Source organism: Eleutherodactylus coqui, chromosome 4, assembly GCF_035609145.1.
Source record: "Eleutherodactylus coqui strain aEleCoq1 chromosome 4, aEleCoq1.hap1, whole genome shotgun sequence".
In the NCBI taxonomy this organism is placed as follows: domain Eukaryota; kingdom Metazoa; phylum Chordata; class Amphibia; order Anura; family Eleutherodactylidae; genus Eleutherodactylus; species Eleutherodactylus coqui.
In genome coordinates, this window is record NC_089840.1 from 267,589,223 (window position 1) to 267,733,401 (window position 144,179).

At 44.5% G+C, this 144,179-nt stretch overlaps 1 protein-coding gene across 1 annotated transcript; it reads right to left on the reverse strand.

Annotated features, from left to right (window-relative positions):
• Window positions 1-20,623: 20,623 nt before the first annotated feature.
• Window positions 20,624-83,635, reverse strand: LOC136626333 (ovostatin-like). The gene is made up of 36 exons (XM_066601306.1): window positions 83,509-83,635; window positions 76,860-77,037; window positions 73,306-73,462; window positions 72,778-72,830; window positions 71,285-71,305; window positions 70,635-70,812; window positions 67,964-68,048; window positions 66,798-66,924; window positions 63,594-63,708; window positions 63,274-63,389; window positions 61,593-61,751; window positions 60,159-60,389; window positions 59,163-59,220; window positions 58,539-58,681; window positions 57,290-57,439; window positions 56,159-56,329; window positions 54,023-54,161; window positions 53,818-53,935; window positions 50,785-51,013; window positions 49,038-49,161; window positions 47,103-47,221; window positions 44,524-44,575; window positions 43,620-43,703; window positions 41,255-41,431; window positions 40,113-40,188; window positions 36,433-36,592; window positions 34,642-34,716; window positions 33,079-33,241; window positions 32,272-32,492; window positions 31,968-32,183; window positions 31,083-31,207; window positions 29,416-29,506; window positions 27,586-27,648; window positions 26,098-26,200; window positions 21,888-21,965; window positions 20,624-20,742 (listed from the first exon to the last, which is right to left on the reverse strand). The coding sequence occupies exons 1-35, from the start codon at window positions 83,574-83,576 to the stop codon at window positions 21,895-21,897; spliced, it is 4,416 nt and encodes a 1,471-aa protein (XP_066457403.1). The 5' UTR covers window positions 83,577-83,635; the 3' UTR covers window positions 20,624-20,742; window positions 21,888-21,894.
• Window positions 83,636-144,179: the final 60,544 nt, after the last annotated feature.

The following is a 144,179-nucleotide window of genomic DNA, read 5'->3' on the forward strand; positions in this document are numbered from 1 at the left end:
GTGGAGTAGTGCAGAGGGAGAGTGGAGAGTCATCCCTGCTGGAGGAAACCAGATCCAGTGCAGACCCTGTGGAAGGTGGACGGAAAGTGGCCAACCTAACCGTGAGTCTAATTGGTCCCTGCGCATCTAACAGTCAGTGCGCCCTTCTGCAATCTCATGCTAGTTCCAATCCCCCGCAAATAACATTCACAGACAGTCAGGACTTAATCCAGTCAGGCGGCTTTACCCTGCAAGGGAAAAGAGAGTTCAGGTCTCACTGCATACTCCTCTGTATCTCTAAACCAAGTTGAAGTGTTTACTGCCTACTAAAACTGCCAAGTGAATTCTACTCTGTAACATTTGCAAGAGTCAGTAAAACTGTGTGCCTTCGGTTTTACTGCAACCTGTTTGTACTTGTCTCTTTATTACAAACGCTCACTACACAAAAAGAAACTGGCGTCACACGGACCTTACCACACTACCCTCACGAACCACCTTTGATTAATCTGCATATTGCACGATACCCGATTCCTCGTAGGGTAGCCACCACTGTAACTAGGCCTGAGTTATCAAGCCCACTCGAGCTATTCTCTGCCAACTCCAGCTCGCTGCACCAGCATCTTTCTACATCTTCCAACACTGTCATACAGCCCTCTGTAATAAAGTTTCTCCCTTCAAACATATCACAGCTTTTTTAAATCTACTTTTACTACTTATAACTTAGAGATACGGTAATTAACAATGACAGGCTGCTTTCCATAGACTGCACATTCCTGTGTGGAAGACTCCCATGAACTTACAAATGACTATGTGCTGATTTCTTCCTGCAACAGCAAAAAGTCCCCAAGTGGTTGTTTCTCACAAATCCCTCACTGTGTAATGAGCATGCTTGTTCTTGTTCAGGTGGGGAGGAGTTGAAGTATTTTGCTAATCTGTCAATCTTCCAATCTGCAGTGCTTTGGGAAACAATACAAGCATAGAAATCAAAGGATCATACATTTAATGAAAACCAGTTATAAAATGTCTTTATTTTCAAAGACATATTGATCAAAGAAAAATAAATAAAAAGATTGCAAAGATGGAAGGTGTATGTAGCCTTTAATGAGGCAGCAGTTTTTTCATTTTTTCATATCTGAATTTCAAAGGGTTAAGGGACATTTCCCAGAGACAAAAATAAAATGGCAAGCCGTGACAAGCAATATGGTGGCAGATCCAGTAGTCATCACTTTATTGCCTTTTGAACAAACTATATATCCATATGTTCTAGTGCAAAAGTACAAAGTGTAACATAAGTATTCGGCCACTGATCACATGCTGCTACGAACTGCTGCTTTACACTAGAATAACATCTGATCCATTAACTTAATGACACCTTCCCCAGAAAAAAAAGGTTTCATTCTGTGTATGTGGAGACCATATTGTGCTAGAAGTGTCACAGGAAAAAACACATCAATTGTTACGGTAGTCTCAGAGTCATTTCCTTTAACTACATATTTCTTTCTCAAAAAGTTATCTTCCCCCAAGTCCATAGTTGTATCTATGACCCCTGCTGAAAATGATGGAATCATCATGCTTAAGTCTTTTCATCCAGATTTTTAAAAAAAATCAAATATTTTTATTGAAACTTTAAAAAATACACAAAATTATGTAATCTAAAATACAACTTACTAAACCCTAAACCCAACTACCCCCCGCCTTACAAAAAGGAAAATAAAGTACATCACAATGTATAAGCTATCATACTCAACATAATATGTGGGTAACTATATATATTCTCCATTTAACATTAGTATAAAAAATTACAACCATAGACATGGATTAACTATTTTTACTTCTAGTTTTACCGGAGGAGTGACAATTTCCTGTTTTGAACCAACACAGAAGTTAATCCAGAGTTGTCAATCCATGTGTGCCAAAGATCTTAAAACTTCTTTTCAGATATCGATGCTTTTCCTTGTCTACAAGCCAATTACCGTATATACTCGAGTATTAGCCGACCCGAGTATAAGCCGAGTCAATAAGTTTTACCACAAAAAACTGGTAAAGCTTATTGACTCGAGTATAAGCCGAGCTATACTACAGTATATACTAGGTAAAGAAAAAATTCAATACTCACCTCCCAGCCGGCGTCTGTATCCCCGGCGCGATGGCCTCCCCGGCGGTACAGCAAGCTGCTTGAGAATTCTCCCCGCAGTCATCTCCCTGCTCGGCTTTGAATTTCGCCGCCGTCAGCGCTGTGTAAGTAAGCGCTGTGATTGGATCAAACCCATCTGAAAGCTTGGTCACCTGGACGTTGGTAAATGGGCCAATATGATTTGATCAAATTATATAGCAAGAACCTTGCATTATTTAATGTGGTTAGTGTATTTATTATAGGTATGTATATTTCTGATAGCAAATAGTTTTTTTGTGTGCTGTTGCCATTTTTGGTTTCTGCTTCTATTGTATCTTGCAGCCATGGTTTAACAAGGGCCTATGGATTTCTATTGGGAAGTGCTGATCTATTTTATCCTTTTTTATGTCTAGTGGTCAGTCATGTGGGAAGTTCTAGTGCTCTATGTATAGAGTATATTCTAATGGTATTATGGTCATGTTAAGTGGTCAGGGCATGTTGCTGAGTTATGTATATTTGCACTACAGTCATGTCCTGTAGTTGGTCGTGTTGGGGGTTGTAGCGCTCTATGCATAGAGTATAATGCAGTTGTATTATGGTCATCTTATAGGTCAGGCATATTAGAGGTTGTAGTCTATTTTATTTTAAACACACAATAGTTGTATTATGATTATGTCTAGTGGTTGGTCAATTGTAGTGATTTATGTATAGAAGCTAATATGGTCATGTCCAATGGTTGGGTCATGTTGAGAGTTGTAGTGATTTATGCATATAGCCAAATATGGTCATGTCCAATGGTCGGTTATGTTGAGAGTTGTAGTGATATACTGCATGTATAGTATAATAGAATTGTCCAGTTTCAGGTCATGTGTGACGTCATTTCTCTCTTCTTTAGAAAAGGGAAGCAGTTGTGGCTGGAAACTCTTGTGGTATGCAGAATATATACTGGCATGCATCACGCTGACCACATAATACTAAAGGAGATCAGCTTAGTTTCAGACAACATAGAGGCATAGTAATAAAAACATTTCTAAAATGTGTAACCTGAAATGTAGATCAACAAAGAAAAAAAATGAAACTAGAATAAATGTAGTAAGAGTTGTTTGAAATTGTTAATATGATCATTGATCTGTCTTCCTTCAGTCCTAACAGCAGCACAACCATGGGGTTATTCTGCCCCCGAGAACTGATAGGACAGATGGAATGCAAGAGAATGTAAGCTAGACTCTTTGTCACAGGCGGGTTAAATGCAGCAGCAGAAAGGCAAAAAAACCTATGAGGAAACAAACCTAATACTCCACAGGAGCTTGAAGCATCTGCCCCCTGCCCCCCTGGACAGAAAGAGACACGCTGATAGGGTAGGCTAGTCAGCCTATATAGGCTGTGGGCAAGATAGGGACCTATGAGCTAATTAGTTATTTATTTAATATTTCTTAAAAAATTCCATCTGTCCTATCAGATCACAGGGGCAGAATTACCTATGGTTGTGCTGCCGTGGGACGTAAGGGAATCATACATTACACACAATGAATGTTATTTACTATGAGATGCAGCCATTGCCTGGATCCAATATGTGATATTCATAAAAAAAAGTCCCAACTGTTCGAATTGAAACTGTCAACAAGCTGGTTAATTGAAATGTGACTCTTATCGGCTTACTATTAGCTTAATGCTTCACATAGCCATGTTCATTAAATGCTTTAGGCTACCTGTCCATGGGCGTTGCGGTGAGCACTAATGTCACCGCAATTTTCAGCGTGATCATAGTGGAGAATCTTGGCAAATCCGCTTGTGTACATCAGGCTGCGCTTTCCATAGTTATCCTTTGGAAAGCGCCCATTGCGTTACCCACATGCGGATTTTCGTCGCAGGTAACGCAATGAAATATCGCCTGTGGACAGGAGGCCTTATGGAGATGATCGTGGAAATGCAATTTACCGTGTCAGAATTCTGCAATGGACTTTGCCCATTGACAGGGCAAATTCCACATGTGATACATGCCAAAAATTGCGCCAGAAAGATGCGGCTTTAGGTCTCATGTCCACGGGCAAAATATGATTTAGGCCTCATGTCCACGGGCAAAAGAAGAATTAAAATCCGCAGCGGATTTTAACTCTTCTCCTGCACGCGGATTTGCATCCCATAGGGATGCATTGACCACTCGCGGGTAGATAAATACCCGCGGATGGTCAATAAAAGGGAATTAAAAAAAAATGGAGCATGAAAAAATCTGGACCATGCTCCATTTTCGTGCGGGTCTCCCGCGGGGACGGCCCCCGCGGGCTTCTATTGAAGCCTATGGAGACAAAAATCGGAATTTACTCACCCGCTCCGGTTCTTCCCTTCGCCGCGGCTCCATCTTCTCTCCGTCGCGGCCGGATCTTTTTTCTTCGGGTCGGCGCATGCGCGGGGCATGTCACCGACGTCACCCTGCGCATCCGCCGGGCCGAAGAAAGAAGATCCGGCCGCGATGCAGAGAAGATGACGCCGTGGCGAAGGGAAGATCCGGAGCGGGCGAGAGGTAAGTTTATTCTTTTTTTAAGCGCTCATGTCCGCGGGGCAGGAGGGACCCGCTACGGATTCTCCATGGAGAATCCGTAGCGGATCTGATTTTTCCCGTGGACATGAGGCCTTAGGAACCGCAGCGGACCACCCGCATGCGGATCCGCATCCCATAGGGATGCATTGACCACCCGCGGATGGTCAATAAAAGAGATTTTAAAAAAAATGGAGAATGAAAAAATCCGGACCATGCTCCATTTTCGTGCAGGTCTCCCGCGGGGACGGCTCCCGCAGGCTTCTATTGAAGCGGGGCACGTCTTCTCTTCTTCATGGCCGGATCTTCTAGCTTCGGCCCGGCGGATGTGCCCCGCACATGCGCGCGGCACGCCGCCGACGTGCTGAGTACATCCACCGGCCGAAGAAAGAAGATACAGCCATGAAGAAGAGAAGACCTTCCCGGTCCGCTGCGGGTAAGTTAATTCTTATTAATTCTTCTTTTCAGCGCTCATGTCCGCGGGGCAGGAGGGACCCGCTACGGATTCTCCATGGAGAATCCATAGCGGGCCTAATTTTCCCTGTGGACATGAAGCCTTAGAGACAGAATTCACTGCAGAAAATTCAATGGCAAATTCCATCATGTAAACCTGAGAACCAGTGCTTCCAGGAGGCTGGGATTTTTCAATCCCCGGACATCCGGACAGAAGAGAAGAAGAAGAAGACCAGGGCCGGGGATCGGGGAGAAGCTGCAGCAGAGCCACAGCCAGCGTTTCTAGGTGATGTATACTTTTTTCTTTTTTTGCAGCTATGGCTTATTTTCTAGGTAGGGCTTATATTTCAAGGCCCCCCTCCCCCCAAAATCCTTGCATGGACCAGCCATCTGATATCGCTGCAATTTTCTGGCAGCAATGCCATGTCACCCATGTGAATTAGGCGTTAAAAATAATAAAATCAAATAGAATATCGACTAAGGCCGCCTGCAGACAGGCGGGTCGGATCCGGCAGCGAGAATTCTCGCCGCGGGACCCGACCCCAGCGCCTGCAGGGAGCAGCGCGTACTCACTCGCGCCTGGTGGCCCCGGCTCTTTCATGTGCCGGCTGCCGGGCAGCCGGCGCATGCACAGACCGGAGCCGGCGGCCGGGTGAGTGACGTTTCTGTGCGAGGCTCTGCGAGCCCCGCACAGAAATAGGACATGCCGCGGTTTGTTTGCCGCGCGACATTTTGCGTGGCCAAACCGCGGCCGTCTGCATAGGAGTGCGTATTGTAATGCACTCCTATGCAGGCTTTCAGTGGCGGAAATCCCGCGGATAATCTCACGGCGGGATTTCCGCCCATGTGCAGGCGGCCTAATAGTCCTACTAAAGTAGCTCCATAGTAGCAATAGCAGAAAGGTCGGCATCACACGGGCAAGAAACTCGAGCGAGATTTGTGCGTTGCAAGATGCAAAAACATGAACTCCTATTCTTTTGAATGGGGTCATACACATGAGCGATGCTTTCCCACATGGCATTGCGATGCGATGCAGGAAACTAATTGGGGCATGTTCTATGTCCCTGAATGCTCTCGAATCACACCACCCTTTGTTTCCAATGGGCCCGGCGGCAGCATTGCACTGCATGCTAGGTGCACGTGATGTGATCAGATCTGAGGCTTCCATCGAAAACAAGCTGCGGCAGCGGATTTGACATATAAAAATGCCTCGTATCCGTGGGGAATTCACATGGGGAGCGCGAATAGGGGGACGTGATTCATGACCGTTAAAAAGCAGATTATGACGCCAATGATTGTCAATGGTTTCTTTCCCACTTGCAATGTTTTCACTCATGTGATGTTCAGGAGATAAAAAATCGTGGTATGTTCTATCTTTCTGTGTTTTGTGATTTTTTTTTTTTTTTTTTAGCTCCCATTGTATCTCTATGGAGCCTGCGTTTTATCGCATTGCAACTCTGCAAACATTGCGATGCAATGTGATTTAACATTAGAAAGTCCCATTGACTTTTGCTATAAAAACGTGAGCGATTTTATCGCAGGTATCAGCGAAGCGATGAAAGAGTATTCTCCAAAAAAATCATCACTGGCAGGGGAACTTTCACTGGTAACGGAGATTCTAAATCCCTACCTCTAGCGAGAAATTGCTTTGGTTGGCTGAGCGCCGCTGAGTGCCCGCCAGCTGAGCCAATCAGAGCCAGCGTTGGATGCATCCAATCACAGCCATCCATTCATTGAAAAATGCTGCGTTAGGGTGAGGGTAGCCTTAGTGTGAATTTCTTCAATTGCCATTTTTTACACTAAGGGCGGTTTCACATCCGCACTCGAGGTTCCGTTTTCTTGTTCTGTTGGTGGAGTAGAGAAGGCGAATCCCCGCGGCCAAGTGGCTGATGCAGATGTGAAACCGGCCTCACTGCTACTGCAAGAAATTGTATTGCAATACACATGTATATTATATATAATAAGATAAATCTAATAAGTAACCATAAATCATTTTTTTATATTAAGTAGTTGGCAAAAAAAGCAATGTTAGGGCTCATTCATACCCGCAATTAGAGCTTCAGTCGTAGTTTTGTTTTTGCAGCAGAAAAACTGAATTAAGGATCAATGTCCACGGACGGATCTGATGCGTGGAAGATTCGCAAGTCAACTGCCCATAAGGAAGCCTGGACGTCCGCACATGAATTAAAGCATGCAGATTAGTTTTGCAGACCTTTTGGTCCATTTCAGTGCGGCTCCCGCATGGACAACATCTATTGAAGTCAATGTAAGCAGTCCGACTCGGGACCCGTCCGCAAATGACATTGTGGATGGCCCGCAGATTCTGCAGGAAAAGCAGGAGATTAAAAAAAAAATCTGTACTGCACATGTCCGACGGCGAGCCGTGCGGACCATCCGCAGTACAGATAACCTAGAAGAAGAGGGGTCTGTGCGGACACAGCTGCCTGCATGCACAGGTACGCAGGGTCTTACGCCGCAGTCACAGGCCGGATTTCATGAGGGATTCCGCATGCGTAATCAGACCAACCCGCCGGCATGAGGCCTAAGACAGAAATTAATGCCCAGTTTTTTCCTTATCGATTTCAATGGGTTTTCAAAAAAAATGGGAAGGAAATTGAACACTTTCAGTTCCCTTCTGTTCTGTTAGCTTTCCTTTTTTCTACAGGAAGAAATATCTCCGTCTGCAGCACTATGTGTTCCTGTAAAAAACTGGAAACCTAATGGAATGGAAGCAAAAGGAAAGCGTTGTATTTTTTTGAAACCCTATTGAAATCAATGGGGGGAATAAAGGAAGTATTTATTTTTGTTTTAATCCTGATTTTCTACTGCAAAAATGGAACAGAGGAACGGAATTGTGACTGCAGCCCTAACGACAGAGGGAATGGGTCCTTATTTGTGACTGGTAAGTAGTGAAAAAAAATGAATGGCAAAAGGTTTTTTTACATCTTTTTTTAGCACAGCAATTATAGGGTATTATTAAAACTGACGATGAGCCGAGTTACTCGACTAAAAAACAGACTAGGCAGTGAGCGCCTCCTAGTGGCAGTTGCAAGTAGCAGTCTCTTGCCGTACTACTGTGGTCACTGTTGCACAGGTCTATATACTCATACCACCTGTTTGCTGCTATATACCATTACTAGGTATTGGAAGGCTGTCTAAATAATGATTACATCGATATTTTCAATACAATGTCCACTTCAAGGGCAAAAACACACGGGGCATGCACTAATACGCTTATCGCTACGGGGCATATTAGCGCATGAACTGTTTTTTTTCCCGGACTATTCAGACTCCATGCTAGTGCGCATAAGTTTGAAAAAAAAAAGCGGGATGATCGTTCCTGCCCCGTCTCTCTCGCACGTAGTATTTCGTCCTGTGTGAAAGGTCCCTGCAGTCATTAACCATGAGCAGTCCGCACCCACTTAGTCAGCCATAGCTCACTGCAGCGTTTGGCGGTAGAATGGCCTCATCTCGGCATTTACAGATTCCGCGGATCCGCACACAATTTGCCCTTTTCTATCAGACTAGTCCTTATGCGCACAACTCGGCTTAGTTTCTGCATCAAGAAGCGACATCACTGCTATTTTTTTCTGTGACAAATGCGTCGGACGCAGAATTGCGCAGGTTCCATGCTAAAAAATAATTGTCACATTCAGCCACGTGTGCGGAGCTTTTAGGGTTAAAATGATATGTTTTATATCTTGTAAACTGACTTATTTATTATAAATGGAAGATCATACAGTTTTTTATCACACGTATCTAAACCTCCTCTGCGGTACTTTTCTTCTACCAGTCTAGTCGTCAGTCTCTGCACAGCGGACGATGGGGCCCATGGAGCTTTCCTGTATTGTACCTCTGGTATCAGCCATGTTACCCCACACGTCATGTGACTCATGTATGTATTGGGCGGGGCACAGTATTATTTACCTCACATTTGCGCTCTGTGCTTTTCCTCCTGTTCCATCCTTGGTAGATATCAGAGTGGATTTGCAGGTGCGAGATGCAGCTACATGGAGGGGAAGGAAGAAACAGCAGGATGGTGCCAAGTGTGCTGAAAGGTGAGAGTGGACTGAGCACAAGAGAGCAGACATGGGAGGCAGTCTGTGAGGAGAGCAGACATGGGGGGCAGTCTGTGAGGGGAGAAGACATGGGGGGGCAGTCTGTGAGGAGAGCAGACATGGGGGGCAGTCTGTGAGGAGAGAAGACATGGGGGGCAGTCTGTGAGGGGAGAAGACATGGGGGCAGTCTGTGAGGGAGAGAAGACATGGAGGGGCAGTCTGTGAGGAGAGCAGACATGGGGGGGGGCAGTCTGTGAGGAGAGCAGACATGGAGGGGCAGTCTGTGAGGAAAGCAGACATGGGGGGGGCAGTCTGTGAGGAGAGCAGACATGGGGGGGGCAGTCTGTGAGGAGAGAAGACATGGGGGGGCAGTCTGTGAGGTGAGCAGACATGGGGGGCAGTCTGTGAGGAGAGCAGACATGGGGGGGGGGCAGTCTGTGAGGAGAGAAGACATGGGGGGGCAGTCTGTGAGGTGAGCAGACATGGGGGGCAGTCTGTGAGGAGAGCAGACATGGGGGGCAGTCTGTGAGGAGAGCAGACATGGGGGGGCAGTCTGTGAGGAGAGCAGACATGGGGGGGGCAGTCTGTGAGGAGAGCAGACATGGGGGGGGCAGTCTGTGAGGAGAGCAGACATGGGGGGGGGGCAGTCTGTGAGGAGAGCAGACATGGGGGGGGCAGTCTGTGAGGAGAGCAGACATGGGGGGGGGCAGTCTGTGAGGAGAGCAGACATGGGGGGCAGTCTGTGAGGGAGAAAAGACATGGGGGGCAGTCTGTGAGGAGAGCAGACATGCGGGGGCAGTCTGTGAGGAGAGCAGACATGGGGGGCATTCTGTGAGGAGAGCAGACATGGGGGGGCAGTCTGTGAGGGAGAGAAGACATGGGGGGGCAGTCTGTGAGGAGAGAAGACATGGTGGGGGGGCAGTCTGTGAGGAGAGCAGACATGGGGGGGGCAGTCTGTGAGGAGAGCAGACATGGGGGGGGGGGCAGTCTGTGAGGAGAGCAGACATGGGGGGGGGCAGTCTGTGAGGAGAGCAGACATGGGGGGGGGCAGTCTGTGAGGAGAGCAGACATGGGGGGCAGTCTGTGAGGAGAGCAGACATGAGGGGCAGTCTGTGAGGGAGAAAAGACATGGGGGGCAGTCTGTGAGGAGAGCAGACATGCGGGGGCAGTCTGTGAGGAGAGCAGACATGGGGGGCATTCTGTGAGGAGAGCAGACATGGGGGGGCAGTCTGTGAGGAGAGCAGACATGGGGGGGCAGTCTGTGAGGGAGAGAAGACATGGGGGGGCAGTCTGTGAGGAGAGAAGACATGGGTCAGTTTGTGAGGAGAGGAGACATGGGTCAGTTTGTGAGGCGAGAAGACATGGGGGGCAGTCTGTGAGGGAGAGAAGACATGGGGGCAGTCTGTGAGGGAGAGAAGACATGGGAGGCAGTCTGTGAGGAGAGAAGACATGGGAGGCAGTCTGCGAGGAGAGCAGACATGGGGGGCAGTCTGTGAGGGAGAGAAGACATGGGAGGCAGTCTGTGAGGAGAGAAGACATGGGAGGCAGTCTGTGAGGAGAGAAGACATGGGAGGCAGTCTGTGAGGAGAGAAGACATGGGAGGCAGTCTGTGAGGAGAGAAGACATGGGGTGACAGTCTGTGAGGAGAGCAGACATGGGGGGCAGTCTGTGAGGGAGAGAAGACATGGGAGGCAGTCTGTGAGGAGAGAAGACATGGGGTGACAGTCTGTGAGGAGAGCAGACATGGGGGGCAGTCTGTGAGGGAGAGCAGACATGGGGGGCAGTCTGTGAGGGAGCGAAGACATGGGGGGCAGTCTGTGAGGAGAGAAGACATGGGGGGCAGTCTGTGAGGAGAGAAGACATTGGGGGCAGTCTGTGAACAGAGAAGACATGGGGGGCAGTCTGTGAGGAGAGAAGACATTGGGGGCAGTCTGTGAAGAGAGAAGACATTGGGGGCAGTCTGTGAAGAGAGAAGACATGGGGGGCAGTCTGTGAGGAGAGAAGACATGGGGGCAGTCTGTGAGGCAGCTTATAATATGGATGGCAGTCTGTGATGGAGGAGGCATAGGGGAAGAAATTCTTTGAGGAGGATTTGTAAAGGGCAGGCTGTGAGGGAGGGAAGCAAATCTATGAGGGAATGTGGACAGTCTGTGAGGATGAGGGGGCATTGAGTAAGTATGAGAAACTTGGAAATCAATGGCAGTCTGCGAGGAGGAAAGGACATGGGAGAGCAATGAGGAGAGTCCAGAGCTCAGGAGGGTAAATATATGTTTGTTTTATTGTTTTAAGTGATTTGGTTCTAAACTTTAAAAGCCAACGTATCCAGACAGCCCTATTAATGTTGAAGGACTTACATGTCTACTTTAGACCAACACAGGAATGCCTTTTCTTTACTGAGAACTTGGTCTTTTAATGAACTCTTCATGAACGGCGTGTGCTGTGAGGGCTCCTTTATATGATTTAAGGCCCATTTAGACACAAGCCAGATAAAGACTGATAGTCGAAACGTTGCCTTTTTTAACATGGATCAATAAAGAGATATTGTTTTATCAAACACGTTTGATGCTGCCACTTTATGCCACTGAAAGGCCTTTTTGTGATGACTAAGGGCCCTTCTACACTGAAAAATTATCATTCAGTTTATCGCTGGATCGTGTGAACCTGAATTATAAAGGTGGCCACACAAGGGCGCCTTTGTGAATAGAACCCATTGATTTAAATAGGTTCCTTCATATGGTGTTTTTTCCATGAGCATTTTGATTGCACAACAAACGTGACATGCTCTATTTTGGTGCGCAATTGCTCGCCAAAGCCGCTATCTGCACTCTATTACGCATTGAAATGCACGATTTTGCATGGAAAAATCGATAACATGGCGCTACCAGAACCGTGCCGATTTGAGCGGTCCCGGCAGCACAAAAAAGTACAGTAAAAACGCAGATACAGACATGATAGCACGTGATCCCGCTTTCTGCAAAGCGCATATATGTTACACTATCGTGAGCATATATGCGCTTCTGCCCGTGTGCGGCCACCAAGGCCTCATGTCCACTGGGAAAATCAGGCCCGCTACGGATTCTCCATGTAGAATCTGCAGCGGGTCCCTCCTGCCCCGCGGACATGAGCGCTTAAAATAGGAATAAATCAGAATTAACTTACCTCTCACACTCTCCGGATACTTCCTTCGCTGCGGCGTCATCTTCTCTCGTCGCGGCCGGATCTTCTTTCTTCGGCTCGGCGGATGTGCATGATGACGTCGGTGACGTGCCCCGCGCATGCGCCGGGCCGAAGCAAAATGATCCGGCCGCGACTGAGAGAAGATGGCGCCGCGGCGAAGAGAAGAACCGGAGCGTGTGAGTAAAATCTGATTTTTGTGTCCCGCGGATCCGGACGGCTTCCATAGGCTTCAATAGAAGCCCGCGGGAGCCGTCCCCGCAGGAGACCCGCATGAAAATGGAGCATGGTCCAGATTTTTTCATGCTCCATTTTTTTTAAAATCCCTTTTATTGACCATCCGCGGGTATTTATCTACCCCGCGGGTGGTCAATGCATCCCTATGGGATGCGGATCTGCGGGCGGGAGAAGAGTTAAAATCCGCTGCGGATTTTAATTCTTATTTTGCCCGTGGACATGAGCCCTAAGTGTAAACACTGTAGGTGCCTGAAGACAACCGATAACGTATTTCCTTATCATTCGTCATTCAGTTTAGGCGGGCATAAAAATCACTCATCTATGAATAACTGCCTGTTTACTGTGAATGGAGGTGGGCGGCCAGAAGCGATCTCCAGTCCGCTCCATCTCCATTCTGAGCTATTAGCACTCCTCTGTGAAAGTTTAAGTTTAAGCCCCCGACAATCATCTTGTGTAAAAGGACTCTAAGTTTACAGTGTAAATACAGTGGGGCATACGTATCATTTTTTAAAGATTTCTGGCCTGGCAAACGACTGATCAACAGGAGTCCCAAGCAGCAGACCTCCACGAATCTACTACCGATGGCTTATCCTGAGGATAGGCCATCACTAGTTTAAAGCTGGACAACCCTTGGACAGAGGAGTATAAAATAGGTTTCCAAATCCCAACTGTTGTATTATCTTCTACTTAACGCAGTGTCCCCTTGATATTGGAAAGTGAATATTGGAAAAGACAAAAAACTGAGAACCTTAAAGGGGTTGTCCCGCGGCAGCAAGTGGGTCTATACACTTCTGTATGGCCATATTAATGCACTTTGTAATGTACATTGTGCATTAATTATGAGCCATACAGAAGTTATCAAAAGTTTTATACTTACCTGCTCCGTTGCTGGCGTCCTCGTCTCCATGGTGCCGACTAATTTTCGGCCTCCAATGGCCAAATTAGCCGCGCTTGCGCAGTCCGGGTCTTCTGCTGTCTTCAATGGGGCCGCTCGTGCAGAATGCCGGCTCCGTGTAGCTCCGCCCCGTCACGTGCCGATTCCAGCCAATCAGGAGGCTGGAATCGGCAATGGACCGCACAGAAGCCCTGCGGTCCACAGAGAGACAGGATCCTGGCGGCCATCTTCAGCAGGTGAGTATGAAGACGCCGGACCGCCGGGATTCGGGTAAGTACTACCCGGTGTGTTTTTTTAACCCCTGCATCGGGGTTGTCTCGCGCCGAACGGGGGGGGGGGGGTTAAAAAAAAAACAAAACCCGTTTCGGCGCGTGACAACCCCTTTAATGGCTTTAAGTATTCACCGCCTGAAAGTCAATACATTATGGATCACTTTTTGATGCAAAGTCCCTTGGGGTACGGTTTGGCTGTTTTAGCTCACCTTATTTACACTCCAGGATATTTGCCTATTCTTTCAGGCAAAACTGTTCCAACTCCTTCCAGTTGGATGGTTGTGCTGGTGTAGTGCAGTCTTCATGTCCTGACACTGATTCTCAGTTGGATTGAGAGCTTGGCTTTGATTAGGCTATTCTTCCATGTTTTGTCATAGATCCCTCCAGTGTAGCTTTACCAGTATGTTTAGTGTCATTGACCTGCTGAACGCGGACCTCCGTCCCAGTCTCACATCCCTGACAGACGGAGTATGCGTTAACACGTGGCAGATTTTGTTGCGGATCTGCACCAAAATTCACAGCATATCTTCCGCTCTGGATTTTGCTGTAGATCTGTACTAAAACCGGTGTCACAATCTGCCCCATTTGGTGCGGATTTTGATGTAGATCCATACCAGATTTCACACCGTGAATTGAAGTGATTGAGTCTGCCACAGATCCGCGCCAGATGGTAAGAAGATTGACGGGGATTTACTCACAATTTTTTCACTGTAGAGAGATCTGCAGTAAATCTGCAGCATGTGAATGCACCCTGAAAGAGGATTTCCTCAGGAATCGCCCTGTACTTAAAGGGGTTGTCCCGCGGCAGCAAGTGGGTCTATACACTTCTGTATGGCCATATTAATGCACTTTGTAATGTACATTGTGCATTAATTATGAGCCATACAGAAGTTATAAAAAGTTTTTTACTTACCTGCTCCGTTGCTAGCGTCCTCGTTCCCATGGAGCCGACTAATTTTTGCCCTCCGATGGCCAAATTAGCCGCGCTTGCGCAGTCCGGGTCTTCTGCTCTCTTCAATGGAGCCGCTCGTGCAGAATGCCGGCTCCGTGTAGCTCCGCCCTGTCACGTGCCGATTCCAGCCAATCAGGAGGCTGGAATCGGCAATGGACCGCACAGAAGAGCTGCGGTCCACGGAGGGAGCAGACCCCGGCGGCCATCTTCAGCAGGTAAGTATGAAGACGCCGGACCGCCGGGATTCAGGTAAGCGCTGAGCGGTTTGTTTTTTTAACCCCTGCATCGGGGTTGTCTCGCGCCGAACGGGGGGGGGGGGTTAAAAAAAAAAAAACCCCGTTTCGGCGCGGGACAACCCCTTTAATGCTGCCACCACTGGGCTTGACTGTGGGAATGCTGTTCTTGGGTTGGGGGAAGTGTTGGGTTTCAACCATACATAGCTTTTCTCAAGATGGCCAAAAACTTCAAATTTAGTCTCATCTGACCAGAGAAGCATCTTTCATATGTTTGGGGAGTTCATCATAAGCTATTTGGCATACTTCAAACTTTTATATGTTTGTTTTTCTTTAACCAATGGCTGTTTTTTCTGGCCGCTCTTCCATAAAAGCCCCTATGTGGAGTGTACAGATTATAGTAGCCCTTCTACTTCCTCTGTATAGTGTATGACTTGCAATGTCTTATATACAGATTGTTCCATCTCCTCTATATACAGGGTATGGCTTATAGTGTCCTATGGACAGATATTTCCATCTCTGCTGTCGATCTTTGGAGCTCCTTCTGAATAATTGTTGGTTTCTTTGCTGAGCCTCCGATTAATGCCCTCCTCGCTCGGTCTGTGAGTTTTGTCAGGTTTGTACTGTAGTTGTGCCGTATTCTTTTCATTTTGTTATTATGAATGTTATGGTACCTCAGGGGATATTCAAAGGGGATATTTTGATTTGGGATATTTTTATATAACCCAACCCTGAACTATATTCCCTATTCTCAGTCCCATTTTTTAAAATTCTTGTAATATATTTATTAACGACATCGTGGAGGGATTGTACAGTAAAATATCAATATTTGCAAATGATACAAAACTATGTAAAGTAATTAACACAAAAGAGGACAGAATGTGGTTGCAAATGAATCTGCATCAATTGAGGGATTGAGCAGAAAAGAAGCAAATGAGGTTCAACACTGATAAATGTGAGGTTCTGCAAATGGGCAGGAAATACATGTCACCATTACACATTACACATTATGTGGGAAACTACAGTGGTAATGGATTTACTATATTCACCCCTCTGGAGGAACACTAAATTGCCAGAGTTTTTTTTAAGTTGGGGGGATTTTCACCATGGGGTGATCTTTTTGGAAAAGATACATTCTGTTTTTTTTTTGTAGTTTTGAACAATTCAGAGAGCTTTGTGATGTTCTACATAATTAGGACTGCTGTAATTAGTGCTTTACGGATCAGTGTTGCCTTTAATTGAAACTTTTCAATGCTAGGTACGCTTACAGCTTGTGCTTAGTGGGAAAAAAAGGTAGCCTGCAACCTTCCTACAGCACCGCACAGTACGTATACGGCACCATGACGGGAGTTGAATGGGTTTTCGACGTTCAGCTTTTTTATGCTCTTTTGTGTTCATGTGGTGTTACATAACAGGTCACGCGTCCCCAATGGAAGTTTTACGGCTTTCATAGTCTGCTCTGTATTTTGCGCCAGACACGGCGTAGTTCTTGTATGGGTTAGTTAAGAAAAAAATTAAAACACGCTCCCTGTCACCATTCTCAACCGACGTGAAAATTTTACTTATAGCGCAGTTGCTAGTTTGACGTTCCAAATGATAGTCTCTGTGTAAAATGATACAAATGTATAAATTATAGCCGTATTTGGAGAGAGGTACGGGTTATCGCTGCTCAGTCAAGAAACTGCACCATAGTTTCTTAGAAATAACATCCTGTTAGTGTTTGAATTACCAAGAATTTAAGAAAACGACATAATTCTGCAGCGTGCGAAGCATCTCAGAGGTGTTAAAATAATACTTTCCTGTTTACAAAGTGTAAGGCTATATGGGGTTGTGCTGCTCTAACCATTAGTTTCTCTAATCTGTTCTTAGGTTCCCACATCCTTTCTACCATTGCTTTACGTAAAAACCATGAAGCTTCAAGGAGTTGGAGGACGAGCGGTAATTTTATTAATAAATTTGAAAAAGGAAAAACTAAATAAAGAGAACCTGTCAAGTACTTACAGAACCATATCCTACATTATGTTGGTGTTCCGGGACTTGGCTGGATGTCAGTTTTATACTCCATGTTTCCCGTGGTTGAATATTGCGCTGGCACAAGGATACAGCTTAACTCTTCCATGGCTGCACTCTACCATACAACTGTATAGGACAGTGCTTGCACATTACTCAGAGGAGAGACTGGTCTTTGTTTCCAGCACGGTCTTCATTGTCAGGGAGAAGTAAATTATAAAAATTGCATCACTCAACTTTCCGTCCCCTCCACGAAGAGCTCCATAAGTTAGTCAATGGTAGCGTTCGTAGGTGACAGGTTTCCTTGTGCTTAATCTAATGTAAGAAAAATTGTACTTTTAATCATTATAACATATCTGTTCAGTCAGCCCTTACCACATGTCCATTCCAATAATAACCACATGTACAAGGTATCGCGGTGCTTTCAAACCTGTCATAACCTACGAGCCCAATGAACTTGGTAATGGGCCGGAAAGGTGAAGGAACGCAGAATGCTCTTTTAGAAATGTAAGGCTCCACGTTCCTCCACAGTGTTCATCTCAGAAGTCCTCATTAGGCTGAATACACAGTGGAAGTGAAAGAAAAAATGGCTACAAAAAATGGTGATGATAGTACAATATAAGGGGATTTTATTAAATGAGGAGTTAAACCAGCAGAAAACGCATTTCGAGAGTAGACCTCTCGCTGGGGCATACCATTTGTAGTACCTAGAAAAACATATAAGCTAAAAGTATTTTTCAAATGGAATCGAAGTAGATAATTAAAGGAAAGGTGGGAATAAAACATATAAAATATAACCAAGAGATAGTCATAATAACACAATGACTGCCGCTCTGCTGATCCTTTCCTTCTTCCTTGTTGCCTTTCACAAAATCCTCCTTTCTTGTACTGCTCCCAATGTACTTACTCTTATCCCTTTCTTACTCCCACTCAAAACCCCTACTTTTATAACCCTACTACCTCCTAGTTAGCATATTCCTATCTTCTTCACCAATCCCTAATTCACCCCTCTACATTCCATTCCCTTCTCTTCTCACAATAATTGCTGCTTAACCCTTTCCTCTACTACTGATCCCTAGCCACCCTATCATGTAGGGCCCCACTCCGGTCCTATACTTTTCAAAATACTATACTTTTTCAAAATACTATCCGGTCCTATACTTTGCAAAATAAATACAATATGACATTTGAACTCTGAGTAATGGGGGCGGGCCACACCGGCATCTCCCCGCCAATAATATATAGACTGACAGTTCTCTCCCAGTAAAACAAAAGGGGAAAGAACTGTCCGTCAACACAATGCCCGCCTCCGTGGCTCAGAGCTCAACTCCGAGTCAAACATCAAAGTGTATTTATTCTAAAACGATGCGGCATTTCAGAATACAGCATCCATGGGGGCAAGAGGTAGTGTGAACCTGATGACCAAACCCCATTCAAGTACTTTGAGTAATATCCATAGTGCAGGGAGAAAAAGTAAATGAACCCTAGAATTTAATAACCTGTAGAACCCAGTTTATTAGCAGTCTCCTCCAATAAACATTTTCCTGATAAGATTTGCACAATGTTGAGGGAAACTTTTTGACTTTTCCTTCCTGCAAATGTGTTTCAGTTCATTAATATTTCTGGGATGCCTTGTGGGCACAGATCCTCTTCAATTTGTGCCATAGCATCTCAATAGGGTTATGGCCAAGGCCTTTGATGCAAATCTCCTTCAACTGTTAGTTGAGTTACATGTTTTATTGTTCAAAATTAGAACTTTACTAAAAGTCCAAAATCATACAAATGTGTCACTTAAAAATTTAACAAAGATGTGATCTGTTGCACACCCCTCCTAAGTAGACAAGACCCTGACCTTCTTTAAGTCCTCCGAGCTAAAAGACTTTACAAAGGGCTACTGTAAACCAATTTTCTGGTATATAAAAGAGATACCGGTAATTTTTCCCAAAAAGTGGATGGGGCCTGGCTTTAGGGGTTGTGCAGCTCGTGGTCCATCAGCTTTACTATAATGAAATCCAGAAACTGGTGTACATTGCAAGTATGGCGGAAACATACACCAACTCATAGCTGGCATAGGTATCCATCTGGTGCCTGGAGGTGCCGTCCGATGCAACTAATATACTAAAAGGCTTGCACCTCAATACGTTTATTGCAGGAATGCAGTTTATTTAGACTGACATATGAAATGTCAATCTCAGTGAATGTGCCCCGGGGACTGGTGGCTCACTCACTGAAGCTTACCTCCCAAAATTCAAGTTTTTCATAGGATTGTCCCTCATGGGGGCAGACCTTATACAGACATGATCAGTGAAGATCAGGGGCAGGGATTAAAATGTAGTAAGTGCGCCTCTTCATGTATTAAGCACACCGGGGGCAATTATACTAAGCCCGGCGTCGGAAATGCTTAGTAAATTTTCCCCATAGTGAACGCAGAAAATGTATACGGCGCTCTGCTAGGTCCATGAATAAAAATGGTATTGCTGGGGGTAAGAGGCTCATGATGCTTATCTCCCCCGGGCCCCTAGCATTTCCCAGGCAAACATGAGAGAAATGGCTAAATAAATGTCTGGCTTATCTATCTCTGGTTTAGTGATAAAGAAGTTAGATGTGGCAGCATGTGAGCTGAGAAATGTTTACGCTTATTGCAAAATTTAATATAGCAACCCCAATAGAATTGCTAAAACGTACTCCTGCTAAGGCCAACGGAAAGCGGACTAATGACGTTTTGCACTTTTGTCATTAAAAAAAATTTCACTCATGTACATTTCTGTTTACCAGAAGAGGATCATGTTGCGCTATGCTGGCCATTTTCTGTTTTGTGTCTTTCGCGGTATGTAGATGTCTGCAACCTATTGAATATTGGTACTTTTACATGGGATGACTCTGGAGGTGTTTAGGCACCCAACAGTCTTCCCAAAGATTATCGCACCTGCGCTTTTACACAGGATAGTAGTAGTTCAGTGAATGGAGGTGGAGCGCGCTGGAAATCTCTTCCAGCCGCCCGCCTCCATTCACAGTGAACAGGCAGTTTACACCAAGTGAGAAGTTGCCCATTAATTGCTTTATTTCAGTGCAACTAATGAGCGATTTCTCGCTCAGCACCCTGCTGGGTCTCATTTTTATACGGGATAACTATTACTGGAAATGACTCACTTGAGAGTTTCTTTTTTTTTTCTCAATGTATACAGGTTAAGAATGTACAAGTATTATAAATTTGTCTGTCTGGGGTGGCCATGTACCCTCCCAACAAGTCCTTGTTACATAAATGGAGAGGGTGACACAAAAAACCCAAAAGTCGCACACTTTTGCATAAATTCCCACTTGCGCAAAAAGTTGCAACTTTTTTTTAACACCAAAGCGGTCATAAAAGGCTTTATGAATGTCTCTATTGTGTTATGTCTAGTGCAGAGCATATGGGGTGGGACATAGGAATTCAAAGAAGACCAAAGAGAGACTGTCATGCTCCGCCCCTGAGGAGCTGCACTTGGAATAACAGAGCTTAATTAATAAGTATTAAAAATGTTTGTGTATCTAAGCCAGAATAGCGACTAACAGGTCAGACTAGATCATCAGTGGAGCCGCAGGAGATCTGAACATGCTCAAAATCCACAGGTAGCAAGAAAAAAACAGGAAAACTAAGCCCAGAGGATTCTCAGTCCTCCCTTATAGCACTTTTGGTTCCTGGGGTATAAAACTCAGACACAACACACAATAGAGTATTTAATGTTTATTAGTTTGCTCCAAGTACAGTTATCATACACACAAGTAATAGAGCTTTATGTATGTAGAGGGCCTGGCCTGAAATTCTGGAAGAGAAGATCCTTCATATTACCCTGTGTGCAGAAACAGAAACGCATTAGTTACAGTAATAACCCGATGCACTCATCCCACTACTAATTGGAATAGCATTCTGGTTAATGATGCATCAGATGTAGCAGTGCTGAATATGACATTTATCTCTTGTGCTTGGCATTGTGATGAAGTATCTTCATCACATCGTTCTTGGGATTAGTGGGAATCACAGTGGTTAATCCCCTTGATTGTGAAATTATGATATATCCTAGTGATATGCCGTAACTTCACATCATTGGATGGCGCCTTTATTAAGGTTATGTTCATACACCCTGCAATGGAAATTAATCATATTTAAAGGGGTTGTACCAAGATTGCAAGTTATCCCCACAGATTGCTGATCAGTGGCAGTCTCACCACTGAGACCCCCGTCGATCTGAAGAACGGGGGTCTCATGATTCCCCCTGTCCTCCTCACTGCAGAGTTACTACACTTCTCACAATGAGAAGGGGACTGAATGGAGCGTTGGTCATGCAACTTTTTTAACTTTCAATGGGACTGCGGAGATAGTTGGGCGGCATGTGCTGGGCTACTTCCATCAGTCCCATTGTAATAAATGGGGTGTCGATGGCGCATGCTTGGTCAGCGCTCCATTCATCACTGTAGGGGGAAAAGCGACCCCCGTAGTGACAGGCAGAGTGGGACATGGGAGTCCCGTTCTCGAGATCGCCAGGGGTCTCATCTGTGAGATCCCACCCATCAGCAAATTAACCATTACCCTTTAAATCCACTGTTATAGCAGCAGTGTATCACAGCGAGCTGTGCTGTTTCAGTGATTCCCGCTCGGCTGTATGTGGAAGTCCTGACAACCCCTGCCGCCACATTCGTCAGGGTTGCAGGTCCCCTTTAGGGGGCTGATTTTTGTTTTCTATATACAGCACCACTGCTGTCCATGGCTGTCTCTTGTATTGCAACTCACTCGCATTCACCTAAAAGCTGTAATACCAGATACAGCCTGTAGACATGAGTGGTGCTGTTTCTGGAAAAAAAAAGTTTTCTAAACTATGGACGACCCCAGTAAAGATTAAAATACCAGAGGAGGCTGATGGAATGGATGATACTGAGTACAACAGAAGTGTATCATAAGTATAAGGAGCACTGGTATTGTAACACTTTGATGACCCACCAAATGTTTATTGTGATTTCACCCCCGGATCAGTTGGTATAGTGCAGGGGTGGCGAAGAACGGCCCGAGCGTTCTCATCTGTAAGAGGGAAAAAGGGAACAGATAAGTGACAAAATACCGTCATAGAAAGCCCAGTAACGGCTGGTTAGAGTATAGAGCTCCCCGGCAGCTACTGCATGCATGTAATATAACCAGTATCATATACATGGACAGAGTCTATGTTTATGTCTCAACCTGCAGCCCTCTCCTTCATGTACTCTTCGGGCTCATGTCCACGGGGAAAATATGATTTAGGATCCGCAGCGGATCTCCCGCATGCGGATCCGCATCCCATAGGGATGCATTGACCACCCGCGGGTACATAAATACCCGCGGATCGTCAATAAAAGTGATTTAAAAAAAAATGGAGCATGAAAAAATCTGGACCATGCTCCATTTTCATGCGGGTCTCCCGCGGGGACGGCTCCCGCGGGCTTCTATTGAAGCCTATGGAAGCCGTCCGGATCCGCGGGAGACCTAAAATAGGAATTTAAAGCATTTACTCACCCGCAGCGGGCCGCGAAGCTCTGCTCTTCCTCACGGCCGCATCTCCCGTCCTTCGGCTCGGCGGATGTGCCCGGCGCATGCGCGCGGCACGTCGACGACGTGCCGGCGACGTGCCGCCGGCGTCAGGAATTCATCCGCCGGCCGAAAATGAAGATCCGGCCGTGAGGAACAGCTGACCTTCCTCGCCCGCGCCGGATAGGTAAATGCTTTTAAATTGCTATTTTCGGCGCTCATGTCCGCGGGGCAGGAGGGACCCGCTGCAGATTCTCCATTGAGAATCTGCAGCGGATCTGATTTTCCCCGTGGACATGAGGCCTTCAGGTTGCCATCCTCGCTCGGTGACCACCAATGGCGAACTTGCAGCTACGTCAAATCTATAGGAAAGTATAAGGTCCCCCCCAACACATCTGTTTGCTTTCCCTATATAACAATAATTCTGGGGCACCTTTTTTTTTCTGCAGTGTGCCATCCCTCTGTTATTCCTCCTGGACATTTTTGAATAAGTTGACAGCTGGGACTTACCCTTTCTCTTGTCAGTAGTATCAGCAAGGAAATGGTTACATGTAATGGCCCAATGTATGGCTATATTTCCAAGATGAATAACAGAAGGATGTTACGTAGTCATCCAGAGTTGTCACTACTAAGTGTTATTTTTCCCAGAGCAAGAAAATTAAGTGATTTTACATGTTATCATGGTTTAACCCCATAACGCTACAGGACGTACAATTACGTCCGGAGGGTTCGGGGTGTGTTTGGAGGGAGATCGTAGGGCGATCACACTCCATACAATGTGGGTGCCACTGTTTATTACAGCTAACACCCGCCACAAAAGCTCCGATAAGCTGCGCCGCTGATTGGAGCTGTAAACCCTTTATATGCTGCCAAATCTGACAGTGGCATTTAACCCCTTCCCGCTCCAGGACGTACCGGTACGTCCTGGGGATAGCGCGAGATCACATAAGATCCCTCGCTATCCCGCAGCGGGATCCGGCTGTCAGTCACAGTGGGGGGGGGGGGCATCGGAGATGCGTCCCCCGCTGTTAACCCCTTCCCTGCCGCGATCTAAGTAGATCACGACAGGGAAAGAGTTCACAGAGGGAGTGCGCTCCCTCTGTGTCTCCGGCCAGCACTCGCGATGTCATCGCGAGAGCCCGGCCTGTCACCATGGCAACAGGACGCCAGACACTGGCGTCCTGTATTGCCAATGCCTATGCTCGCTGTATAAGCGATAAGGCATGGCAGAGCAGTAGCTCTGCCATGCCTTATAACAGCGATCATAGGCACAGTGCTGCAAGTCCCTCAGAGGGAAAGCGCTGGCTCTGATTGGCTGAGCGTTGTGTGCAATCAGAGGCAGTGCTCAGCCATTAATTGAATGACAGCTGAGAGCTGTGTCTGATTGGTTAGAGCGCTCAGCCAATCAGAGGCAGCGCTCAGCCATTCTATGAGTAAAAGTTTTCGGGGCAAGGCTTATATTTCAAGATCCCCCTGAAAATTATCGCTGCAGGGGTTGTCTTTATCACATTGCTTTTAATGGGGCAGCAGCAGCCCCATTGAAAGCAATGGGATAGCATCACAGTCATCTGCCACAGCTGTGACAGCTCGTCCCCGTGGGGAGTCACATCATCACTGAACACTGTGACAGTGCTGGCCCAGTGTTCAGTGATGAGGGGACCTTCATGGAGCTGCAGCGCTTCTACAAGCACAGCTGCTCCGCACACTTTTTTGCACAGATGTGCAAAAATGCCCGGAGCTTCGGTTACACGCATTTTGTACATCTGTGGAGCGCATTATTTTTTAGCACATAGACGCGCACAAAACAAAATTGCTCGGCTGACCAAGGTCTTAAATAGCACCATTGAAAAAAAAAAACAAGTCATCCCGCAAAAAACAAGCCCTCATACATCTATGTCGATGGGTAAATAGAGTTATGATTTTTTAAAAGGGGGGAAGAAAAACGAAAATGGTAAAAAAAAGACTGCTTCTTTAAGGGGTTAATATCTTTTAATATTTTGTTGCATAGGCTGAATTGAGGTATATATTGGAGTTGGTGGTTGGAGGAATCAAAGATCAGAGGGATAGAATAGCCCCTTTAACCCCTTGAGTGGCGGGTTTCCTACCACCCTGTCGTGCCCACCAGGGCAGGTTTTTAAAAATGATTCTAATCATTGAATTTCAGCTAATTTTGCAGTTGCGTCTCAAGAGCCATAACTTTTTCATTTTTCCATTGACATGGCCATATAAGGGCTTGTTCTTTGCGGGACAAGTTGTGATTTTTTAAACAGGGGGGAGGAAAAAAAGAAATGGGGGAAAAAAGAAAAAAAGGGGCCATGTCATTAAGGGGTTAAATAATGTATTAACTTCCTTCTCTGGGTCATTACTACGCATGGATACCACATGTGTGATTTTATTTTTGATTTTTTACAAAGTAAAGGGAGACAAGTGTTTTTACTATTTTTTTAAATAATTTTTTTACTTTTGTTTTTTTTTTTACTTTTTTTTTTTGTCCCTTAAGGGGACTTCCACAGGGACCCATCAGGACCCCCTGATCATATTCCGGGGGTCCGATGGTGACAGCTCTTTACATGCTGCAGTGATAGCCCTTTACATGCTGCAGTAACATAGACTGCAGCATGTAAAGGGTTAACACAGCAGAGATCGGAGGTTTTCTCTGATCTCTGCTGTAAGAGCTGGTACCTAGCTGTCCTTTGACAGCCAAGCACCAGCTCTCCCTGCCACAGAGACCATCTGCTTGCTTCTGACAAGCCGATGGTCTCTATGGCAACCTGTAAACAAAGCAGGAGACTTAGAAGCAGGAGATTGCATATCGGCAATATCTTCTGCTAGTTTTTTAAAGCCCTTGCTTTGTTCTCTGTGGGACTGTGCAGGCAGAGCACAGTGCCACAGCTTGTGGCATTGTGCTCTGCAGCTCCCATAGTGATATATAGCCCGGAAATCTTCCGGGCTATATCACTATCGACAGTGGAGCTTGTCCCGGAAAATTTCCGGGCGTGCCACTCAAGGGGTTAATTGAGCATTACTCAGTATTTCTCTAGTGTACTTGTCTAGCCTCTCAACAATTCAGCTCTATGCTGCTGGAAGGACCCAAAAGTTTATAAAAGTTCCTGCTCAGTCCCAGAAGCTAAAAAACAAGTGCAGCTGGTTGGGGGAATCAACATCGCTCCTCATACAACCTTATTCTTGGGTCTGAGGAAGGAGCAAGGTGCCAGGCACAATGTTGCAGGATTCGTCCCAGGGCCCTAGTGAAGAACTTGGCTAAGCAGTACGGGACTTTGTTATAGGCAGCAGTATCTCCAGTCACCATCTCTGGAATTGGATGTTGGGGAACAGACTGTTTGCGATATCACCCTGTACTTCATTGGATGCTACAATAAGCCTGTGTTATATGACTGTTAACCCCTTCCTGACTCCTGAAGCTCCTTTCCACTGGGGGCCCTGCACCATGCTACACTATACCAGAAGCAGAAATCAGCCCTTGCATCAAGTCCCCCATCATTTATTATAGTGCAGTCGGGTGGTAGTTGGAGACATTAGCCACTATTAACACTTTCATGGGAGAACATATGTATTTACTAAAAGACGTGCTCTGCAGAGATGTAGTAAGATGTTCTGTAACAGTTGGGGTCAGGGAGTGAGTAGATCTTACCTTTCTCATAGTAGTCCCAGGCATAAATATATTTTGGTTGCATGTTCTGCACTCTCGCACCCATCTGTAGCTTCATTTCTAAGGAGGTGACATCTCTGGTGACCTACAACCAGAAAGAAGAGGATTGTTAGCCTGGCGTACGGCACATCGATCGGCTCCATGTCTTAGTGTAATAGCCGCATGTATATACAGTGTGTGGATGTGATGCCCAGAATTGTTGTAAAGGCCCAAATAGGCAGTTAACATTTGTCAGTGCAGCTATTCACAGCGATATAGAAAACAGCGCCACCCTCGTCCATGAGCTGTGTCTGGTATTGCAGCTCAGCCCTATGTACTTAAAGGAAACCTGTCATGTCTCCACAGCAGAATGAACTAAGCTATGGTGCTGTTAGTGGGCAGGTCCGGAGGCCGCCTGATGTATTTATTATAGTTCCGTGATCCAGGGCTGTCCTCCTCTAAACTCGGCACGAAGATCTAACTCTTTTCAGAGTCCCGTACGCACACTCCCCTATAGACTTTATTAGGATAGTGCACACGAGACTCTGAGGAGTCAAATTTGTTTTCTGTGCCGCAACTTTAAAGGGGGACAGCACGGGAGCAGGCGAGTACAAAAAGTACCTCACTCGGGTCCCTCTCACCTTCCCTAACTTAGTCTGTGGTGCTGTAGGGGACGTGAAAGGTTCCCTTTAACCACTTGCTACACAAGCCAGTTTAGGCCTTTATGATCAATCCCAATTTTTCACATCTGACGTGTCACTTTATGTGGTAATAACTTTGGAATGCTACTACTTATTCAAGTGATTCTGAGAATTTTTCGTGACACATTTTATTTCATATTCATGGTAAATTCTGGTCGGTATGTTTTTCATTTTTTTAAGAAAAAAATCCTAAATTCGGCCCTAGTGTTGGTGGCGTCATTGCTTCCACCCTGCATCGGGAAGTAAATCCAGGTGGGGACCAAATGCTGGAGAAACAGGAGCTAGGAAAGGTGGAGCAGAAATGGGTTTATTATCTTTTATATTGGCTCTGCATCCTAAGCAACTTTTGTAAAATAAATGTCCCTGGATACCCCCTTTCAGATGCTGTAATACCAGATATGGCCTGTAGGGGGAATGGCGGCGTTTCTGAAAGAATAAAATTCCTGGCTTCTATTGTCATACAACCCCTTAACCCCTATTAGGATTTATGGGTGTCATAGTGGGGGTCTAACCCCCTATTAGGATTTATGGGTGTCATAGTGGGGGTCTGATGTGGAGTGCCCCCCTCTACTCCTACCCCCTCTTTGTAATCCATTTCACAGGAGAATCCTGCAAAAAAACGCGTCAGTTGGGAGGTATCTTAAATTGCATTATTACCTTCGCTGCTACCATTGTACACACAGGACATGACCTCAATAATGTCTGATAGATTATTGGTGACTTGTCCCTTAAGAAATAGACCCTCATAGAAGGTGATTGGTTATATATTTGGAAAGGGAAGGTCACTCACGCTAAGAAGATAGATGTAGACGTGATTGTTCTTCTGTTCCACTTTGGGTACTTTGCTTTTCAGCTATAAGGAAAGAAATGTAAAAAAATATTTGATGAGAAGCAAATATAACTAAGAGCACACTCACAATGTATACAGAAAGAATAATATTACTTCACAGCTGGTTGATGAACAGCGCTTCACAGGAAGCCAAAGAAGGGAATGTCAGTTGAGAAGAGCACCCTGTGCAGCGAGGAGGAGACTGAGTGCAGCGCTGGTCATACAAGCACACTAACATTCACTTTCAGTGGGACTGCCGAGACCCAATTGGGTATTTCCATCAGCCTCACTGAAATGAATGGAGAGTCGGGGGGTTTGTGACAATGTCAGACCCTCCTAACCAATTCCCTACTGTTTGGACACAGTGTTCATAGAGCACTTTACCGGAACAGGAAACAAGAACTGCCCCCATAACTTGCGCCTGACTGCCTGGAACTGCCAACTTAATGCATATTCAAATACCACCCAAACTTCCTGTCAGTAGCAGCCAGCAAAGATGCATCCCGTGGAGTTACGTACCCCATTGGATGCCTCCTGCTGCATTTCCCGGACGAGCCCCCATTATACCATCTGGTCCTCCTCCCTGGACTCCTCATCCTGCCCAGAATTCTCCTTGACTAGGAGTGAGCGGACAACTCGAGGAGCTGCTGTGTCAAATGGTTTCCTTATGGGTAAGCCTACTGCTCTCATATAACCAATGTTAAATGACTCATTGTCCCATGCTATGGAGCAATATACAGACAGCATAGGCTCCCCAGCACTTGTCTCTTTAGGAGGTCTGCTTCGACTGAAGACTATTCCACATTGGATATTTATGAGTTTTCATAACTTTTCAGTTATCATTAGCAGACTTCCCCATAAGATTCCTCCAAGGTTTGTTCTTCTTTGTAGCTAGTAAAATATTTAATTCACCTTTCTAACTTCCTTGTTAAAAGTGCCCTGTCCTTAACACCACTTCAAACCCCATTACCTGCCATTGTAAGGGGCCCTTGAATTTGGACCATGAGATCTAGGTCAGTGACGCTAACCCCTCCACATCTTTAAACCACCAAGGAAATTTCAATTAGCATGGAATATCTATTCCAGTTTACTGTTCTCTATAATCTATGTGCGTCCTGTAGTCGGGTGCGTCTGAAAATAGGATATTTTATCGTAATTTATTTTTTATTATACAAGCTATTAGTTTTATCGGTGTGTGGGGTTGGGTTCAATATGTCCTAAGACACAGTAATATTCCTAAGGCCGAGAACAGGTTACGGCAAAGATTCTCAGGCGCAACTTGTATCGGAGAGCACACGAACACCCCATACGTGTGCTTTCCGATGTGTGGAACACCACATATTACATGTCCTAATCCTGTCTGGGAATAGGACACAGAGCAATTTTTTAAAAACTTGGACTATCAGTCAGAGTGAAAATAAAAAAATTGCTGATGTGAATGAACCCAGATCCCATTCAAATGAATGGGTTATTTTTCCATGCAAGTTCTGTCCATCCAGGAGAAATACAGAACCCACACAGAATTATCGCTCGTTTGAATACACCCTAAACTGTGAGATTCTATTTAATCTGATTGTTGGCATGAGGTTAATGTTAGTGGAGCCCTCTGCTGGATGCCTCAGTAATTACATGCCCATCACAGCTAGTAGCTAGTAAATTTGCTCTTTATCTGTATGCTGTGCAATGTATCGCAATGTCACAATGAATTCGCCAAGATAGCAAGTTCAGCTCTGCTACATCTGTGCCTTTATTGACTAGGTTGGATGCATCGTGTACAGTTCGAATCTTTACCTGCGATAGAGACTCTTGTTCTGGTGTGTATCCAGACGGCAGAGCTACATCTATAATAGCCATGTTTGACTCATTTCGAAGGCCGTTATAGCTACAGATAGAAGAAACAAGATAAGAGAAATTACATGTCAGGCAGATGGCGCTAATAACGTAAAACATAATCCTTATATCCATTTTAATTGCAGCGTGAGAGCTACAGACAGCTGGTCTAGCAAATGTAAACCGGAGGAAGAAGGTGATCTGTAAATCCCAAGGTATGTCATATAGTTTATTATGAATACAGATATATCAGGCTGGTACCTTCTACCAATGCCAGTAGGGAGCCTGTAAAGCTTTACCTAATGGTGTTATGTAAGCTATTGTCGTCTTCATTCAATCTTAAAATTAAATATGAGATAGACATTCTTATGATCCTCTATCACAGACTCCAGCCTCTACAATATGCAGTCTGTAGAGCCAGAGGCAAGCTGTATACAACACTATAACATGGCATATGTTATTGGGAAATGGAGACCATCCGGTGTGTGCGGTGCAGCCACCTTCAGGGAGACCTCGTAAACTGAGAGAACGTGGGCAACGAAGCCTTGTAGGAGCTGTGAAAGCATCACACACATTGTCTGCCCTCGCTCAGGGGGTCTCACAGACCATTGTAACATCCATTAACAACAGAACCATCTGTAGGAACTGCATGGGTAGGGTTACCATGGAGGCTGCACACAACATCACAACAGTGAATGCACAGCGCCACCTGCAATGGGGCTTGGAGCGACGGACTGTAAGTGAGTGGAAGCAAGTGTTGTGGGCGGATAAATCAAAGTATACCATCTTCCGTTTGGTTGGGGTTGAATGTTGAATGGTTTCTATGATAATTTTATCGGTTTTCTTAGGCAGCTCTACTGAGAGCTTCTGATGACAACATGCCCCTCTCTGAATTCCATTGGGTGCAATGTTCTCATGAAGAGCTTATGGAGATGCCAATCGAATATAAGAATATGTACACCCTGTTCTGATTTTGAGTGGACAATCGTACAAATTAGATTGCAGAGGGTTAGGACTTGGCAAACCCCACTCAAAAGTGGGCATTTTGGGCTGGGCTCAAATGATCCAAATCTGGTGTTCTAAATATTGGCAAGTATGCATAAAGGTTATCCATGCGTTTGGTAATTGGGGTGCAACCAAGATCTCTAAAACAACATTGCACATGATGACTTCATCATTACAACACAGACCTTTATTCAGCTACTTGGGTTCTGAACTTCTGATCGCACTAACGTTTGATTTACCAAAAACATGGCCATTTAAAACCGTTGGGTGGATGTCCGCTTTAAAGATGTTTCCCTATCCACAGGATATGCTATTTATGTCCACCTCCACCTCTCGGGAGAACAGGAGTCTTCTGTTGTGAGACAAGGTTTCTTCATTCCAATCTATGGAAAATGCGGAAAGAGCCAAACTCTACTGTTTCCGTAACTCCCATTGAATTGAGGGAAGAGCACCACACACATTTAACCAACCGCAGTATGCAGCTATCACTAGTCATCATGCCTAGTAGTATGGAAGTCAAGGGAACTCAGTGGTGCCAAGAGGAAGGGGTCTTAGTGGATCCCGTGGCTATGTTATAACTATTATGACAAACCCTTCTTATGATGAAAGCGGATGCTACATACCTGATATTCATATACACAGGGAAGATCGGGGCCTCCCCATTCACACAGCTCTCAGGTGGAATGTAAACCGACAGACTGAAATCAGAGTCCTCATCATTCACCGGCATGTTGAAGCTCACAGTGGTCTGCAGAAGACATGGTGACAATAGGCACATTGGTGACATTTTGTGCAACGAAGTCCATATCTTAAAATGAACTATTGCAGTAATGCAGAACAACCAGTCTAGTCCTAGTTGGACCTTATGGTCTGCTTGAGTGCTTATTCGAAAGCTGCAATAGTTCCGAGGTACCACGAAGGTGGTTTTAGCCCAGCCAAACATGTTCATTGGCCAGCTGTTCAACAATTTAACCTTATTTCTTGTCCCATCATGCATATATGAATATATTCTACAACACCAGACACAAAGTGTACAAGTGGGTCCGAAAATCTAGTTTTTCTATCTCATATACATATACACTAGAAATATTTTTTTTGTCCTGGGAGTGTCAGGAGAAACTGGGGAGTATAAAGAGAAAACCCTGCATGAACATTAACCCTTTCCAATCCAATTTGTATCTTGGATTTCCTAGGGGGCTTACTCTTTTTCTGCCGTTATACAATGGCGCTATATGCTGGCTAAAGCCAGTACTGCATGAGGTGACACGTTGGATAGGCTCCGACAGCGGAGAGGCTGGCAATATACAGTAAGAGAACCCCAACGGAAGTATTCCAACATCGGAGCTGTACAGCCTTAAATCACAATGGTTAATAGAACATACAAACTCCATGCTTGTTGAGGTGATGACCACGGCTGACCTATGCTGGTCTCCAAAGTAATAGCCTGAGATGTTATATTTCCTATGTTATTATGCATTATCTATGGTATACAATGAAGAATACCCTACCTGCACCAGAACACAACCCTTCCCACTGACGATGATGCTATAATCTCCAGGGATGTTGGATAAAGGTTGGGTCTGAAACAAGTCTCTATTTTCAGGGTCAAGGTTAAACTCTTTGACCACTGTTCCTCCATATTTGACTGCAACAGTATTACTGGCCCCTTTCTGGTACACAAGGGTGCCGTAAGCACTCAAGGCTTCTAGAGCCATCATAGTGTCCTGTAGAGGCAAAAACAAAGGGATTAAGAACTACCAAAATTAAACTGGTAATATATATATATGTACCACCACATCACAAGTGTAATACCGATGTACTGCTGTATGATCCGAAGTCATTCTGTTGCTCAGCTAACCAGAGAGCAATTTGAGACATGTAGGAGAGATCCGCGGGGGTTGGAGATGGTTTTGTGCATAAAGCGAGTAGTACAGTGGCCGTAATCTCTACATTTGCGGATGCAGCAGGTGGTGAGAACATATAGGGTGTTGACTGGCTTGGTTTGTTGACACGCTCCCAGTGAGTGGTACCATCTGTAAGATATTAGAAAAACAGAGGAACATTACGTTGGCTTTGTATTCGACGCCTCGGACCAGTAAACTCCATGAAAATTTAATGGTGTCTGGATAAAAGTCGCCCTAACTTATATAGTGGGCAAAAAAACTAAAGGGATTGTCTGGCTTTACTAGAAACAGCAGCACACCCATTCTGGTATCGTAGTTCGCCTCTACTGAAAAGAGTGGAGATGAACTGCCATACCACACACAACGTGTGGACGGGTGTGGCGCTGTATTTGATAGGAAATAGCCACATTTTTCTACTCCAGCACACCCCCTTGATAAAAGATGGTAAAATGTAATCCAAAACCCAACAGTCTGGTGCAGATAATCCAGTATCAGGGGGTCGCTTGAAGGCAGGATTGGGAAAGGGAAGGTTTGCTAAAGCAATTGCTTTGGATTTTGGATGCCAGGGGCCAAACAAATGCCACACTGCATAGGCATAGAGCAATTTCATACAGAGACCTGAATCCTTGCCCCAGAGGAGGCAAAGTCTAGCTATGATTCCCATCCTATTGATGGACGACTCATGGGCAGTAGATCACATATTACAGGGCAGTACCTTCTTCAATCTTCTGTGCTTCCAGCTCCTCAAGCATTGCGTTGCTCCTCTCCTCATTTTTAGCCAATTGGAAGACATAGAACATCCAAGCCTTATTGTAGATGGATTGTTTTCCCCGAGAGGCTGTATCCAGGAAACTCAGGGCTTGGCGGAGCAGCGTGGGCTTAACATAGAGCAAATGAAATTCAGTATCATGATAAAGATAACACAAAATTCTCCAGGACACATCTATTATAGCACGTAATGGTCCGCATGTATAGTGACACTGTAGTGCCATAATAATGCAAGTGCCAAAATAATTGCAATGGGCCGCTGTGGAGGAAGTATAAAGGATGCTGGAACCGGAGGTGGCGGTGTACAACATGCCAGTGGTGCTTGGAGCTAAAGAGTAGCATAGGAGCAAGGAGGGTAGGCGCTGGGTCTCCTTTTCTGGGGTTTGCATTTATTTAGATGTCTGTTTTGGAGTCTAAATTAAGGGATCTGGTATCTGCATTCATTTAACATATCTTGTGCTTTTCAAAGGAGTTGTACCAAAATTGCAAGTTATTCTCTATCCACAGGGTAGGGGATAACTTGCTGATCGGTTGAAGTCTCGCTTCTGAGACATCCGCCGATCTCGAGAACTGGGTACCTGTGTTTTCCCTTCTGCTCACTGCGTGGTTACTGCACCACCTGCAATGAGGGGGAGACTGAAGGGAGCGCAGGTCACACAAATACACTAGCGCTCCAATCACTGTCAAAAATAAATGTTTTGTTACTTTAGCACAATACAAACACATTTTTGAAGAAAAGGAATTGGCTCTGCATCGCTGCATTCTAAGGCCGGCTTCACATGACCGGATTTCAATTGCGGAGTCTGCAATTGTCACCCGCGCGGACGATACGCAGTATTCTGCACCTATTGAAAACATAGAACATTTGCATCTCCACTTGGATCAGCGGTTAGAAATTGCGATTTTTGCAAGCCGAATTAAAATAGCAGTATGTTCTATTTTTGTGTGGAATCCGCATGGACGGCCTCCGTTTAATAAAGAAAATCTGTACTGCGCACGAGCAACGGCGAGTGTCTGCAATCATCCACAATATAGAAAGAGAAGGTACATAGCTATATGAGGCCTTGTTATTTTGCAGGAAGAGTTTAACTTTTATTGGTTACGTTTTGAGGCACTTGTGACTTTTGGATTGCCTTTTATTACAGTTTTTTAGGTGGCGAATGAAAGAAAAATACAAATTCCGGCATTACTTTTTAAAATTATATTTATATCACCTCTTGGTTACCCGATTCATAAATCCCGCCTCTAGGAAGCAATGGCTCTGATTAGTTCTTCGAATGCTGCATTGATTGGTTCTGAGATCGCTGCTCAGCCAATCACAACCATTGCATTGTGGAGGCGGGATTTATGAATTGGCCAATCAATGCGACGGCTCAGCCATATTCATAAATCCCACCTGACCAGTGATATAGTCTTCTGCATTGTCTGCATTACAGTAAACCACTATGTCCCCATGTAGCAGGGCACAAGCAGGCGGAAAAACCATGCAAAGCGGTAAATAATAACTTACAGAGCCTGCATCATTGGTCTTGATCAGATAAGCTGCCATCTGTGCGGTAAAGCTGACATCGTCTTCAGCACCGCCCTGAAACAAGATACAAGAGAAGGATCAGCAAACAGTCTGTATACCTCCATGCTACAGAAACATAGAAGATTAGATTCATCTGCTTTGGCAGTCAATCATCCAGAATGTCTCTTATCCAACATGGCGAATGTATAGAAAGTCTCCAGGGCAACATGGGGTAAAACTTAGCATTGGCATGTCCGTTTTTATCTCATATCTATCTCATATGTATCTAATAGCTATCTGTCTATCGTGCTACAATGTTGTCACGCCTTTATAATCTTAGTATCTAATATTGCAGAATGCTAACGTAAGTGTATCTGCAATACAGGTATTGGCCAACAGATGACAGTGTAATTTGCCATCCTGTGCCTATACTTGAGACCTGACCCCATGGACGGAAATTAGCAGTAATCCTAATGTGTAATTCTGGAGAACCCTTGACTTCAGTAGAAGTTAGTAATTGCCCCGCAAACGAACAGTCTGTGTAGCTATTAAAGGGATTTGGGTCCCAGCAGCACACAATCACTATACTGTATGTGTCCTAGCATTGCACTTCATTTGTGGCCCCATTTACTTCACGGTACTGTATATATGGTCCAGGCACGGTACAGTGATGGTGCAGGATCGGGACCCTTATCTGTTGCATAGACTGTTAGTTTTCAAAGCATTAAGCAGCATCTACTAGACATTACCCTGCCCGGCACTGTGACAAAAATGACCAACAAGTGACCAGACGAATCTTAGGGAAGAGACAGAAAGGAAGACAAGGGAGCGCTACCTGGTGTAGTGTATCCAAGATTATCCACGAGAACAAAGGTGAAACAACAGATAGGTAATGCTCTCACCTGGTCTGGTTGTGCTATTGATGGGCACAACTACATAACATAACTTTGGGATTGGTAATATAAACCCAGTGGTAGAGCTGCATGCTTTGTGCTGGTCCTACTGGGGGATGTTCTTCCCTTGGAACTCACACCAGGGTGACACCATGAACCATATAAAACACAACTAGTGAATAGGCACTGCTCAGGCAGGAGATGTTAGCACATGTAATGTCAGACTTACTTCACAGACCTAAAGAAGACCCCAATCTGGAGTTGAAACGTGTTGTCTATGTTACCTATGTTGGAGAAGTAAAGATTGTTCTTTGTGAAGTAAGCCTGACATTACATGTGCCAATGTCTCCTGAGCAACGCCTATTCACTGGTCATGTTTTAAATGGTTGAAGATGTGACAGGAAGATTTGTGGGGCCTGATGGTCTATAAAATCTGAGTCCTGAACAGTGTGCTGTATTATGCAGAGCCAGCTACAATGTTGCTGGAACTCCTGAGTTAAAGAAACAGTAGAGCCCATTGTGCTACACGGTTTGCCTAACTCCCATTGACATTCATGGGGGTTGCGATAGCAGGTTAGGTGTGGTGGGGGCAAGAAAGGAAGATAGGTGGTACCCACCCCTAGCCTTTGGATATGTCTGAGATGGGAGTAGTCCTTTAATTGGCAATTAAGGAGTAGGTAGAATATGTTTAAATAATTGTCAATTAAGCGATTGCAATCATTTATTGGTCACTCTAGACCATGTGACACTTTGAGGCAGCCAATGGAGTTGCACTACCTTTTATGAATGAAATCCAGCTTACATGACAAATACACCATGCTAGTTATGGGGTGATAACGTCTCTACTACCTTATCACTAAATTACCCTGAACAGTCCCATGATGCAAATGCATATTACCTTCAGTGCATTATTGAACACAGTCCCTCTTGGTGTGAAACCCCCGGTCTTCCTGTTGAAGAGACTTTCTAGATAAACCAAGGCTTGGTTCATAACTCTGGGTTCTACATAGACGTAATCCTTAATGGTCCATAAGGTGAGCAGCGTCTTCAATGTCAACCTGAATACAACAACAGAAATCAGATGTGTGAGGGCTGGGTTTAAATGGTCCCTCCATCCAAAATGGTATATTTCCGGTATCCCACTATTATATACGTTTCATTTACTAGTGCTAAAACCTTAGAAAATGTCAAAGCCCCGCCCCTGAAATTTGCATAAATAAATTAAAGGAGTTCATCCTAAACACAGCGGTGAACAAAAACGGACGACGATCTGATGTTTTAACGGTCTGATTTTTTTTTCCCACATGCGGAAACTGCCCATGTGAGTGAATGCATTGGGATCCCATGCTTCACTTGGTCGCGATTTTCAGCTGACGTTTTATCGCAGCAAAATAGCTGCATAAAAACGCTTGTGTGAATAAAGCCTCAAGGTGCTTTCACACTGGTGAGTGCGATCTCAGTTTGGGAGATCACTTGCAATCCTGCTACTACTGCCGCCAGTGCGATGCGTTTAGCAAGAAAAACGTATCACATCACATATCTGCAGCAATTTTCACATGGCGTGTCGTTTCAATAGGGAAGATAAAGTCGCATTTGCATGAAAATTACATCTACGTGCGATGCAATTTTTTTGGGGGGCTGTCATAGGAAATATTTGGTATTCTGACACAGTCGCCCAGAAATAGGACATGCAGCAACTTTGCAATCTTGGACCGATGATCCGAGGACGAAACCCCCCCCATAAAAACGCTCATGTGAATAAACACATTGAAATCAATGTGTTCTTTTCATATATCTAACCATATTGCAATCAGTCAGATATCTCAGGTAAAACTCACCCGTGTGAATGCACCTTACTCAGATTGGGGGTTCCAACAGAGGATATTTGGTTTCTGCTCTTTAACTACGGTATCTTGAAAAGTTTGTTTTTTGAATTGGTAATAGTCTTTACTCTCTTATAGACAAAGCCTTAAAGGGAATGTCTCTTCTATGTCATTTTTGCTTTATTAATTGGATATACATTTTTAGAGGCAAAATAATGTTTTCGTTTTATGTTGTAGCCATTTTTTTTTCTCTTGGGGCAGCCGTATTGGAAATGCACTCTTTTCCTGTCTGTATAGTCAATACAGCGGAGTATGTATGCTTCATGGTAGCAGGGAATGGGAGTCAATTAGAGATGAGCGAGCACGCTCGGATAAGGCAGTTACTCGAGCAAGCATCGCCCTTCTCGGGTAACTGCATTCTCGTCCGAGCAGGCTTGGGGGGGGGGGGAGTGGGGAAGAGCGTAGGGGAGAGTGAGAGGGATCTCTCTCTCCCCCCCGCTGCCCCCCCCCCCCGAGCCTGCTCGGACGAGAATGCAGTTACTCGAGAAGAGCGATGCTCGCTCAAGTAACTGCCTTTTCCGAGCGTGCTCGCTCATCTCTAGAGTCAATTGATAGAGAAATGTCATATACAAATACAGTCTTCACAAAGTGATAGAGTACAGCCCCCCTCAGAAACCAGGCAGTGACAGGGAAGATGCATACAGAACCATATCTGTATGTATATTGCTGCTATCCTGCCTTAACTCTTATTTTACTCAAAGAAGCCTAGATATCACTATCTCCCCCTGCACATCTAATGAAATTGTGATGACTCTGCTCATTCTGTCCCCATCTATACAGTAAAGCTGACCAATGAGCTACAGAAAAGAGGATATTTTTTATATAATCACTTGTGAGCACAAACTTCCCCATCACCTATGAGTAAAGATGGGGGCCTCCTTGGACCACATATTATCAGCTATTACTGCTACCTGTGATGTAGATAACATTGGATGGGCTAAAGGACACATGTCTATATGGCCTAAAATTCACAAGCAGTGAAGTTTGTCTACTCAAACAAGGTGGAACATCTAAACTCGTATGGCTTGTGTATAATGTTAGAATTTAAGACTTAAACCTATTTATGGAAGTCAATTTGGTGAAGGGACTTTTAGTCAGTAGCATAGCTATAGGGGTCACAATGGTCATAACCCACAGGCCCATCTCGCAATTCTGCACCTTAACCTTATTCTTTTCCTCTCTGTACAGCATGGAACTGGAGCGCTGCACACAGGAACCTATGCAGTCTACAACTACCTCCTTTACTTCCTCTTGTGCCCTGAGGTGCCAGAGTTGATATCCATGCTGTGAAGAGTGGAGGAGGATATTAAAGATGTCAACTTTACACTGGGGGCACAGAGGAACCACTTTGAGGTTAACAAGGCATAGAGGGACTATTTTTACTGTTGGTGGAATGACACATAGAGAGAACACTGTTACTGCTGGCTGGAGGGAATGATGCACATAGGGACCACATTTACTATTGAGGAGGTGGGGGCGAAAATGAAAAAGGAACAGGACCACTCCGGGGAGGGGTTGGTGGTGCTAAGGCACACAGGGACTACTTTTGCTTGTTTGGTGGGAGGAATGACACAGAGGGAGCACTTTTACTCTGGGGATGTGGATGATGCACAGAGGCACCACTTTGACTCTTGGGGGAAACAATGCATGGAGGGCCCACTATTACTCGGGTGGTGGAATGATGCGCAAAGGGACCACTATTACTCTTGAATTCTGGGGAACAATGCACAAAGGAACCACTTTGACTCTTGCAGGGGAACAACACATAGAAGGCCTACTATTACTACTCAGGAGGTGGGGGGAACGAAACACAGAAGGATCACTGTTACTCTGTAGGAAGGTGGGGGTCCCACAGAGGGACCACTGTTGATGGGGCGGGGGGCGCGCTTTAACTTAGCGGGGCACAGGGGAATCACTATTATGTGGAGGCCCAGCGGCCAAATATAGGGGCACTTACTGTGATGCAGAAAAGAACTATTCTGTGTTGGGTTATTACTGTGTGGGGGGGGGGGGGTGTAAGCTGCACCATTGTACCTAAGCCTTGTTTTATAATTATTGCCTTATTGCCTTATAGACCTGCCAGCTTGGATTTTTTCCCCACGTATGTGTGTGTGAGTGGGAGACCTATGACCTATGTCTTTATGTCTGTATTCCTGAACTTTTAAGACCCTAGCAACAACCCTGGCTTACTTTAGAGGCTGAAGTGTGACTGAAAGATACTGAAAGGCCATGACTGTGAATCAAGAAGTGAAGTTGCATGCAGGATGGGGGGCCTAAGCCAAACTTTTGCACTAGGGTCTGTGAGTCTTTAGCTATGCCCCTACTTTTAGTGTACATGCTTGGACAGCACAAGGTCTGGGTCCCAACTCTCGGATTTCCTTGGTATGTAGATGAATGATAATAAAAAATTTAAAAAATACTATACGCCTTATTCTAAAATCTATATAACATTTTTAAGATGTGCAGGAAGAGTCATGGCTTCCAAGTTGCAGTCTATATCACTAATATACAAAAGTTTTCTGTCACTTTTTCACTTTTCTTCCCAGAAGAATGGTCCAAGAGAATGGTTCCCCCCAACTTATCAATACACTTTCCAGGTGGTTATATGCCAGTACTAGTAAAGATCTTTACTCTCTTGGTAAATGTATGTTCTTTTGCCAAACTGGAAAATCTCCTGTCTGTTTTATGCTCTTACTCTGAACTGGATTCTCCGTACTGAAAAGCGCTGAAACTCCCATCAGGTTTCCTGAAGCGCATCTGCCTCATGTAACCTAGAATAAACGAAGCAGAAAATTTTTATTACTTCAGTGGCCCCCTTAACAAATCAATCAAGAATATAATCACATCATGTTTGAAGGCTTTGTTCTGTGTATTTCCCAGAAAAGGTATCGGTGCTAAAACACATCCATAGGGCCCATTGACTCAAAAGACTATCCTTTAGCGTCTAAAGTTTAGACAAATGCTGGACCATACCTCTTTAGTGCAAGGAGGAGCTTAGTAGACTATGCTATTCTATGCAGAAGCACCTGGAAATAAAAAATGTACACAAGCGTGGTCTACAGTGGGTTACTTTTTACAATGGGATCTTATGGGCAACCTGTGCCACTGTAGGTCTATACATTGGGTAGAGAACGGAGCCTTGTATGGTAGGTTTACTTTGGGAAATATCCAAAACAAAGCAAAACAATCCGCTCAACATCATGGCATCTAGTTATAGTCCTCTGTGCATGAACACACCCAGAATCAGGGTACAAACATCCATGAAGAAAATCTCCAGAACCAGAAGGTTCAACTGGACAACTTAAAATTTTATTTTCATAAGGCATAAAATCTTACATGGAAAACAGTGGCTGCCGTTCAGTTGTAAAGACCAATGTTTGAAAGAAGAAGCTCTGGTAACCACTTGTAACATGATGCCAGAAGTATATACAGATCTTCTATCGGAAGCCCAGAAGTAACAGTCATTAGAATGACTGCTGGGCACTTAAACACCTGACATTCGTCCCATATAAAAGTATCCTTAAACAATTATTTCCAAATTGTGTACAAGACACTGGAAAAACACAGCTGCGGGTCTGAGGCCCAGGAGAGGCTGCAGACTGTACCTGCGCAGGTAATATTCAAACTCTAGCTCTCTGTAGGACGGAGCAGAGATCACTGCTTGGCTATAGCCTTTCATGATTTATAGGAACCAGGAAGAAGCATAGACATAGATCAGAATGCACTGAGAGACTTTAGAAAGTATGGAGTGATCAGGATTAGAAGCCAATGAATAGACACAGCGAGAATGTAGTGTAACCGTAGGAGTTGCATTTGTAAAATACACAGTTAGATTACCAGTATTCATAAACTGCACAGCTTTGTCTTTCATCTCCTGCGTCAGGCGACCGGTAATGTTTAGACAGTTAATAACCAAAGCTATTGGCATCAAAGTGGCGAGATTCTGTTCACCACATCCTGTCGGCTCTTTGATCAAAGACTCCGGGTTGACCAATGCACGACCCAAAATGTCTCCTGTGAGGGTGAATAAATGTAATATTATAGTTAAACACACAGATTCAATAACATATGATGTATAAGCCCAAGGGCAGTATAGGGAATATAGCCATCATCATAATGTAAATTAGGACTGCAATACCAATTATGACCACCAGGTACTACACATTTGATGCCTAAGGGCCTGCCAAAAACCTTTCTGACATATGATGTTGGGAAGGAGATTAATCAGACAAGTTGAATTCTCCTTACCTGATTCCATTTCTTCCTTGAAAACAAGTTATGAATTGTCCATCTTAATTATCAGCTGGAAGATCTTTGATGACTATTGGTATCTACCTGCAGTATATGGTTAACTATTTCTGCTAATATTTAGGTTCACTTTGTTGACAAAGGTGTTGGGACACCCATCAATCCTGTGCTGTCAGGCAAAGAGGGCATGTCAATTGGATGTGTTAGCATTAGTTATAAAGGAGAGGGTCACATAGGCATATCCCAGTACAGAAACCATCAGAATGCCACCAGGTATAGAGTTAATAGACTTCCACTGGGGTATTGTGGTGGGATGTAACCTGAGTAACCGATGAGTTCGGGACATCAGTGCTTTTGGACCTTTTAAAGTCAACTGTTGGCAGTATTATTTGGAAATGGAGACCATCCGGTGTGTGCGGTGCAGCCACATTCAGGGAGACCTCTTAAACTGACAGAATGTGGACAATGAAGCCCTGTGCGAGCTGTGAAGGTGTCATGCACATCGTCTACAGAAACATTTACTCAGGAGGTCTCGCAGGCTGTTGGAACATCTATTAGCATGAGAACCATAGGGAACTGCATGCAAAGGGCTACTATGGAGAAGCGGCTTCACAAGCCCAACATCACAGCAGTGAATGCACAGAAAAACCTGCGATGGTGCATGGAGTGTTGCTCTGGGACTGTCAATGAGTGGACCGATGAATCACGACACACCATCTTCTAATCGGATGGCGTCGCTTGGGTGTGATAGTTGCCTGGAGAACACTTTCTACGTGACTGCTTCCTCCCAACAGTGAAATTTGGGGGGAAATTCTGTTTTGGTGTTGGGATGTTTCTGCCGGAAAAGACTAGGACTATTGGTTATAGAGCAGTCCACCTTCAACGCCAATGGGTAAAAAGCCATTCCAGACATTGTGGCATTACCTACCATGTGGCAATACTTTGGTACTACTTTGTGTCTCTACTAACATGACCAAGCACCATGTGATACAACATGCAGTATTGAGGCTTGGTTTAAGGAGCAGAATGTGAGCAAACTTCATTGGCCAGCCCAAAGTCTAGATCTCAACCCCACTGAGCCTTTTTGGGGCGATCATTGGAAACTGTATTGGTGCACGCCCAACATGCCCATCATCCCCAGCATTATTATCTGAAGCTTTCCTCAAGGAATGAAGGAAAATCTCTCTCCATATCTATTGGAATTTGGTGGAGGGTTACTAGTCATTGAGGCCAAAGGCAGTTCAACACTGTATTGAAAAATGTGAATACATTCAGATTTGATCAACTTCTATGTGTGTCCCGATACTTTTGTCAGCATAGTGTATGTTGTCTAGTAATGAAAAATAAATGGCACCCCTGCCCCTCCATAACTGCTTCAGTTTCAATAGCCATTACAAGAAAGGGTTGTCCCATCTGCACAACTCCTTTCATATCTTCTTGATTATCTGGAGTGGAGAGCATTGAGTCACTCATTTATTTGAATGGACTCCATGCAATACCGCATTTCTCCATCAGTGGCCGCTGCAGGGAAAGTGTTCAGCTGTGCAAAGCTTACCCCAGCAATAACAAGTAGGAATGATCAACTGATTGCTGGGGTGGCTTCTTTCTAAGAGTAGCTGGTCCAACTAGGACAACCCCTTAAACAAATTCACCCTTTTAAGACCAAATTGCATTAAAGTAGTCGATTAAATAACCAGTATTTATCTTTCCATCCAATATGCATTATATATCTTGGATGATCTGTGTCTGATATTACACCATTCAAGTGTATTATTATGAGTGGCAATACAAGACACAGACTGTGGGCAAGAGTGGCGCTGTTTCTGGTAAACTACCAGACCCCATTTTTCTATTCTCTTTCCAACATCCATAGATTAAAGCATTTAAAGGTAATATATAAAGGGTCAGACATTACACCTTTGTGTCTTCCATAAATAAGCTTATCTGGACTCACCTATTACGCTAATTTTCGCTGTTGTTGCATCTTGGACAGCTTTCGCCGGAGGCAAAATGTTGACTTCAGTCACTACATTTTCATCTGAAATACAAAGATAACAAATACTCATCAAGTAGTATAAAGCTTTATGGACATGACTAGCAGGGACGCAGGCTTGTAGCTGCTATGGGGCCCATGAGATGGGAGGACCCATTTCCATTGTTAAAAAGGGCCTCTGAGGTGAGGGTTAAAGTGGTTGTTCAGAAAAATGGTGCGCTTTTGTCCCAATAATAGCGCCACATCTATTTGTCGGCTGCGTCTGGTATTGCAGCTCAACCCTATTCATGTGAATAGAGTGGAATTGCAATACCAGATACAACCTTTGGTGAGATTAAGTGCTGCTTCTCAGGGAAAAAAAACTATTTTATAATTCTGGACAAACCCTTTAAGTAGAAGGTGATGACGGGGAGAAATATATAATGAAATGCTATGCACTGAACAGCTTAGAAAGGCAAAAGCCCACAAAACACAGCACTGACCTTGCTCATCATATGCATTGCATTGGCCTATATCAGCTCGGCTATATCTGCATGTGTTACAGTATTTGGTCTTAAAGCAACATATAATATGGCTTTACTTAGGGTTTATCATTGATGGGGCCCCATAAAACTTGTAAGGGTGGCCCACTTTGAGGTGTTAGCAGTGACTGCAGAGTGGGCTAGCCTTACAAGTTTTATGGGGCCCCATCAATGATACACCCTAAGTAAAGCCATATTATGTTGCTTTAAGACCAAAAACTGTAACACATGTGCATATAGCTGAGCTGATATAGGCCAATGGTTTGGGGTGGTGCTCTCTTACAAGCTCTCTGAATGGCTATTTTTTATTTGTGCCCTCAGTATTAGAAGTAGCATAAACTTACCATTTGTACATATAAACGTGCTCTTAGTTGCTTCTTGGGGGATGCCCTCCGGCTTAAACAGAAGTAAAAACACAGTTATAGCAAGAAATTTGTACATTCTGAACAATAAACCACCACAGTTACAAAAGGACTTTTCTTATCCGTTATTGAAAGTAAGTGAATTAAAGGAGAACTGTCAAGTGTCAGTCCCTCGTGTCCAAACAGTTCTTCCTGTTAGAGGGTACTTTGACACATAGCGGAAATTGGTGCAGATTAAGAGTGGGTTGGGGCAGCTGGACTCAGGCTTTCTCTATGAGTGGGCAGGGGCAGCTGGACTCACAGGCTTTCTCTATGAGTGGGCGACGGCAGTTGGACTCACAGGCTTTCTCTATGAGTGGGCGGGGCAGCTGGACTCACAGGCTTTCTCTATGAGTGGGCGGGGGAAGCTGGACTCACAGGCTTTCTCTGTGAGTGGGCGGGGGCAGCTGGACTCACAGACTTTCTCTATCAGTGGGTGGGGGCAGCTGGACTCACAGGCTTTCTCTATGAGTGGGCAGGGCAGCTGGACTCACAGGCTTTCTCTATGAGTGGGCGGGGGCAGCTAGACTCACAGGCTTTCTCTATGAGTGGGCGGGGGCAGCTGGAGTCACAGGCAAAGGCAGAGGGAGGGAGTTTAGCAGCGGCTAGCGCTGCTAAAACATATCAGCTGGCTCTATTGCATAATTAGGAGTCTTTTAGAAGTTTTCTCCCGACCGAAGAAATTCCTGGCTGCAGCGTATATATACCCTGCACCTGGCCGTGAAACTGGGTGAGAAAACGTGAGATTTAGTCGTGACCTGGTCACGGTTTTTCTCGTTAATGTGATAATCGGCTGTGATGCGGGCTTCTTAAAATCATAACACTCATGTAAAAGAAGCCTATGGCTAAAATGCGGAACGTAATACTTGGACTTAAAACTAATAAGGATGCCATCGGCCCCAGGGACACTTCATTCTTGAGTTGGAACCTATGTAGCCTGGGACAGATTCTTGCTACCCTTTTGGGGGTCATCTTTAGGGATACTACTAAATAAATTAGATTAATATATCTAACAAGGCTGATCTTGTAGATTGAAGTCTCAATATTCATGTTAACCTGCCCAACAGTTCGGCACTATGATTATGTCTGGGCAAACTTCTTTTATAACAATACTATATGATTTCTTAACACCTTAATGTTCAGGCTGTTTTGTACCTTAAAGACAAGACAATTTTTAGGGATTTTACCCATGTGGTGGTTTTACTGCCCTATTTTTTTTCCTTCAGCTACCAAAATTATTTTTGCTGCCTTTTTTTTGCCTGTGACATATAGGGCTATTTTTTTATATCTTTTTTTTTTCACTGACTTTATTTTTTTCTTGTTTTGTTTTATTGGGGGTAAAAAGTAAAAAAAATGATTTTCTTAACATTTATAGTTTTTTTAAATTAGTATATTTACACTAAAATAAAGTATTGGAATGGGTTCCTCATTTTTGTATTAGACCTTTTTATATATAATTTGTATAGTTTTAGGTTACAGGGCGCATACGGCGATGATTTTTGTTGGCATCGGCTTTGGGTCATTTTCTTTTTTGTACATATATTTTTATTTCATTCTGTAATTTTTTTTCTTATTTATGTAACTATTTCTTCTACCATCTATAACCCCCATGATGTCATATAAGACCTCTGGGGCAGTGGTGTAGCTATAGGGAGTACAGGGGTAGCAGTCGCTACCGGATCCTGAAGCCTTAGTGGGGCCCAAAGGCCCTTCCACTACATAAGAAGATAGCAGTATTATAAATAGCACATGGTGGCTAAGGGGGCACTGTTACTGATTTTGCATTGGGGCCCAAGAGCTTTTAGTTGCACCTCTGCTCTGGGGGTCATTTATTGTCTTTTCTTTTATTTCACACTTTTCCACTGTAGCTGGGGCGTCCATAGGAGCTACATTTATAGGACCCCAGTTACAGGGAAAAACATCCCCTGTAGTGACAATAGTCACTGGTAGAGCTGATCAGGGTCTGTAGGACCCTGCAGCTCGGCTGTACAGGGAGCACCCGGCGGTCACCTGACCACCGGCTCACATAGTGGAAAGAGTATTTCCACTTTCACTCTTTAGTGACTAACAGCTGACAACCCGACCTGCTTCTGCTTGATTATAGGAGCAGAGGCTTTAATCCTGCTCCGTATGTTTGCTATTGATGGGGACTAAAGCCCAGGACCAAGTGCCGTATATATACCGAGCTTCGTCCTTAAGGGATATGTCAAAAGTTCTGACAATTGGGAGTCTGGGTGCTACAACCCCTACCAATCGCTAGAACCTAGCAGCTGAAGTGTCATTGGCATGCTGTCACTGCTTGCTAGCTGAAGATGTGCTTAATAGAAAGTCTGTGGGCCCATGGTTCAGCTAGCGAGCAATGATTGTATTCGTATGAGCTCTTCAGCTGCTTTGCTCTAGTGATCGTGGGGGTCTCAGCACTCAAGACTCCCAACTATCAAAACTTTTGACATGTCCCTATGACATTGCAAAAGTTTTTAGAAAGCACAGTTACGCTTTAATTGAGTATGGAAGTAACATACCTCTACAATGATGGATCGCACCACGGTGTCTATACGTTTGGCCTCATTCGGGTCAGCTGGGCCATCGCATGTATCTCCAATATGAAGAGTTTCACCTGTTATACTGATGGGCAGCACACCTACAAAGTTAGAGCAGATACATTTGCAGGTTAAGAAGGATTTATTGAATTACCAGAGGTTCGATATGGTGAACATACGAAAGCATATTGTAGCAAAATAATTACGTCTATGACGCAAAAGAGCAATTCTTTTAGAGGACTGGGCACCGCCATATATTACATGTTCCCCCATTCATTTGATTAGATTAGGCGCCATTAAATGCAACATTTCTTCTCTAGCAGCCATTGATAGAGAAATGCCCAATCCTCTTTTGGACAGCAGGTTGTTCAGATGAGACATTATCTTTAAAGCCCCCAATCCTCCCGCTCCCCTGCTTGTGTCCTTACAAAGCCGCCTTTATACAAGTGCTAAAATAAAACGCATGAGTCCCATACAGTTGTGACATAAACAGAACTCGCACGTTGCAATTACCCATTATTTGCAATGGGTGTGTTTGCATGAGTGATTTTTCTCTTGCAGTGAAAGAAAAAACATAGCAGGTCTTATTTTTTGGGCGATATCGCCCATTATCTTCTATGGCAGCTACTGTGGATGGTGATTTGGATGCAGACAATGACAAGTTTGTGCAAAGACAGGATGTGGAGTTGGAAGTGTTGTCATAGGTACATAAGCAGGCTAGCTGCAGGTATAAAGGTGACTTTGAGCACTGTTTACTGAAAAGCAGCAGAAAAGTAAGTGCATTACATACAAATAAATGACTGCCCATATAAAACATGGCCCTGCTGGATCCTTTAGTGCGTGGGACACCTTTTCAGAAGCTGGACCTTGACATTAGATGTATACTGACTGAACCCACAGATTTTGGCGGACTGTCTAATGTGTATGAATACTTCCCAACTCAGGGGTGTAACTAAGGGCTCAGGAGCCTGGATGCAAAAGTGCAGCTGGGCCCCTCCACTCCATCTGTACCCACACCCAGAGGCGTAACTTGAAGATTCCGGGCCCCAATGCAAAACCTGTAAGAGGGCCCCCAACTCTAAGGCTTTATTCATAATACTAGGCTCCCTATATGGAGAAGATAGGCCTTATGAACCCCTAAGAGTCCTGGGCCCGGGTGCAACCACATCCCCTACATCCCCTATAGTTACGCCCCTGTCCCAACTGTACCCATTGGCAGATATTTGAGGAGATAAAGATCAGACAGTTAGATTTCAATTTGCCTTGCTCAGTAATTTTGTTCTTAGGGAGATAAGCCGCCATGAGAGATGATGGGCTGCGATTTAGAACACATTTAGAACACATGGATGCTTGGCTGAGCCCAGTATGCATTTGCATGAACTATTTGGGAGAGATAGCTGTGAACCAAGCAGAATAGCTATTTAACCCCTTTCCGCCCCACGGCATCAATATATACGCCCTGGCTGAGAAGCAGTTCCTTCCAGGGGGACGTACACTTACATGCTATGGATGGCGCGGGCTCATAAGCTGAGTGCATGACATCTGCAGCCAGCTGTCCTCCCACTGTAACAGCGGGGATCGGTGAGAACACTGATCCGCAATGTTAACCCTTTAAATCAATCAATGTTATATCTTACATTATATGTACCCAAAAAATGGTATCCATAAAAAACTACAGCTCCCGACGCAAAAAACAAGTCTCAAAAAGGCTTGTGTCCACAGGAAAATAAAAAAGTTATAGCTTCTGAAGAGAGAGTGACTCTCCTCTTTGACATCCATGTGTCCTAATAGGGCATATAGAAAGGTGTTGCTTCACAATGGTCTCATTGAGGGACTACTAATATAATCAATTCTAAGCCCATCAGGACAGATCCAAGGGGTCTTAAAAGCAGGAAACACTAATGGACATGAACTTACCTAATGATTTGGCTTTCAGAATAAATGAGAAGGAGCCTCTTTGTCCAGAGCAAATACATTGAATATCATTGCCATTCACCGCCTCTGTAGTGTAGTCATCAGAATGTGCCATCGTTACATTGACCTGCACAGATAGCAGAAGGCTTTTTATGGATGAATTACTAAAATGTAAGCAGCCACCACCACCCCCTCATGTAGCATTGTTCATCTTAAACCATGTAACAAGTACTGATTAACGAGATTGTCGCTTATTTAAAAGGCCCTTACAACGGCCCCTGTTGACAAACAATCGTTAGCCCGCCTGCACACGGCAGAGCCAGATTCCGCATGCGGATTTCCGCCACGGAAGACCTTTGATTCAATGCGGAAATTGATTAAAAATGCTTGCAGGTGATGAAAAGTTTTTCCATGTGGATGCACAGTGGATCATCCGAGTGCATACCCCCCCCCTCCCCCCCCAAAAAATCGCAAGCCCAATGGTGCCTTTACCCACCTCCCTGCCAAGCAAAATAGAGCATGCTGCGATTTATTTTCCACTCCCGGAATCTGCAATACAAATCTGCCTGTGTGTATGGAGCTGCGGAAGCGAATGCTTTCCTCTGGGGGACTTTAACAGCGGACTCTCCGCACGGGTGCCAATTATGAAGTCCGCAAATCAAATCCGCCTATGTGCAGGAGGCCTTAACCCTTTCCAATCCACTGTCTGACATCTTCCTACATTCTGATTGAAGCATGTACAGCTCCAATGTCAGAAGATGTCCGACAGGGTATTCTTACCATCTATATCCAGCCACTCCACTGTCGGAGCCTCCCTGGCGCACATACACTGGCTTTAGCCAGCAGATGGCACTGTTGTATACCAGCAAAAAGAGAAAGTCTTTTAGGAAACCCTTAATCCAAAATTGTATTGGAAAGGGTTAAAATGTGATACTTTGTCTCCAATACAGGATTATTGCTGCAGCACAGGTCCTGCTCACACAGGGAGGTGTGCTGTTGACAACGGTAATATTTTCAGTTGCATAAAAGATGCTGGTAAATGAGTATTTGTTTGTTTGGTCATTGGGTGCAGCCTTACACAGCCCAATTATTGGGCAAACGAATAATGTAGCCTGATCATTGGCTCGCCTAAATGAGCCTTAAAGGTGTTTTCTAGGACTAGGATTTGAATGAATTGTCCTTAGGGTAGGTCATCAATATCCGATGGGGTGGGGGAGTCCTCCATCCAGAATTCCCATAGATCATCTGTTTGAATAGGTCACATCGTAGCAACTGTGTCTGATATAGCAGCTCAATCCCATTAACTTTAATGGGATATTAATGACCTATCCTGATGATAGTTGATCAGTATCCTAGTACCAGAAAACCCTTTTAACCCTTTGCAATCCAATTTTGGATTCAGGGTTTCCTAGGGGGCTTTCTCTTTCTGCCATTTACAATGGTGCTATCTGATGGCTAGAGCCAGTATTGCAGTATGTAAAATGCCAAAGAGGCCCCCGACAACAGAGCGGACAGTAATATATAGTAAGAATACCCTTCTGAACACCTCCGGACATTGGAGCTGTACAGGCTTCAATCAGAATGTTGGAGAAACTCAGACAGTGGATTGGAAAGGGTTAATCCCAAAATCCATAATAAAAGACGGAGTGTGTTAAATATTCAACTTTACTGATGACTTCTTCCACGCTAGCACCCAGTACATTGAGCCCATGCCTGTTACCCACACTGCTAAAGAGTAAAGAATCCTCACCTTGACACACTTCTCTAGGTTATTGGCCACAGTAACTCTTATCATCAGGTCCTCTCCTCGGACAATGGAATAAGGAAGAGAGACGGATAAGAAGAACGGCTGGAAGGAGGTGAAGTTGCTTGGGTTCTTAGTCATTCCAATACCATTGCCAGACAAACAGACCATATCACCTTCCCACTTTGTGATGGTGCCAGGCACCTCCAGGGGGACGGAGAGTAAGCCATTTTCACTAAAAAAAAACAAAAAAACAAATACAATTACAATACAAATAGAGAAAAAGAGGATGTTCCTCACTAGTATCGTACCCAGAGAACCCCTAGAAGCCAATATTAGGTGCAATAGATCTTCCTGTAGTCCGAGGTCATATGTAGCTACAGGTATAGATAGCATGGACCTATAACGCTGTTCTACAAAAATTACACTGCAATGTTGGCAGATTACTGCTGGATGATCAGAAAAAAGGAGGCTGTACTTGAATGTAATTCGCTGTGTTTGTCAGTCGCATGGCATGCAGCAAATACTCAATGACTATCTGGACGTGTATGCGCTTCTAATACACGCCAAGATAGAACATGCTGTGATCTTTATTGCTTGTTTATTTCGTGCAATATGTGTGATCGGCAGCATGGCAGCCCATGGCAGATTGGTATACCGTATTCTGCTTGCAGAATACGCTGTAACGATACGTTCTTGTGAAGCATCTGAAAAAGAGACAAACAAAAAGACGTCGCATTTGAAGCATGTCCGTGCATCTTCTTTCTAATAAAAGAAAATCTTATTAAACTCTATTTTTTTTTTTCCTAACCAGAAGTAATCTCGCATTTTCGATGTCATTTTCATGTTCAGTATCTGAAAATTAGGTGAGATTACGAAACTTGTGCTTAAAGGGGTTGTCCCGCGCCGAAACGGGTTTTTTTTTTTTTCAACCCCCCCCCCGTTCGGCGCGAGACAACCCCGATGCAGGGAGGTAAAGAAAGCTCACCGGAGCGCTTACCTTAATCCCCGCGCTCCGGTGACTTCTCTACTCACCGCTGAAGATGGCCTCTTCCTCCGTGGACCGCAGCTCTTCTGTGCGGTCCACTGCCGATTCCAGCCTCCTGATTGGCTGGAATCGGCACGTGACGGGGCGGAGCTACACGGAGCTACACGGAGCCCCATAGAAGACTGCAGAAGACCCGGACTGCGCAAGCGCGGCTAATTTGGCCATCGGAGGCCAAAAATTAGTCGGCTCCATGGAGACGAGGACGCTAGCAACGGAGCAGGTAAGTATAAAACTTTTTATAACTTCTGTATGGCTCATAATTAATGCACAATGTACATTACAAAGTGCATTAATATGGCCATACAGAAGTGTATAGACCCACTTGCTGCCTCGGGACATCTCCTTTAACCGTGTAATCTGCCATTATTTAGAAATTTGCAATAACCCATAAAGCTGAAAATTGGAGCGGTACAAGTCATTTTATTCAGCAGAAGACTTTAGGACTTTATCCCTACATGTCTATAAATCAGTGGTGCGTGTGAATACATAAACACTTTATAATAAGAAGTTACATGAATTATAAAGTAAATCCTTTCACTGCCATTGGACTTCCTGTAAATATTCAGACATCTCCTCGATGCCCCCCAAAATCATTCTAGAATAATGGACTAAAGATAAGTAGAGGGAAGAAGGGGAGGAGGGGGATGCAGCTGCAGTATCTCTCTCTGAGTGAATAGGAAAAGTTACCTGAATAGGAAGACTGATGGGACCACTAGAACTAGAATCTTCCAAAAGGATTACTGCCACGCTCGAGACATACAGAAATAAATATGTTTTCAAGGGCAAAGGGGTGCAAATGGAACCCACCACCCCCACACACACACACGACACCAGCACTGATTAGACTTTGCATTTCTGGCTGTGCTAAATCTAATATGCACCGACAACTGCTTAAAGTTTTTTTTCTTTACTCTTTTAACTGATGACCTGTCCTCTGGATAAGTCATCAATAGTTGATGGACGGGGGTCCGCTGCTCGGGTTCCTTGTCCGTCAGCTGATCGTCCAGACCGCTGTCATCAGCCGTCAGCACAGGAAGTGGGGGAACTGGTCTCACTCCCATTGAAATCAACGGGAGTGCCGTGCTGCTACTCCACTTCCTGCTTCTTTCCTGGTCAGGACGTCACATCCATTCTTAAACAGCAGAGAAACCGGAAGTGGAGTAGCAGCGCGGCACTCCTATTGATTACAGTGGGAGTGAAGCTGGCGCATGCACTTCCTTTGCTGTCCACTGATGAAATCTGGCCTGCTGCACAGGTCAGCGGACTGGACAATCAGCTGGTGGATGGCGATCCTAAATGGCGGACCTCCGTCCATCAACTACTGATCACCTATCCAGGGCATAGGTCATCCGTTAAAAAAAGGCAGGAAACCCCCTTACAGGGCTTGTGCTGAGCTGCATAACCCCTTGCAAAATGCATGGCCCAGGGCAAACAGCTGGACATCCCACATCCTGCTCTCGTACCCTCCATCAATCAGCTACTTTTGTCTGGAGAAGCTGTAACCAGCTACACATTTTCTGCTGCAGGGGAAATTTAGTATCGCAGGATGATCATTCACATGAATGCTGTCCTCTAATTAATAATTCAGTAGTATGACAGATGGTCCACCAGAAGGGGGTCCTGAGTGGGGGACCCAGCTCTCTAACATTTATACGCTTTAATGGGGCATATGACCATGGGTTGTGTTTTTGTACAACCTTCTTAAAGGTGTTGTCCAGGGTTAGAAAAATAACGCGGATTTCTTCCAGAAAATGCGCCACACCTGTCTGTGGGCTGTAGTTAGTATTGCAGATCAGCTCGATTGAACTAAATGAGGCTGAGCTGCAATACCACAAACAACCTGTCCAGAGGCGCGGTGCTATTCTTGGAAAAAAAGCCTCCATGTCTTTCTAAACCTGAACAACCTCTTTAATAATGGAAAAGCTTTAAACAAGTGTCAAAGATTAACTTCCTAAAGTAATGGTTGCTGCGATAAGTTCAGAAGCTCTTACTTGGTATACGTTATATTAAAGAACATCATCTCAGGAAATCTTGTCCGCACGCTTTGGATAGCAGCAGGAGATCCCCCATTGTTAGCGCCGTCGGTAAAGGACATGTCTTCTACTGCTCCTTAACGAGAGATTTTACAAGTCATTTATAATACTTTTATCATGGATGATTCTGATGGAGCCAATCAAATGGTGGAGATTATATTACCTGGCTCCCTGGCAAAGGTTGCACTATTCGTCATTAGGAAATCACCATTGAAAATAGGTGGTCGTCCAATAAATGCAGGCTGCCCACATAGTGTAGGTTGACTCGATGGTGCATGTGTAAGCATAAGCATGCCAACACTCTGAGAGATAGAAATAGGTATCACCATGGTATACAGGAAATTGAAACAGGCAAGAAAAGCATTCAACCAAAGAGGGCGATCTCATCTGGCTTGTAATCCCAGGATATTGTTGGGAATATACGATCGACTCTGCTTAGAATAGGCCTCCAATGTGTAATTGGTGGGGGTCCAACCTCTTGGCCCCTTTATTTTATTGTATCTGGTATTGCATTCTTCATTCTGATTATACATTGGTGGCCTGTACTAAAGAGACGCCGTCCATGTATATTCCCAGAAAATGCCTTTAAATCTCTTTATGCTATTCCCAGCCCATCTAGAGTTTTTAAATAACAAAGCTGAAGGAAGACTCACTTACTCCTCCTTCTCTGGTCATTGACATTGCACTGGGTCTGAAATCTAAGGATGGGATTTGGACGATTTTCTCAGGCTCTGCTGATCCGGTTATTAAAATAACTGAATTACAGAATCAGGAAGAAGAAGAGTCCCAAATTATTTCTAACAGTAGTTGACTATGTGTGGGCAAAATTATGGGCCCGAGCTCCATGCTGGCTACTGCTTAGTAGCAGGGAACCCTTTCTTTCTTGACTGGCACTAAATGTAGTGATCATATGCCCATTTTTCTCCTACAGAGACATGCCCAGCTTGTCCTATGCCAGGCCAGCTGGGATCAATCACTGAAGCTGTATTCATCTTGGACGTATCTCCTACTGTTACTATGAACAGTCCTGTGCTTACCCTTTCTCATATCCCTCTGGCAGCTGCTGTAGTTATTTTAAATTCTGCTCCATTGAATAATTATTTAGCAGAGCAGGGGTGGGAATTAGGGTGGGGTTAAAAATTCAAGCCCACCCCTGCTGAATTTAGAAATTCTCTTATAGCTACTCGATTGAGCAGATTCATTTGGAAAGCACAAAGGTTTGCAAATACAGGAATGTAAAAACCCTCTACAGCACCACTTATTAGAAGATGTCTTCCCTAAAAGTCAATGTTCAACCTTTCAGTGAACCTTGTAATATGGTTAAGAATATAAAGCAAACCAGAAGAAAAAGACACCACCTAGATACAGGCTGTTTTGGGGTGTTGTGCAGAGCACAGTACTGGTTGGCTTGGTTAGAGTCCTTTAATATGGGCCTGGGGGGGATAAGGTTTCTCCTTGAGGAGATTGCCATGCTGGCAAAGGGAGTTTTATGTAGGCCATGCAGTATAGAGGGCAATGCAATGTCCCTGTCAACAGTGCAGTAAGACCCAACTGCTCTAGTATCTACCGACCCCCCACGGCTCCAGTACACTGATTTCAGTAGGGAAGAGTTCGAATTTTTACTCCCTGAAATTCCTCACCTCTGTCCTACTAAATATATATTTATTGTTGTCACTTGCTATATATTTAAAGACAGAGGTAGACTATCTCTACCTTCTCTATGAGGAATCTTGATGTCTGTGGAAAGGTACCATCCACAACTGCAAAGTTGTAGACTCTTTGGTGTAGCTTTTCAGTGGCATTGGAGCATACTTTCTAAGTGTCCAATTTTTTTGTGGGGTTACCTTGAGGAATGTGTCATGGAGGGGCAGAGCTTAAAAGCATGGGTGTTGCTTATATGCTTTGTGGGTGTTCCTAGTCAGATTGGGATGAAGTTTAAGAGTGGCATGCCATGCACCAAATTTATTATGTGCTTTTAGACACTTTGCAGACTTAAGAGAACTCTTAAAATACACCAGTTTATTAATAACGTGCACCATTATTTTGATGCAACATCTTCGTGTAATAAATCAAAGTCATATATAACTTTCCAGGCATAACACAAGTCTGGCACAATGCTACCATGTATAGCAAATGTCAAGAGCTGGCGACAGCTATATCTGTTTTTCGCCTTTGTGCAATAACATACATAGCAACAGTATATAGCTGTATCCCTCTACATTTATACTGATTTCCATCAGGAAGCCTGTTTATTTCATAGCTTGGATGTTTGCCGGTCCAGGAGATCTATCATACTCACTTTTAACTCCTGATAGGAGTCTCCTTCATTCGGGAAGCTTGTAGGTGAATAGTACAAGCCATGAAACATGATTTGTTTATTAGCATCAATACAAGGAGGACTAGCTGGATCTACATTGTATCCTGCAGCAGAATATCCATTCAGACTACTGTATAGCAGAGATGAATACACCTAAAAAAGATTTTAAAAAATCATTTAGTGATGAACCGGCAATTACCTTTGGTGTAACTATCTGCATTAGTGGCTACTTGAAGGAAACATATCACATTGCTCATACAGTCCGATCTGCAGAAGGCATGTTATAAGGCAGGAGGAGCCGAGAAAACTGATCTATAGCATTGTGAGAAAAGTTTCAGTATAACTTGTAATTTATTGATCTAAACCATTTTGGAAGGTTCTAATCAGTGATTGGCAGTCTTCCCTGTAAGGGTGCCCATGCTGATCCTACAATAAGGCTCAAACCAAGGGTCTTGCTTGATTCTGAAGATACCTGAGCCACTATGGGGAAAAGCCAGAGGATGCAGATACTGTTGAATATAATGATCGCCGGCACCAAAAGACCTGAGGAACCAAGCAGAAAACCCAAGGCACGTGCCACTAGCGCCAAAAACTAGCAATGAACTTGCTCTACGCCTTTGCAGTACTGCTTAATCATCATTTATATCACTCATTTTAAGCATTTAAAAAAAAATAATGGAAATCACTGACTTCTCTTGACCACAGCCATTTTATCCTTTAATGTGTGGATAGCATGTTCAGAAATCGGAGGCTGACCCTTGGATTTCTGAATCAAATTTGCATTTTGAAATGTGGGCGATCGCCCACATATTTAGCCTCATTCGATAAAGTAAATCCATAGTTGGCCACCCATTGTAGTTTCTGTTCAGACAAGACTGGAGGCAACTATGAGGATGGATTTCAAATCCGCACATGGGAAAATCACATTACATGAACCAAAGTGGGGATCACCATTCGAAAAACATGAAAAAATATGCAGATTCTAACAAGAATTTCACTACGGAATTCTCACAAGCATTCTGTTCTGTGAACATGCTCTAACTGCTTGCTATCAGTAATTCTTCCGCTTTTCCTCTAAAATGGTTTTTATACATTTTCCACAAAGGATCTTACTATTGAAGGCGTGAGAGGCTGGTCCTGTTGCAGAAGCAGAAGGCTTGAATCGTAGATCCTCACACCACACACGGAACGCGGTGATGATGCAATATTCAAGTTAATAGTAGAACCGGGCGTTGCCCTTTCTTCCGAGAAATCCATGGAGACCTGTACAAAAATGACAGGAATACTAAAATTCAGAAGGTTGGCACTTTTAGTCAATCACCTGGACTGTAGAGGCTCCACTGACAGCTGCATCTGCATTATTTCCAAGCTGTTGATGGAGTCCTTTGTCATACTTGTTTTCCAACTTATGACTAAGGGCTCATTCACATCACTGTTAGGGTAAGTTCCTAAGATAGAATTCACAGCAGAATTTTCTGTATGAAGTCTGCCTCTAAAATCCATGTCTTTCTGATGCCACTTCTGGCGCGGATCCACACACGGAAATTAAAGGGTCAGTGAGTAAAATCAGCGGGCGGAATTCTAACACAGAAAATTGCATTTCCTTAGGGTTTCTGTTTTCCTGTTCCATCATAGGAGCAGGAGAGAGCAGTAAAACAAATAGCCTTTTAGGCACAAGACAGAAACAAATGGTGTTGAACAGACACCATGGACTTTAATTGGGTCTTCAATGGGACAAATACTGGTCTAAAGCAAAGTTTACCAAGTTCATAAACTTGCTTGTTTGAGTTGTAAAGTACGTGAAAGGAATGGAGAGATGATGGGTTAAGATCACTGGCTAAGCAATGTTGGATTCAGCTTGTGAGTCTGTACTGCTGGGGATGCCATCTGAAAAATGTTGTCAGAGCCACGGACAAGGGGGCTAACATTTTCTAGAGGAAGAGGTGTTTCACCCAACTACCCTCTATTATGTCTATATCCTGTAATAGTAATATATGTTACTATTACAGGATATAGACATTAAATAACCTGCGGCATTGTTGATCCAGGTCTTGTAGTCAGGTGGGAACTTTCAATACGTTGATCCAGGGATTATTTTGACTGCCATTATGGAGTCGGGAAGGAATTCCCCGCCCCCTTCCCCCCCACATGGGCTAAATTGGTTTCTGCCTCATTGTTTTTCTTCCTCTGGATCAACAAGATGGGGTGGAAACAGGCTGAACTAGATGGACATTGTCTCCTTTCAGCCTAACATAAAAAGAAGGTTGTCTTCTATGAAAGTGTCCAATGTAATTCGAAATAGGTATATAAAGTGTTAAAAAAAATTTCATCACAGAAGGATTCATATATTTTTTTTTTTTACCTGGTTTCTGAAGCATTTCTCGATATTGAGCTGAATGGTGTGTGCCACAACCTCTTCGTCCAATAGAGCGTAGACAATAACATCAGTAACTGGAGCATGCTCTGGGGTTATCTCTAGAGACAAGGGAAGCTCTCCTTGTGTAGCTGGAATATAGGAGATAGATAAATAAATAGATATGAAATAGATAGATATGATAGATATGAGATTGATAGATAAATAAATAGATATGAAATAGATAGATATGAGATAGATGATAGATAGATAGATATGAGATAGATAGATAGATAGATATGCGATAGATATGAGATATAGATATGAAATAGATAGATATGAAATAGATAGATAGATATGAGATAGATAGATAGATAGGAGCCTCTTTGAATCCCTCCAGTAACATATTACATTTCTTTAATTCAACCAGAAAATAATCATACTCAAATAGATATGAAATAGATAGATAGATAGATAGATAGATAATAGATAGATATGAGATAGATAGATAGATAGATAGATAGATAGATAGATAGATAGATAGATAGATAGATAGATAGATAGGAGCCTTTTCGAATCCTTCCAGTAACATATTACATTTCTTTAAATCAACCAGAAAATAGTCCTACTCACAGTTGGTCAGATCTGCTGACAATGTACCAAAGTTTACAATCTTTAACCTTGACATTGTCTATAATAAAAGGAGGGAAAGTAGCAAAATTAACAAGAATAATTAAAGTCCTTAGAAAACATGACATCGCTCCTGAGCATCAAGTCCAACATTGATAGATGTGTAGGTAAATGTACATTTACTCACAGACTTCCTGCTCTATTCTTGGAAGTTCCTTTATTAACCCTATCAGAATTTTTTCCTTTTATAAGATTAAATCTTTTGACCAAAGTTTCTAGAGAACCAAAGAGGCTAATTTAGACCATTTTCTTCAGATTTTCAGCGCCCTTTTGCAAGAGACTCCAAATAAAGGCAGATATCTGTGCGGAGGTTGACCTGCAATGTTGAATTTGTTCGGTAGCTTACATTATTGGCTCGTTCAAACGAGCAATTGTTCAGTCGTTCACATTCGCTGTATAAGTGACTGACGACTGAATGATCAGTATTTAACCCTTTCCAATCCACTGTCTGACCTCTAAAGGCATTATGATTTAAGGCTGTACAGCTCTGATGTTGGAAGACATCCATCGGGATTCTCTTACTGTATATTGCCAGCCTCTCAGCTGTCGGAGCCTATCAAACGTGTCACCTCATGCAGTACTGGCTTTAGCCAGCAGATAGCGCAGTTGAATAATGGCAGAAAAAGAGTAAGCCCCCTGGGAAAACCAGGATACAAATTGGATTGGAAAGGGTTAAGCTGAACGATTAGTGAATGAGCCAACGATGATCTTTATGCCTAAAATGAATAACAAACGAAAGGTGAACGATTTATCATATCATTGGCTGCGCTTCAACTGAACGATGATCGTTCCCTTTCGCTCTTTTGAATGATTTTTTGAGCGATTATCGTTCCATGTAAAAGGGCCTTTAGCCTGTGTTCTTTGCAATGTCCTCAGTGGCTGGAGTTATTGTAATCAACATGATTTTTACTATCTGGTCTCTTAACTACTAAGACTCACCATGTAGTTTAAAGATACTTGGGTTTCACCATCTGTAAGGCCTAATTGGCTAAATGTGTACTTGACTGTTAGAATATAGGTTTGTCCGCATTGAAGCTCCTCTTTAGGTCCTTCTATCTGCAAGAAGCTCCCAGACCGAGAATAGAAGCGTGTGATGGAGAAGTAGTCATTGGAATAAGTGGGCACCACATAGGTGGAATCATAACATTGTTCAGAATTCTTGTAAATGACCTGGGAAGTAGAGAGAGGTGATTTAAGGTCACTTGAAAGCCACAAAAAGTTTGAGCTTCACCAGAAGTAAAAGTATTGTTAATCTGTATTATGAGGCTTAGTCTTATGTTACCATGCAGGGCTGGCGACAGGCTGGTTGGCACCCATACAGTACCTTCCACTGACTCTACCATTATGGTGTGACATATAGTGCTCAAATAATGCAATTCTACAATGCCAATAAAGTATGTAGCTGCATCCTGTGAAAGGTGGAATTGACAGTGTAAACTCCAGATGTCTAGGCTATCAGGGTGAATAGTAGCCTCTTCAGGGAACATATGAAGTGATCTGCATGCTACAATTAATATTTTATAAAATGAACCCATTTATGTAAATTCACAATACTTCGTACTTGTCTTTTTTTAAAGGGGTTTTTCAGGATTAGAGAAATGTAGCTGCTTTTTTCCCCCCAGAAACAGTGCCACAACTATCCATAGGTTATGTGTGGTATTGCAGCTCAGCTCAATTGAAATGATTGGAGCTGAGCTTTTATCACATATCTCATCCACACACATCTATTAGATAAGCTCTTTAAACAAAATTGTCCAAAAAGGTGAAATCCTTGCCCGGACCCGAGGTGTTGCTATCTCTACTTCCCGTCCGATTCCGGCACAGGGTCATGTGGTATGAACTCTGTACCCGTCACATTACTGTAGGAGGTAGGTTGTTGCGCTTAGCTTAATAATCAAGTCAACCCCCATTTCTGTTAGGATCAATGTGGAGACCGAGAAGTGGACTGGCCTGGTTGTTAAAATGAATTGTACAGACAGCCCCTTGCAATGATGTGATGCCCACAGAGAGTGCCGAAACTGGGATGGTGGATGTTTCAATACCGCCGTACAGTTAAGGATTTTGCCTTCCTGGACAACCCCATTATTCAAAATAAATGATAGGCTATTCAAACCCGCCGTCCTAAAACTACCCCATATTAGGTGTATAGCTATAAAGGGTGGAGTTGCACCCAAGTGCTGTTTATGAGGCTGCCCAAAAGGTCCCTTTGCCCCATTAAAAAACACTGAAAGGTGGAGATTATTTTACAAATCTTGCATCGGAGCACAAGAAATTCAAGTGATGTCTCTGACATTAACAAAAAGCTTTTTCCAGGTGAGCAGCAACATTGCTCAAGCCTGCATGAAGATCCAATGTTATGTCTGATCGACTCACCTGGATATTGACCACTGATTGCTCCAGTACACTCGTATCTATGTAGTCCTGGACCTTGCCATTGACATCGGTGGTCAGATTCTTCACAGTGACCCCATTAACTTGCAGTTCTATTATCTGTCCACTGATTGGCTTTTGAAGACCATCTACGGCAGTGGCCTGCAAAATTACACATCCAGTGAATGTTGTAAACATAGAAAATCAGTTTAATAAATGCTGAAAAAGACAATAAATACAGTACAAAATAACATTTTCACAGACTGGTAGGTGATGTCTGCATACGTTTGGGTAGTTGTGGAAGTGTCAGCAATTATGGTGGGATGATACGACAGCGCTATTAATCAATACTCCTATAAATGCTTAGCTATATTTCTATAGATCCCCATGTACGCCCCTATAGATTTTAAACTATGCTTTCTTCTGTAGATTTCCAGCTGTTATAAAGTTCTAGCTATGCCCTTATAGATTTACAGCTGTACCCCTTATAGTAATACAATGCCAGAAGTGGCTACTAGAGGGCTGATGAAGGGCAAGGACGCCTGTTGGGTAATTAATCTAGTGGGGGCATATTTAAAGGTGAGCAGTCCACACTCCGCCTGGGGAGTACAGAAAAGCTGGTCCGTGTGAGCCAATAGTTGGGATTTGTGAGTACCCCTGCTTAAAACTGTTGTTTTGTAAGCTGGCAGGGAGAAGCTCCCCAGCTGTTAGGGCTTAAACAGATAGACGTATTCCGTACGTGAAAATCTCATCCGTACAACACGACGAAACGAAGCCTTTGATTTTATTCGATTCGTCCGAGAAAACATAGGATCAGCTCTATCTTTGTCTGTGTTAGACAGCAAGCTCCCATAGACTTCTATGGCAGCTCAAAAAAAGGAAAAGGGAGGGAGATACCCTGCGTACAACAGAGATAAAAGAAGACAGCTTGCCCTAATTTGACATTTAATTGCCATTCTATTCCAAGGGAAGGGTATAACACACAAGTAGGGGAATCACAAAAATAACCAAACTATTATGCTGGCACGGACGTATCTGTGCATATGCTCGTCTGAAGCCGCCCTTGCCTTTGTGTTGGGGTGCTCTTACATGATTATCGATCGGATTCCTGTGATCCAGCGATAATCTGAACGATTATCGTTTAATATAGATGTATGCATCAATTGAACAACGAACAAAAAGTTGTTCACTTCTCGTTTGTCGTTCAGTTTCTACATGCAGAAAATAGAATGACGTATTGTTCCCTGTAAACAGGCAGTCATTCATTTAATCCCGGCCCGCTCCACCTCCATTCAGTCAAGGATGCTCATTCCTATGTATAAGGCCAGAAGTGATTATTCCTGGGATCCCCTATCAGACATCTGTTGTCCAACAGATCGGCCCATGTAAAAGCACCCTTAGTGAGTGCCGGACAGGCAAGGGTATTTCTTTTGTTCCTGCTCTGTTTAGATTTATTTTAGCTGCTAGTGCTCATAAAGCTCACTGAGTTTCAGTTTTAAATTTACAACAGGCTGACGATTCTGTGATTTTGGAGAAGATGTGTCCTTTGACCCCAGCAAAGGCGATCCCGAGCTAATACCTCCCTATAGAGTTCCAGGCAGGCTCTGCGCCGATCGTGTTCCTAAATATTTACAGCCATGCTCCTATAATTTTCAAGATTTTTTAAATCTTAGAACCGTCTCACCTGAATAAAATAAGGAAGTTGTTTCTTGTAATACGGCTCCATGTTCTCACGGTTGAAATACACCTGGCCCAACTGGTTAGTGATGCTGATAGTCTTTGACTCAGCCACTTGGATTCCTTTGAAGAGAAACCAGAACATAACCTTAATAAGTCCGGTCACTGTTACCCTATACAGGTCAGAGCTTCCATAGACAGGCTAGAAATACAAATAAGGACTAGCAGATGTATCCTATAAGACATTAACATCCTGGTTTCCCACACTTATGGAATAAAAGATCTCAGAAATATGGATCGGGGCATTCAACAAGAGGAATCACTTACCTGTACCCTGTTCCGTCACAGTGGCGTATAAGGTAAGTGCCATTCTGTATCCTGACCGATCAAATTGGAAGTTAGTCATGTCAAGTTCTCCACTGAATGTACCGTTGGCATCCAACTGCAGGGCAAAATAACTACATGAGTGCTACATATTGTACTGAGATATATTCCATATTTCGACACACTTCATTCTTTACCTGCAGGAGGGTTTATAGTGTAAGGACCTAAAACTACTAGGAGTACACAAAGGGGCGATTTTACGTGTCTATTTAGCTGCGATGAAATGTCAACCAAAAGTCCCGACCGTGTGAAGCATTGGATTCCAATCTATTCATTTACATGCACGATTTTGTGGCGTGGGGAAAATTTACACTGTTAAAACGTCAAATCAGCGATTTTTCACGCTGCTTCAAAAGATAGGGCTTGACCTATTACAGTGGCCCAGTACATGCTTTCCTGGCCCCCTCCATAATGTCATACATGTCTGTCTTATGTTGATGCTCTGTGCAAAACTGTCTTGTCATTCTGCTATGTGTATTGCACAGCTGCAGCGTATGATGGGTTAAGGGTTTGCAAAAGCCTGGAGATTGCCTGCAAATCTATCAATTTATGTCCACGGAACCCGTCTACAGGAGGGAGCATGGTAAGTGCCACCGTGACAAGCCAGCATCTTACCCTCCCCGGTCTTCAACGTACGCCCTGTGTCCAGTGTCACCCTGTGGGACGCTGCACTATCTTTTGACGAAAATCACTAGAAGCTCCCATAGACTCCCATGAAGTGAGTTTACCGGTGGCTCTATTTAAGCATTAGAAGTCATTCTGAGGATTTCTGTGTATGCCCGTGTGAATGGATGAGAAAACACTAATTAATCTCAGGACTCAATTGCGGAAATTCTTCACAGTTGCAATTTTTAGCCGCGATGCGGCTGGTGTAGATTTGCGATGCTCGTGTGAATGAGGTCTCAAACTCATGGTCACCCACATACTCAAACATGTCTGGCCTTAGACTGCTCTGCTCTGTGCATTACCTTCTATTGGCAGCTCAAGAAGTGCTACAATGCAGTACCTAATTAGCACCACCCTGATAACACTTCCATACAGAGCAGAGACAACAGTGTGCTAAGTAAGGGTCATTTAACCCTTTGCAATCCAATTTTGGATTCATGGTTCCCTAGGGAGCTTTCTCTTTCTGCCATTATACAATGGCGCCATCTGCTGGCTAGAGCCAGTACTGCTGTATGGGACATGCTAGAGAGGCCAGTAATATACAGTAAGAATGTTCTTTGCCTGTAAGCTGCTCATGTAAATGCACCTTAAAGGGTTTGTCCGATTACTGGGCAATCTCACTTAGTAGGGCTGGCTGCATTAATATAATAAACAGTTACATTTACCCCTCTGTGGCTGCCGAGATCCAGCGTTACAGCCCCGCTGTGGTTCCAGTGATTGTTGTGACAGATGATGTCAGAAGAAGTCATGTGACTGCTGCCATCACAGTGCTGCAGATGTGAGCACCGATGCCAGGAGACTGAGTGGTGACACTGCAGCCTCTCAAAGACTGCAGCGGTCACCGTATTTCCTGTGACATCATCTGTCACAATAATCAGCGGGACCACAGCAGCGCCGCATCCCGGTTGATGTGGAGGGCTAATTATATCTTAGCTTATTATATTAATGCAGCCAGCCCTATTAACCCCTTGAGTGGCGGGTTTCCTAGCACCCTGTCGTGCCCACCAGGGCAGGTTTTTTAAAATGGTCTAATCATTGAATTTCAACTAATTTTGCAGTTGCATCTCAAGAGCCATAACTTTTCATTTTTCCATTGACATGGCCATATAAGGGCTTGTTTTTTGTGGGACAAGTTATGATTTTTTGAACAGGGGGGAGGAAAAAAAGAAATGGGGAAAAAAGAAAAAAAGGGGCCATGTCATTAAGGGGTTAAATAATGTATTAACTTCCTTCTCTGGGTCATTACGACGCATGGATACCACATGTGTGATTGTATTTTTGATTTTTTACAAAGTAAAGGGAGACAAGTGTTTTTATTATTTTTTTATAATTTCTTTCCTTTTTTTTTTTTTTAAATTTTTTTTTGGTCCCTTTAGGGGACTTCCACAGGGACCCATCAGGACCCCTGATCACATTCCAGGGGTCCGATGGTGACAGCCCTTTACATGCTTCAGTGACAGCCCTTTACATGCTGCAGTCACATAGACTGCAGCATGTAAGGGGTTAACACAGCAGAGATCGGAGGTTTTCTCTGATCTCTGCTGTAAGAGCTAGAACTAGCTGTCCTCTGACAGCTAACAACCAGCTCTCCCTGCCACAGAGACTATCGGCTTGCTTCTGACAAGCCGATGGTCTCTATGGCAACCTGTAAACAAACCAGTGCAGGAGATTGCCGGCAGATCGGCAATATCTTCTGCTGGTTTTTCAAAGCCCTTGCTTTGTTCTCTGTGGGTCTGTGCAGGCAGAGCACAATGTCACAGCTTGTGGCATTGTGCTCTGCAGCTCCCATAGTGATACATAGCCCGGAAATCTTCCGGGCTATGTTGCTATGAGCAGTGGAGCTCGTCCCGGAAAATTTCCGGGCATGCCACTCAAGGGGTTAAAGCAGGGTTGCCCAATAACCAGACAACTTCTTTAAGGCTGTTTTTCTCTCTGGCCTTGGCTTTCCCTGGCAAAATCATCTGATTGCTTCATGCCCCGCATTCTGAAAGGGGTTGTGTATGTTGGCACAACCCCTTTAATGAACTAAGGAAGGCAACTGTATCATCTGCATCAGATGTCTTTTCTCAGGTTTAGTCACCATGTCTGATTGGGGATGCAAGCTCTAGACATCCAGTTGTCAGGGCCTGTTGTTCCACATGCAGAAGTGAAGGTTGATTGATCCCATGTCATACACTACGGAGGTTAGCTCTGCGCATAACACTCAGCACTGAACTGAGTGTATATCAAAGACAGACTTTTAGGTATTCTATTCTATGGTCAATAGTACAAAAAGTTCATCTAGTGACAGCCATAGCAGTGGGGTATAAGAGGTCCCATGGTCATATTTGGAAATTTAAAGCTTTACATCAGTTACGTTAGTATGAAATACTTTTATATAGAGGTGGACCCTTCCCCAAATGTTTGCCTTTTATGTTTTTACTCCATAAATGATGAGCAATGCATGTCCATAAGACCTCAGTAGGTATAAGAGAGACTTACTGTTCCAGTGATTGGAATGCAGAGACCATCTGGATTCCTGTTGCAGGCATTTCCTATGTAATAATTGACTGGCGCTCTGCATGCTCTTCCTGACACCTTCCCTAGCACTCCCTGGCCATAGGTGTACCTAGGACAGAAGAGGGAAAGTTTTTTCACTAGCTAGAACACCACATGTATGATGCAAATATGAGATAATGACCTTCATATCATGGCTGTAAAGTTTCATCTTGGGCAAAAGACATCATGCTTAAAACATTGTCTACCATCTTTTTGGGGCTGCACACTCATAGGCTTGGATGTACAAGTCATTGAGTATCATTGATGACCTCAGTTCAGGTTGACCTCATCAATAGGGTTGCAGACCTATAGTAAGCACTAGCATTGTTGCACTTCAAAGAAGGAATGAACAAGTGCTTGTCCAGTGCATGACCGGAGAATGGCCACATTTCAATTTTAACTATTAAACCTGCTCTTCTCCATATTCAACCCAGAATGTATTCGATAATAGAACTTATCAGGATAGTAAGGTTCGATGTATCGACAATGTTTCCAATAGGTTAGAACAGTAGCGGACGTAGACAGAAGAGGACCCTGGGCAGAAATGGAACAGTAAATGGGCCCCTTGCTGTGTAACATAGGAATGACCTTTGTAAAGTTCCTCTTAGTTCTCCAACAAATCCTACTTTTACATATAGAGACTCTGGGCAGCTACACATAGGGTTGCAAATAGCAATCTATGGTTTCCATGCTGGCTTTCCATGTGCAAAACAAATTATGTGATGTAGGGCCCTTTGTGGCACCCTCAGACACGAGGACCCAGGTGTGACCACAACTGCTTTTACCTCTATGACTATGTCCTTGGTTGAGTGTCAGAAGTTGTCAAGCGTTCAGGAAAAACTCCATTTTCCAAACAAATTCAGATGGAGATTCTGTTATGGGCCCCATCATATGTAGGAGGTAATGAATGGCACATGTGGGGAGTTACCCAACTACTTGCCCAGCAGAACGTAAGTGTATCCAGACTGATTATTTACATGATTAACATCTTAAGGAAAACCCTGTGGACGGACCCCTCATGAGATACAATAGTCTGAAACCTTGGCAAGAGAATTACATAGCATTATAAGGCTCTGTACAGAGAGCATGCCTGCTTTATAAGCACTTACGAGGTTATGACTTTGTATGGTAAGGTCTTGTCCAGGATGGTCACAGCATTAGCAGCCAATATCTCTAATTGCATGTTGGGCAAAACTGAAAGGCAAGAGGTTGGACAAATGCAATGATAATTTTATAATAATCACCTATTGGATCTTTTCGCATGATTTAAAGCCAATAATTACAAAGGGAACAAAGTATATAAATTAGAATGTTCCGAAAAAACTAAGCGTTGCTTGCTCTGCTCCTTCTGTAGCACCTATAGACTGAAATGGAAATGGTTAAGGTCAAATATGTCTACCTTGTCTTTGAAGTGCATGGAGAATGCATTGCCAGTGAACCATCGACTGCAGGTCACTAGACCCCCGATGTCCTGATAGGTGCAAATACCACCTCTGGGACCCTAATCTATCACACATTTATGGCATATCTTGTGGGTATGTCACAGATGTCTAATATGACAATACCCTTTTAGGGTGCCTGCACACGAACGGAATTTCCAGCGCGTTATTTTAGGCACATTATCTGCCCCAGACCGCAGCCAATATACTCCTATGAGGATCCGCAGTTGTCCCCAGACGGACAGATTTGTATCGCGTTTTTTCACGCGCGTGAAAAAATCTGCGACCTGTTCTAATTTGGGTCTGATTCTGCGCATGAAGCCTCCAATACAAGTGAATGGGTGCGTTTTTTCACGCAGTACATCCGCAGTGCAGCTGCGGATGGAGTCACTGGTTGCTATGACTACAGGAAGTAGGCATGGTAGGAGGCGTCCCAACACACAGCAGAGCTTCACAGGCAAATTTGTAGAGGGAGATAGGTAGTATTTCTTGCCAATGCAGGATGTAAGAATGCAAAATCTGTAGTAATGAATTCCTCTTGTGAATTTTTTTGCAGTGACTGAAATAAAGTCACGCTGGAGAAGCGCCAGAAAAAAGTTACATGGATCAACCATGCCCACAAAGACATCTACTCACCGGGTGAAAGCATGTTGCCAGAATAATTTAACGGTGCTCGCACAAGCAAGAGGGACAAAACGGAGTCTGGGTGTTGGTTTTTAAGCTGTTTTCCAAGGAATGGGCAGTTCTCTAGGGGTTGGGTTTACAATAAGGGGCGGCTGCTGGTTTTTCTGCGCGTTTTTTCCGCAACACATCCGCGTATATCCGCGCGTGATTTTTCACGCATCCGCACCTATCCGCAAGCACATTTAGGTACCATACGCGCGTGAAAATCTGCTAGCGGAATCCGGAACGCTCGTGTGCAGGCGGCCTTAAGCTGTACCTATTTTACAAACTCTCCACTCTCTTCTTAGGTGGCTTTAGACATTGTATGTAGTGTAGCTAGATCAGGTCTCTAAACTCCAAACTTTGAATCCTTTCCCTTCTCTCTGTCTGTATGTATTTTGTCTTAATGTGCTTAATTAGTGGGTTCTTCCTGACGTGATGTAATACAATGCCAGAAGTGGCTACTAGAGGGCTGATGAAGGGCAAGGACGACTGTTGGATAATTAATCTAGAGGGGGATATTTAAAGGTGAGCAGCACATACTCCGCCTGGGGAGTACAGTAAAGCTGGTCCGTGTGAGCTAATAGTTGTGATTTGTGAGTACCGTTGCTTAAAACTGTTGTTTTGTAAGCTGGCAGGGAGAAGCTCCCCAGCTGTTAGGGCTTAAACAGATAGACGTATTCCGTACATGAAAATCTCATCTATACAACACGACGAAACGAAGCCTTTGATTTTATTTGATTTGTCCGAGAAAACATAGGACCCGCTCTATCTTTGTCTGTGTATGCTAAGCCAATTGGACATCTCTATCTTTAAGATCCCACTCCCCTCCCTCAGCATGCAGTCTCAGGGCGGATCGGTGCCCGTGTTCCTGCACGATGAAAAGGCCGCACTGCGTGCAGACGACTCTCTGCATGACCGGCTTCATTGCTGGCCATGTGGTCTTTCACCGGCCGGTGCGGAGAGTCGTCCGCACCTGCAGTGCAGCGGTCAGAATCGTACAGAAACACAGGCAGATCGGCGCCCGTGTGACTGAGCCCTCACACTTAGGCTAGCTGCTTACAACTGGGTCGGATTCTGGATGTGGGATCCCACACTGGAATCTGACTTTGTGCCCAGCTGCTGAACCCCCATAACCCCCAAGTGATTTTCTGTGGGTGTCCGAGGATTGCAGTAAGTACACTGGAGCTCTGGAGATCAGCAGAAGGGACCCAGACTGAGCCTGCTAGATAATGTATTGCTTTTTTATTAATGTAATGCAGCTAGGGATTATTTTTGAGATAGGGCTTATATTTCAAGCCTCCCCGAAAATCTTGGAAGAATCAGGGTAGGGCTTATTTTCAGGGAAACATGGTATGTGCGGGAAAGATTGGGTAGGACCTTTCTTTCGGTATTTTTTTTTAAAACTCCTGTGCTATGGCACGAACTTTGATTGGCCGTCGAGGGAAAAGAAAACCTCGTTCAGGCGCAACTATCATCCGTACCGGCGGGCGTAGTTCCGCATACGGCCGTCTGAAACCGCCCTTAAGGTGCCACATTCCCTAATAAGATATTCTATGAACAAGCATTCTATCAATACGGAGAGTTCAGACAGGAAGATTTAAGGTCAATAATAAGCAGGTCAACTACTGTTTTTAAAATTGCACCAATGACATGACTATAATAAATCAGTACATACCATACTCGTCAACTACGAATGATTTTGAAATTTGGGAACTGGACCCTTTTCCCCCTTTTTGAACATGTATCTCATACGGTCCAAGCTCTGGATCAGAAAGTAAAACAAATTCTATGCGAAGCATGCTGTTAATTGTCTGCTGGTTCGTCCACTGATAGAGACGGTTTCCAGAGGGATCCTGTATACAATGCGTGGAAGAAAAATTTGTGCAGATATTACAACAGAACAACAGATGTGGCAGGCGCCTAATGGACGTTCATTACTTAGATGTACTATATGGCGGCATTGACTATTTCTACTTTGTGATATAATTTATGCATATAATGTGAGCACATGTAAAAGTGAAGGTCTGTGAATTTTTTTTATGTGTGTACGTGCCCCACTTCTATAAACAATCCATGAACCTTCATTGACAATATCTCAGAGTAGACTTTATTTATCTTTCTGTTTTGCACATTGTACATATCTTGAAACAGGCGTTTCCAGTTAGTTTACCTACATAATTCAGTAGGTATAGAACATATTCAAAAGATTTTAGTCAAGTAATTCTGAAAACACTTACAGATAATACAGTACATGCAATAATAAAACATACAGAAAGCATGCATATACATATTACTATATGCTTAACGACCACTCCATTTTCTTACCGTTACGAAGATAAGTGGAAACTAAAAATAAGAACAAAGGAAAAAATTAAAAACTTCTGTAAAACTGCCCCTATGTACAAGAATATAACTACTATAATACTGCCCCTATGTACAAGAATATAACTACTATAATACTGCCTCCTATGTACAAGAATATAACTACTATAATACTGCTCCCTATGTACAAGAATATAACTACTATAATACTGCTCCCTATGTACAAGATTATAACTACTATAATACTGCTCCTATGTACAGGAATATAACTACTATAATACTGCCCCCTATCTACAAGAATATAACTACTATAATACTGCCACTATGTACAAGAATATAACTACTATAATACTGCCCCCTATCTACAAGAATATAACTACTATAATACTGCCACTATGTACAAGAATATAACTACTATAATACTGTCCCCTATGTACAAGAATATAACTACTATAATACTGCCCCCTATGTACAAGAATATAACTACTATAATACTGCCCCCTATCTACAAGAATATAACTACTATAATACTGCCCCCTATGTACAAGAATATAACTACTATAATACTGCCCCCTATGTACAAGAATATAGCTACTATAATACTGCTTCTATGTACAAGAATATAACTACTATAATACTGCCCCCTATCTACAAGAATATAACTACTATAATACTGCCCCCTATCTACAAGAATATAACTACTATAATACTGCCCCTATCTACAAGAATATAACTACTATAATACTGCCCCCTATGTACAAGAATATAACTACTATAATACTGCTCCTATGTACAAGATTATAACTACTATAAGACTGCCCCCTATGTACAAGAATATAACTACTATACTACTATAATACTGCCACCTATGTACAAGATTATAACTACTATAATACTGCCCTCTATGTGCAAGAATATAACTACTATAATACTGCCCCCTCTGTACAAGAATATAACTACTATAATACTGCCTCCTATGTACAAGAATATAGCTACTATAATACTGCTCCTATGTACAAGAATATAACTACTATAATACTGCCCCCTATCTACAAGAATATAACTACTATAATACTGCCCCCTATGTACAAGAATATAACTACTATAATACTGCTCCCTATGTACAAGAATATAACTACTATAATACTGCCCTCTATGTGCAAGAATATAACTACTATAATACTGCCATTTATAGAAAAAAATATAACTACTATAATACTATGCTTGTGAAGTCTAGGTAGTCAAAGAGCCATTGTGACTGTTTTCCCTAACCAACCCCCTAAATTTGAAGTTATCTTTGACCCGAATACCTACTATTTTAAGTGTCTTTGGGGGAAACTGACTTTCAAAAATATATTTGTTTCTAGGTTTGAAGGACTAATCTTTGTAGAAGGGTTGCCCACAGTATTAAACCCCTTGAGTTTCGGCAAGAAAATATCCTTTGTATTTTTAAAACCCAACCCAGTTCTTAGCCCAGACTTGTAGCGTATACTCACCAATTCATCCGCTGGATATAAATTATTATCAATTGAAATTAAATTAAGTCGCACTGCAAAATAAATGGATAAACAATCAGTCATAAGGAAACGAATTCTGAACGAAATGTTGAATTTTCTTGTCTAAATTCTACCCCAAAAATACAAGAACTTTTTTGTGTTCTGTCAAAGTCCTCGGAGTGGCAAATCTGGATAGTCATACAGCGCTACAACCCTCTTACAGAACCCAGGGGTGTAACTAGTAGGAAGGGCCGCTGCTCTTGGTGCCAGAGAGGGCGCCAACAATCCTCTCTGTCTAAGTATAATTTAGCTCACCGTTGTCAATTAATTTTAAAGTGACCATTTATGGGAAAACGGATTTAAAACAGACAACCAATATGGCTGAACGTTCTACTGTCGCTCTAGCAATAATATCCATTAGAACATAATAGAAAAATACCAACAGGTTCATTCTGTGTCATAGTGAACCGCTAAACTCCATTCCCATCAGTCACAAATGTAGATTGGTCCAGTAAGATGTAACTGTACCTGTTTCTCCGGGCTTGTAAATGGACTTCTCCAACTGTATTAAAGTAATTTTGCCTGTTGGAGCCATCACCACAGGCTGGGTTTCTTGGTAGTCATAACCAGGAGCAATCGCACTGACGGTAAGAAAGACTGGGGCTGCCACAGATACAAGTGGGACCTGGAGAGATGAAGAATTCATCTTTACTTTTCAGATGCCTGCATGATGCATTTGTTTTACGGTATTTACAGTGAATGAGATTTAAAGGGTTTCTCAAAAAAAAACAAAAAAACATTTGGGATATTTCTTTTAAACCAGGAGCAAATGTATAACCTATGCAGCCTCTACAGCTGTACAGGGGTCCAGAGGAAGGGGTCCACTCTGGGTACATAGATAGAGGAAGGAGTCCTGCAGTCTTCACTACAGGCAAGTGATGCCTTCACCGGTAACTTCTTTCACTTCCCTTGACCACCAGGGATTTCATCATTAAAGGGGTTGTCTAGTTGTAAACTATTGATGACCTATCCTCCGTCGGATGAATGTCGCCTCTGCTGTTCATTGTCTAAGGGGCATGCCGAGTTTATGTCATAAGTAACGGGCTCACAGTATTTATCACACTGTTATGTACAATGCATGTTATGTTCTTTGCAATTGTATTTCTGCTATTTGTTGCACTGGTGGTCTTGTAATGTAACTGTTTTAAATATCCACAGATATAGTGTATTGGTCTGGGCTGTAATTGGCTGCAGTGGGTCACAAGGTGGAGGGGACGCTATCGCAAGTCCTTGAGCTTACCAGGACTTGCAGACGCCATACATAGGTGCACTGCACTAGGTGTGGTGTGGTTTATACCAGACATTGGTGCAATGAGAATGTGGCTGCCAGCTGGGTGCTGTAACAGGTCTTGTGGCATGGTAAGGTAACCAGACATCCCGATTTAGGCGAGACAGTCCAGCTTTTGGACCCTGTGTCCCACTTTCCCCTAGGACCCCAGCAGGACAGCCATGTGTCCCACTTTTGGGACGTCTGGTCACCATTAACCCCTTCCCGCTCCAGGGCATAAGTTTACGTCCTGGCAGCGGGGTACTTCCCGCAACAGGGTGTAAACTTACGTCCTGGGGATAGCACGAGATCATAAGAGATGTCACGCTATCCGGCAGCGGGAGTCGGCTGTCAGTGATCGGAGATGCGCCCTCCGCTGTTAACTCCTTCCCTGCCGCGATATAATCACAGAGAGTCCGGCTAGTTGCCATGGCAGCAGGATGCCAGATACTGGCGTCCTGTATTGCGAAAGCCTATGATCACTGTATAAGCGATAAGGCATTACGAGACAGTAGTCCTGCCATGCCTTATCACAGCGATCATCAGTGCTGTGCTGTAAGTCCCCCAGAGGGACACAGTGTAAAAAAAATAAATAAATAATAAAAATGTACAAAAAAGAAAAATGCAAAAAACAAAGTAAAAAAACCCTTTCTAGGTGCTTTTTCTCATATTACCATAAAAAAGGTAACAAAAAATTAAAATCCCACATATTTGATATCATCGCGTCCGTTACAACGTGTACGATAAGCTGCACATGCTTTTTATTCTGCACAGCAAAAAGCGTAAAAAAAAAACGCTACAAAAACTGAGGCAAAATGGTAATTTTAGCCTTTTGCCTCCCAAAAAGCGCAATAAAAGTGATCAAAAAAGCCGTATGTACCCCAAAATGGTACCGCTAAAAACTACAGCTCGTCTCGCAAAACATAAGCCCTCACAGAGCTCCGTACATAGAAAAATAAAAAAGTTACAGGACTTTCAATGCAGCGATTTAGGGGAAAAAAATGATTTACAAAAAAAGGGTTTTTATTGCAGAAATGTGGAAAAACCTAAAAAAAATATAAGAATTTTGGTATCATGGTAACCGTACTGACCCGCAGAAAAAAATGGATCGTGTCATTTATGCTGCATGATCAACGCTGTACAACCCCCCCCCCCCCCACAAAAACAAAAAATCTTTGGCAGAATTGATGCGTTTTCTCTCCCTGTTATTATAAAAAAAATAATAAAAGTTTTACAATATAGTCTATGTACCCAAAAATGGCACCGATAAAAACTACAGCTCGCCACGCAAAAAACAAGCCCTTATACGGCCGCGTCCACGGAAAAGTCAAAGAAGTTATGGCTTTTGAAAAATGGAGATGAAAATCCGCCAAAAATCGTTGCGTCCTAAAGCCAAAAATAGGCAACGTGATTACCGGCCAGGGTGCCGCAGCTCCCCAGACAGTTATCACTCTACAGCGCTGCAGCCGGATGTTTACACTGACAGCTGGTCAGGTGATGCTGGTCAGATGAGGCCACTACAGGCCGCTGGAGACCAGAAGCTGGGGAGTGCGACAGCGGGAAGCCTTTGGAGGAGCTGAGGGGAGCGCCGCATAGTATGAAATCAGCTGTGGATACGCAGCTGATTTCCAGTCAAAATCTGCAGCAACGGTACATATTTTGACAGTTTTTGGGACGTGGAAATGCTGCGGAATTGGCTTCTTGCCTTTTTCGAATCGGCCCTGTAATTTTTATATAACGAAGGAGGTAAAATCATACATCGTGATAAGCCCCGGCCATGACCACAGCTCTTTGTCCCGCTTTAACCCTGGAAAAATCTGGTCACCTTAGGAATAGCCTATAGCTATTTTGTCTATAGCCTGTAAGACAAAGCTAAAGAAGAAGATTTTCAACTTCAGAGGTATCCTCAAACTGTTGGTATCAACGGAATTTAAGCACCAGACACCTGTGACTACCCGCGTGCCCTGCCGCTGCCATCACAAGCACATGTATCATAGCCTCAATGCTTGGCACTTGTTGTAAGGACTCTGTTCAGTCGCCAAGTGAGTGGGCATTCGCAGGTCCACATTTGCCTAGCGCAACATAAAGACACTGCTAGAGTAAGTGGACGACACACGGACTCCTGTCTGCTCTGTGTATTTGTAGACTTTTTATGTTGAAGTGCTTCCGATTTCCCGGATGGTTTTTGTAAACTTAATAAGAGACTTTCCTGGATAACGAGGGTTAAGAGCTGTACTTATTGCAGACTGTTGGGATACCTTCATTATCTCAGAAGATATCATTTATTTTTAGAATAAGCCTTTGAAGCATCATGATGGGTTCACTATTTATTGTGTCACTTCAGCTTGTAATTGAACCCACTCTGGCGGGTACAGAAATAAGAGCAAAACTTTTTTTTTTACCGCCATTATACATTTTAAATATGAGAAAATGTAAATTGTAAATATGCGGGGAGAAAAGGGGTTCACACAATGTTTTTGCACTGGGGCCCTCAATTCTTTCCTCAACAACCACCCCCATCATTTCAAATAATTATATCAGAAAGGTGATTAGTCATTTCAATGGGAAGTGATTGCTCATGGTTTAACAGCCTCTCAAATGAAGTCCCAGATCACATAATTCTTTGGTTTATTGGTGCTTTCAACTACCTAACCCTTAAAAATCGTATTATATGATATTGCATAAAACTCTTTCAAGAGAAACACTGCATTCTATCGTATTCCTAGTTTGCTAAAAATCTAGACACAAGACTCACCTGGAATTCAGGACACATGAAGATGTCGTCAGCTGGAAGCTGCCCGCTAAAAACTGTGTAATTCACACCGCTGACCTCAAGGATCATATCAACCTGGGCAGTTTGGCCTCTGGTGTTTACGCATGCTTTGGCCATCTCCCCGCTCTTCAGCATTGCGGGGAAGGAGAAGGCACATCGTCTACAGAGAAACAAAACATAGAAAGTGGGTTGGAGTTGAAGAAGTTATAGGCCTATTGTGGGTAGGTTCCCCTTCCATAGAAAATATTGCAGTCCTCATGATAGCCACTGCCAAGTGGAGAATATGCTACAACACCCAGCTGAAAAGAGGTTGTGGTGGTTGCTCAGCCAAAAGTCAGAGATGAGGCCATATTGGCAGTGGTAGAAGTAAACCGATAAGAAAGAAGGTCACTAATATAGCCAAAGGGTCAAGATTATTAATCAACATCCAAAAAGATACTCTAAGAAAGCAGAAGAAATGGAACAAAGCAATGGGGTTGGGCTAAACACCTTCAGAAATACAAGCAATCAGGGCGAGAGGTCGTCCAATGCACGGAGCAGCAATAAGAACACAAAGCGGCACTAGAAGTGGTAAGGGGAGTATGGTGGTGAGCAGCAAAACTGCAAGCGGGTTGAAGAAAGCCCGACATACCTGCAGAGCGACCGTTTAATATGACTACTCTGATTTCTTTAAATTATAACAGTTTATTTAGGTCCTAAAGTTTAGCCTTGTCCTACTTTTTTTTTTTTACTAAAGTTCAGGATAAGGAAGGAAGGTCAGAGTAGAGGGGTAAGAAAATAGGGTGGCAGCGGCCCACAAGGGTACTGGCATATTCAGTAGGCTTGGCATCTGACAACATAATGGGCTCCATAGGTCCACCAGAAGACAGCCCTATTAGGAGGTGACTTTTGAGCCAATCACTTGTCACTAGGGCCTATTTTTATGGGAAAATTCAAAATAATCATTAGATCTTATTGATGATATGTTCTCTGTGTAAAACAATATTAACATTGATTATGATTTAAGTAGATATGGATGTGTACATGTTTTGTATAGATGGAGAGTGCAACAAAAGGGCCCTCCAGAACCTTTTCGTCCCTTTCATATCTATCTATTAAATTCATTGACCTATTAAGTAGGTACTTATGATCTGGAAACCTACAATGAGCAGTGAAGGCCTGTTTTGCAATTTGCAAAGGGGGGAAGCTTTGTAACATTTGTTATGAGGCTAAGCCTCTTTTAAGCAAATTACTAGTTTAACTGTCTCTATGCCTTTTATAGACTATACAATACAATATGTGGCTGCAATAAGATGTTTGTTGAGGTCCTAGGTCCAGAGATGAGATGTGGGGTCTCCACCAACCTTAATCCAGCCCTGCTCCTGGAGCACAGAACCTGTGATAGGACCATATACTATTTGCAATATTGGTGTCTTCTTAATGCATATGGCAGAGGGCCATTTTGTCCTCTCAGGCCTGCAAGTTTGGATTTGACTAATACCTCGTTTACAGCCCTGCAGGGTGGACCTCAAAATCATTTACTCTGATTGATTCAGTGAATCCCATAACAAACACGTGCCTCAGCACTAGTGCACATTCAATATCTGCATAAAACTGCACAATTGTTTTTATTAACCGCATAAAAAAATGCAAGGTTCTTTGATTTGATCAAATTAGTGTGGGCCCATCTGCCACGTCCAGGCACAAATTAATGGAAGGGTACCTAGCTCTATAGACACCTCTCTTTGAGCTATATACCATAACTGAACCACCAGATGGACAGATGAGTAAATGAAGTGCACAACACATGTAGGCAGCCACTCCGACACAAATGCACATGTAATGAAAAACAAAAAAGTCTGCACAACCAACAAATATATCAAATGTGAAGGCGAACATTAATTAAGCAATGGCTGCAACAGATACAGTAACAAACACCCGCCTCAGCGAAAGACTGCACGACTGTTGTTTATACTAACTGCATAAAAAATACAAGGTTCTTGGTGCACAATTGGATCAAATCAGTGTGGGCCCATCCGCCACGTCCAAGTGAATCTTAAAGGCATTTTCCCTTTAAGTGATTGGCTACAGCAGTCACATTCCCTGGTGAGCAGCAACTAGAAACAACATAGTAGTTAAAAAGCAATTTTAAGTCATGGGAAAATCTCTCTGAAGTTCGCCTGGACGTGGCGGATGGGCCTACACTGATTTGATCCAATTGTGCAGTTTTATGCAGATATGAAGTGTGTATGAGTGCTGTGGCGGGTGCTCGTTACTGTATTTGTTGTAGCCCTGGCTTATTGTGCACCATCACATTTTAATTTATTTGTTGGATGTGCAGACTTTTGTTTTTTATTGCATGCCCATTGAGTCCCAGCCTGGTAGGTAACCATAACTCCGTAAATCTAGTGTGGGAACAGCAGGAGGATATTTTTTATATTCAGAGTCTGTGAATTATTATGACCTTGAAATTCTGGGAACCAAAGTCTTTCTATCAGGAAAGTGTGACACAGATACCTGCACATGGCTAATTTTCATATATAAATGTAGTAAACACCCATGTATACAGGGGAGGCACCCCATAATTAGAGTGATTTACTCCTGCAATGTATTAATCAGATGTCAGTGTGAGAACAGGTCTTTCCTCCCACAGATTGCATAATGTTTCAGATCCATGTGTTCGCTTTATGTCCTGAGGCTGGTTTCACATCTGCGCTCGGGTTTCCACTTTCATGTTCCGTTCGGGGAGCAGGAAAGAATAATCCCTGCTGCTGAACACTCAGTCTCTGGGCGGAACCAAAAAGCACTGGACGGACCGCATTGACTGCAATGGGGTCTGTCCGCTTTCTGTCAAGCTGCCCTACTTTTGGATGGAAGAAAAAGTGATGCATGTAGCATTTTTTCTTCCGGTATTTTTAGCCGAATCTGCGAATAAACCTCCAACGCTGTTGTGAAACCGGCCTACGTTTAGTATCACTCAAGTTCATTGAAGAGAGAAAAAAACACTGAATATCGAATGACTCCTTGTGGTTACAGGGCTTCAGATTTCCTTACAGGGGCCAGCACTGTTGCCTTCCAGCAAAGGGGTGTTAAGCTGCAATCTGTGCAAGCCAACACATAAAGGTTCTCACCTTGTCCCAATATAATAGTCTAAAATGCTGGAAAGATTATGTACTAATCAGTCCATCCATTAGAGAGAGATGATAATCCTGTTTATATAAACAATAGATATATTGTAACATCTTCAGTGACTTTTACTAATATATGTATTATTGTAAATTTAAACCATGGATTGGTTATATGATGCACAAAGAATCAGAAAATCCAGCTAGTATGCCTCCGATTGATAATGTTTTCATGTGTTTGGGGCATAATATTTTCCACTGAGAGAAATCTCACATTCCATCTTGCTCCCTGGCCGGTTACAGATCGTCCTTTCATCTCTTATGGCTTCCTACAGGTCTGCCCCAATGTAAGAATACTCCCTGCCTGTACTATCCAATATAAACCTCGATACTGCAGGAGCAAACTACTAGACAAGGGGAAAAGACTAGGAAACTTTGGATGGGGGGTGACTTAGCAGGATGGAAACCCTAAGAGCATGCAGGAATACAAGGGATGAACACAGAGACACTCAAACATGGGTGTCAGGACATACGGAGATGGAAGCCCCAACTATTCGGTCTGCAATGGAGGCGATGACTATGGGGTCTCAGATTAGAGGAAGACACTCTGAATAGTTTGAATAATCTGTGCTCCAAATACCAATATAAACCCTCCACATGCACCGACTGTACATCTCCATGCTCCGTCCTCTTATCCCACGAGTAAGGAAGAACCGTTGCAGTGATCTGATTAGTTGCTTTAGACAAACCTTTTTTTGCACTAGTTTCCATGTATAACATGGTCATTAACTTGGTCTGGTTAAATAAAAAGTTGGCTTTAATCATGCCATCATCAAGATCTGTGGAGGCCTCGGGCAGAGATGTAAGACCACCTGTTACTTTATAGAAAAAACAATATTGCTGTAATATTGCCCCAAAAATACAATCAAACAGTCCTAAAAAAAACAGACCCGGACAGTGCCCCTATAACACTGTCATACAGAACCCAAGTAGTACTGCCATACAGTGCTGAATAATAGAAGCACACAGTATCATATAATACTGCCTCGTAACAGTGTCATATGGTACCTAAATAATGCAGTCAAACAGACAGTGCCTACAAAATGCTGCCATATAGTGCAGATGAAATGCCCTGCTAGAATACTAATGATATACCGTCCATAAATCACAGCACAGTGGGCAGCATGCATGATTTGGCCACAGAGGGGCAGGGTGATGAAGGCTTTGGGGAAATTGCACCTTTTGTCCATTCTCCAACCATGTTCTTAAAGAATAAGGAATTTATCTAACCCCATTCTGTGTGATACTATCTGCTGAGTGTTGTATCCAAACCCATCCTGTGTGATACTGTCTGCTGAGTGTTGTATCTACCCCATCCTGTGTGATACTGTCTGCTGAGAGTTTCAGCTAACCCCATCCTATGTGATACTGTCTGCTGAGTGATGTATCTACCCCATCCTGTGGGATACTGTCTGCTGAGTGTTGTATCTACCCCATCCTATGTGATACCGTCTGCTGAGTGATGTATCTCCCCCATCCTGTGGGATACTGTCTGCTGAGTGTTGTATCTAACCCCATCCTGTGTGATACTGTCTGCTGAGTGTTGTATCTACCCCATCCTGTGGGATACTGTCTGCTGAGTGTTGTATCTACCCCATCCTGTGGGATACTGTCTGCTGAGTGTTGGATCTAACCCCTTCCTGTGTGATACTGTCTGCTGAGTGTTGTATCTAACCCCTTCCTGTGTGATACTGTCTGCTGAGTGTTGTATCTAACCCCTTCCTGTGTGATACTGTCTGCTGAGTGTTGTATCTAACCCCTTCCTGTGTGATACTGTCTGCTGAGTGTTGTATCTAACCCCTTCCTGTGTGATACTGTCTGCTGAGTGTTGTCTCTAACCCCTTCCTGTGTGATACTGTCTGCTGAGTGTTGTATCTAACCCCTTCCTGTGTGATACTGTCTGCTGAGTGTTGTATCTAACCCCTTCCTGTGTGATACTGTCTGCTGAGTGTTGTATCTAACCCCTTCCTGTGTGATACTGTCTGCTGAGTGTTGTATCTAACCCCTTCCTGTGTGATACTGTCTGCTGAGTGTTGTATCTAACCCCTTCCTGTGTGATACTGTCTGCTGAGTGTTGTATCTAACCCCTTCCTGTGTGATACTGTCTGCTGAGTGTTGTATCTAACCCCTTCCTGTGTGATACTGTCTGCTGAGTGTTGTATCTAACCCCTTCCTGTGTGATACTGTCTGCTGAGTGTTGTATCTAACCCCTTCCTGTGTGATACTGTCTGCTGAGTGTTGTATCTAACCCCTTCCTGTGTGATACTGTCTGCTGAATGTTGTATCTAACCCCTTCCTGTGTGATACTGTCTGCTGAGTGTTGTATCTAACCCCTTCCTGTGTGATACTGTCTGCTGAGTGTTGTATCTAACCCCTTCCTGTGTGATACTGTCTGCTGAGTGTTGTATCTATCCCATCCTGTGGGATACTGTCTGCTGAGTGTTGTATCTACCCCATCCTATGTGATACTGTCTGCTGAGTGATGTATCTACCCCATCCTGTGGGATACTGTCTGCTGAGTGTTGTATCTACCCCATCCTGTGTGATACTGTCTGCTGAGAGTTTCAGCTAACCCCATCCTATGTGATACTGTCTGCTGAGTGATGTATCTACCCCATCCTGTGGGATACTGTCTGCTGAGTGTTGTATCTACCCCATCCTATGTGATACTGTCTGCTGAGTGATGTATCTACCCCATCCTGTGGGATACTGTCTGCTGAGTGTTGTATCTACCCCATCCTGTGGGATACTGTCTGCTGAGTGTTGTATCTAACCCCATCCTTTGTAATACTATCTGCTGAGAATTGTATCTATCCCCATCCTGTGTGATACTATCTGCTGAGTATTGTATCTACCCCATCATGTGCGATACTGTCTGCTGAGCGTTGTATCTACCCCATCCTGTGTGATACTGTCTGCTGAGCGTTGTATCTACCCCATCCTGTGTGATACTGTCTGCTGAGCGTTGTATCTACCCCATCCTGTGTGATACTGTCTGCTGAGCGTTGTATCTACCCCATCCTGTGTGATACTGTCTGCTGAGCGTTGTATCTACCCCATCCTGTGTGATACTATCTGCTGAGTGTTGTATCTAACCCTATCATGTGTGATACTATCTGCTGAGCGTTGTATCTAACTCCATCCTGTGTGATACCATCTCCTGAGCTTTGTATCTAATTCTGTCCTATCTGCTGCTGCTGTATCCAAGCCTTTCATGTGCAACAGTTTCTGCTTGCCCAGTGTATCTAATTCTATTATCTGATACAGTCTGCTGAACTGTTGTATCTAATGCTATCATGTGATACTGTTTTAGAGAACCACAGAGCACTACATTCCCCAACATACATAATAGTCATCAATATATATGGAAGTACATTGTAGACTTGCAGGGCATGCTGGTACTTGCAGTTCTACAAAACCTCAAACACCTAATTCTGCTCTATGAAAGAGAATATCCTCTGACTTACGGCTTTGATCTGGCTCCAACGATGAGGCACAGGAGTACCAGGCTCGGGATTATGCCCTTGAGGCGCATGTTGACGGAGGACAATAACAGCTCTCAAGTGTCTCAACTCTTGGTACTACAGGTGTTTATATGCACCTGTTAAAGGGGCGGAGACTTCCTTGTTTCTCAAGGTAACATGGGAGTAAAAATCCTGTTCAATGAATGAGTCTTATTAACACAGAGAGGCTCTTGTCAAGACAAAAGGAGCTTGTCCATAGAGGTTCTGTTCATGAGTAAGAAGGGAAAATTGCAAACCTGAACCGCAATAAGCGGAAATCTCCGTCAGCACACCAACACTATTATATGGGATTCTAGAAAAGCTGGATGAAAACCAGTATAGCTACCAGAAAAGCTCCAGAGGGGTTCATAGTCCTCAGGACCACCAAGTTAATGCAACAGTATCTTGAGTGTATTTATTGATTTTTAAAGGGGTTGTACCAAGATTGCAAGTTATCCCCTATCTATAAAATAGATGATAACTTGCTGATTGGTGGAGGTATCACTGTTGAGACCCCTGCTGATCTGCAGAATAGGAGGTCAGTACCCGTTCCGCCTGTCACTGCTGTGGTTGCTTCTCCCTCCGCAGTGACGTCAGCATTAAGGGAGCGCTGGCCGAGCATGCACAGTCAGCGCTCCATCCATCATTTTAGTGGGGTTGACAGAAATACCTGAGCAGTTGCTGCTACGGTTCCTCCACAATAGTAGAATAATAGCGCTAGTAGACTTGCCCGATCAGCGGTCCATTCAGTCTCCTCCTCACGGGGAGGGGGGCAGGAGTGCAGTAACTCTGCATTGAGGAGGATGGGGTACAACCAATCTCGAGATCGGCAGTGAGACCCCCACAAATCAGCACGTTATCCCCTATTTCATAGATAGGGGATAACTGACAATCTTGGTGCAGCCCCTCTAACATTTGCATGCATTTTCTATTCATGTCAGTTTCAGATGTTGTATCTGCAATATCATGGCACTACTGTAGGGGGCGGAGTTGGGCTGAGATACCCCTGTCTGAGGGATTGATTCTAAGGGCTCATAGGAAGTTCACATTGTAAGCTTTGCTATTTTTGCACTTTGCCCCACAATGAACAAGTCTTCATATGGCCATGTCAATGGAAAAATAAAAAAGTTATGGTTTTTGAAAGTGGAGATGAAAATCCCAAAATATAATTGAATCTTTAAAGTACCAAAGTACACTGAGTCAATAATAATAATCATCTTTATTTGTATAGAGCCATCGTATTCTGCAGTGCTCTACAAATTAGGGGAAACACAAAACAGGTCATAACAGCCAGTAATAAACTAATGTGCATCTTGAACAATTGGGTTGAGGAGCTTAAGCCCCATCTGCACAAGACAATTATTGTTTAAAATTCGCTCAAACGATGTTTTTTGAGCAATAATTGTTCCGTGTAAATGTTTCCATCGGTAGCGTTTTGGCCAAACGATGATTTTATGTTGAGTTTAAAATTCATCATTCTGCCGGCGAGCTGATAGCAGGGACCACATGCTGTGGTTCTCAACGGGAGCGCTGATAACATTGTATTCAGCTGCTGTCTCCTGGTAGAACAAAGGAACTGTATGCAGAGAACAGACCACCTGTGGTTCTCTGCATGCAGCGCATGGAGGCTCATTTACATGCAAATGAAGCTAATAAGCTACTAATGGACATTATTGCCCATTAGCATTTTATGCAAAATGATTGCTCACACTGGAATTCTCCCTATCTTTGGAACAAATTTGGAGTGATTATCTTTGTGTGTAAATTAGGCTTTAATCACAAGAGCTTACTGGCCATAAGGATGTATAGATGTAGACTGCTATATATTTATGCATAAAGCTGGGTGACTAGCCATGTTTGTCTACAAACAGTGAAGACATGTATGGGGGAAGCAGCGGGAAGAAGGTGGTCAGTTTTCCAAGGGGGGTATAGAAGCAGGATAGATGGAGAAGTGTTTAGACTAGGGATTATGGTAGGCCTCCCTAAAAAGAAGTTTTTAGGGCTCGCTGAGTGCTGTGGACGTTCAGAATTAACCTCGATGTCTGGGAAAAGCTTGGAGGCTGGAGGGGCGCTCGGATTAGAATTAAGTCTCAGATCATGTAGAGTGGCAGATAGAGATGAGGGAGGAGATATAGGGTGGTGTAGCTTGTGGATGAGAGTGATGCGTTTAAATTGTATTCTATATTTAATGGACAAGCAGGGTGGCAACAGGCACAGGGTGGAGGTATCTGTAGTGATTGGCAGAGCTGAGGCATCAGTGTAGTGACTGGCACAGGGTGGAGGCATTAGTGTAGTGATTGGCACAGAGTGGAGGCATCAGTGTAGTGACTGGCACAGGGTGGAGGCATAGGTGTAGTGACTGGCACAGGGTGGAGGCATCAGTGTAGTGACTGGCGCAGGGTGGAGGCATCAGTGTAGTGACTGGCACAGGGTGGAAGCATCACTGTAGTGACTGGCACAAGATGGAGGCATCAGTGTAGTGACTGGCACAGGGTGGAGACATCAGTGTAATGACTGGCCTAGGGTGGATACATCAGTGTAGTGACTGGCACAAGGTGGAGAAATCAATGCAGTGTCTGGCACAGGGTGGAGACATCAGTGTAGAAACTGGCAGGGTGGAGGCAACAGTGTAGTGACTGGCACACAGTGGAAACATCAGTGTAGTGACTGGCACAGGGTGGAGACATCAGTGTAGTGACTGGCACAGGGTGGAGACATCAGTGTAGTGACTGGCACAGGGTGGAGACATCAATGCAGTGCCTGGCAGAGGATGGAGACATTAGTGTGAAAACTGGCAGGGTGGAGGCATCAGCGTAGTGACTGTCACAGGGTGGAAACATCAGTGTAGTGACTGGCACAGGGTGCATACATCAGTTAAGTGACTGGCACAGGGTGGAGACATCAGTGTAGTGACTGGCACAGGGGGGAGGCATCAGTGTAGTGACTGGAACAGGGTGGAGACATCAGAGTAGTGACTAGTAGGGTGGAGGCATCAGTGTAGTGGCTGGCACAGGGTGGAGACATCAGTGTAGTGACTGGCAGGGTTTTAGGCATCAGTGTAATGGCTGGAAAAAACAATGAGTCTGGCTGCTGCATTCAGGATGGATTGGAAAGGAGAGAGTTTAGTGAGAGGAAGACCGAGTTGCAGTGATCAACTCTTAAAGGGAACCTGTCATTAACTCTTAGCCCCATAAGCTAAGTTCTGATGGTTATGCCGCTCTCACACATGAACGCAGCAAAGCGCCACGATTTTAAATGATTTTATTTTCACTTTGAGCCACAGCTCCCTGCGGCCGTCAGCGTGTTTTAGCGCACCCCATGACTGTAATGGGTGATGAGGTGCACTAAAAGGACAATGATAGAGACGACAGTGCTTGAAAATCACGGCGCTGGAAAGCGCTGTCCTGCGGCGCGATCAAAACTTATGTCTGCGAGGCCCCATTGATTTTAATGGGAGCTTTATACCGCAATAAATGAGGCTTTCAAAACGCCGTGTTAATCGCAGTAAAAAGTGCCTGTGTGATAGAGACCTTATAGCTTAGGTGACCTGGAGACCGGGGAGCCTCTTTTCATACTCCCCCGCTCCCCTGGTGAAGTCCGCCGGTGCACACCAGTTTGACTTTCTGCAGAAGGCTGTGCACATGCGCTACTATACATCTCTATATGAGTGCGGGTGCACAGCCTTCTGAAGAGAGTCATACTGGGTGTATACACGCTGAGTTCACTGGGGAACACTTCAAGAACTGCGGACTGGGTGAGTATAAGACGTATCTCCCTGGCCTCCACATCACCTAAAATATGAGCATCTTAACTTAGCTGATGGTGCTTGTAGTTGATCATATGTTGCCCAAACCCAATTGATCCTTAAGTTATAGCTGATCTTTGTTACTGCAGCTTTGAATGGAATATAAATCTGAGCACCAATTCTAAACTGGGCTCTAAATGTAACATTTTTGTGAACACAAATATTATTTGGTTTTCTTCAACAGCAAAAGTTCCTAATTGCACGTCTTGTTTTTATTGAGAAACTAATCCTAGCAGAAACTAGCAGATCCGGTTCATCATCTCTCTGTATCATGCTTCACAGCCTGCTGTCCCTCGGTTAGCACTCTGCACATGAACAACCATTTGTCTGAATGGTTCCCACCTATCACCTATGGAGGTTGCAGGGGAAATGTCTGGTTGGAGAAGGCTTACACTTTGGTGTTTGCCAAGGGTGCAGGCGCCGGACCTACATCAACCGATTATTACGGCAGCTGCAATATAGAAGGGGTTAAAGGGTTTCCAGTTTCAGGACAAAATTCTCTCCCGAGACAGTTTATCACTTGCAGTTGTTTTTCTCTCGCCGGTTCAGGGTCCTGTTTTCGGCCATCCCTGATGGCCAACACAATCTTCGGACTACTTAATCACACCCAATTCCTTGGAAGTGTTAGCCTACCAATGCACTATATCTGCTCATGTGATCATCATTGACCAATCAGAATGTGCATTAGGTAGTTAAAAAATTGCTGCAGCCATCTTGGAGACCTGAAAACAGGGCCTGAAGCTGGTGGATCACAGGGGCGGTAGAGAACCACTGTAGGTATTATACCCCTCCCTCTGCAATCTCAAGACAGAATTTTCTCCCAAAACCAAAGGGCCCCTTTATCTCTATATTGAGACAACTCCTTTAAATCCAGAAATTAAGATTGCTAATGTAAGTGGTGCCCTTAATTGCAATCCATAGCTTACAATGATAAACCAGAGGGTGCTGTCCCTTCATTGCTGCCCAGATACTTGCTGCAGGTCAGCCATGTGAAGGTCCTCACTAAACTCATGAATGCCAATATAAATTTGTTTAGACCTTGATTTGACGTCACTCTTCTTGTTGTTCCAGTCTTTTCTGGTTCTATAAGGCCGTTGTTGGGCTGTTTATCTTGGAAATGAGTGTTCATCCTACATCCAAAAGTGTTGATCACCTCTATAGGAGATATTGTTCGTTGGGATTACTAAATGCATTTGCATAATATGAGGTGTACTCATCCTATTGCCTAATGTTCTATGTCCCAAACACTGTTAAATTCTTTGACTTTAGCAATATTGTCCCTGGGAAAGTGTGTCCTATTTATACATCACTCACACTTCCTCTTCTCAATCATCCGCACGATCTGTGCCTTAGGCACTTGTGACCTTTTGTTAATGTATTCAGTTTGTGACGATAGTGATGAACAGGGTTGTATTTACTACTCATTCCGCCCTAGACATTAATACTCACAAGACTTAATACTTTCTACTAAAGGCCCTTTTACAGTGGCAAAGTATTGTCACAATGTGCTCAATTTGCATGATCACAACTAATAATTGCTGTTAGGTGACCCAAGTACCCAGCAGAACAATGCCCGGAACATCACACTGCCTCTGCTGGCTTGTCTTCTTCCCATAATGCATTCTGGTCCCATCTCTTCCCCAGTCAAGTGACGCACCCGGCCGTCTACATGATATAATCAAAAACGTGATTCATTTGTCCCTGCCACCTTCTTCCATTGCCCCATGGTCTAGTTCTGATGCTCTCATGCCCATTGAAGGTACTTTCGGAAGTAGATTGAGGTACAGCATGGGCACTCAGACCACTCTGCAGCCCCATACACAGCAGTCATTGCCAGCAGGAACTTTACCAGTAATTAGTTCTACAGTTGCTCCTCTGTGGGATTGGACCACACAGGTGGCCTTCACTTCTCCCATACATCAGTGGGCCTTCGGAGCTCAGCATCAGGTTGTCCCACTTTTTGTATTTATGTGCTTTCAGATTTTTTGTTGTCCCCTCACTGGTTGCCCCTGTGTGGTTGGCCTCCCTCATTTTATTGGCTTGTTTTGCCCCTTGTCTTGACATTAATTGGCAGACTGCTGTATGGGACGAGGCTGCCAAACTCTACCAGTGTCTTTGGTCACCAGGGAACATAGTATTCTAACATCAGCTTAAAGAAGGAGTAATCCAGCATCGGGTGGGGGGCATGAACTGAACTGCACTGCAGCCAAGCACACTCCTCAGAGGGGCTGCTAGGAGAGCTGTCTTACTGATTTGGTTTATAACTGTTAAGGTTACTTTAGAAGAGGTTTGGGCCCAAACTTACCTTTAGAGATAATATTGTTAGATCTAATTATTCATACTCTTCATCAGGTAGGTCATTCCAGGACAAATCACCCAACGGGTAAAGCCCAAACGGTTCCAATTTTTACAAAACCTTGCACATTTGTTTGTCACTAGAATGTATAGAAAAATCCTGAATTTCAGACCCATCAGGTTAAGGGGTCGAGAAATACGATATTGTAGTAATCGTACTGACCCATAGAATAAAGTTATCATCTCATTTTTGTTGTGGTTTGTGCGTCGTAGAAACAGGACGCACCAAAAGATGGCAGAATGTCGTTTTTTTTCTATTTCTCTCTACTTCAAATTTTTTTAAAGTTTTTCAGTACATTATATGGTACATTAAATAGTACCATTAAAAAAAATTTAACTCGTCCCGCAAAAAACAAGCCCCCATACAGCGACGTCGATGGATGAATGAAGGAGTTATGATTTTTTAAAAGGGAGGAGGAAAAAACGAAAATGGAAAAAGCAAAAACGCTCTGTCACTAAGGGGTTAAATCCTTGATTAGGTAAGAAGTCTGCTCCGCCTTGCAGGAGGCACGTCCAGCTGTGGCCTTTTCTCAGAAACAACAGAGGAGACCAAATAGTCCCTATGGGTTCTCTGACTCCAAAAAAAGTTTCTTAAACTCGGACAAACAAGCAGACGCTGCAGAATACTCTGATGAGGATGGATATGAAAAAATTTAATTTAACTCCGAGGATATAGCGTGGAGGAACCCAGAAAGAAATGCATTATACAGGACGAAGTCTTCTGTGGCCTCGGGGAGAAGCACAGGCATACTTTTCCTGTTCATATGAACGTGCAAAAAACGATTAAAAAAGACTGGAGCAGGCCAGATAAACGCTCTTTTTCTTCCAGGGGCATCAAGAGGCGCTACCCCTTTGCAGAAGAAGTCTGTGCAGACTGGGAAGAAATCCCTATGGTAGACGTCCTCGTGGCTAAGCTGGCCAAACGTATGACTCTACCCTTTGAGGACGCCACCCAGTTGAGAGACCCAATGGATAGGAAAGCAGAGAGTCTCCTTAAAAAATCCTGGGAAGCAGCCTCCAATATACTGAGGCCAGGAGTGGCAGCTACTTGAGTCGCCAGAATACTAAACGTGTGGTTAAATCAGGAGAGTTACGATTGAAGTCGTTGTCAGGGGACCTGGCATCCAAGAGCAAGCTATGTTCTCTTCCCTTCCATGGCCAATTCCTGTTCGGACAAGATACTGGAGAAGGCCGCGGACAAAAAAAAAAGGCGTTTCCCGAAGAGAAACAGGCAAGGAAGAAAGACATTTTTCGCATGCCAATTCAGCAAGCAGAGCCCTATAGAGGTAAAGGGAAGACGGGCTGTTGTAGCTACCCCAAAGGGGGTAAGGGAAGAGGCTTCCTCTTTAACCCCTTGAGTGGCACGCCCGGAAAATTTCCGGGGACGAGCTCCACTGCTCATAGCAACATAGCCCGGAAGATTTCCGGGCTATGTATCACTATGGGAGCTGCAGAGCACAATGCCACAAGCTGTGACAGTGTGCTCTGCCTGCACAGTCCCACAGAGAGCAGTGCAAGGGCTTTGAAAAACCAGCAGAAGATATTGCTGATATGTCGGCAACCTCCTGCTTTGTTTACAGGTTGCCATAGAGACCATCGGCTTGTCAGAAGCAAGCCGATGGTCTCTGTGGCAGGGAGAGCTGGTTGTTAGCTGTCAGATGACAGCTAGGTACCTGCTCTTACAGCAGAGATCAGAGAAAACCTCCGATCTCTGCTGTGTTAACCCTTTACATGCTGCAGTCTATGTGACTGCAGCATGTAAAGGGTTGTCACTGCAGCATGTAAATGGCTGTCACCATCGGACCCCCGGAATGTGATCAGGGGTCCTGATGGGTCCCTGTGGAAGTCCCCTAAAGGGACAAAAAAAAAATGTAAAAAAAATTTAAAAAAAAAGGAAAAAAATTATTAAAAAAATAAAAAAACCACTTGTCTCCCTTTACTTTGTAAAAAATCAAAAATACAATCACACATGTGGTATCCGTGTGCATCGTAATGACCCAGAGAAGGAAGTTAATACATTATTTAACCCCTTAATGACATGGCCCCTTTTTTTCTTTTTTCCCCATTTCTTTTTTTCCTCCCCCCTGTTTAAAAAATCACAACTTGTCCCGCAAAAAACAAGCCCTCATATGGCCATGTCAATGGAAAAATGAAAAAGTTATGGCTCTTGAGACGCAACTGCAAAACTAGTTGAAATTCAATGATTAGACCATTTTAAAAAACCTGCCCTGGTGGGCACGACAGGGTGGTAGGAAACCTGCCACTCAAGGGGTTAACTCTCACCGTCGGAGGCCTCTAGGCCCAGGCCCTGACGCCATCTTTGTGGGAGCGAGACTAAGGGCCTTTGTGAGCTGATGGGCCTATATCTGTGGGAATACCTGGATTCTCAGGGTCCTAAAACATGGCTACCAGATAGAATTAGTGTCTCACCTGAGAGAAAATTTACTAACAACAACAGGCTTAGCCAGTCAATTGAAACAGCTTCAATGAACAGTAAGAGAACTACAACAAATAGGGGCAGTAATACCGGTCTTTCAAGAACAGGACCAGGGGGCCACTACTACCATCTATTTTTAGTGAAGAAACTATGCAGAAAATCAAAAATGATAATAAACCTGAAACCTTTGAATATCCATTTAAAGTACAGAAACTTCAAGTTGGAGTCAATAAATTCAGTTACAAAGCTAATAAAGAAGGGAGCATTCATGGCGTCAATAGACCCAAAAGACGCATATTTGCACATGCCAATCCACGAGGACTCACAAAGGTATCTAACCAAAATTATGGGCAACTAGTAGCCAGCTTTAGGGAAAAGTCAACCTTGATCATACCATATCTAGACGATATATTGGTAGTGGTAGACTCCAAGAAGCGTCTAGAGGATCATCTGGCAACAGTAATCCACCTCCTACAATATCTGGTATGGATAATCAACTGGAAAAAAATCAGATACGACTCCCAGTCGGAAGAAGGTTTTTCTCAGAGTTAGGGCGCCCACCCACTGGCGTTTTTTTTTCCCTGCGAAATTCGCAGCATTTTTTTTCTGCAGGGGTCTATGGGACTTGTAATGTTAAAATTGCGATCGCGCAAAATCGCAATTTACCGCGAAATCGCGATTTTGCGCGATCGCGATTTTAACATTACAAGTCCCATAGACCCCTGCAGAGAAAAAAATGCTGCAAATTTCGCAGGGAAATAAAATCGCCAGTGGGTGGACGCCCTTATGCTGGACTCAGAAAATCAATGCTTCTTCCTTCCCTTAACAAAAGTGCAGAAATTACGCTGTGTAGTCAAAAACGTCCTGACACACAAAACTTGCACCATGAGATCAGCAATGAAGTTGTTAGGGAAACACATCATGCATCCTGGCAGTGGCATGGGCCCAAGCCCTGGGAAAAATCCTGCAGGCAGAAATCCCTGCGTCATAGGACAAGAAACAATCATCTCTGGACAGGCAGAAGCATATAACCAATGCAGTAAGAGTCTCTCTGACCTGCTGCCTCTCAATTCAGAACCTTTTGCGAGGTATTCACTGGTCACAGTATTCAGTGATATGCATCATGACAGACGGCAGCGCAAGGGGCTGGGCTGCGCATTTAGGAGATCTGTATCTTCAGGGGGCATGGTCCCAAGGGGTAGCACAGCAGTCCTCAAATGTCAGAGAGCTCTTAGCGATTCTGAAGCGAAGCTGAAGGCCATTCAGAAGATCGAGGGCAGGCCTCTGAAGATTCTGTTGGACAACACGACGGCAGTGGCTTACATCAGACGTCAGGGAGGGGACAAGATGTGGGGCTCTACGAAGTGTAGCAGAAAAAAATCTTCCTGGTGGCAGAAAGAAACCTCTTGTCAATCTCAACAGTTCCTATAAAGGGAGTCCTAAACCAGGAGGCAGACTTTTTAAGTAAACAAGTTCATACCTCTCTTTCACGGGAGGTCTTCAATGCACTAACAACCAGGTGGGGAGTGCCGCACACAGACCTTTTCGTGGCAAGGAAGAATCACAAAGTAAAAAGATTCTTCTCACTCAGTCCAGGAGACCAACCAGCGGCAATAGATGCCCTGACACAGGACTGGGATCAAGGACTGGTCTACGCTTTCCCTCCAATTCCATTGATTCTGAGATGTTTGCTCCCAGAAGTGCACCCTGATATTGATAGCTCCCTTTTGGCCAAGAAGGAGCTGGTTCAGGCTTCTAAAGAGTCTAAGTTGGCAGGTTCCAGTTCCACTGCCAGTACATCCAGACCTCCTAACTCAGGGTCCTTTAATGCACCCTGACCTGACAAGCCTTCACCTATCAGCTTAGATTTTGAGAAATCCATGCTACTATGATGAGGTTTCTCCTTAGAGGTAATGAAAACGTTACTACTCAGTAGGATGGAGTCGATGAACAAAATTTACCAAAAAAGCTGTAACAAGTTTGTAGCTTGGTGTATGGAAAGGGAAATCAGTTTTTCCTCTCCCAACATCCCCAAGATCTTGGAGATTCTTCAGGGGGTCTGGACAAGAATCTCTCTTCAAACATACCGAGAGTCCAGATAGCGGCATTCAGTGCCTTATTTGACACCAGGCTTTCAGAAAACCCCTGGACAACAAGATTCCTTAGGGCAGCGGACAGACTGAAACCTGGGATCAGTAACAAAGTACCCCAATGGAACTTAAATTTGGTCCTTAGGGGGCATGTTCAGGCTTAGTACAGCATGAGCCATAAATATGGCCCGCCATGGGGGCTAAATAGCTCAGTAGCTCAAAACTGCCTGTTACCGGCCAGGACAGCGAGCATCAGAGCTTTACCGGTTACTTTCTGGCATTGTGGGGGAGTTCATTCATTACATGTCTGGCTGCAGGCAGAATTCTATTATGACTCCTTGCACTGTGCAAGTCATTGACATGAGACAAATTCTTGTGTTTTGAGTCACTTTTTTTCCACTTTGAAGTCAACAAAAATGCTCAGCTCCTTGTCCATTTGCTGCACATTGACTTCTAATTATAATGCTTAATGTAATGTTGTTGTTGTCAGGACACTCGGATGTTGCAATACACCTCAACTGCTGGAAGATGCCATGGGGCATGTTCACTAATGGGGTATTCTGGCAAATAATGTTTATTCATTGCATAATGAAATAGCTTGTGTTTCAATTAATTACTATCTTCAAGATCCCTGCTTGTCATGCATCACTGAAAAGGGACATTTAATACTTCCTCACCCACATCTACAAAATGATATATAGATTATTTGTCAGTAAGTAATGGGAAGGGGCCTAGGAATCTTTGAACCAGTCCTTACATACAACCATTGTTGAAAGTCACTTTTAGGAGTACACTTGAAGGCTGCAAAATGTAACCTTAAAGGGGTTGTCCCGCGGCAGCAAGTGGGTCTATACACTTCTGTATGGCCATATTAATGCACTTTGTAATGTACATTGTGCATTAATTATGAGCCATACAGAAGTTATAAAAAGTTTTTTACTTACCTGCTAAGTTGCTAGCGTCCTCGTTCCCATGGAGCCGACTAATTTTCGCCCTCCGATGGCCAAATTAGCTGCGCTTGCGCAGTCCGGGTCTTCTGCTCTCTTCAATGGAGCCGCTCGTGCAGAATGCCGGCTCCGTGTAGCTCCGCCCCGTCACGTGCCGATTCCAGCCAATCAGGAGGCTGGAATCGGCAATGGACCGCACAGAAGAGCTGCGGTCCACGGAGGGAGCAGACCCCGGCGGCCATCTTCAGCAGGTAAGTATGAAGACGCCGGACCGCCGGGATTCAGGTAAGCGCTGAGCGGTTTGTTTTTTTAACCCCTGCATCGGGGTTGTCTCGCGCCGAACGGGGGGGGGGGGGGGGGGGGGGGTTAAAAAAAAAAAAAAACCGCTTCGGCGCGGGACAACCCCTTTAAGTGCAATTCTGAGAGGCCCGCTAACAGGTCAGAGGAACCATATGGTGCTCCATAGGTCTGTAGAGAATCAGACTGTGCCCAGAGTGGTTGCTGACTTTTACCGATCCTAAAGGGTCTATAATAGGCTACCCTTTAGCATAGCTTGCATCCCCATAGTTGCATCCCATGGTGTCACACCAGGTAATTTGTATAATCTGCTTAGCCCCTTTTTGGGTCTTTATGTCTACTGGGACAGTACCTTTCACAAATTCACTTTCAATTACTCTACTCAGCAAGAGTATGATCCCAGACCGAAGAGTAATCAACACAGTTTGAGTCCCAGTCCTTTGTCAGAAAGTAGTATCATCCCCTTTAGGAACACTTACCCATAACTTGCAACTGCAGCAATACAGTAGTACAATTGCAACACTACTCGGCACAGAACAACTTTATTTTTACGGAGGTGAGTTATCTTCACACAGATTAACTTTAACTTGTCACTTGGCTTGTTGGACTAGCACTGTTCATCTAGATTCCACCAGCACAGTAAGTTCATAGGACTGGAACTAATAGTCCACAGGGCATTGTTCTTCTACTCTTCACTGAGCTCTTTCCATCTCTCAGAGCTTAAACCTCACACAGTCTCATTGGCCCACTTATGGTTCCACACAGAGCTGAAGTCTCACACTCTATCCATCAGCTCACTGGCTCCACTTCCATGACGAGGGCTTATCTCCTGTCTGTCATCAATCCCTATCCTATTACAGACTTGCTTATACCCCTTGCTACCAGTGTTGCAGAGTAAAACTTCAATGCCACAACACACATGCTTGCATCAGCATCTGGATTTTCCTTGGCCTGCATTGATGCTGGTATCTTCATCTGCATGCTGCTAGCCAAGAAATTACTATTCTGGCTGCTTAACTACTCTGATTGGGTATGGCAGGGCTACGGCGCATAGCGTTCCTCCAGTGCACTACACCAAGGATTACAAGGTACACAAGCAACATGGGGCACAGTATACTATGGAACAATACAGCACTGAAAGACAAGGATATTGTAAGCCATTTACAGATTAGCATAGGCTGTGTACCTGGCCAGAGTCAGACTGAACAATGGACTTGGTCATTGGCTGCCCTGAGGCATACTGTAGGGCCTGCCCTCCCAGTTTAGCATCCTGAGTGCACGGGTGGGGTAAAAAGGACAACTATGGCCCATTGGACTAGCACTGTCCTTCTAGATTCCACCAGCCCAGTATAGGCAGGAGAGGCTGTGGCAGGGAGCAACTTCTCAGAGACCCCAAGCACACAGTACGACGTCCCGAAAGCAAGAAGTCACTTTGGCACAGCTAACTTGATGGAACCTTCAGTGGAGATTGATTTCCCCAACCACTGGCGCAACTATAGGGGATGCAGGGGGTGCAGTTGCACCCGGGCCCAGGAGCCTTAGAGGGCCCATAAGGCCTCTCTTCTCCATATAGGGAGCCCATTAATATGCATAAAGCATTATAGTTGGGGGCCCTGTTACAGGTTTTGCATTGGGGCCCAGGAGCTTCAAGTTACACCTTTGCGTTAAGGGGTTAAGAGAAGTTGGGGGGCACCAAGATAAACTTTTGAACCCAGGCCCATGAGCCTTTAGCTACACCCCTGTCCCTGACCCCTTTTTACAGATCGCACAGGAAGTCATGACAGTGTTCAATAAAACTACTAGTTCATCTTCAATGTCTGTCATTCTGGGGAGCCCTTCTTACATATCGGGAACATGGTTAAATGAATGATCTTCTTAAGGTAAAGATACAATATTCTCAACTCAAGGAAATGATTCTTAAAGTATAGCTTCACCATTGGTGATCAAGTTGTCGTGCCTCCTGACAAGGAAGCTATAGGCTTGTCCTTGTTCCTTCCTCATTTCATTGTTAGATGACTCCTATGTAGTTATGATAGAAGATGTACCTTAAGATATTGACGTCATTGCTGTTTCCAACTTTCTAAATATAGATTCATTAAGGTCGCCGCACAGGTTCATTTTAATACAGTGTCAATGCTATGGATTCTGCAACAAAAGCCATGACACATCGTCTTGTTGATCTATCTGCTACTTCTAACCTTTCTACAATACCTCCAGCTTTCCAGTCTCAGAAACCCATCAAACAATTTCCCATATTTCAGCTTCTTAGATTTATCGTATGAGGCAAACGGGGGTCACCTCATACGCAGTCGGCTGCCGCCCATTACATCCAGACAAAGCTCAAGGGGAGAGATGTTTGCACATTTGTGCAGCTTTTTGCAATTATCTTTATAGGATAGCATGTATATTGGATATATTCTATCTAGGCTAAATGTTGTGGTATATTAATATATGGGGGTCTAGTAGGCCTAGCCATTGAGTTGGTATGGACGTTATAGAGCGGGGGTTGCCCGCCTGTGACGCTCTCTATGAGCTGGAACAGAGAGCCACTCTGTAACAGTGTCTCCTGTTCTGGCGGACTTGATTTGTCCTTTTATTACAAGGACAGCCATTCATCTGAATGGTAATCATATAATACTACATTTCCCTTGTGGTAGTCGCTGCAGGGGAAATACCTGGAAGGTTGCAGCTTTATGCTACGAAGGCTGGGAGCAGAACCCCGAGTTAACACAAGAGCTGCATTTTTAAAGGGGTTGCTTTGAATAGGACAACACCTTTAACTTAAAGGGGTGGGGGTGGGGTCCTAGTTATATATTTTTAGTAAACGTCTGTTTTCCATACTGGCATATACAGTACTCACCTTTCCTTGTCCCTGCTGTGTCCAGCACCGCAGCTCTGGGTCGTCCCTCTGACATCATGTTTACAGGATGCCCCACGCTGTTTATGGGTTGTTACAGGCGCTGCAGCCAATTACAGAGCTCATAGTCATGGCAATTTCAATATAACAATCAAAAAATCTAAGAAAATAGCTTGGTCGTTAAAGGGGTTGTCCAAGCTGTAGCTTCCCCGTAAAACCCATTCTCCGCACACTAGCATAACATATAGGCATATACTCACCTCTTCTCGCTCCCACTGTGTCCCATGCCGCTGCTCTGTGTCTCCCCTCTGACAACACATTTACATGCTGCCCCCACCTGTTTACAGGACATCACAGATGTTGCAGCCAATGATTGAGCTCAGCGCAGAGGCGTAACTTGAAGCTCCTGGGTCCCTATGCAAAACCTGTAATGGGGCCCCAAACTGTAATGCTTTATTCATAGCGCCAGGCTTCCTATATGGAGAAGAGAGGCCTTATGGGCCCCCTAAGGATCCTGAGCCCGGGTGCAACCACATCCCCTGCATTCCCTATAGTTACGCCAATGGCTCAGCGATTTAGAGCTTAGCTCTGTCATTGGCTGCAATGTCTGTAATGTCCCATAAACCAGGCAGGACTCCAGCCTGCAAACAAATACTGGAGACGAGGACCAGGCAGTGCCATAGGAAACAGAGGTGAGTATGTGTTTATCTGTTATGTTGGTGCATGGTAAACAGGGTTTACAGAGAAGCTACAACTTGGTCAACCTCTTAAAGGTGCAACATAGGCGGGTCACTAATGCATAGATCTGAAATACTGCTATTATGCCCCCCTTATCTGACTGAATAGGGGAAAGTCTTGAATAGGAATTATTCCTACTTGGACCTTTTCCACAGAGATGAGTTTCCATTTTTCCCCCTCTTTTACTTCCTGTAGACTCAAAAATACATCCTGATCTCAGAACAGTCTTGGGACATACTGTAAGTCCTACAACTTCATTTGAAGCTTCAGGAAGATCATGATCAATGTCTCCTTTGTGTTTTTTGACACTGGAAAAATGTTTCTTCACTGTAAACAACCTCATTAATTTATTTATTTAGGTCTAGCATTGTATTAGAAAAATCTTCTATTTGGAACCAAGGTCAGACCTATAGATACCACTTTTATCTTGCTTCTGCATCTAGTTTTGTGTTAGCTTGAAGGATGTGGTAATGGTAATATCCTCTGAGATGACCACAGTGGTTAAAGGGTAATCTCAAGAAGGAATTCCCCATCCATATATCCACTTGTGTCCTCCACCATGATTTAGAACAGTTAATCGCTCTTCCAGAACAGCTCCCGATCTGTCAGACTCAAGTAATACTTATACTGCATGAACAACCATTCATCTGAAGGCTTCTTACATTTCACCTACTCACCTGCAGGGGTAATATCTGACCAGAAAAGAGCTGGGACGATTCATTGAATTAATTTGATAAATTTGCTACTTGAAGGCCATATGATTCAGTTTCCCTCTGAATCGTGAAACTGATATTAGCTCTGCTTCTGTGGGCAAGACTAATATTAGGTCGAGCGGAAGTGGCAGCAGGACGCGAGATACAGCCTGGGGGAAGGTCAGATGAGTTGGGACACAGTGCTACAACTAAGCATAGTGTTGACTGGCTGAGACTCGGCTCCTCAGTGCAGAACTGCTGAAGCTCAGGATAGGTCATCTCGCCGCTTAGGATCCTGACCAATCAGCTGAGCTACACAGGGGAGGAGCCACAGCTTCTGCTCCAATCCCTGTGTGTAGCTGCACTAACAGCCGGCAACTGCTCACCTGATTGGCCGTGATTCTGAGCAGCAGACACTGGCAGAACAAATATTGATGACCTATCCTGAGGATAAGTCAAGAGTATTTTTGTCTGGAAAACCCCTTTAAAAGAAACCCGCCAGCACCTGTGGGACAACTAAATCTCTAGCATGCTGGCATCCAGCTGGGTTTAACTTTAAGATGCCCCTATAACAAGCAGCAGTCACAGAATTATCTGAAAAACAGATGGATAACAAAAAGAGATGATGTTACAGCAAGCTTTCACATATACTTAGGATTCTTCATCAGATAAATAGCATATATCTGAAGAAGTATATATATATATATATATATATATATACACACACACATAAAAGGGCACTGACATGGCATGGTGTATTAAAGATAGTCAGAAATGTGTAGTCCAAAATTCTTCTGTGACATTGAGATTTGAAGTTGCCTTTTAATACAATACATTTTTAAATCAGGGCTACCATCCACCGTCAATTGATGATCAGATCACCAGAGCCACCAGGATACCCAGAAGTCAATTGCTTTAATGCAGAGACGAGGAAGAAAACAATGTACCTTTGGTAGTGACCTACAATCCACACCTAAAGGTACTAAGGAAAACTGCAAGGAAACTCTATCATACCCTACACAAGGATGACTGTCTGAAAATCATATTTTTGAGACCCCCCCCCCTTCTATGTTAGAATCAACCTCCGAATTTGAGGAACTTTATAAATCAGGAGGCTTCAGGTTATTTTATCCAGTGTTTTTTTCCAATCCAAATCTTGTCCAATACATGGATTTTGTCCATTGCTTTCCTCGTCTAATAGGACATTTCGTCTAATTTCTTTTGTCCAATCCACAATTTGTCCAATTGCTTTCCTCGTCCAGTAAGACATTTCGCCATTGATACATTATTCTATACTTAAGAAAAGAGACGTGTGTTCTCCACTAGAGCATATAGTCTATATGAAATCACTGTCCGAAGGATGACTGCAGACGTTGCCACCTATTGACCTAATACTATAGTAAAAAAGTTGTAATTTCAAATTTTATTTAACTGATCACATGACTGTGGCATCATCACAGGTCCTGAAAGAGAGTGGATTCCGCAGCAGAGTCGTCATACAAACTATACCCCCTAAATGAGGTACAATATGTGGTAGCAAAACAATGTCAGAATTTGTTGAGCTATTCTATGTTAAAGTGACACATGTCAGATTTCTAAAATTTGGCCTGGTCAATAAGTCGCAAACAGGCCTGGTCACTAAGGGGTTAAAACAAGTAGCTGAGAATGACTTTTGCGTTTCCAATGCTAAGTGGATAAAATCTAGGTTGGATATAGTGATACATAGGACAAATTGAAACTGGACGAATTGTCCGCCCGAAGGAGTTTTTCCTTGGACCAATTGCCCTCAAACCAATCAGGAGTACATTGCCCTCTGACACAAATAGGAACTTTAGGATAGGAACTGTAATGTAAGGAGCTGTAAGACCTGCTAACATGTACGGACCACGGATAGAATACAAATCCCGAACACACAGCAGGACTATAAGATCTCGGGGGCAGTCATATTTTCTATGTTCAATCCCTAAGCAATAGACTTTTGCAGCAATGAGAACTGTGCCTGCAAGTATCAGTGCCAGCCATTGCACAGTGGTTGGAGCTAACTGCTTCCTCCCCATACCCTTCGAGTTTTGCCGGTAACAGTGTGGCGCTCTAATAGCTGATCGTCAGGGATACTAAGCGGTAGACACCAGCCATCAACTATTGATGGCCTATCCTGAGAATAGATCATCAAAAAAAAATTGCCTGGAAAACCCCTTTAAGATTGTTCATACACCAACAAAATCATTGAGGGTTGATTATAGTAGCAAGATTAAAAATACGACTTAATATTACGGTGTGATATATGTTGCGCCTCTTATTCTTTGTTGGTCTTAGAAATAATAGATGAAGAGGACAGCGCCTTGATATAAATGATGCTATTCTAATATAATAACAGGAATAACTCACCTGGTGCCAAGCGGGACCTTTAGGAACTAGAGATACCCGCTTGCAACGGAGATCCTGGTGGTCTCAGCAAAAAGTGTCTTTTAGGTCCATCGACGATCAATAGAACGTGGAGAGCAGCATTCAGGGATACCCCAAATAGATTACCCAAGTGGGGAAATAACAATCCAAAGATAACAGAAAAAAAGCCTTCCTGGGCTTGTGTTGTGGTCCTCGTGCCAGCAATCAGGATCCAGTAGTAGAGTCCAAAATAATTTTTATTCCTTACATAGAAATGTACTTAATAGCAATCCATAATCCAATCAATCATAAAATGTGTGATAAAAAAATGCCATACAAATGGATGCAACGCGTTTCGGGGGATACAGAACGCTCTTATCAAGCATGAAAAATTAACACGCAATACATCAATATCTAGCCTTACATACCCTACCCTACTGCAGTCAGAGCTGGTTCTGGATCTCCTGTTGACCTCTGGCATCTAAAGCTAAGTACTGCATTTGTTTTCCATTTCCTCAGAATTTTATGTGTTATTCCCCTGTCCCACGTAGGGTTAACTAGTTTGCCGAGGCACATGGTCAAGTTCGTCCTTCTCTGGACGGGTTGCCTGCATTTAGGCGTGTCCCTTCACTGATTAGGTTCAGTAGGGATAGTGTTTCCCTTTGTTACAGTTAGCTTTATTGTTTAGCACTGTTTGGGTGCAGTGTGTGTGTTTTTCAGGTTACGGATCCAGCGCGCCCCGCTTGGACATAACATCATTATTGCTCAATTTCAGTCAGCATAAAAACTATTTCTTCTCGTTCCGTGTAAATGCTCAGTGTTTCACATAGAATCAAGAAGCCTGCAATCCAGCGGTGAAGTCTGTCTGTCTAAACCCTCTGCACCAGTGCTAATGACCTTAGCAGTGCAGTCGTTTAGCTGACTGTCATCCCGTATTAAAGGGCTATTACTCATTATCAGAGTGATTCCAATAATAGTATATTTCTGATAATGCAATTCTGTAATTTAATTGCATCTTTAGGCCGACTGCAGATGGCCGGGTTGGATCCGGCTGTGAGAATTCCTGCAGCAGGACCCGACCCGAGCGTCTGCAGAGAGCAGCGTGGGCACTCAACTCTCCCACGGCCCCGGCTGCCGGCGGCCGGGGAGAAGCAGAGCAAGCCGCGCGAGAGTGCTCGGCTGTATGACAGATGGGTGCTCCCAGCGTGGAACAGCTGGATGCAGAGAACAAGCGGCCCCCTGCTTGTCCCCTGCATCCTCCGCTAGGAACGCAAGATGATCGCTCAATGTTTGAGCGATTACCTTGCGCTTAAATGACAATGGTTATCGCTCAAAAGACATCTTTTGAGCGATAATTGTTGTGTCTAAATGGGCCTTTAGTGTAAGTGAAAGTTGTTTTATCTACGACTATTACTATCATCATGAACAAAGACTTTTTATCATTCATATTGATCTTGCATACTAAGCTTCTCCAGCTCTTGAAAATCACCAAGTATCTGATAGGCAGCTAAATTGGACAATTCTATTATTTTGACAAATACACATTGTTGGGACTGATCAGAATGTGCCTGCGGACCTGTGACTAAATATAGTACTACAGTGGTATACCTGACTCTTTGAGAAGTCACTAGACTTTCTTTATGACCAGCGTCTCATCAGTAACCGGGCACCTAGAAAAGTTTTAAGTGTGTAGATACTCATTATATAAACTACCAGCATAGATTCCAAACATAATGTTACTGAGAACATAAAAAAGTAATATGCTTGTATACAATCGGTGATCAAGGCTCTGTTTAAGGGCCGAAACCAGTCCTGTTACCATACAGCGCGGCGCGTCGCTCCGGCGTCAGCTCCGGCGGCCTGGAGCCCTGTGTCGAGGTTATCCCAGCAGCTGTGGGCGGCGGCATGGGCGTGTCCGCCCGTAGGGTGCCGCCCGCCCTCCTCCGTTCTTCTTATACAGCAGTGGGCGGAGTTGCCTCCTCCCACTCTCCGCCCCTGGGCGGAACCTTGTGGTTAAAAGACTAGCAGTGAAGTGAGCTCATTGCCAGTTATTGGTTCTGCATGCACCTAGCCAGTCTGTCTGCGGTTCGCCTCAGCCAGTCCCTAGTTGTCGGTCAGCTCCCTCTGGTCCCCTATTACTCTGTCTGTTTGTGTTGGTTCTGCTAGCCTCTAATCTAGTCTGGCCCAGTCAGTACTAGTTGCTATCCAGCACCCTGCCAGTTTGCCTGTGAGTCCCATCTCCAGCCTTGTATGTTTTGTTGGTCTGATTCATCTGCCTCCTCTGTCGGCACTCTGTTCCCCCCATTAGGTAGTTTCCTGCTTGTCAGTCGCCAGGTCCCTAGCCAGGGCAGAGACCGCCGTCCAGTTGTCCGCCTGGGGTTAGCCAGGGCCGAGGCAAGTAGGCAGGGACAATGGGGGTGCGGGAGATCAGGGCACCCCAACTGGCGCTCGGGGGGCAGAGTGCCGTAACATAATAACTGGCCCTTAAAATACTGTTTTTCTTTTCATGGCGGCGATCAGCGCCCTTGCAAACCAGCTGCAAGACCTGGTGCCGGTGATCCGGGATTTGTCAGCTCGCATGGTGGCCCAGGAGCAGTGGGCGTTGTCGCAGGAGCAGAATGCCGTTACCAGTCCCGAACCCAAGTGCCCTCTTCCCGAGGTGTTCTCTGGGGAGAGGAACAAGTTTTTCGTTTTTCAACAGGCGTGTCGCCTGTTTTTTCGGATGCGTCCCCGCTCTTCCCGCTCGGAGGTCCAGAGGGTCGGGCTCATAATGTCCCTGCTGCGGGGCTCTGCCCAGACTTGGGCCTTTTCCATTCCCGAGGGTTCCCCCTCCCTGCATTCGGTGGACTCCTTTTTTCAGGAACTCGGGGGCATCTTCGATGAACCGGACAGAGTGGGGTTGGCGGTTTCACGGTTGCTGGCGCTGCATCAGGGGTCGCTTTGTGTTGAGGATTATTGCTCCAGTTTCAGACGCTATGCGGGTGATACTGCATGGAACGATAGCGCCCTGAAAGACGTTTTTATGCAAGGTCTCTCGGACGCGGTCAAAGAACTGTTGATCTCCCATCCCGTTCCCGGGTCCTTAAAGGAGGCTATGGAGTTAGCAGTGAAGGCAGATAGGAGGCTCAGGGCTGGGAAGCAAGATAGACCGACCCATAGAGTCAGTGAGGTCATTTGTCCTGTCCCCTCCCCGCCCGTACCAGTCTCTGTTCCCGAACCTATGGAACTGGACCTGCTGGACCCCGAGGAGCGACGCCGGATTCGGTTATTACATCATCTCTGTCTCTACTGCGGGAAAGCTGGACATCGGGTGATAACCTGCCCCCGGAGGCCTCAGCGTCCACAGTCTGAATCGGCAGAAAGACTCCCAGTCCTAGGCGATTGCAGGGAGGGTCGCCTAGGACCTCAGGTACGTCCTAGACTTCTGATACCCTGTCAGGTTAGATTCCGGAACTTCTCCCGCCTAGGGCAGGCGTTTATTGATTCCGGAGCAGCTGCTAACCTGATAAGCATGCGTCTCGTTGAGCCCCTGAGGGCTGAATTTGTGGCGCTAAAGACGCCAATTCGTTTTGCTAGCATTGATGCTACTCCTCTTGCTTCGGGCTTGGTACGATGGAGGACCCCAGTGTTACAACTCACGGTGGGGGGTCGCCATTCGGAAGGTCTATCGTTCCTGGTAATGGAGAAAATGTCGGTAGACATGATACTAGGGATGCCGTGGCTGGCGTTGCACAACCCCCAATTCGATTGGGCCACTGGGGAGCTAACCCAGTGGGGGCCATCCTGCCATAGCCATCACGCTTCCCTTCCTCCCTGCCCAGTTGATACCGCACTCAGTCCCCGAGGTCTCACTTACCTTCAAACCCCGTCCGCCCGCCCTGCTGCTGATGTCGCCACCGATGCCCTGCATAGGGGACGGAAGAAAGGGGTGGGGTCTCGTAGGCAGTTGCGTTGTGAGGAGAGTCTGTCGGTATTTGAGCCCTACAGGGTGGGACAGAAGGGGTACCGGTCCTCTGGAAATCGCAAAAGGAGGGGTCGCAGGGGGTTCCATAAGTCGTTGTCGAAACCTGTTGTCTCTTCGGTGATGCCCACCTCCGGTCCCCCGCCGCCCACCCTGGTCTGTGATGAAGTTGAACACGAGGCTCAGGAGATCCCGGATTCTCGCCGGGGTACAGGAACCTTACAATATTTGGGGCCCCGGAAGAGTTTTTTGGAGTATGATAGCTCAGATGACAGTGATTTTAAAATTGGAGTTGCCTCATATTTTGAAGACAGCGTCATTGGGAGCGAGGATGGGACAAGAGATAGTGGTGAACGTTCGGGCATTGACTCGGAAGACGACCTGAAACACGACGATATGTCAACAGTTGGTCCTGAAGAAGATGTAGAAAGGAGAGCCCCTGAAGGAAATGGGGCAGCCACAGGCTACCGAAGTCATGGACCTGAGGATCAGTCCATGGTGACCGCTCGGGAGGGTCACATTCTCGGGTTGGTACAGCGTTTTCACAGCCGTTTTTTGGATAAGCCTGGTCGAGCTTCCGGGGGCCCGGAGGTCCCCCGTCAGAGGGGGGGTAATGTTACCATACAGCGCGGCGCGTCGCTCCGGCGGCCTGGAGCCCTGTGTCGAGGTTATCCCAGCAGCTGTGGGCGGCGGCATGGGCGTGTCCGCCCGTAGGGTGCCGCCCGCCCTCCTCCGTTCTTCTTATACAGCAGTGGGCGGAGTTGCCTCCTCCCACTCTCCGCCCCTGGGCGGAACCTTGTGGTTAAAAGACTAGCAGTGAAGTGAGCTCATTGCCAGTTATTGGTTCTGCATGCACCTAGCCAGTCTGTCTGCGGTTCGCCTCAGCCAGTCCCTAGTTGTCGGTCAGCTCCCTCTGGTCCCCTATTACTCTGTCTGTTTGTGTTGGTTCTGCTAGCCTCTAATCTAGTCTGGCCCAGTCAGTACTAGTTGCTATCCAGCACCCTGCCAGTTTGCCTGTGAGTCCCATCTCCAGCCTTGTATGTTTTGTTGGTCTGATTCATCTGCCTCCTCTGTCGGCACTCTGTTCCCCCCATTAGGTAGTTTCCTGCTTGTCAGTCGCCAGGTCCCTAGCCAGGGCAGGGACCGCCGTCCAGTTGTCCGCCTGGGGTTAGCCAGGGCCGAGGCAAGTAGGCAGGGACAGTGGGGGTGCGGGAGATCAGGGCACCCCAACTGGCGCTCGGGGGGCAGAGTGCCGTAACAAGTCCTCTGGCTGTATTTTAATGTGGACATGTAAGGGCACGGATTAAATAAAGAAAAGCATGTCCTTTTCACAATACATCGGCTTCATGATCTTCTGAAGAATAAGAGAGTATTCATGCTGTGTTTGTATTGCCATTTGGGTCTGGACGGTAAAGCTGCTGGTGTATACCCACTGAAGGTGGAGAGGATCATTGCTGGAGCTCAGACGTGTAGCAGGATTCAGACGGCAAGTTACATTTATATATATTTTTTCTTGTTCCTATACGATGAACTGCTTGCTAGAGACGAGATGTACCTTACAAAAACAGGTAAACATATTTGGTGGACGCATTGCTTCACTCATTAGCAGAGCTTTACATCAAAACAATATGGGAAAGGAAGTGAAAGGCCAGGTAAAATATACAGCTAAGTAATACATTTGAGAACCTCGCTGTTAGAAGTGGAAAGAAAGAACAGAGACAAAAAATTCTGAAGGAAAGTAGAGGAGCAAGAGACACCGATCACAAACTAAAATGTTTTTACACAAATGCACAGATTATGGGAAACAAGCAAGGAATATTGGAGCTCTTAACACAGGAAGAGAAATATGATGTCATAGGCCTCACAGAAACTTGGTGGGATGATACACAAGATTTGGATACAAGGCTTGAAGGATACAACTTATTTATAAGAAACAGACCTAAAAAAAGGGAGTAGGTGTTGGGTTGTATATTAGGAAAACATTCATCACCACAGAGATTCTCTCAGGTAAAAGTAATAGATTCAACACATTCTTATCCGCTCTTGCTGACAACTGTATCTTCCAACAGGTAGAAGACAAAACAAGGGGATCTGCTATCTTGGACCTAATTCTTACCAACAGGGATGAAATGGTTGAGGAAGTAATGGTGGCTGGGACCTTAGGAGGCATTGCTCATGCTTTCCTTGAATTTTGGATAAAAAGATGAAGAAGACCTGAGAAAACTCAGACCTCAGGGTTGGATTTCAGAAAGGCAGATTTTAGTGAACTCAGAAAGAGGGTAGGAAGGATCCAATGGCTGGATGTTCTTAAGGACAGAAATGTCCAAGAAGGTTGGGAAATATTGCAAAATAAGATTCTCAAAGCACAATCGTTAACAATCCCTAAAAGAAGGAAGAGTGGGAAGCATTTAAAGAGACCAAGATGGATGAAAAGAGAACTTGCACACATATTAAAAACAGAGAAAAATATGTTTATCAAATGGAAACAGGGGGGAATATCTAAAGAAGAATATAATGCAGTCCACAGAAACTGTAGGGCAAGTGTCACAAAAGCTAATGTTAATAATGAATTGAGGCTTGCAACAGAGACCAAAAGCAATAAAAAAGGTCAAAAGCAAAAGAAAAGTCAAAGATGCTGTTGGATGCTTACAAGATGAAAATGGTGAATTGGTTAAGAATGATGTTGAGAAGGCTGAACTTTTAAATTCCTATTTTGTATCTGTTTTCTCTCAGAAATTAGATGGAACATCAACTGATCTTCTCTGTGCTATTGGGGGGAATAAAAGAATGCAGGCTATCTATAAGCAGAGAAATGGTGAGGGAACATTTAGCTAACTTAAATGAAATCAAGTCTCAAGGTCCCGAAGAAAGCAGCGGAGGTAATTGCTGAACCACTTGCCATAATCTTTGAAAATTTCTATAGAACAGGAGAAGTCCCAGAAGATTGAAAAAGGGCAAATGTTGTCCCTATCTTCAAAAAAGGTAAGAAGCTGGATCGAGGAAACTACAGGTATGTGAGCCTGACTTCTATACCGGGAAAGATCTTTGAACAAATTATGAAACAGCATGTATGCAAGTACTTGTGAGAGAATGGAGTAATAAACCAGAGCCAGCATGGGTTTGTAACAAACAAGTCATGCCAGACAAATCTATTTTCCTTCTATGACAGAATCACTTACTGGGCTGATCAGGAAAATGTGATGGATATAGTATATCTTGACTTTAGTAAAGCATTTGACAAAGTATCTCATACCATACTTATTAAAAAAAATGACAAATATGGAATTGAAAAGGCAACTGTTAGGTAGATTGACAACTGGCTGAGTGAGTGGTCATAAATGGCTGCACATCCAAGTGGAAGAATGTATCAAGTGAGGTACCACAAGGCTCTGTCCTAGGTCCAGTGTTGTTCAATGTTTTTATAAATGCTCTGGAGGAGGGAATTGATGGGAAACTGATCAAATTTGCCAACGACACAAACGACACAAAGCTATGAGGGATAGCTAACACTAGGGAAGAGAGAGAGTATTCAAAAAGATCTAGAAACTCTTGAACAGTGGGCGGCGACTAACAGAATGGTATTTAACAAGGAGAAATGCAAAGTCCTACATCTGGGCAAGAAAAATTAAAAAAGCAAATACAGAATGGGAGGAATTTGACTAAGCAGCAGCACTTGTGAAAAAGACTTGGGTATACTAATAGATCGTAGACTGAACATGAGTCAACAATGTGATGCAGCAGCCAAAAAGGCAAAGACAATTCTGGGATGTATTAAGAGAAGCATAGAGTCTAGATCACGTGAGGTAATTATCCCCCTCTACTCTTCCTTAGTCACACCTCATCTGGAATACTGTGTCCGGTTCTGGGCCCCCACTTTAAAAAAGACATAGACAAACTGGAGCAAGTTCAGAGAAGAGTTACCAAGATGGTGAGCGGTCTACAAATCATGTCCTATGAGGAACGGTTAAAGGATCTGGGAATGTTTAGCTTGCAAAAAACAAGGCTGAGAGGAAACTTAAGCTGTCTACAAATATCTGAAGGGCTCTCGCAGTGCAGAGGGATCAGCCCTATTCTCATCTGCATAAGGAAAGACTGGAAGCAATGGGATGAAACTGAAAGGAAGGAGACACAAATTAGATATTAGAAAAACTTTCTGACAGAGAGGGTGATCAATGAGTGGAACAGGTTACCATGGGAGGTAGTGAGTTCGCCTTCAATGGAAGTGTTCAACAAAGGCTGGACAAATATCTGTCTGGGACGATTTAGTGACTCCTGCAGTGAGCAGGGGGTTGAATTAGATGACCTTGAAGGTCCCATCTAATTCTACCATTCTATGATTCCATAATTCTATGACCGAAAGTTAAAAAGAAAATCACCAAAAATTGTTTAAAAATATGTTTAACACAAAAATGTGATTTTCACAGTATAAGGCATCCTTCACACAGGCGACAAAGTCATGTGATTTTGTAGCATTGCTACGATGCTACAAATCGCATGTATGAGAAGCCCAAGGTTTCCTATGGGTTCCTTTACACATGAGATGTTTTGTAAAAAGATGTGAGATTAGTGCTCCAATAAGGGGTGGAGAAAATGGCAGAATGTGGAGGAAAAGAGAGGAGTAAGGTAGAACTCACCCCAGACGTAACCGGACCCTAAGAAGAGGTCACGGTTCGTCTAATGATCCTGGATAGCAGATAAGGTCAAATGTTGTTCCAAATTACTGGTCCGGAGGACATCCCAAGGACAAGGAGAGCATCACAAGGTGGCTCTAGGCAAAAAATTACCAAAGGCAGCAAACAGCAATATAAACACAAGGAAAAAACCTTGATGCTCCAGTATATTTGGGCAGATAGATAATAGGTGGAAGGCTGACCTACTTCGTAGGGGTGTCAGTGATGTTGACACCGCTAAAATCCTGGTCGGCGTGTAGAGAGTCGATTCTTGGGTTCTCAGAAGGCAATGTTTATTGGAACATGTATACAACGCGTTTCGGCTATGCAATAGGCTTGATAAACAGGTATGATAAAGGCTATTGCATAGCCGAAACGCGTATAAACGACAATCGTTTTTTAGGTCAGCCGATCTCCAGCTATATGCTGAGAGATCGAGGAAGCATGGGGACCTTCTAATACATAGTGTGAGACCAAATAAACAAGTGGATCACCCAGTACTAACTAATGGCCCTTCAACAGAAACAGGGTATCTAAAGGATAATTTTGATAAATCCAATGAAGACGAACTACAAATAGTGAATCTTTCCTCAAGAACTTTATCTGTGGACGAACAAACACTTCTGAAAAAAGGTCTGTCGTTTATTCCCACTAATCGATTTAATTGTTTTGAATGGACAAAGGATATCTCTCTTTTTCTTCGCAAGCTGCGCTGGAGAAAACACTTTATCATTGAAGGAAAGAAAAAGTGTAAGGAGATGGGTTTGGACTATGAAGATCGTGAGGCTCTTGAAATGCTTGAAGGCCTTGAACAAGAAAATGATAGGGATCCAGGACATGGACCATTTACAGATCTCAAGTTAAAAAGTACAAGTACCCCGTATGGGGATTGCCCGTTTATTGACTTGTTTGAGTCCATGGTTCTTAGAGATCTTAAAGACCTATCTCAAAAGAGGAACTTCAAACAGCAAAATTTAACATCTAAACAAAAGAATGCAATGCTAGCGCTTGAAACGGATATGGAGATTATAGTAAAACCCTCTGACAAAGGGGGGAACATTGTGGTCCTTGACCGGGAGAATTATCGACAAATGTACCTCAAAATTCTTAATGACAAACTGACATATGAAACTCTAGGATCTGATCCAACTGATGATTTTCTCAAAAAATTAAAAGAGATTCTATCAGCAGCGAAAGAGAAATCATTGATTAGTGAAAAAGAGTTTTCCTTTATGTGTCCAAAAAACCCTCAGATTGCGACGTTTTATGGGTTACCTAAGATACATAAAGGTTTGACACCCCTTAAAGGGAGACCTATTGTTTCTGGTATTAACAGCATAACCCAGGGGATTAGTAAATATCTAGATCAGTTATTGAGGCCTTTTGTCGAAGCTTTGCCCGCCTATGTCAGGGACACGATGGATGTGTTGAAGAAAATAGAGGGTATTACCTTATCTCCAGGAACCATGCTGGCAAGTCTCGACGTGGAGTCCTTGTATAGTTCCATTCCCCATGCAAAAGGATTGGAAGCCACAGAATTTTTCTTGTCCCAAAGAGGGAATCATCTAAAAGAACATAATTCCTTCCTGCTACAATTGTTAATGTTTGTCCTCGAACACAATTATTTTCTGTTCGAGGGCAAGTTCTCCCACCAGCTCAGGGGTACAGCGATGGGGAGCCCGTGTGCCCCCAGTTACGCTAATCTGTACCTGGGCTGGTGGGAGGAAACTAAAGTGTTCAGCGAAGAGAATGAGAGATGGACTGCATCGATTGATTTATGGCTCCGTTACATAGATGATGTGTTTATTCTATGGACCGGCGGTCTAAGTGAGTTCCAAAACTTTGTATCTAGTTTGAACAACAATGATCTCAACTTGTTTTTCACATCAGAGATCAATCCGCAAAAAATCACATTTCTTGATCTCTCCATCCTGAAAACAGAGAATAACCAGTTGGAAACTACCATTTTCCAAAAGAAAACAGCTTCAAATACCCTCCTTCACTGGAGCAGTTACCATCCAGCTCCGCTGAAAAGGGGGATCCCTAAAAGCCAGTTTATTCGCGTAAGGCGGAACTGCTCCAGTGAGGAGGAGTTTCACAAAAAATCTCAAGAAATGCGGAAAAGATTCCTCGATAGAGGATATCCTGATAATGTGGTAGTAGACGCCTGTAACCAAGCTGAAAGATCTAGAAGAGAGGACCTCTTAGAGGTAAAACAAAAGACCAAAGATGACAAGATGATTAGGGTGATAGGCACTTTTGATGAGAAATCACAAGATGTACGTAACATTCTCAGCAAATACTGGGATATTCTCACTAAGGATGGAGATATTAAAGATTATTTGTCAGAACGACCAATGATTACATACAGACGCGGAAGGAATTTAAAAGATCGCCTGGTCCATAGCCATCTCTCTTCCAAACCACCAAGAACAACGTGGCTGCAAACAGAACCGGTCAAAGGTTCTTACCCTTGTTCAGGATGCAAGGCGTGTAAATTTATGTATCGATGTAAGACCTTCAGAAGTTCGTCCACAGGAAAGGAATTCACTATAAAGGATTTTATTAATTGTAGAACGAGCGGTGTAGTCTATATGGCGACTTGCCCGTGCCCTAGGGACTACATTGGCAAGACGATGCAGCAGTTGCGCCGTCGGGTATTAGCACATGTGGGAAATATAAACAGAAACGAGAAAACGAGCTTGGCGACACATGTCATTGAAAAACATGGTGGAAATCCTGATGCAGTTGTGTTCCGGGGAATAGAGGTAATAAGAAGTAACGGAAGACGTGGGTAGAAAACTCCAACAAAAGGAATCCGGATGGATCTTTAGAATGGACTCGTGCGCACCAAAGGGATTAAATGAATGCCTTTCATTTACGTCTTTCATTTAAGATGAATACACAATTTAAAGGACATCATGCCTGCGCGAAAACTAGTATAGAAATCCAATACTGATTACTTAAAAACAGATATAATAATAACATAAAAACTGTCTGATGCAGCGCCTTGTCGGATGATACAGTTTAAACCAAGATATATACTATTCTAACAAGTACGTTCGCAGCCTAAGTATCAATTCTGTTTATTCCCGGTGTTGCGGTAAGTGACGTGTTAAACTAAATCATCTCATCTTTGATGAATATCGTCTATATATCAAAAAGAATTTTTTCTCTGATCCCGTGTACTTGATATCATTAACTAAAAGACTTACCTTTCTGGTAAAAAACACAAAAAAATGTCCTGTAATATCTGGTATCAAGAATGACCTTTGCTACTTATATCATCTTCATTGGGGCTTACCTGTTCCTTACTCCAAAAATTATAAAAAGCACATAGTTATATGCAAATTACCTCTGTATATAATATGTCTGATCCAGCATTTAAACTTAAAGGGGTGGTCTCGCGAAACCAAGTGGGGTTATACACTTCCGTATGGCCATATTAATGCACTTTGTAATATACATCGTGCATTAAATATGAGCCATACAGAAGTTATTCCACTTACCTGCTCCGTTGCTAGCGTCCTCGTCTCCATGGTTCCGTCTAAATTCGCCGGCAGCTTGCTTTTTTAGACGCGCTTGCGCAGTCCGGTCTTCTCATTCAGCACGAGCCGCTTCAGTGTGCTCCCCGCTACAGCTCTTCTGCGCATGCGCAGACGAGCTGTCACTGCTCGGGAGCGCGCTGGAGCGGCCATTCTGTACATTCCTCTGTTAGAGGAAGGTGCAGAGCTGCCGAGCCTCCGGAGAAGCCGCCCAGCTGTCCCGCCGTCCAGCTGTCCTGGTAAGTGATGGGCCGGGGGGGGCTGCCGCTGCGCCGGGCTGCCGCTGCGATAGGGGGGGGGCTGTCGCTGCGCCGGGGGAACTAGCGCTAGGCCGGGGGGGCTGCCGCTGCGATGGGGGGGGCTGTCGCTAGGCCGGGGGGGCTGCCGCTGCGCCGGGGGAACTAGCGCTGGGCCGGGGGGGCTGCCGCTGCGATGGGGGGGGGCTGTCGCTAGGCCGGGGGGGCTGCCGCTGCGATGGGGGGGGCTGTCGCTAGGCCGGGGGGCTGCCACTGCGATGGGGGGGGGCTGTCGCTAGGCCGGGGGGGCTGCCGCTGCGATGGGGGGGGCTGTCGCTAGGCCGGGGGGCTGTCGCTGGGCCGGGGGGGCTGTGATGGGGGGGGGGGGGCTGCGCCGGTTACCTTGTGCCTGGCGGTGGGTGACAGGTCGGCGGTGTTCACTCCAGGGGTCCGGTCGGCGGCTGCGGGGCGTCTGGTTGCCATGGAGACACAGCTGGTAGCGTCTCGGGAGCGCGCACGTCGGGCTACAGCAAGCAATGCGAAAAGAGCTGGCGGCCATCTTGGGAAAAAGTTTTATAAGTTGCTGAAACGCTGGAACGGTAAGTAGAAACCAGCTAGGAAAGTAATTTACAGGGGTAATTAGTAATGTATGTTTAATTAGGGGGACTGGGCAAAAAAAAAAATTCACTGCTTCCTCGAGACATCTCCTTTAAGTAGGCTCTATATTAAATACTTTTACAGACACACAGCGATCTAATCATCTGCCTTGAAAACAGGACGTATGTGCAAGGATCTAGCGTCCTGGTAGCTATGACAACATTCCGCTATGCGGCCGATGCTCAGGGAATATCTCCGAGATGATAGAAACACCTTCTAGCATCTCCGCTACTTTCCCGGCGTCTTGGTAACGATGGCAACGTTATAGCTATGCGAAGGAGATCCCAGGACCCGGCGGCGCATGTATCGAGCGACGACGTGACGTGATGACGTCACTAGTGTCGCGAGATTTAGCTGTGTGAGGGAGATCCCAGGACCCAGCGGCATATGTATCGAGCGACGAGGTGACGTGATGACGTCACTAGTATCGCGAGATCTCGCTGACGAGTCCAAAATGACTGGATTGTGCTGATTGGCTGCAAAGGACGTGCCCCTAAGAAGAAAAGGTGGAGCTACACATATATAAGAAGGTGAAAGACACTCACAGACCAGCTCTGTCTCCTGCTGGTCACGCTGGCTGCTTGCTATCTGATGCAGCCAACGTGGCTTTAACCTATATCTTTTCATCCCACTAATGTGGATTTCCTAACACTCTCTGCCCCATAAATGTGGGCTTCTTTACTTCTTCCCTATTCCTCTGCCCCGTAAATGTGGGCTTCTTTTACTCCTCTGCCCCGTAAATGTGGGCTACTTTTCCCTTTATGTTCCGCAAATGTGGGCTCTGCAAACTCTCTGATGCACAGGTATTAATCAGACAATACCTATGCGGGATTTGCTTCTATGAACTAATTCACTAAATATGGATTCCTTTATCAGCTGAATTATGTGCCTAGTTCAAGAAGCCCCCGTGATATATCAACTACATTAAATTGAGGCTAATTTATTAAGGATCTGTCCTGACCAAATTAATCACCTAAGCGTATATACCCTTTGAATGGGGGTTTGCATCGCATAAAATAGGTATACAATCCAAAAGGTCAGGAATATTATAACCTTAGGAGTTTAAAGCTGATGCATGAATCTTTATCACTATCATTTCAATCGTGCATTGGCAGGCTCTGCTTCAATACATTAAAGGAGATGTCTCGAGGAAGCAGTGATTTTTTTTTTTTTGCCCAGTCCCCCTAATTAAACATACATTACTAATTACCCCTGTAAATTACTTTCCTAGCTGGTTTCTACTTACCGTTCCAGCGTTTCAGCAACTTATAAAAGTTTCCCCAAGATGGCCGCCGGCTCTTTCCCCGTCGCTCGCTGCAGCCCGACGTGCGCGCTCCCGAGACGCTGCCAGCTGTGTCTTCATGGCAACCGGACGCCAAGCAGCCGCCGACCGGACGCCCCGCAGCCGCCGACCAGTCACCCACCGCCAGGCAGAAGGTAACCGGCGCAGCCCCCCCCCCCCCAATCACAGCGGCAGCCCCCCGGCGCAGCGACAGCCCCCCCCCCCCATCACAGCGGCAGCCCCCCCGGCCTAGCGCTAGTTCCCCCATCACAGCGGCAGCCCCCCCGGCGCAGCGACAGCCCCCCCGGCCTAGCGCTAGTTCCCCCATCACATCGGCAGCCCCCCCGGCGCAGCGACAGCCCCCCCGGCCTAGCGCTAGTTCCCCCATCACAGCGACAGCCCCCCCGGCGCAGCGACAGCCCCCCCTCCCCGGCGCAGCGACAGCCCCCCCCCGGCCCAGCGCTAGTTAGCCCGGCGCAGCGGCAGCCCCCCCCCGACCCATCACTTACCTGGGACGCTTCTCGGGGCTGCTGGGCTGGGCTGGGCTGGGCTTCTCCGCTGGGCAGCTCCAGTTTCTGCACCTTCCTCTAACAGAGGAAGGTACAGAATGGCCGCTCCAGCGCGCTCCCGAGCAGTGACAGCTCGTCTGCGCATGCGCAGAAGAGCTGTAGCGGGGAGCACACTGAAGCGGCTCGTGCTGAATGGAGAAGACCGGACTGCGCAAGCGCGTGTAAAAAAGCAAGCTGCCGGTGAATTTAGACGGAACCATGGAGACGAGGACGCTAGCAACGGAGCAGGTAAGTGAATAACTTCTGTATGGCTCATATTTAATGCACGATGTATATTACAAAGTGCATTAATATGGCCATACGGAAGTGTATAACCCCACTTTGTTTCGCGAGACCACCCCTTTAACCCCGTAAATGTGGGTTTTGTCCTGAGAGAAATTGTGCATTCATTATGAGAAGTAACATATGCAGCATCTGAAGTGATCTAATGCCATTGCATTGATTATTCATTAAGACCCCTCTTTGCGGACACATATATTCTTTTTTGAGGAGTTGTGATTAGAGATGAGCGAACATGTCCGTTACGGACACATCCGCACCCGGACACCGGCTTTGCCGAACACTGCAGTGTTCGCGCGTAAGTGTCCGGGTGCCGCCGGGGGGCGGGGAGATGCGCGACGGCGCGGGCGGCAGTAGCGGGGAACAGGGGGGAGCCCTCTCTCTCTCCCTCTCCCCCCCACTCCCCGCCGCACCCCCCCGCGCTGCCACGGCGGCCCCCGAACTTTTTCGCCCGAACACTGAAGTGTTCGCAAAGTTCGGTGTTCGGGCGAAAAAGGGGCGGGGCCGAACGTGTTCGCTCATCTCTAGTTGTGATACTTTTTTGCCACTTTATATCAACGTGGTTTGAAAAGGAGTAGGTAGCGTTAAGCCACGAGGGTTCATTTGTTGTTGTCTTTTTGAAAGAACATCAATGACCCCCTTCTGTGTTGCTTACGCAGTAAGTTATGACTTGTCGTCATCAGTACAGTCCTTTGGCTTTCTAGAGAGTGAATAGCTAATAAGTACTAACCCTAATTAAGCAAATATATGATTCGAAATGTACACAGCCAGTCCGTCCTGATGAAGTGACACGTTAAAACAGTGTCACAGAAACGCGTTGATGTGACAGTGTGTATTGACAAAAAGTACTATATAAAGTGCTAACAAACATTGACCCCTCTATTTACTTAATCTGAGGTTGTCCATGTTACAGTGTGTACAGACATAGAAAGCACAATCTAAGTGCTGATTCTTTCTGCTGAGACTTTCTAGGGGTATTATATTAACAAACGCTCTTGACTTTACCTGACAGAAGACGTACAAGTATAACGCGTTGGTGACAGAGTGAAATTATCCCATCACCTTCGATGTTTATGATTACCCTTCCCAATATAACATTGCGCAAAAGGTACTAATCCTATATAGCACTTGCAGGTTATATGGGTAGTGAAATAAGAAAAGAAGTAACGTCTACACTCAGAAGATAACACAGTAGGAGTGTAGATTTGGTCAAGTTATTCAAAAGACGGGCCAAGATTTTCAAAAAAGTCTTTTCATTTATGTATGTTTGTATATGGTCCCTCCCCCTTTCCCTTTCTTTTTTTTAAGAAACATTAATAAAATTGATGATTTTAGTATTAGTAAAGTTCTTGTCGGTGATAGTTTACCCCTGAATTCTATGAGGACTTATAGGCCACTGTGACTTTTTGTCACATGCGATTTTGTAGCGCTACAAAATTGCGGTATTGCTGCGAGAAGATCGCAGCGATATCATACGGTGCAGCGATGCGATATCGCAGCGATTTTCTCGCAGCGATGCGGTGTCGCCCGTGTGAAGGAGGCCTAAAAGAGCATTTTCTGATGACACATTCCCTTTAGAGATGAATTGTAACCCTAACCACAGTGGTTTATATGACTACTATGTGTGTATTTATGATCTGTCAGGGAAACCTCTGTGGTTTGACGACAGTAGTTATATATGATGTGGTGATATGAGTCAAGCATATAAAGAAACCTCTGTGGTTTGGCAACTGTAGTAATATATGATTTGGTTATATGACCTGAACATACAAGAAAACCTCTGTGGCTCTACAGCAATTATTTGTAATTTGTCTATGGAATAATGGTGGGTTGCCAATAATAACGTGCTATTTGGACATGTCACTTATTTATGAGGTGGCCCATGTGCTTCTAACTGAACTTTTTATGAGAATTTTTTTTACAGTATATACCCAGAGGCATGAACATCCCAGAGTACTTGCAGCATTGGTTTTCACTGATGTGGAACAAGAATTATTTAGCACTTTCAGGCACTTGGGCCAAAGTACAGTTGCCACCTGTGCGCCCTCTACAGTTACTCTCCTGGGTAGATTAGTGATTTTTTTTAGTTGAATTTATAGAATATTAGATGAAATTTTCATAGTTACGAAGTACTGTTAAGTGTGGGTAGGGTCATAGCTGTGGTTAGGGTGGGCAGGCATGTGCTGAGTGCCATGGGGATTTACAAGTCACTCTGCCTCAGGATATTTCAATACGGAGCTAATGCAACAAGCTGAATCTTTATTCCTATAGGATAGCATATTTATTAAATTGTTCCAAGTATATGGCTGCATTTATAATATACGTGTTTATAGGAGATAATGGACATCAGTATGTGAGTAATGGAGCCTTCTGTGTAGGGTTTAAGCTTAGGGCATAGTAGACATGGGGGCCAAGTGTTACTCCATTGCTATGGAGGAAAACCTAGCTATGACTTTCTTTGCAGATGTTACTACTACAGTATATACTACACAAGTGCATTTCCAGAAATGAAGAAAAGTGCCATTCTGGCAGTAAGCCCTTTAACAATGCCATGATCAGGTCTGATCATGGCACACTACAAAGGAGGAATGGTAGAGATCTCTGAAAAGAGGGACACTGGTTGACCAATATGTGAGAGCCAGGAGGAAGTGCTGAGAAAAAAACCCTTTAACCTCAAAAGTGGGCATTTCTCATCAAACAGCTATCGACTGATGTAGCCTCTTTAATACTTGCAGAATGGACTTAATGTAACATACCTAATGATAATATGAAGTAAGAATATTTGACCCTCTTCTGGTTGACTTGGCCACAGCTTTCTTGCAACCTTACACTTTAACAAAGTGGGAACATCTTGTGCAAGAAACTTGAGCAGCCATATGTGACCAGCATGCCCTATGTACTGCCTAATAGTAATCATGTAATCCTTATAGTGGCTGACGGCTTGCTGGAAAAGAACAAACCTGCCAGCTGTGACATCTTGATCATTCAACATAAAACATTTACACTGAATGATCACTGCATTACATTATATTTTGTAATCAATACAAGGGTACCACATGATGGTCGTGTCACAATCTGCTCTCAGATAATGTACTGACTTAGAGATGAGCGAGCATACTCGTCCGAGCTTGATGCTCGTTCGAGTATTAGGGTGCTCGAGATGCTCGTTACTCGAGACGAGCACCACACGGTACTCGTCTCAATTAAACGAGCACTGACCATTGAATTCAATGGAGCCGGCAATACAGCCGGCTCCATTGAAAGCAATGGCCTGCCGGCGAGCGCGGGATGAATTGTCGGGAAGGGCTTAACTATATAAGCCCTTCCCTGCAATTCATCCAGAAATGTGTAATAAAAAATATATATATACTCACCTTGTCCTGGCAGAACGATGTTAGCCCATTGAATTCAATGGAACCGGCAATACAGCCGGCTCCATTAAAAGCAATGGGCTGCCGGCGATCGCGGGATGAATTGTCGGGAAGGGGTGACCAATCAGAGGCAGATTCCACTCACACACCCATTCATGAATTTATGAATGGGTGTGTGACTGCTGCCTCTGATTGGCTCAGCGGGACCAATCAGATGAGAGGCAGCAGTCACTCACCCATTCATAAATTCATGAATGGGTGTGTGAGTGGAATCTGCCTCTGATTGGTCAGGCTGTGACCAATTAGAGGCAGCTCATTCAGCAGGCGGGGATTTTAAATCCCTGGCTGCTGAATACTACTCATAGCTGTTCAGAGCAGTTCAGGAGGACTGCCGCTGGCCGCGCTGAACTCCGTCTGCCGGGACCAGGTGAGTATATATATATTTTTTATTTTTACACATTTCTGGATGAATTGCAGGGAAGGGCTTATATATTTAAGCCCTTCCCGACAATTCATCCCGCGATCGCCGGCAGCCCATTCCTTTCAATGGAGCCAGCTGTATTGCCGCCTCCATTGAATTCAATGGGCTAACATCGTTCTTCTCTGCCACAGCTGTTACAGCTGTGGCAGAGGAGAACGATCTTTATGCTGACAGTGCGGGGGAGGGGGGGGGGTCTCACTCTTGCCACTATTGTGGCTTAATAGTCGGACCTGGGAACTTGAGATACAGCCCAACATGTAGCCCCTCACCTGCCCTATCCGTTTCTGTGTCGTTCCCATCACTTTCTTGAATTTCCCAGGTTTTCACAAATGAAAACCTTAGCGAGCATCGTCGATATACAAAAATGCTCGAGTCGCCCATTGACTTCAATGGGGTTCGTTACTCGAAACGAATTCTCGAGCATCACTGAAAGTTCGACTCGACTAACGAGCACCCGAGCATTTTGGTGCTCGCTCATCTCTAGTACTGACCTTTCCTCTGTGCAGCAGAAAGCAACTTTTGGTAATCATAGGTAAACTTTTTGACTTGAGTGACTTTAATTGTGGGCAGATTGTTGGTGCCCAGACGTGTGGTGCCAGTATTTTTGAACAGTTGTACTTGTTAACTTGTTAGCTATTCCCAAACCATGGTATTAATAGTGTATCAACACTGGTTGAACCATGGATAGACATCCTAGAGGAAATCACACAGTGGCAGGCCATGTGCAGGTGATCCTAGAGGCAAGCGTTGCATGACATGTCTGGTATCTCAGCAATAATGTGCCACAGTGGACCAGCTGATCCAGCAGTACAGCAGCGGGGAAGTTAGACAAATTTCCACAATGACCATGTGGCATACTTTGAGTTGACTCGGGATCAACAGCTGAAGACCCATAAGGATGCTTTTAATGACCCCATATGGTCATCCATAATGCTGAACATGGGCCCAGAAAAGAAGTCAATGCACCATGGACACTTGGCAGAAGGTCATTTGGAGTGAAGAGTACCGTTTCTTACTGAACCATACTAATGACCGGGTTTGCATCTGGCACATACAGCATAAAGTCATATCCTATAGGTGGTGGTTTCATGGTCTGAGGAGTGTTTTCCTGGCATGGCCTAGGACTGTTGGTTATCATACCACAATCCTTGAATGGTGAACGCTACAGGTACTTGTTAGCTGACCATCTGCACCCATATCTTTCAGAAAGTCTTCCCTGACCACAATGCCATCTTTGAACATGACAAAGCTCAATGTCATCAAGCTCAGATCACTAGGGAGTGGTTAGAATAACACAGCTATGAATTTTCTGCAAAGCCTTTGCTATCAAACTCACCAGGCTGTAATTCCATTGAACATGTTTTGGATATGCTGGAAAGCGCTGAAAGATTTGCTCCCATTTATCCACAAAATATAAACCAGCTTAGAGAGCTGCTGCTGCGGACATCGGTTGAATTGAGTACAGGAGGTAGAACCTAGTGGAATCTATTCTCCGATGTCTGAAAGCAATGATCACCCAAAAAGGGGGACCAACCTATTATTGAGGTTTTCCTAATGTAGTCATTATTTAGTGTACAAAACATAGAGCCCCAGAAAGGCAAAAACTAATACAAAAAAACACTCCTGACAAAATTGACAGAAATAACCAGGAAAAATTATAGAAGGGCAAAAAATTAGGGAATGGGGGGCACTGCTGGTCAAGCTGCAAGAGATAGGTCTTCTGCGACTCCCCATTTTGTCTTCCTATGACCCCACCCTGCAGGTACAAGATATTCCCTGAACAACAAGGGGGAAGAGGGAGGCTGTTCTACCTGCCCTCAGTCTACCAGTCACCCAACTACTCCTAACTACCCTCTACTACTTTGTGTTGCCTGCTAAAATGCTCAGATGAAACTTTCCAACTGAATGTAACATGGGAGTATCCCAAAACATTTTTGAAAGTAGCATACAAGAGGGCAAATATGGGTGAGCAGGTGTATGCTGGGTAGCCAAATCAAGCATTAAAGATAATGTGAGGTTCATGCGACAGAAGTGGGAATGAATTTGAATATTGGCAAATTTTAAGAGCCAATCTGGATTTATAGTATGTCCAATCTGGATTTATAGTATGTAACAGGAACATACCCTTCAAGAGTCACAAAGAGAACATGCTGTGCCACAATTAATTAAGCATAATGTTTATTCATCAATTAAAATCATAAAAAATACTATTGCACCCTATTATGTTCTAAGAACTATACTAAAGATGATAGGCAGGGTAACTGCCCTGACAAGGACAATCCTGCACTAGAACCTATCCTCAATCACCCTATTACACCCTAGTTGTTTTTTATTTAATTATTTAGTTTCTCCTTGTATTTCCTTTTCCCTTAAATAAGGTGTAATAGGGGGATCGAGGGATAGGTTCCAGTACAGGGGTTGTCCTTGTCAGGACAGTAACCCCACTTATCATCTATATTATAGTGGTTAAGCAAATAATAGGGTGCAATAGTATGTCTTTGGTTATGTTTTTTAATTGTGACACACGGCACTTTCTCTGTAACTCTTGCTTTAGTGGTGGCTGTGCAGCACCTATGCTATGCTATGTCTAGCGGCTGTGCCGGAGGTATAGGTGGTTATACCATAATTTGCCAACAAAAAGGGACTTTACTAAACCAGCTGATGGTAGAAAATAAACAATAAGACAGTATATAAACTGCAAACATTCTAGGGTCATGTTTTCTTACAGCCAACACCCGCCCGCAACAGCTCCGATCAGCACTGCCACTGGTCTGAGCTGTTAACCTTTTAAATGCCACCATCAATTCTGACAGTAGCATTTTAATGCTCTGATTGATGTTCAGGGGTTTCCGAATGGCCCCCTGCGTGGGGTGCCATGCAGTTAAAATGTCTGCCACTGCAGATTGCCTATCAAGCCATGCCTTTGGCGTGGCTTGATAGATTCCCTGTCACATCGTAGTATAACGTAATACTATGATATTACATCATACTGCAGGAACAATGAAATTATCACAAGTTCCCTATGGGGAATAAAAGAAAACAAAATAAATTCAAATCAGTTTAAAAAAGTTTTATTAATTATTTAAAAAATAAAAAGTAATAAAAGTTTAGAAAAAAACGTTTGACACATTTATAAATAAAAAAAACCCAAAACATATTTGGCATCACTGCGTCCGTAACAATCCAATCTAGCAATCTTTGAGCATTGTCAGAAAAAACACCAGAATTGCGCTTTTTTTGGTCACCCCATCTCCAAGACAAAAATAAAAGCAATCAAGCAGTCGTATGATCTTCAAAACGGTACCAATAGAAACTACAGGTCGTCCTGTAAAAAGAGTCCTTACACAACTATATCAATGGAAAAATAAAGTTATGGCTGTCAGAAGAGATATGAGATGTGATGATTCCATTAAGTGTGATTGTTCTCAGTAAGATAAACCAAGTAATCTTGTACGTATGATACCTTTTAATGGCTAACAAAAATAAATGATGTTACAGCGAGCTTTCGGACCTCACAGGATCCTTCATCAAGACAAAGTGTAATGGATCCGAAGAGGTATATATATATATATATATATATATATATATATATATATATATACACATACATTTATACACACATACTTATGACAAGGCACAGACATGCAGGGATTCATTTGCACTTTAAAGAATACTACAACAGAAATACAACCATAGATGTGAAGGTTTTATGGTCTCTGAATTAGTCTCTGAACAGGACATTTACTGCACAGGATCAGGTACACAACATCAGACGTGGAACAAGACTATATGGAATAGAACAAGACTATTTAGAATATAAGGACATCCCACACAAAGATGGACTGACCACCTGCCAAGCACATCTTGAGGCCAATGGGGCTGCCTCTGAATCCGTGTTACAACTCACAAGATTCATCCTCACACACAATTATTTCTCCTTTGGCAAGGAGATATTTCTGCAACTCACCAGAACAACCATGGGCAGTAAAGTGGCACCGCAATATGCCAACCTTTTCATTGCAAGGCTAGAGAGTGACTTTCTGGCCTCCTGCCCCAGCAAACCATTGGCCTGCTTCTGCTTCATTGATGACATCATAATCATCTGGACCAACACCGAACAAGTACTAATAAAATTCCATGAGAGATTCAATGCATTCCATCCCACTATAAACCTGACATTAAGCTACTCGTATACTGAAATCAACGTTTTGGACACAACCATAAAAATTTCCAACAACTCAATACAGACATCCCTATACCGGAAACCAATTGATCGACCCACATACCTCAGATGGGACAGTTCCCATCCTAAACACATCAAGAAGCCCATAGTCTACAGCCAGGCCATCAGATACTACTGGATCTACTCCAACCCAACAGACAGAGATGAACATTTACACAATCTCAAAAAGACATTTTTAAATCAGGGCTACCATTCCACCTCAATTGATGACCAAATCACCAGAGGGACCAGGATACCCAGAAATCAACAACTCCAATACACAGAGAAGAAAGGAACAATCGTCTACCTCTAGTAGTAACCTACAATTCACAGCTAGAGGTATGAAGGAAACTCCATCATACCCATCTAAAAGCCATATTCCTGGACCACCCGCTTCTGTGTCACAGGCAATCTCCAAATTTGAGGAACCTTATAATCAGGAGTGCATTGCCCTCTGACACACAAAAAGAAACTTATCCCTGTATTGTAAGGCGCTGTAAGACCTGCTCACATGTATGGACTGAATACGGATCCCCAGCACACAGCAGGACTATAAGACCCTGGGGACATTCACATGTTCCACGTCCTATGTTACCTGATCTTGTGCAGTAAATGTCCTGTTGGGGGTTTTTATGTTGGAGAAACATGACAAAAACTGAAAACCAGGATGAGATCTCACCGCCACACGATTAAACAGAGAATAACAGGATTCCCTGTGGCCGAGCACTTTTATAGTCATGGACACAACATAGAAAACATTAAAGTTATTATATTGAAAGGCAATTTCAGATCACAAAGCCACAGAAGGATTTGGGAATATAAGTTTATAATAACTTGTGACACTTTCAACAGAAGGCTAAATTCTTCAAAAGGATTCATGTGTGACTAGGAAGTATGAGAAATCTATAACACTGCTGACCTGATGATCTCTTTTTTTTTTTTTTTATTAACATTTTGAATTTTTCCACAACCAACAGACACACAATAAAACAACGTCTCAGCTGGCATGAAAGTACAATTACAAGAGCGCAAAAGAAATCAGATGGCGGTGCACATAACCCGTTGATAATTTAGAGACGATCATAACAATAAAGTGGTCAGAGCCTCTAGGGAAGACACGTCTCCGTTCAGGGCAGCCGCTCCGTCTGGGATGCCTCCCCCGAACCTCAAAATGAACCTCAAACAGAATTAACCTCAAAGAAGGGATGACAGGTACAAAAGGTAACGAACAAAGGGGAAAGTTAGGGGGGAATGGGGAGGGGGGGACAGTCTCGTGCTTCTTCTGTCTTTGCGTATGATGAGAATCCGAATGGATACGACTGAAACGGCTGGGGGTGAATTCACCGAATCGTGAGGGCTGTGCCGGGAAGTCTCTATGTAGCAGGGGGGGGAGAACAAGAAACAAAGCTAAACCGGGTGAAGGAGGTCAAATGTTCCTCCCGAAAACACTTGGTGGGCTCCATTAATCTCTCACAGCGCTGCCCTGATAGAACGCCATGGGCTCCAGGTTTCCAGGTATTTCTCATGGGCGCCTCTGGCATAGCTAGCCAGCTCCTCTAGGCTCGAGAGGAGATCAACCTTCTCTCTCCACTTAGCCAGGGAAGGGAGGTCCTTTCTATGCCAGAAAAGGGGGATGAGAGATTTAGTGGCATCCATTAAGTGTGCTATCAATTTGTGTTTCTGCGGATGGAAGGCAGCTGACGGCTTCCACAGTAACACCACCTCAGGGGAGAGGACTAACCCTGGAGCAAGTCTGCTCAGCACGCCTCCGACATCTTTCCAGAAAGGAATCAACACCGGGCACTCCCATCACAGGTATAGATATGAACCCGTTGCGGAGTCGCATCTCCAGCAGGAGTTCTGAGATGTAAGTTTGTGGTCCGAGAGCCACTGGGGAGTCCTGTACCATCTAGATAGCAACTTATAATGTGATTCCTGCGAAGTAACGCAGTGGGAGGTGCCAAATGAGTTCATGAGTATGACTCTCGTGTCGCTCTCCGATAGGGAGATCTTGAGCTCCTTCTCCCAGGAGGTGATGAACGCTGGTTTAGAGTTGTGTGGTGGGGAGACAAACTGTTTACGGATAACAGCCAGCTTCCTCCTGGATACGTTGTTGTCTTTAAGGGATTTCTCAAAATTAGTTAGAGGTCTGGTCGACCTATGCAGGGACATAAACTTTTTAATAATATGTGTTATATGTGCTGTCACTAAGAAAGGTAGCCTATGTCCGGGTAATAATTCCCTCAGAATGCCCGAGGGGGGCATGTGAGCCCTCGTCTGTAGGTCTGAAATTTTTTTATCGGACAAAATCTGCCAGCTGCCAGCCGAGCAGGGATCAAGCTGAAGACCCACTGTCAGGTGCAGAGCGTTTAAAGGGGTGAGAGGAGAGGGAGTAGGGGCCAGCCTCCCCCCCAGCTTATGCCAAGTCTCCATAGTTCCCTTCAACAGGGGGCTGACCGCCCTCCGCCCCCGTAAGATCTGCTTAGGAAACCATAAATCCTGGAGGAGAGTGGGACCGTAAGAGGCCAGTGCGAGGTCCAGCACTAGATGGTCTTTGACGGGATGCACTAGCTCCATCCAGTGACTTAGCTGCGTCGACAAGTATATATCTCTTGGGTTAGGCAAGTCTATTCCTCCCTCAGCCCTTCTCCTTTCAAGCAAGCTGTGGGCCAATCTCGGTCTTCTACCCCTCCAAACATAGTTCAAGACAATTGAGCGCAAAGACTTGAAAAAAGAATTAGAAATATGGATCGGGAGAAGTCGCATTTTATATATAACAATTGGCATGACATAAGATTGAAGAATGTTTTTTCTCCCTAACCATGATAAGAAAGGGAAGTCATATGAGCGCAACAAGTTCCTTAGCCTAGGCAGGAGGGGAGAGAAGTTGGCCGAGAACAGATCCTCCACTTTTTTAGTCAACCGTATACCCAAAAATTCCATGTCTGCTGTGGCCCATGAGAAAGGGGAATTTGCCTTCAGAGCACGACTGCAATTAGATGAGATCGAAATGTTCAGGACCTTTGACTTTGAATAATTTATTTTGAAATTAGATAAAGTCCCGAATTCCTCTAAGAGGGAGGTGAGACGCGGCAGACCCTCCCCTGGGTTCGTGACTAAGAAGACAATGTCATCCGCATAGGCAGCCAGTGAGAGGGTCTTCCGGCCCACCCTTAGTCCCCTGATACCAGGGTCTAGTCGGATCTTCTGTAGAAACGGTTCTAGGGCTAGAATAAATAGCGAGGGAGATAGGGGGCAACCCTGTCGCGTACCGTTACTAATATTAAAGGGGGGCGAAAGGATTTCGTTTATTTTAAGTCTGGCATGCGTAGCTGCGTAGAGAGAGAAAATAGCTGTAATGAATGTGGGAGGTATTTTGAAATGGGAGAGAACTGTTTGCATGTATAGCCAATTAACCCGGTCAAAGGCTTTTTCAGCGTCAGATCCGACCAGAGCCAGTGGGGTGTTTGCATGTAGAAGTCTGATGGAGTTATCTTTCCCTTCCCTGCCCCTGACGAAACCAGCCTGCTCCTCGTTTATAAGGGATGGGATATAACTTTCCAGTCTTTTTGCGAGAAGTTTAGCCCATAGCTTCACGTCGAAGTTAATTAGAGATATAGGCCTGTAACTTCCGCAAGCCTCAGGATCTTTATTCTCCTTATGTATCAACGTGATATGCGCCTCTTGCGCTTGTTTGGGCAGTGGGTCCCCCCGGAGTAGGGCGTTAAATAGTTCCGTTAAATGGGGAATCAGACAGGATTTAAAGGTTTTGTAATACGTGGCAGGTAGCCCATCAGGACCAGGGCTTTTTCCCGAAGGGGATGAAGTCAGGAGGTCATCCACCTCCTGAGAGGAGACTGGTCTCGTCAGGGCCACAGCTGCATCTTCATCCAGACAAGGGAGGTCTAACTCGCTCAGAAAAGCCTGTATCTGTGTGTGTGCTAACTGTCTCTCGTCCAGGGTGTAAGGATGACGAATATTATATAATTGGGAATAGTAGGCTTGGAATTCCGCTGCTATGTCCGCAGAGGATGTGACGGCGCAGCCCGTGTTGGTCTTTATTGAACTAATGAAGTTTCTTTTTCGAGCTTTTTTGATAAGAGCAGAGGTCCATTTACTCCCTCTATTGCCCTGTACATAGACTGTTTTTTGCAAATGTAAATGTTTCTTATTATACTTTGAGTCGAAGTCTCTTTTCAAATCCTTCCTGAGGCTAGTTAATTTATCTAATGAGGCCTTGCATTGAGAGCTTTTTGCAGCTTGTTCTAGTTTAGTTATTTGCTGGAGCTTTTCATCTATCTCTCTTTGTTGCCTTTTTTTAATTCTAGAGCTCAGCGCAATTAATAAGCCCCTTGCGAAAGCCTTGTGAGCTTCCCATGTCATTGGAATTGAAACCTCTGGAGAATTATTTAGGAGGAAGAATTCTTCTAAGCGGGACTTAAGAAATTGTTTGTCTTCTTCTGCGTCCAGGAGCGAGGGGTTTAATTTCCATCTCCACTCACGAGGAGGAGGTGGGAGGAGGTCTATGTTGATGTGGAGTGGAGCATGGTCTGAAATTAAGATGGGTCTATCTTAGCTCCGTTGACAGTGTTTAGTAAAGATGCGGAAATAAAAATATAGTCGAGGCGTTGGAAGGAGAGGTGTACATGAGAGTAGAAGGTAAAATCCTTCATGGACGGAAATGCCTCCAAACATCTACCAAACCCAACTCCGAGAGACTACGGTGCAGTCTTCTAAGTTTAATCTGAGAAATGTGGGATCTTCCGGTCGATGAGTCAAGAATGGGACTTAGGGTCAGATTTAGATCACCTCCCAGGAGAATTGGGCCTTCTGCGAAATGCTTTAAAGTCTCGAGGTGTCCCAACAACCAGGGCACCTGCCCCGCGTTTGGCACATATAAATTAGCAATTGTCACTTTCTGATTCAATAGTTTACCTCTTAAAAAGAGGACCCTTCCTTCCTCGTCTGAATGTTGGGCTTCACATGTAAAAGCTACCGAATGATGGAACAGTACAGAGACTCCCCTGGCGGCGGATGTCGGATGCGTGCTGTGGTATGCCTGTGTGAAGTGTTTTCCAGGGAGTGACAAACATCTATTTCCCCTGAAGTGGGTTTCCTGTAGGAATGCAATTTTAGTGCCGTACCTTCTCAGCAGCAGCGCCACATGATGCCTCTTGGATGGGGAATTCAGCCCTTTCACATTCGACGTGGTCCATTTCAGTGGGTCATTCATGCTGAAGTAGACTCTGGCACCCCTGACTCTGGAGAGCGTGGGAGAGAAACAAGCGTCAGTCGTATGCAGATAGGAATCTCCTACACCTCCTGTATTCGGACTCGCCTAACTGGGTACCCGAGACTGATGGGATGAGGGGTGGGGGGAGGAAGAAGGAGGACGCCTGGGGAACGCTAAGGGGGGGAGGACCAACTTAACAGAGACAAAAGGAGGGGGGGTAGACTATAAACACGTATGAACGAGAGAGCCAAGCTACTCTCTCCAGATGGAAAACTGCAGGATCTCACGTCGACTGGATCGTCTATTCGTGAGAGGGTGGAGGGAAGGGGTGAAATGGGTGTGGGGCGAGTTGGTCGGCCCTTACCTGGATAAGGACCGAACAACTATGGACAGCCTGAACTGCAGGGGTCCGGCAGGGTCCTTTAGAGAGGACAACCGTGAAGTGAAGTATAAGGTCTTGGATCCCGTCTCGAGTTAAACAGGAGCGGGATGCAAGAATGGCGGTATAGTCAATTTTAATACAATAGACATATCACAACATGACACGACACTATATAGTGATTATACTAAACCGTTCCGGTGAGGGCGGGGTCGGTCGGGAGTCGGAAAGCTTGAACGCCAGCTTGAGTTCAACATGAACGCTTTCTGAGCGACGCATAACCAGGTCGTTTGTGTACAACCTGTAGGAAGACAAACCATAACAATAGCATTCAGGAGCTCAAGTGTCCTCGTTGTTGAGGGTTTCCTTTGCCTTCTTTCGTTTCCCTCTAGGTGACTTTGCGTTAGAGGCTGGTTGCCAAGCATCGGGTGGAGGGAGTTTTGGCAGACTCGGGAAACCTGGAAGCGGGAGCCAGCAAGGCAGGTCGAGAGGGGGTATATCCAACAGGGGCCAAGCTTTGTGCAAGTCCTCCGGGGTTCTTATAGTGAGCCTGCGCCCCCCTACGGTAATCCCAAGTCCAAAAGCGAACAACCAGGCGTAACGTATATCTTTGGCTCTGAGCGCCTCGAGTAGCGGTCGCAGGAGTCTCCTTTTGTACAAAGTTGAAGGCGCTAGGTCCTGATAGAACTGCTGTGTTCCCCCCCAAACTTTAACCCTTTGTGCCCTCTTGCCGAGTTTAGAATAGCCAGGGTGTCTTGGTGTGAGAACATTTTACAGATAATGTCCCTGGGAGGTTCATTTGTGGGAGGAGGGGGCCTAAGAGCTCTGTGAATGCGCTCAATACCCATATGTAGAGCTTTCTCAGGTCCTAGTAGAAGTCCGAAAATATCAGCTCCTACCTTAAGGAGGGAATCCGGGTCGTATGATTCGGGGAGCCCCTTTATGCGAACATTACATCTCCGGTTTCGGTTCTCCAAATCCTCCTGGGCAATTATGGCACGGTTCAGGTGCTCGTGTTGTTCCTTCAGCACCTGCGCCATAGCCCGTGCGTGAGATGTGATGGCGGAGGAAGAGACCTCTAGGTCTTCAACCCGGCGCCCCAGGTGTTTTACATCTTCTTTTATTTCAGACAAGTCTGACATTAAGGGCTTCAGGGCATCAGCAAGGAGCTGCTTCATAAAGCCTTTTGAAATGGCTTCATTATCCTCCTCTTCTTCAGATGAGGACTCCCCTCCCCTCTCCTTACTTTGTGCCGGTGCAGCAGCCTCGTGGGACGGCGCCATCTTGGCCGGCTGGCGCGGTGACCGCGAGTCCCGTTCTTTCAGGAAACGCTGCATCCCGATCTGGCTCTTCAGCGTCCGAGGTGTGCTCAGCTGCTCTGCGCTCCTCTCCTTCCCCGATTTCGGCATGTCCGCTGTAAAAAGCTAATAATAGCACCCCGCGGGACCTCCTGGCAGACGGAGCGCTGGACTCAGGCGGCCATCACTCTCGGAGGTCAGGCTCCGCCCCGACCTGATGATCTCTTGACACTAACTCAGGGACCATAAAACCTTCACATCTATGTTTGTATTTCTGTTGTAGTATTCTTTTAAGTGCCAATTAATCCCACCATGTCTGTGCCTTGTCATAAGTATGTATATATATTTTTCTGTTGTCTGGAGGTTACCGGTGCATTTATGTTGTGTTCAGCAAGTAAATAAAGAGAAACATGGACAGTATTCTGGTTGTGGCCTGAAGTGTTCCCCCTGCACTGCTACAATATATATATATATATATATATATATATATATATATATCTATACATACACACATATACACACACACATCTTCGGATCTATTTCATTTTGCCTTGATGAAGGACCCTGAGAGACCCAAAAGCTCGCTATAACATCATGTATTTTTGTTAGCCATTAAAAGGTATCATATTTACAAGATTACTTGGTTTCTCTCACTGAGAACAATCACATTTTGCTCTACTGGCTAACACCGTACCAAACCCACTTATGATTCCCTTATGAATGCAGAAGGTTTAAAATGGAATAATTTGTGTTGAGGAAGACTGCATCTGGGAAAACCCCAGCCTAATTAATACAGTACTTAATGATTTCCTCACTTGTAACATTAAGTAGGGACAAACTGTGCCTGGGGCAGTTGTGACATTTTGCAAGTGTGCTGTAATTTGTGACATTAATGATGATGAGCAAAGGCAACACAGAGCAATATGCAAAACTGTTCTTCACATCCTAACATGAGGAAATACACAGAATGCACCCTTGATCAGAGACCCCATCTAGTAGCATGTTGGACTTCCTTTGGCCTTCAGAACTGCAGCAATTCATTGTGGCCTCATGCACAGGTATCAGGGGACCTGGGTGCACCAGAAAATCATTTCCCACACCCTTACTCCTCCACCAGCTAACAGGAAGGGGTCAGTGATTTCTGCTGCTTGCACCAAATTCTCACCTCTCATCAGCACGGTGCAACAGAAATCTGGAGTCATCTGATAAGCTGATGTTTTTCTGCTGCTTAGTGATGCAATTTTTGCCCTTTCTTGCCCACTAGAGTCCTATCCATTTTTTCTTGGCGCTGGAACTGGTCATCTGCTGTTATACGCTATTGATGCTAAGGAATAGCGAGTTGTGCATTTTTCGACACATTAGCTGGCGTACCAGTGTTGTATTCGGCTGCTCTTGACTGTGCACAATCTGCTCATCATAATGATTCCTGACATTCTCCTTTGACCCCTTTAGCAGACAACTTGTTTCTGTCCACATGATCTCCTTTCACTGGATGTTTTTGCTCGATTACACCATTTTTGGTATACTCTCCACACTGTTACATGAGAAAACCCCACAAAACTGGCAGTGAAATCCCAGCTTCGGCTATGTACAGTGCAGCCTAGTTACTCCTATACACAGAGCAGCTGCTTATCTCTTATATACAGTACTGTGCCACACCAGCAAAATGGCCACCATATGTAGTACCAAACCACATGCTCCCTTCCCTTTTGTGCAATGCTTACAGTGTACCTTTCCCAGGTTTTTATCTTCTTTTACTCTCTGTGGCGCTACCCCACCTTTAATTAAATATTGTAACACAGAGGAGGCATACCTGTATCCCACAGCACAGGGCACCAGCGTCCTAGTCAATGTAACCAGGGAAGAAGTTTCAGCTTGCACCCCAAGAGTAAATGGCGTGTTGTGAGTGTGGAGGAGAGCAGTACAGTTGCTGGAGAAGTGGGAGCTTGCTATGTTTGATAGAGAAATCTGGCCACCAACCATGGCCTGCAGTCTTCCAGGAATAGTACCAAGAGTTTGGTTCAGAATGAAAAGCTATTCAATTGCACAGAGGGGAACAACTGCAAAATAGAGCAATAACACAAGAGAAAAGCTAATCATGTGATGGAGGTTTTATCAGTGTGAGTCTAACAGAACAAGGGCACCTGGTGTAAGAAGTGACTGAGTACTGTTGTATAGCCAAGTCAGACTTACTAGAGACTTTGCTATATTCTGTGTTGCATTGTACAAAGGCCGTTGAATTCTGTTTGTGTTCTTTACAAAGATTTATGCATTTGGCCGGTCTCACGCAACCGGATTTCTATTGCGGAATCCACGATCGTCACCCGTGCGGACAATCCGCGTTATTTCGTGCGGACAATCCGCGTTATTTCGCACACATTGAAAGAATAGAACATTCACATGTCCGCTCAGATGAGCAGATAGAAAATGCGATTTCTATAAGTGAAAATAAAATCTCTGCATGTTCTATCTTTGTGTGGGTTCAGCATGGGCGGCTTTCATTGAAGTCAATGGAAGCCATCCAACCTGCAGCCCATCCACAGTTGACATTGCGGACAGGCTGCGGGTTCCCGCGTTATTGCCTACCGTTGTCATGGGAAAAATAAATATATTTTTTTAAATTCTGTACTGTGCATCCGCGGTCATCCGCTTTACAGAGAAAATAGGGCATGCGGGTCGCGGGCCACGATCAGAGACGGATATCGTTGTGGGCTCCAGCATGTGGAATCCAACCTGTCCGTGTGAGACCGGCCTTACTGCGCACAATACACTGCCTAATCTACAGTGAAGAAATGGTCGCAGTGACTGCCTCACTTGCTCTCCTGCCACGTTCATTACATATATAAAGATTTTCCAAGGTGCAGGGTCACTTTAAGAAATAATCAGTGATTGGGGGGCGTGGCCTGACCGCTGAGAGTGATGGCAGCTTAGAGAGACAGCTCCATCACAGAGACGACTCAGCAAGCACACCACAGCCGCTAAACAGAAGAAAAATGGTGAAAACAAATAAAGAAAGAACCGGAGAGTACCTGGGAACACCGCGACCGGCTAGAGGGCAGACGGATCTGCAGAGATACCTCCGAGAACGGACCCCGCGCTCGCCCTGCGCTTCAGGCAAGATGGCGCCGGCGGCTGCAGCGGCACCGCAGGGGGAGCGGGAAGGAGAATCATCCTCAGAGGGAGATGAAGAAGAAGGAGTATCGAGGGGATTCATGAGGAGCCTCCTGGCTAAGGCGATGAGCCCGGTGCTAGCTGAGCTGACGGCCATAAAAGAAGAGGTGAGACACACAGGGAGAAGGGTGGAGGAATTAGAAAGCACCACCTCAGCCATCACGATACACTCCACGGAGATAGCCCAGACCCTGAAAGCCCAACATGTCTATCTAAATAGAACACTGCTGCAGCAAGAAGACCTAGAAAATAGAAGTAGGCGCAGTAATGTAAGAATTAAAGGGGTCCCCGAATCATGGGCAAGCGAAACACTCCTTAAGGTAGTGAAAGAAATCTTCATCACACTAGTGGGTCAGGAGAGAGCAACGACAATGATAATAGAAAGAGCCCACAGAGCCCTGCGCCCACAGCCTGCAAGTGATGAGCCCCCTAGAGACATTGTGTGCAAATTGCTGACATTCCCAGATGCGGTGGCCATTTTGGAAGCTGCTAGGAGCCAGAGAGAATTGCAATATGGAGGCGCGGAGATACAAATATTCCAAGATTTAGCCCCCTCCACTTTAGCAAAGCGCAGACTCTTGAAACCTCTGCTGGATGTACTGAAATCGAAAAACATCCGATATGCGTGGCTCTTTCCCTTCGGTCTGGGAGTGACATATAAGGGAAAGAGAATAAATATTCGCTCCCCAGAAGAACTTCGCAATGCTTGGCAGTTCTTAGAAATAGAACCTATGGAGCTTCCTAATTGGCTCCCACTACCAGACTTCCCCGCGCTTCCCTGCCTACCGACTCCGGAAGAATGGAGAGTGACAAACCCACCCAGAAACAAACAGAAAAGAGGACACAGAGAAAACAACGCAGGAAAAGAGACTTGACTCTCATAAGAGACACGTGTAGTAACAGTCGCAGTAAAAATCTCATATGACGGAGGAACAGAAAATTTGAAATTGTGGACAGACGGGGAAGGAAGGAAAGAAAAAAAAAAGAAAAAGGAGAAAGGAAGGGAAGGAAAAAAAAAGAAAGAAAAAAGAAAATTTTTTTTTTTTTTTTTTTTTTTTTTTGAAGTTTTTAAAGTCTACTAGTCTGACTGTTCTGGTTTACCTCCGACTACCGAGAGGCTCCTGTTGGGGCCTGTCCCTCCCAACTCTACTCCACCGACTCTCTGGATTACAACGCAGAGAATAACATGTTTGCACCCACCTCAGTACAGGTGTGCTTGCTCGTCTCACCCAGATCGGGCTTGAAAGAACAGTTCCTGAAGTTAAGCTGATCATTTGTTATACCTTTCACCGCCTCACAGATACAGACACAGGCGGTGGTCTGTATCTTCTCACATAGATTGTGAGAAACCGTTTGAATATTCGATACTTGTATTGTTTGTTATTGTATTGTCAAAACCTATCCCCCCCCCCCCCTCATACCTACCAACCCACCCTTCTCTCTCACCCAATACCTAGACATAAGAATCACTGTTCAGAGCTCAGCAGGAGGCCTCTCTCTCTTCGTCCGGCCTCCTACAAGACGCAGAAAACCATCCAGTGCGCACAAATTGAAGACCCGCCGAAAAGGATCTCGATAACCGCCTGAGACAGCAGAAGGGGGCTAGGAGAGATCGGAGAAACCAGCACCAGGATCCAGTAGATAATACACAGATAAATAATTTCTTGTGTCTCTTTTTTCCTTATAGCCCACCACACTAACCCAGAGACACCGCTGTGCACCTGCCTGGCAGCTTCCGCCCTTCGGAGATACAATGATTGGAGAAGCGTTAAGATGCACCTCGTTTAACGTGAGGGGCCTCAACACGCCGAGAAAAAGGTATGGAGTCTCGCAGCTACTTAAAAAATACAGAACAAAAATTTTACTTATGCAAGAGACGCACTACAGAGGAGACAAATGCTTTTCTCTCCCCGGTAGAACGTTTACGCAGGCCTTCCATAGCTCCCACCCACATTCAGCCTCGAAAGGGGTATCGATCTTGTTCCACAAAACAGTTAATTTTATCCTCTCCTCAAAATATTCAGATGAAGAGGGCAGAGTACTTTTCCTTAGGGGAAAAATAAACAACGTAAATATAACAGTAGCGAATCTCTATGCGCCAAATACCAACCAGGTAGATTGGCTCATCAAACAAATAGAGATACTCAAGGAATTTGCCATAGGTCCCATCATCTTGGGCGGAGATTGGAATGTAACTTTAAACCCGTTGCTGGACTCGTCGAGGGGCAAATCCCAGGTCTCGAGGGGGCAACTTAGCAGGGTCATCAGAGCACTAGGAAAGCTAGATGTGATAGACGTCTGGCGGACCTTAAACCCCGCAACTAGAGATTATTCGTACTACTCCCAAGTTCATGCCACATACCAAAGGCTCGACTATATGTTCATTTCCAGCAGCCTATTGGCACAAGTAGAAAAAGCAACAATAGAGTCGATTACACTTTCAGACCATGCCCCGATCCATTTAGATATAAAATTAGGAACAGAAGGGCCCAAGGAATGGACTTGGAGGCTAAACGACGCCCTGCTAGACAATATAGAGGAAAAAGACAAATTGTCAGTTTTATTAGAAGAATACTTCCGCTTAAACAGCAAAGATGAGATAAGACCCCCAATGATTTGGGAAGCCCATAAGGCTTATATGAGGGGATTGCTGATAGCCCTAGGCTCCAGAACAAAAAAGGCCCAACAACTTGAGATAGACACCCTACTGTCCCAGATTGCAAAACTAGAACAAAAAGCCAAATCCTCACAGACTAAAGACAGACTGGACGAGCTCACCAATAAGCGCAGAGAACTAGGAAGACTCCTACGGACTAGGTTCAACAAAAAACACCTTTTTCTAAAACAAACACTCTTTATACAAGGGAACAAGGGAAGCAAATTTGTAACCACATTACTTAAAAAAGCCCGTACCAGAAACCGGATTAACTCCATTAGGGACAATACGGGAAAAACAGTGACAGACACCCAAGAGATAGCAAAGGTCTTCCAGGCGTTTTACGCTAATCTCTACAACATAAGAGGGAAACCCAAACCAGACGAACAAAAACAATTAAAAAACAAAATAGACTCCTTTCTGAGTAAAATAAAACTCCCAAAAATAGATGAAACAGAGGCCCAAATGCTAGTTTCCCAGGTAACAGAAAAAGAAGTAGAGGAATTGATAGAGTCCTGTCCGTTGGGCAAAAGCCCAGGACCGGATGGCTTCTCGGCAAACTACTATAAAACCTTCAAGAAAATACTAATCCCCAACATGACGGACGTTTTCAACTCTTTGCTTCAAGGCAATGAGTTACCCAAACAAGCCCTGGAAGCTCATGTGACGCTCATACACAAGGATAACAAGGACCCAGAAGAATGTAATAATTATAGACCAATATCACTAATTAATCTTGATGTTAAACTATGGGCAAAATTAATAGCCAAAAGAATGGAAGACCTGCTCCCCAAACTAATAAATAAAGAACAATCTGGCTTTATAAAAGGAAGGGAAGGAAAAGACAATAGCTATAGACTATTACACGCAATGAGATATGCACAGAAATACAAAATCCCCGCGGTCCTAATAGGGACAGACGCTGAAAAAGCGTTCGATCGTGTAAATTGGACATATTTAGAAAAAGTATTGACCCAATACAACTTCCCCAGACAATTAATAACGGCAATCTTTTCACTATACAAGAGCCCTTATGCGAGACTGAGAGTCAATAACACCCTTTCCCAACCGTTTGATATACACAATGGTACACGCCAGGGTTGCCCCCTGTCACCATCTCTTTTCGTGCTAGCGATAGAACCCCTCCTACAGGAGGTAAGACAACACCCGGAAATAGACGGCATCACAGTAGGACAGAAGACCTTGTCATTGGCAGCATTTGCTGACGATATCATGTTCGTGGTATCGAACCCCCACAAAGGAATTCCCACATTAGTAACACTATTAGAAAACTTTGGACACCTATCGGATTTTAAAATAAATTTTGCTAAATCAAACATACTAAACGTGTCAGTCCCTCGGGAGAGCAGCAAGGTACTAAAGACCCTGTCCCCATTCACTTGGCTAGAAAACACCATCGACTATCTGGGGGTTAAAATCACCAAAAAGGCTGAAAACCTGTATAGCACCAACTTTATACCACTCCTAACACAGGTCAAGAATCTCTTACGTTCGTACGACTTACCATACCTATCGTGGTTTGGGAGAAAAAATATTCTCAAATCTTATGTAATGCCCATAATTACATATAAGCTCCGTATGTTGCCAATCCATATACCAAGCGCATTCTTCCAGACACTTAAGGCAAATTTCACAGGATACATTTGGAAACAAAAAAGACCAAGAATGGCCCATACTCTCCTAACAAAAAAGAGATGGGAAGGAGGGATAGATATGCCCTGTGTTCAAGATATTTATAAAGCAATACAGTTAGGCTACTGGTGGGAATTAGCAAACCCAAAGAGAGACCCTCTGTTGCAACAGATAGCCGGAGCCACATTTGGTGGGACATGGCTAGAGGAACTTTGGAACCCTCCCAAAAACGTACTTAGACTCAGAGGATGCGACCCTCTGCTGAGGGGCCCACTCGAGACCTGGGCAAAGCTCGGAGGCGCACTAGCGCCGGAACCATCCCCAATAGCCCCAATAAGCACGATATGCAAATTGGTAGGGATCCAGACGGATCCGGCAATCAGAAGTATATGGGCCAAATGCACAGATAGGAAAATAGAGGATATCCAGCAACTAACAAACAAAAAACCGGTAGAGGCTACCCAAATCCTCTTCCCGGAAATACAACTCTCATTCCTTCAGAAAGCACATATCACCCAAACAATAGAAGAATTTCACAAAAAACATAGGTCCACTAGACCATATACGAAATTTGAAAAAGAATTCCGAGAGAATCACCCAAAACGTTTGGGAATAAAGCACGCCCAGACCAACTTCGTGGCTCCAGCGAAATTATCCAAACCAGCCTACCTTGTATCATGGGAGATAGAACTGGGGATTTCATTATCAACCTCAGACATAAAAGCTATCCTTCGCAGGTCCTTTGGCTTTTCCCCGTGCGTGCTTCTTCAAGAGAGCCATTATAAATTACTCTCTAGGTGGTACAGGACCCCCCAATGGCTATACACCCATAAGCTGGCCACACACGAAAGGTGTTGGAGATGCGACTCGGCAACGGGATCGTACCGTCATATATGGTGGGACTGTGCCACCCTAACCACTTACTGGAAGAGCATAGAGAGCTCAATTAAGAGCATAAAACCAGATTTCGTACTGTCAGCAGACATCATTTTCCTTAGCAAACCAACCCCTACTTTTCACCCACAAAGAGATGATATGATAGCACTCTTCATAGAAGTAGCCAAAACACTGATCCCCATTCTATGGCTTCAAAAGACGCCGCCTTCAATTGAGCAATGGAGAGAGAAAGTAGATTTACTATACAACCTAGAGGAATTAACCAGCTGGAAGACGGGAACACATGATAAGTTCCTAAAAAAGTGGGAGCTGTGGAAGCGTATACAATAAAAACCTACCCTCAGATAAGCTGCATGAGTTGTCGCTCTGCGCGGCACAGAAAAGTAATACGGGATGGAGGTGGCTGCGAGACTCCGACCTTACCATACTGTGTACTCATACCTATACCGAGGACGCTGAGGGAAATGAGGTCCCAAAAGCATAAAAACATATAAAAGGACAAAAATACAAATACAAAAGCACAAAAAGCATATCATTAATGAAGTTAACATGAAAAAGAAGCTCTAAAAGCCCGGAAGGGCAGGATGGTCGGGTGACGGGCGGAAGCTGCTAGACAGAACAAAGATAAGACCTTCTAGACAGAAGAGCTCTACACTGACTCGACCCCCTCTCCTCCACCCACCCCACCCTTTCCCCCCCCCTTTTTTCCCCTCCCCAAGTCCCCCCCCCCCTTTTTTGTGTCTAGTATGCAGTTGAGTAGCTCATGATCGTTAAGCTTAAAAAGAAAACAAGGAGTGATCTGAGCGAAACTATAGTTTCTTATAAGTTAAGATAATAAGGATAAGATAATAGTAATTTTAAAAAATGTATCTTGTTTATGAAAAAACCTAATAAAAGATGATTTAAAAAAAAAAAAAAAAAGAAATAATCAGTGATTGTCCTCTTAGACTTTTTGCAACTTTTTAATGTAAAATGTCACACATGAAATAAATCAGAAAATGCCAAAAACAGCCCTTTTTGCTGTAATTTCTGTCCTAAAACCGTATAGAACTTAAAACCATCTTTACTTGATAAAAAAAAATAATGTGCCCTTACTGAGGTGCCTAGCAGGACATTAATATATAGCTATATATTCTAAAAGCAGATGCCGTACGGAGACTTTAATTCATTAATAAATGCTAAAGTTAATAAAAACCATAAATAATCCCACATTGTGCATTTGACACATTTAATTGCACAGGGGCATCTATGGAAGCCTGGAGGTGACAGTTTTAATGCAATTGAAGATTATATGATGCAGTCTGTTTTCTTACCACTAGATGTCACCAAGGTACTCATTTATCTACACTCAAGTAATAAATTATTGTAATGCTAAAAGCGGACACAAGATGGCGATGATTGGAATGGGAGTTAATGATTTTTAAAGTTTATGGAACAAACTGAGGAATTCCTGAATGAAATAATAAATTGATAGCTGGATTTCCCTTATGTGTTGGTGCAGAATAACCGATGAGTCAATAATGAATAACGAATACATAATTAGTAATAATGAATAATAGATGAATGGGCTGGTGATAAATAGACTAGAAACTACTATGGTTGTGTCAAAAGAATAATATGAGTTTGGATATTGAATATGCAGGAGATTCTGCGAGAGTCTCGGAGAAGGCGACTGACGGCAGTATTTCTACCACTAGATGCAGGGGTGAACCTATCCTCTCTACTGCCTGAGGCGAACTCTAGGATTGCCCCATCCCCATGAGGCACATTGGACCACTCACCTGATGCAGCTTCACCTTGCAGTAAGTAGGGTTCAGTGTGAAGGCCAGAGCTTACATCAAGCAGGTGCAGTGTAAGGTCTCTTTCACACGAGCGTCCTTTGGATGCAATGTAGGCACAAATAAATGATGCCTACTAGAACCAATGTTTTCCTATGGTAACATGTAGATGGAGGAATATTAGCTGCGCCTAAAAAGCCCTCCATCAAAAAAGGACCTCAGCGACTGAAATTCAGTAACTCAAATCCTCTGCAGCGCAAAAAGAAAGTACCTGACCCATCTTTGGTACGCGGCGCGCAGGATTTTCCATAGACTCCTATGGGAGACTATGTGAGCCGGGTGGCAAATGGAAAATTAGGGATTCTCTGTAGTGGGGAGAGAAGGGTTCCCCTGCAGGAGGTAATTACACTGACTGTCATTATGCCTTTTAGCCTTTAAACTACCCAGTAGCGGCACAGAGGTTATTGGGTAGTTTAGGGGCTAAAGGTCATAATGACAGTTAATGATAATTACCTCCTGCAGGGTGACCATTCTCTCCCTGCTACAGGGAATTCCTCCACAGTGTGGAGATAGTGGAGCTAGAGGGGTTCTCAGAGGGAATCCCCCATAGTGGAGGATAAATGTGTGGGGGGGGGGGCTATGGAGAGGACGGGGCTAGCGGGGAGAAAAAGGGCGGGGCTGGAGGGAACTCCCTGAGGGTATCCCCCATAGTAGGGAGAAAGGAGTGGGGCTAAAGAGGGGTGGGGCTAGTAGGGAAGAGAGAGCAGGCTGGAGGGGACTCCTTGAAGGTATCCCCCATAGCTTGGAAAGAGGGGGCTGGACTAGAGAGGGGATGTGCTAGCTGTTAGAGAGAGAGAGCTGGAGGGGACTTTCTGAGGTAATCCCCTATAGCAAGGAGAAAGAGTGGCGTGGCACACCTATAGCCCCGCCCTCTCTCTCTGCTACGGGGGAATCCCTCGGGGAGTCCTCTCTCTCCCTGCTAAGTGGAGATTCTCTCGGTGAGTCCCTCTAGCCCCGCAGGCACTAATTGCTGCTGCCGTGATCTCTTTCTCTCTCTCTCTCATCTCCTGTGAATAGGTGGTTTTAGTGCTAATTAAGCTCGGGACTTGTGCGCACAAAAATCATCTATTCACGCGTTTTTGTGCGCAATTAGCCGCGTTTATTGATGTACTGAATTTGGGCGTCCGTAGGTCCCCCATGTGAAAGAGTCCTTAGAGCTGTTTCACACAAGCGCTGTCCGCCCACAGTGTAGCAGCGCACAGAAAGCCCATCTATAGGAACTAATGGTTTACTATAGAAGCGTTCACATGAGAGAATGTTCGAAGGGCTAAATTCGCGCATCGAACAAAAGATAGGACATGTGAGTGCAAACATGGATGTCAGCTCCGTGGTGCACGCAAAGATAAGGCCATCTGTGGTACAGAAAGAAGAAAATGAAAGCAGGTACGAGCGGATGTCGCTGCTGCCAGGGCCGGATTCTACCACGAACGCCCGTGTGCATGTGGTCTAACAGTAGCAGCCCAGGCTTGAACAGTAACTGCAGATTAGGACCTGATAGAAGCCTGTCCGGTCAGATCGCGGGACGCTGTACGGTTGCTAGGCAGCCAGGGGCCTTCTGAAAGTCCCTAGGGCTGCCTATGCAGAGCGCCTATCAAGCCGTGTGCTTGGTAGGCGCTCTGCATAGGCAGCCCTGG

What these genes read in the sequence shown, in the direction of transcription:
- LOC136626333 (XM_066601306.1), bottom strand. Translation starts at nt 83,576, where the DNA reads ATGCGCCTCAAGGGCATAATCCCGAGCCTGGTACTCCTGTGCCTCATC. An exon ending in AACTTCCTTATTTTATTCAG is followed by an intron (nt 61,752 to 63,273) that starts GTGAGACGGTTC and finishes GTAATTTTGCAG; the next exon opens with GCCACTGCCGTAGATGGTCT. An exon ending in AAGTATCTTTAAACTACATG is followed by an intron (nt 59,221 to 60,158) that starts GTGAGTCTTAGT and finishes CTTTTATTATAG; the next exon opens with ACAATGTCAAGGTTAAAGAT.